Here is a 144,179-nt window from a genome sequence, read left to right as displayed (position 1 = left end):
AATGCTATGTGGCTGACAGAAGAGTATGCAGTGAGTGATTTTAGGTCTGTCTGGCATAAGCAAATGGAGCTGGTTATAATTATGCCTCATAAGGACAATAGAACAAGTGGATACACGATGAAGTCTGTTAGTGGGTTTCAAATTATTGTAATTTGTAATTCGTAGTATACCATAGTATCCAAAGTTTAGTAGTGCTGGCAGCATAGTCAGAGCTATGAAGCCTGCAATAGGGGCCTATTCATGTGCTTTAGGTAGTCAAAGGTGGAGGCCATAAAATGGTATTTTTACTATTAAGGCAACTATGCATACTAGCCATATGAAACCATTGGATAAAGAGTTGGATACTGATTGGGCTCAGCATTAGAATATTTAAAGATCCTACTGCATTTTGAATGTAGACAAGTATTCCTAAGAGGGGGAGAGAACTGACTGGGGTATAAAATAAATAGAGACCTGCGTTAACGTGTTCTGTTTGATTTCCTCTTTGGGTAATGACGATGAGTGTTGAAACTAGTGTTGCTCCAAATAGAATATATAAAATAATTAATTTTATGGTAGTAAATGTTATAATTAAAGTAATTATAATATGACTAGCAGTGATAATATTTTTTTTTTTTTTCTGGTAGAGATTCTTTTAATACGTGGTGTTGACTATTAGTATAAGGGGTCATAACCATGTAATTAAAATCAGTGGTGGTGTCCATAGGCAGTGGGAGAAAACTATTGAGAAAATGAGGCTGTTATCATTGATTAAGGAGGAGTAGGCTTGTAAGTCTAATTAGTAGGCTTTGTGTGGTAGTGTTAATTCAGATTAACCTGGTGATCAGGTCAGTGGTATTGTTGCTGACCAAAATCTTGGCCTTCTGTGCCTGCTGAAGCTGAATAAAAGAACATGGAGACTGAGTCTGGAGGAAATAGAAAGCTGGCTCCAATTCTCAGCCAGCAGGGAGGGGAACCCAGCAGGCTCATGCCTCAAGACCTGTGCCTGCCCCCTTGAGGAGTCTAGGGGCTCATAGAAGGAGGGGTTCACAGTCAGGAAGCAGTATGATAAACAAAGGGGATATGACTTTGATTTCTTCCTCTTGCATTTATTCACAGTCGTATCAGTTCAGTCCAGTTGCTCATTCATGTCTGACTGATGATAGGAAAGACTGAAGGCGGGAGGAGAAGGGGATGACAGAGGATGAGATGGTTGGACGGCCTCACCGACTCAATGGACACGGATTTGAGTAACCTCCGGGAGTTGGTGATGCACAGGGAGTCCTGGTGTGCTGCAGTCCTTGGGGTCGTGAAGAGTTGGACTCGACTGAGCGACTGGACTGAACTGAAACCACTCCACTAGATTCTTCCAAGTGTGTAGCCCAGAGCGTTCTGCCTGAAGGAGTTGAGATCACACAGGTAAAACGTGTAACAGCTCACAGGGTGCTCAGGACTGTGGAACTGACAGCCCTTCCTTGGCAGCCACGACCCTGAGCAGTGATGAGAGCCTCGCCCCTTTGTGGTCCCAGGGAGAAGGAAGCTGATTGGCCTGCTGGCCAGTCCGAGCCACTGCTGGGAGGTCCCTGTCTACCCTGACCCCTGGAGTGGCCCAGAGGGCCCACTCTCTCAGGCCCCACTGAGCCCCTGCCCCACACCCATTTGGAGAGTCCTTCCAGGCTACTGTGACAGGAATCTGTAGTGGGAACTCAGCAGAAAGCCGGGAGGCCAGCCAGGACCTTCCTTCACCGAGGACATGACATCACCAGGTACACTGAGGTCACACATGGTGGGGATGCCGTTTCCGATGGTGGTCTGTGCTGAGAAGGACACAGGACTCGGGGAGGCAGGGGCTGACGGGCGGCGAGTCCAGAGAGGCGCCTTCTTGGAGGAGGGGGCATGCTCAGACAGAACTGCATCAGGCCCCGGAGCTCCAGCAGGGCTGGCCGGCGGGTGAGGAGGGCAAGGCCGGGGCTCAGCCCCAGGAGCGGTGCATCTGGCCTCTGGTAGAGTTTCTGACCCCCAAGGACTGGGGTTATTGTCTGTCTCCTCATGGCTGTCCCGTGCCTGGGACACGACCTGGCCAGAGGCAGGTGCTAAGCAAATATCTGTGAATGAGTGGCCGGTCCGAGTGTGGAAATGCACAGGACAGGCGGCGTCAGGCTGCAGAGTGGGGGTTAAGTAGATTAGGAGGCTGAGCTGGGAGAGAGGCTTTCAGGGTTTCTAAACCCGGACTCCCAGCCCCCATGGGCTCAGCTCCACCCAAGCCCGTCTGTTCCCCAGACACATTGTTTTCTATGGTACATTCCCTCTGGCCTTCACTCACCTGCGTGTCCTGCCCTGCATGACTTAAAAGCAGCTCCAAGTCTGATCCTCCCACCTGTGCCTGAAGCCTCTTTATGCTTAAGCTGGGAGATCCCAAGGGCTCCCCCTGAGATGGGGCCCCTTCCCTGCCTGGGGACGGGTGCACCTTGTCTGTGCCTTAGACTCTGCTCTCTGCAGTTGTCTGCCTGTTCGGGTGTCTGCCTGATCCAGGGCTGGGAGTGTTCATGGATCAGTGTGTCCCCGCTGATTCTAGCAATCTGCCAGGCTGAGTGCTGCTGGCCTGCATCGTGACACTGTCATTTCCTGGTGAGACGGGGCCCACCCTGGAGCACCTCTGACAATGTGTCCACTGGTCTCAGCTGGACCTTGCTGTTGGGCCGGGAGCCAGATGGTCAGTGCTGCTGGTGCCTGTGGACATGGCTGCCATCACAAGCCTTCTCCTTGGGGCTCAGCGGCTGAGCCGTCAGGGCGTGTGCAGAACGCGCTGCAGACCGGCACAGGGGGTCAGTGCTGGGCCTCAGCCAGAGAGCGGAGGCACCGACGTGGGGCCTGCCCTCCATTAGGGCACTTTCCGGCCTCCTGGGCTCTGTTTTGTCCGACCTTCGAGGAATGGGCAGAGCTGCTGTGCTCATCCTGGCCCGCCCGCTCCAGAGCTGCCCTCACAGACCTCCCCTGCAGTGGGATCTGACCAGTACATTCCTGGTCCCAGCACCCAGCCAGGGCGTGCCGGGGCCCCTTCAGTTAAGGGGTCAGGGGAAGCAGAGCTGCTTTGTTTTGAGGTGGAGGGGGAGTCATGTGGGTCGAGTTTGCATTCCCTCCAGCGACACTTGTGGCTTACGGCGCCCAGGGCTCCCAGCCAGCCTGTGGGCCACTGTGGGACCCCGTCTCCTGTCGGCACCTCTTCTGAATGGTTGGTCCACGTTCTGACTGCTCGGCATTTGGTGCTCCTGGGTTGAGTGTCTATTGTAATTGTCTAGGGTCTGTTTTTTTTTTTTTTAAATCAGTATTTTTTTTTTTTTTGAAGTATAGCTGGTTTACATGTGTTAATTTCTGCTGCATAGCTCAGTGATACACTTATACACATATATACATTCTTTTTAAAAATATTTTTTATAGTTTATCATTGGATACTGAGTATGGTTCTCTGCTATGCATCAGGGCCTTCTTTAACCATTCTACTTACAAAAGCTACATCTGCTGACCCCAGCCTCCCACTCCATCCCTGCACTGCCCCCTCCTCCTTGGAGAGAACCAGTCTGTTCCCTCTGTCCCTGAGTCTATTTCTGTTTCATGTGTGTGCGCTCAGTTGTTCAGTTTTGTCTGACTCTTTGTGACCCCATGGAGTGTAGCCCACTAGGCTCTTCTGTCCATGGGATTCTCCAGGCAAGAATTCACCACTGGGAGAGTGCATGCTTCTGGTCACTATGGCCTGTCACAGACCTCTCAGAACCATCCACTGGGTAAGTGCAGGCTCGTGATCACTCTGGTCTCTCACAGACCTCTCAGAGGCCATCCGCTGGGTGAATGCATGCTTGTCGTCACTCTCGTTTGTCACAGACCTCTCAGAGGCCATCCACTGTGTGAATGCATGCTTGTGGTCACTCTGGTCTGTCACTGACCTCTCAGAGGCTGTCTGCTGTGAGTACAGGCTCATGGTTGCTTTAGTCTGTCACAGACCTCTCAGAAGACATCTGCTGGGTGAATGTGGGCTCCTGGTCACTCTGGTCGGTCACTGACCTCTCAGAGGCTGTCTGCTGTGAGTACAGGCTCATGGTTGCTTTAGTCTGTCACAGACCTCTCAGAAGACATCTGCTGGGTGAATGTGGGCTCCTGGTCACTCTGGTCAGTCACAGACCTATCAGAGGCCATCTGCTGGGTAAGTGCAGGCTCGTGGGCACTCTACTGTGTCACAGACCTCCCAGAGGCCATCTGCTGGGTGAGTTCAGGCTAGTAATCACTATGGCCCGTCACAGACCTCTCAGAGGCCATCCGCTGGGTGAGTGCAGGCTTGTGGTCACTCTGGTCTAACACAGACCTGTCAGAGGCCATCCACTGGGTGAGTGCAAGCTTGTGATCACTCTGGTCTGTGACAGACCTGTCAGAGTCTGTCCGCTGGCTGAATGAATGCTTGTGGTCACTCTTGTCTGTCACAGGCCTCTCAGAGGCTGTCTGCTGTGAGTACAGGCTCATGGTTGCTTTAGTCTGTCACGGATCTCTCAGAAGTCATTTGCTGGGTGAATGTGGGCTCCTGGTCACTCTGGTCTGTCACAGACCTATCAGAGACCATCTGCTGGATGAATGTACAATAGTGGTCACTCTGGTCTGTCACAGACCTGTTAGAGTCTGTCTGCTGTGAGTACAGGCCCATGGTTGCTTTAGTATGTCACAGACCACTCAGAAGCCACCTGCTGGGTGAATGTGGGCTCCTGGCCACTCTTGTGCACAGTTTCCACAGGGCTGTCGAGAGGCACTGTGTGGCTGCCCCAGCTGCGGGCCACTTATTGCACTCTTGCTGCCCCCAAGCTACGTCTGGAGAAGGCTAATCCCAAAGAAGCTACTTTCGGACTTCAGCTCACATCCCAGGAACTAGCCTTCCAGCCTAAGCAGGTCACTCGGGGTTTCCTGTGTTAATGCTCACAGCTCACACCCCATAGAGAGTGGGCCAGATCTGGGGACACATGTCCTCTGCTGCTAAAAGTGACATTAGACTGTGTTCCCAGGGATGGACCAGTAGGGGCGATGGGAGAATGTCTGCCATACCTGCTTGGAGGCACTGTGCCCCCAGCCCCTGCCTTCTCCCCACTCAGGTACAGAATGTGGGAGAGCAGGAGGGGGAAACTGGGTCCCAGTGAGACCCTCTCAGCAAAGCTGGACCTGGGGCAGGCTTGGAGGGTGTGACTGAGAGTTTGCTAGACAGGACTCCACATTTAGAGGGCCTCCTGCAGTGTAGGTTTCAGGGCTAAATAGCAACTAAGTGCAGAGCGTGGTGGCTGAGCTGACGAATGTGGATCCTGCAGGCTGAACGCTGAGCCCTGAACGTTGCAAGGTTGTCTGGAGTCACAGGATGTGCTTGCTCTCTCTGCTGAGATGATCTCAATGGGGACCCAGGTTCCCCCTCCTACTGTCTAGAAGCCATCAAACTGAAGCCACTTCTCACGGTGAGCTCTGAGGAACCTCAGGAAAGGAAAGAATACCTGCTTTCCAGCAGCCATCAGACTCAGCCACTCCCCACTATGATCCGCGAGGAAATTCAGGAAGGAGAAGTCAGGATGCTGGTCCCAGGCGGTAAGGTGTGTATCAAAGGGGATGATTTCAGTGAGATGGCTGCTGCATCTTCCCACACATAGAAAAGTGCTAAGTTCCATAACTTTAGATGCTGCCACCTGGTTTTGAAGTCCTAAAAGATTTGTACTGTATAAAACAACTCTCAACACATGTATTATAATATTACTATGTCTATCCATATGAAGTAGAGACTTTCCAAAGGACATCAAAGACAAATCTCAACATTCAGCACACTGGCACCAGTGGTGGGCACTCCCCAAAAGATGCAACTAGTGGGGCAATTAGAAACCTCATCACCCCTTTTCCCATAAGATTGTAGAATGGACGCTGACACTGGTGAATTGTTATGGGGAAGAACAACATCTGACTCCATGTTGAATGTTTTCCTTTAACCTTAGCTTCCTGTTGGCCTGTTTGCTACAGGGATACTGTCCATACATAAAGGCCTGCCTCAGGAAACCCCGCCCCTCTGCCTCTGTCCAGGACCTGTCCATCTGTGGATGGCTACAGCAGGGAGAAAGTAACACATCTCCCTCATAGGCTGGCCATTCCAGATATTTGCCAGATTAGTGGACTTTTTACTTTATTTCCTCACCTCCCAGCTCTGTGTTCTATGAAAGACACTGGCATCCAGACGCTGACAAGATGGTTTCTTGGAGATATTAGTTGGTTATCTTCTCAGTCTGCCAGCTTTCCAAGTAAAGGCACATTCCTTTCCTCATCACCTCACCTCTGATTTATCGCCCTGTTGTGAGTTGTGCAGAGCGAGCTTGGACTTGGTAACAATCCCACATGCATTGCAGTCAAAAAATCAAAACATAAAATGGAAGCAATATTGTAACAAATTCAATAAAGACACTGAAAATGGACCATATAAAAAGATCTGAAACCAAAAACCAGAAGGAACTCAGTGGTTGTCTGAAATATTTAGAAAGCAGTTAGAACCCCTCTTGCCCATACCACATGAAGCCACACTGGACAGTTAGGCCCTGTCCATTCAGTGCACCCTCTCCAGACCCCATCTGGAGGTGCTCTGCCCCCAATGCCCTCCTGGGTCTCAGGAGTAGAAGAAGCACAACCTATCGGGTCTCCTCTGTGGTCCAGGGGAGCATCACATCAGCCACCTTGTCTCCATGCCCATAATAAATAAGGAGGGTTGTCAGCACCTGGGCAAGTGATGCTGTGGGCACCTGGACTGCCTCATCCTTGTGAGAACTGGCATGAAGACAACACAAAAGGAGAACCAGCCAAGAGGGATCCAGGGAGCAGTGAACCCCTCTTCACCGGGACCCTGTGAGACCCAAGATTCACTCTGCACACCCTGCTCTGACTTTTGGGAACTGGCCTTTGCCATTCTCTGGGCAGGAGGTGGGAAGTTCAACAGGGTCTCTCTTCCACCTCCTGAGACCCAGGTGGGCACTGGGGGCATCAGCCCTCCACCTGGGTTCCAGAGAGGGTGTCCTGAGTGCACAGGGCCTAACCGTTCAGTGAGGCCGGCCCTCGTCCACAGTGCACTGACCTGCTGCAGGGTCTCGGGTTCCCTGGCATCCAGCTCGCCCATCGCCAACCCCAGCTTGGTGTCTTGGGGGCCCCTCACTGGCGGGCACCCAGCAGGTGAAAGCTGCATGCCCAGCAAGAAGGAGGAGAACCTGGTGGGGCAGAGGTCCAGCATGGAGTGTCCAAGACCCCTCTGCTCCCCCAGGAACACCAACCCCGCCTGCCGTGGGATATCTCCTCTTCAGTGTGTGTCTTTGTGGCTGATGTTGCCAAACACCTTCCTCTGGAAGAGAAGGCTCCATGACCGTGGAAGGGGTGGAGGTGAGGAGGTGCTGTATCCCTAAACCCAGAGAGCTTCAGAACTAACTCCCCTGAGCCCTGAACGTACTGTCTGTTACGTCTGTACCAACCGAGGCCAAGATCCAGGCAGATTCTCTGTGGAAACACTTTTCTGTCCAACAAGAGAGGTCTTGTTAACCCACTGCTGAACCCTGAGATGTGGGATGTGCTGTAACTGTGGAGACTGCAGGGAAGGTGTTTGAGAGGCTTCTTCCCAGGCGGCTCGCCTGAGGCCCCTGGAGTTACTGGGCCCAGAGGCAGAGCACTCGTGCTTCTCTCCTCGCTGCAGGCCAGACGGTGCCCCCAACCACACAGCCCTGCTCCTCTGCCTCCCTGAGTTCAACAGAAACCCCCCGGTCACGAGGCCAAAGCACAGTCTTCTTGGTGAGCAGAGCAGAGGCCGGTGGGAAGGCGGGTGGAGGATGAAAACTTCTTTGTAGAGGAAAAACATGGACGTGTCTTCCCGTGTGTGGTGGCCGTATGCTGCAGCAATTGATGTTCCCCAAACATTTATGGGTGGGTTTTAGTTTCAAAATTTCTTTTTTTTTTTTTTTTAACAGCTGCATATTATGAGAAAATTTTTGCAATCAACCATGAGCACTTGCAAAATAAGATCTTATTTTATTTTCCTTTTCCTAAAATGCCGCAGTTTTTTATGGTGACAGATGAACCACCTCTTACTTTAAGTATTCATTTAATTGGCTGCGCTGGGTCTTAGCTGTGGCATGCAGGGCCTTCAGTTGGAGCATGTGGGAAATAGTGCCCTGACCAGGGATTGAAAGTGGCCCCTTTTGTTGGGAGCTCATAGTCCTAGGCTCTGGATGAGCAGAGAATGCTTCGGTCTCCTACTTAAAGCAAGATTATTTATTTATTTTCAACTTGCGGGGTCTTCGCTTCTGTGCGGGCTTGTCTCCTGCTGTCGGGCGTGGGGGCTGCTCTCTCGTTTCTGCGCTGAACTTCTCCCTGTGGCGGCTGCTCTGTTTTGGAAGCAGAGACTCTAGGCTCTTGGGCTGCAGTAGTTGTGAACGGACTTAGTTGCTCCACGGCACGTGGGGTCTTCCCAGATCAGGGATTGAACCCGTGTCTCCTGCATTGGCAGGTGGATTCTAAACCACAGCAACACCAAGGGAGTCATTCCCCTCCCTGCTTCCTGCCAACATCCCATTTTAAAAAAAGGCTATAAATAATCTGTTTAGTAAGTTTTCAGGAGTCTGAGCTCTGAGGTCAGCGTCTGGGTGTCATTCTCCCAAAGCCATCTTGGCTTCAGATACTGGCTGGGCTCATGAGTCCAGTAAGCAGGGCAGGTCTGGTGGCTGAAGACAGGCTTGGCCTCTGGAGCTCTGCCCTCACCGACTCACCCAGGGTTCCTGAGCCCTGGCAGCCAAGCAGAGCCGCGCACAAGCGGGGCTGGTACAGCCACGGGGCCGCCGTGGTCAGGGTGGAGCGTGCAGCGGAGGCAGCTGGCTGTCCGTTCTGTGACTGCTGGCGTCCTGTGTGCCCGTGCAGGGCAGTCATGGTGTCAGGTGGGGCCTGGCCACTGTCCTGGGGATAGGATGGGACCTCAGATAGCTCGCAACCCCACTCCCCATTTCCCAGCTCCGCTTCAGATCATGGCTTGTGGCTGCTGGCAGCTCCCTGGGCTGGGAGGCTGTGTAAAGCACCAGCTTGCTTGCTCAAGGTCAGCTGAGATCCCCAGCTCTGGGGTCACACATCATCTGTGCCACCATCCAGGTCATCCCACTTCTGTGAGGGAGGGCCTGTGTGGGGCTGTGGGTGATGGGGGATTTGGGAGTGTTTTGGGCTGGCCCCCGGAGTCAGCTTTTTGGGGGGAGGGGAGTGGAGAGGAGAGGAGGGAAAAGGTTTGACCTGCTCAGGGTTCCAGGGGATTCCAGGCCCAGCTCTGTTGGGAGGTGCAGGTGAGACGCCCCTGCAGGTTTCTGGATCCCCACCGTTTTTCAGTTGAAGCCCCTCTGCCTACACCACCCCTAACTCTCCCTCCCATGGCCCTGGCCTGAAGGCAAAGAAGATGGGGAGTTTACATGGCTTCCCTTCCTGTAGGGAAACCAAGCAACAGACAAACACGTTCCTTTAAGAAAGCATAGAAACCGGAAAATAGTAGTGGGTGGTTATCACTGACGCGGTTCATGTAGAGACGCTTCACAAGCCTGGCACATGGAGGGGACTGAGCGCCGTTGCCCCGAGTCCTGGACTTCGCAACTTTCACCGCCCGCCCTGTGGCCCACTCTCCCCTTGGTGTCTTCTGGTGGCCGGGCAGACTTCAGCCTTCTGAACCCCTTCTGGAAGGATCAGGCCGGGACAGAGGTCATTCACAGAGGGGAGGCTGTGGTCGACCTTAAGAACCCCATTGCCCCCACTCTGTGTCGGAGCTCACTTCCGGGTCTGAGCAAACGTGGCTTTCTGGTGCTGTCCCCACCCTCACTCACCCAGGGTGGGGGCCTTTGTGTCCAACTTGTCCCCTCGTGCCGCTCAGTCACCCCAGGACCCGTGCTGTGCGTGCATCTGCTCTGCTCATAGCTCAACTCGGGGCCCATCAGACTTCACTCATGAAAGGGAAGTGTAAGGACGAACTATTCCATGGTTAACAAAATCAAGGCGCGACAGCGTTGCCCAGAGCGTACGGGCACAGGTACGAGGCCCACGCATAGAGAAGCCGCGGTGTGGGATTCAAGGACCCTCTGTGTGGCGGGGGAATAGGGGCGGACAGGGATTTCCTGCAAACGTGGCTCCAGGCTCTGTTCTCGGCAGGGGGGACGACTGTGGGCACTGCCTGTCTGTGGAGGGGCTCTGGAGCTGCCAAGCTCAGCAGGAACGGCAGGGCTGGGAAGGGAGGTCGCCCTCCCTTAGCACCCCTGACCTCACAGCCCCTATCAGGGCACCCCACTGCCTAAACAGCCCCTTCCTCGTTTAGCTCTGTAGACCTGGAAGGTGTGGGGGCTGGAGGACGTGCAGGAAAGAAATTCTGTAAAGCAATTATCCGTCTATTAAAAAATTAAAAAATTAAGAAAAAAACACAAAGGACAGCAAAGGTGTTGGCTTGCATTCTCAGCCAGCCTCTGCCAGATTCCGCCTGTGATTCCGCATCAGACCAAAAGGCTGGTGCTCCCACCTCGTATCACAGATGAATAGAGAGAGAATAGAGACACAGAGAGGTTGAGTATCTTGCCCCAGCTCACATAGCTGCTGAGGGCAGCGCTGAGAACTGGACCCCTGTGGTCGACTCTGGAGTCCAGATGCTGTGATGACCCTGAGGGAGCGGCAGAGACCAGATGGCCCATGCTGAGCCAGACACACACGCACACACACACACGTGCACGTGGCCTTCACCTTTGCGGCTACAGAAGTCAGAGGGAACCAGAGGGCCACCAGGAGAGGCCAAAGGAGAGTCAGGGACTATAAGGAGGAGAAGCCACACTTCCCAGGAGGCCGGGGAATCCCTTCCCTGGTGAGTCTGTCTCAAACCTGGACCCAGAGATTCCTCTCCCTGGACCCAGGATTGACTGTCCAGTGACCTAACTGAGTTGGCTCCAGAATGATGCCTTCCCAGGGGTTCAGCTATGACTGGACTCCACTCCTGTCAGTGATAAGGGGGGAATGAGTACATAGTCTGGACTTCAGATTTGTTTGGAGACGAAATTTATTAGGAATACAAACAATCACCAAGGCAATTGGCATGAACATCTCCAGAACACTTCAGAAACCCTCTGCTGTTTATCCACCTCCTCTCCTGTCATGAAAGTGGAAGGTCTATTTAACAAGTAATTCTGTGCTTATCACACTCTTTCTTTAAAATGTTCATTATATATTTATTTATTCGGCTGTGCTGTGTCTTAGTTGCAGCCTGTGGGAGCTAGTTCCCCAATCAGGTATTGAACGTGGGTCTCTGCATTGGGGTCTTGACCCCTGGACTAACTGGGAAGTCTCTCCTCATACTCTTGGTGACAGTAATGGGTTACAGCCCTCCTCTGAGGCCCCCTTAGAGCTGAGGCATGGGATGGCTGCAGTAATCCTCCTGTGGCTAAGGTGTGGTTTGTTGGTCATGACTCACTCACACTCCCTACAAACATAGGGCTACTCCCCTGTGTGTGTCTTCTGGTGTCTGATGAGGGCTGACTTCTGACTGAAGTTTCGCCCACACTCCCGCAAATGTAGGTCTTCTCCCCTGTGTGTGGCCTCTTGTGTGAAATGAGATGGGTCTTCTGACTGAAACTTCGCCCACACTCCCCACAAACATAGGGCTTCTACCCTGTATGTATCCTCTCATGTGTGATAAGGACTGACTTATCGCTGAAGCTTCACCCACACTCCCCACAAACATAGGGCTTCTCCCCTGTGTGTGTCCTCTGGTGTCTGATGAGGGTGGACTTCTGACTGAAGCTTCGCCCACACTCCCCGCAAACATAGGGCTTCTCCCCTGTGTGTGTCCTCTCGTGTGTGCTGAGACTTGACCTGTCCTTGGAGACTTGCCCACACTCTCTGTACGTGAACCTCATAATCCTCGAGACCCCTGCCCCCGTGAGCAATGTGCCTGTGTCCTCTGGATTCAGTTTCTGGCTTGTGCTGGGCTTGTCTTTCATTCTCTCATGCACCCAAGAACCCCCCATTTGTCCTCCGGGTGAGTAGGCAGAGGCCCTTGAAATCCTCTTCAGCCTTATGCTTTTCAGCAATTGTTGGGCCCTGTTCTTGGCCTCCTGACCCTCAGGTTTGTCGCTAGGGCTGTGTGGGTCTGCGTATTGATGATTTTGATTGCCTGGGCAGGGATCCTCGGGTTAGAGGAGGTCTCTTTCAGATGGTCTACGGAGAGTCTGAGAGGAGTGCCTGTGTTGGGTGTGTTGGCTGAGGAATTTCTGACAGGAGAAGGACAGAGAGCAGGAGGCATATGGGTGGATCTTGGGCTTCGGTTCTGCTGAAAGAGGAAGCTTTTGGTCAGGTAGCTGGTTTGCCATGGTCAGGCCTGCCTCACTAATTATCTAAGTGTTGACAGTGCACAATTTGTCTCCCATTGGATGTCTCTTTACTGTCCATGTTTCTACTCCACTCTTATTCTCTACATCTACAGAAATCCAGGAAGTTGGTGTCAGGGGCCTTTTCTACATATCACCCAGATAGGGACATCCCAGCAGCATCAGAGGCAGCATCTCTCCTGATAGAGTTGGATCTGCAGGGACGTTCCCTGCGTCTAAGTGTCTGAAATGTCATGTCACAGTGGCCACAGGTATTTACCCTACTGAGGGATAAGACTTGATGACGTAGGTGGAATCTCCTGAGTGGCTCCCTGTGAGGGGAAAGGGTCTATTACGTTAGGGGCGCCTGTCCTGGAGCTCTCTGCATATGGGAGGCAGCACAGGGGGTGGTTACAGCGGGTGTGGGTAAATCTGACTTTGTGGCTCCTTGTTCAAATAGCAGCCTTTGTGCCGATCTCTGCAGGAAGTGGGTTTGAGACTGGATGAGACCAACAGGCCCAGGTCCCACTGACTACAGGTCTCTGGCCCCTGTGGCCCAAACAGTTTCACAAATTGCTCCTCACTCCGTTTCCAATAAATCATAAAATAAAGGCATATCCTTTCTCCAGCCTCACCAGTACTCATTCCTCATTTATTTCATTCAGTCTTAGTCCATTTAACATGCACTAGGAAGCCCTACTTAAAAATACATCTCCAGTCAGACTCTTCACATCCACATTCCCAGGCATCTTTAGCCAGCCCACTCTCCCCTCATGTCTGGCAATGAACTGACTTCTGAGGGGACTCCCCTCTGATGTCTCGTCCCCAAAATGACCCAAAGCTTCATCTTAGAACAGAGAACATGATGCTTGCAGCTGAAAGCCTCGCGGTTGTTCTGTGTCACCCAGGAGGACCCCTGGGGTCTGCACGTGGACACAGGCCCTGAGGCTTCCGTGTCCCGTCCAGCCTCCTTCTCTCTCTGTGTGCTTCCTCCTACGACCCCTGGCATGGCCTCTCTTCCCAGCCATGGGGCTGTTGCACTGGCAGCTTCCCTGACCAGAATCCTTCCCCACGGGTGTTATCTCTGCACAGACCCCGCCGCACCGTCCTGCTCCACACCCCACCCTCTGCTCACGCTGACCCGAGGCATGTTTCCTGCGCTGGTTTTGCTCAGAGCACCAGCCCCTGTCTGCTGTGAAGCCCCTGCTGCCCCAGGGCAGTGGTTCTGTCTGTTTCAGTGCATGGAGCCCCGTCTGGCACAGAACATGAACTCACATGACAACAAACTGGAACAGTAACTGAATGCACATCACTGTGCATGTGTCGCTTAGAAATGGGAGGAAATGAGGAAGAAAAAGATAAGGGCAAAGAGCTGGTAGGTGCTAGAAATGTTGCTTTTTGCTTCTAAGCCTTTCAGCAGAAGGTGATGTTACACTTTTTTTTTTGCATGAAATATTAAAAATTATAACTAACATTTTTAATATAAACATTTCTCCTAACAATCATATGAAAAGAATCAAATTCTGAGGCATTTTAATGGCAACTCAACTGACTTTACACTGGATCGGACTCTGCTTCAAAATCGGACCACGGAGGCTCCCAGGATGGGGTCGGTGCTGGAAGAGGGCTGACACTCACCTCTCCCGGTCGCGAGCTCACTCTTCCCCCTGCTGTTCCTCTTGATGCCAAGGTCCTGACCATACTCGTCCCCATACCAGACCAGCAGCTCACAGCCCAGCCTGACCACCTGGCAGGTTCGGTAGAAGATATGCCCGTGATCCTGGAAGGCCACCAGGTTCTGCTCCTCATCGTCCCGGGCACAGTTCACATACCTGCGTAGAGGCCGGGAAAGGGAAAGAAACCTCAGGTGATGAGTGCCCTCCACTCTCTGACCATGCCCAGCTCCTTGCCTTCTGCCTCTGAGGCCACCCCTCATGTGGACCTTCTGTCCACACCTTCGGGCAGGCCATGTGAATTCTCATGCTTTTCTCTCCTTACCTAATTCGCAATTTTTCCAGAGCCCAGTTCCAGACTCATCTCCACGTGGACTGTCCTTGACACTGGTGATATCCAGCTCCTCTAAACTCTGAATTAAGCTCTCTTTCATCCATAGGACTTGGTGCTCCTTGGCTAACACACAACCCTCAGCACTCACCCCAGCCTGCCTTCTCTCCTGAGGATTTCTCCCATCTCCCCACGTGTATCCAGGGTCCTATTCGCTTGCCCACCCCCTCCCACAAAAACTTGGAGAGAGCTCTGATATAGCTTGAAACACGGAACAGTAATTGTTTGTTCACTGTCTGCCTACCCTGATGAAAGGAGAGGCCCTCAGACAATGGCTCCACTCAGGGCCATCCTGCCTCCCATTCCTTCCAAGGCCTCAGGGCCCACTTCTCACTGGAACCACGCCTGAGGAGGTTGTTGCCAACATAGAGTCAAGGTCTCCTGTGTTAGTTTATCCTGGCATTGTTCAGTTACTCAAAGATAGAAAAACTAAGGTTACTTTTCCTAAAATCAATCGGCTAATGTCTGTCTGCAGTATGTTCTCCAAAAGGACATGGGTTGTGTGATCTGCTTCAGTAACGAAGTTCATTGTCTAAACTGAAACATAAAGTGCATGGTAAGTGTCCATTAAATGAGTTAAAGTGTCCCTGGTGAATCTAGACTCCTGAAGTTGCTTTCAAGTCCACCAGTTTTGTTCAGCATATAGACTTGTATCTTGACGGCACATGCCATACTTTTATTTCCTTCTTTCTAGTGTCTTTTGAAATGAAATAGCATGATATGGAGGGAAAAGAGGAAAGAAGATGTGAAAGCTGTTGAGGGAGCCGGGTTGAGAAGGAAAGGGGCGTGGGATAGAGGGAGTCTCAATGTCTACACACTGCAGACTCACTGCACTCACCTCATCCAGTTGGCCCAAGACGTGTCGCTTCCATCCACATACTCGTAGTGGTTTCTCCCTTTGGTGATCTGAGTGTCAGAGAAAGAGTTACAAGCTTTCCTCTTTCTTTTATTTTTTCTTGGTAGGAAGATATAGAAGAGCTATTTCCCTCTGTAGTCATTGGTGCTTTTCAGCCTGCATGGATTCACCTGCCAGTCGGACCACACGGTAAGCCCCTTACTCATCATTCCAAGTCTGAGTCTCTTGGTTCATTGAAGGCAAGGGCTCCACAAGGGAGGAGTAACTTCTGTGTTTCTGTACTACTGTGTTCCCACCTCTCCTCTGACCTTTAGATAGAGGTCCTGTGTGTGTATGCATTGTGGTCCCACATCTCCTCTGACCTTCAGATAGAGGTCCTGAGTGTCTTTACACCGTGTTCCCACCTTTCCCCTGATCTTTAGATAGAGGTCCTGAGTGTCTCTATACTGTGGTCCCACCTCTCCTCTGGTCTTCAGATAGAGGTCCTGAGTGTCTGTACACTGTGTTCCCACCTCTCCTCTGACTTTAGGTAGAGGTCCTGAGTATCTCTACGCTGTGGTCCCGCCTCTCCCCTGATCTTTAGATAGAGGTCCTGAGTGTCTCTACACTGTGGTCCCACCTCTCCTCTGATCTTCAGATAGAGGTCCTGAATGTCTGTGCACTGTGTTCCCACCTCTCCTCTGACCTTTAGATAGAGGTCCTGAGTGTCTCTACACTGTGGTCCCGCCTCTCTCCTGTTCTTTAGATAGAGGTCCTGAGTGTCTCTACACTGTGGTCCCACCTCTCCTCTGATCTTTAGATAGAAGTCCTGAGTTTCTATAGACTCTGGTCCTACCTCTCCTCTGACCCTTAGATGGAAGTCCTGTGTTCACGCCCAGGGCACACAGTACACAGGGCTGACTGTATCATTTCCGAACGTGTTATCAACATCTGCATCCTTGCATGTAGACATGAAGTAGCCCCCACCACATACAAGTGATTAGAAGCCAGAGGATAGGGAAACAGGTGCTTCTCACCAGCCAGGCGTATCCACTGTTGGCGACCTCTTCATCGTCTGTGATCTGGCCCTCATAGGGGCCAAAGTGCAGGCCCAGCGGCAGATCTGATGCCTCCTTCCACACTCCAAGCCCAGCATCAGGGATGCCCGACAGTCTGATGCTTAACCCAGGGGGCAGAGTGAGGGCTGAGCGATTGGCATGCCCCCTTTCCACTGCACAGTCCTTTACAAAGGTTGGGGGCCCATGGGGAGCACAGCTGTCGGTGAAGAAGTTCTGACACTCCTCACAATCTGGAGGTGAGAACAGGGATGAGAGGAGGTATAGTGATGTTGCTGGTCGTAACGCCCTTCAGAAAGAACTGGGGCATTCATGGCATTTGGCCTTGATCCTGCACCCCAAGTCATAGAGGAAGGGGATGGCTGGGGGCAAATGGTGGGGTGAGGTTAGTGGGCCAAGGACTCCTAGCCGCTTCTCCATGAGTGGGCCAGCAGGGTCACTCACAGAGGTAGTCGTCATCCTGGGGCTCACTGACCTCTTGGTACACGTGGCCCTTTCTTTCCCGTAGACTGTACCTCCTCACTCCAGTCTCCTTTCTTCTGAGTTCTAAGATGGAGAACAGAAGCTCAGCAAGGCTGGTGGGGTCTGGGGAGTTAGTCACTGTTTTATCACAAAGTGTGAGATCTCCTACCTGTCCATCTATACACTTTGTGAAAACTTTCTTACATGTATTTTTCAAACTTTTACTTTTGTAATATTATGTTTTAATGTTACATTATTTATTTCTTGGCCACGCTGCATGGCTTGTGGGATCTTAGTTCCCTGACCAGGAATGGAACCCACAGCTCCTGCAGTGGAAGCGTGGAGTCTTAACCACTTAACCCTCAGGAAGTCCCTCCTCTATACTTTGTTTCTTCTCCCTTTAACTACTGGTTCAGGAGACTGAGGCTCCAGTGACCACAGGTGTCCAGTTCAGTGATAGTGTACTGCACTTCCCGTTAGTAGGTTTAATTTTCCAACCTTCCTACTTAGGAAATAGTTCACCGACACATCTACTCAGAAAATATATGATAAGGGCACATGACATGTAAGGCACTGAGCAGAGGTCTGGGCATAAACACTAACAAAGCATGGTCCCCATCATCACAGCTGGGTTTATCAATCTACTTGTAGGTGTCAGACTTTTGCATTTAATGTAAGGCTTTCAAGCACTGTATGAGTATGTATCCTTATCTTCACTTTACCAATAGCAATCAGGACCTCAGAAAATGTATAAGATTTTCCCAAGGCCCAAGTGCTAACTTCAGGTCTCAGATCAGTCCACCTTAAACCCGCACCTACCCAAAGTCCATGCCACACACCTAGGTCATACTTATTAGTTTTTCTACAGGGATTAGAGGAACTAATTAGAGGAACTCTCCAAATTTTGTCTTACTGACTTTTTGTCTGGGGTGCTGTCCAGGGGTCCTTGCTTTTCTGTGATGGGGCACTGGTTTCTGAGCCTGCTTGGAGCCACTTGTCTTCAGTGATTTTGCTGCTCCCGGCAATTCCTTCAAACTAGATTCCTTACTTAATGGTGCCCTGAACATTCTCTTCCATGTGAGTAAAAGACAACGTTCATTTCTTTAGTTCTTTAGGATTTTATGAAGTGTTTTGACATGCATGACTTTAGTTAATACTTTGACAATTCTTGGAAATACCTGATTTTTTTTGGGGGGGTTGTCTGAACACTGGAGTGTAACAAAAGGACCTAGGTGGATAGTGAATCAAAATTAGAATTCATATCTTAAGGTACTTCCCCTTCAACTTTCTGCATAAAATTGAGAGCAAGGCAGGGAGAATAGCTGGAGGTCAGGGAAAGAAGAGGGTAAGGGCTCGTAGAGAGATCCGGGGGGTTTCTGTTAATTTGTGGCCCTTTGGTGGACGAGGAAGTATGGAAAATTACAGAGGGGAAAAACCACATGTGGAAAATAAAGTGACAAAGCAGTGAGATTAAGAGGAGAAAAGATGATCGGCAGAAACACATTTAGACAATAAAGAAAAAGAGATGAAAGTTGCAGGTTGCCATGTCCTAGAGACAATGGTTGGAATTAAAGTAGCTGGTCTCATCAGTTCTCCTTGAACAAGGCTGTATGACTAGCTGGTTTTGCTCAGTTTCCTGATCCATTCATTGGTATACAGGCTAATTAGTAATATTATAGGGACATGAAGTGTAATAACCTTCAACAAATTGTTTTGTGAGCTTTTTAATACAGTTACAACGTGAGCGTACATCCCTGGTATCAATTTATTCCCTAAACTGCCAGTATATTTCAAGTGTAGCTCACAGATGTTATCTTCAGCATCCTTTGACCTTTCTACTCCTAGATGAATGCTTAAATGTGGAGTCACTCATTCACAAAACATTCAGGGGGCCCTCAGGGGCTTTGAGCTGGGCCTGGACTTCTGAGAATGAATGGGTGTGGGCTAGGATCTCAAAGCTCACAACACAGGGGCAGGCTAAACAAATGATTCCAAACAGGAGAGTTGCCTATTAGAGCTCAGAGGAGGAGCTGTTACTCCCTCCTACAGGAATGAGCATTTGAAATGATGCCCAGATGATGAGTTTCTACTCAAAAGTGGGTAATCTATGTGACGTCCTTCTGTTATTTTCTTATTTGTTGCTTTTCAGTCATAAACCTTAGGCTTCTCAGGGTTGCGAGTTGCTTCATCTTATTGGAGTGGGAGGCTCTGAGGTAGGGATCCTGTCTCCTTCTTCATCTTGGACTGTCCACTCTATAAACTGCCCAGCATGTCTTTAAGCTTCTTCATCTTGGACTGTCCACTCTACAAACTGCCCAACATGTCCTTAAGCTTCCCTTAGTCAGATGTCTTAGCATATCCCTCCCTAGCACAGCATAAAAGAGCTGAGGTTGAAAACATCACTCAGATGAATGATATAAAGATGTATGAATAAGCTTCATAGAACTATGGAAGTTTTAATCAGTGTGTAAGGGGTTTGGAGAATGTGCACTGGTTTAGAATGCACTACCTGTGATACTGTGATCTCAGACATATAATCAAATGTTTTTTACCTAATTTTTGGATCTATAATGGTGATAGCTATACACCTACTTATAGTACTGTAGGACTGATTGAAGGTTTAAGTAAGTTCATTCACATAAAATGCTTGAAGTCTGAAATATTATGAAAATAATGTAACAATAGAGCAGGATACTATGGTTGTTGTTCTTACTAACTGTAAAGATGGTGATGACATCAGGCAGTGTGCTAAAGATTCAGGGCAGGAAGGCAGCCGTCTCCAGGATCTCTGTGTTTTCTCCTATTCTCACCTGTGACTGGATCCATGAGGAGGATATTTTGGCAACAGGATTTGGGAAATACTCACCTTCTGGTGTTTACTGTGCTCCACTCTGAAGGCCATCGAGAAGGTTTACCTAAAAAATGATGAGGATCAGTGTTTTGGTTGAGAAATGTTTCCAAACTCTGAGTATTCTAATTAAGGACACATAATCCTGAGCCAGAGAGTGACAAGGACAATGATTACCAAAGGAGGAATGGAAAATGATTTCTGTATCATCAACTTCTGTGCTTCCACTGGGAGCTTTACATAATTTTCTTAAAATGTGGAGACCTGGGTGCACCCTGGGCCTGGCCTCCGTCCTGGAAAACTCCGTGCCTGTGTCTGAATGTCAGTGCTCAGAGGTCTGGGGTCTGGAACTGAGGTGGGCCTCTTTGGGTAATGTGCCCTGCTCTGAGAGGGGTTCCATGGCCCTCCCAGGGTCAGTGCTGCAGTAGGGCTCTTGGTCTTTCCTCCTGGCAGGGTCACCTGCCCTGAGGCTCATGGAGACTCCTCGGGTGAGCTACTTGGTAATTATTCCAGTTTTCTAGCATATTCAGTTTGAGTAGGGAGGCAGGTTCACCTGGCTCATTGATTCCAGGGTACAAGGATCAGGCAAAAAACCAATGGGCAGCAGGTGAGGTTGCTATGTGATCGCCTTCCCGTCAGCCATCCCTGCTCAGCAGACACCAGACCAGACCCTGGTCTTCTAGCCCCATGCCTGGTGTGTTTTCTCAACACCTCAGTGGGAAAATAAAGAACGGAGCCTGCTGGAACCAAGGCAGTGTGTTCAGCATTATCGTGACAGCTGTGAAAACAGTTAGTATCAGGCAGAACCAAAGGGCAGGAGAGGGCGACTTCTCTGGGATGTGAGAAGCTTCCAGGAACCCAGGGGGTTCCAGGAACCCACTCGTTTCTGCCTTTGGGGCCCAGCCATCAGGGACCTGCTGTCCTAACCCAGAGGCAGGAGGGCAGGAGAGGCAGGGTTTGGGGACTGTGTGGGTCTCACCCCATCCACACAGGTCTGGATCCTGTGCCCAGAGACCCCGTGTCTGCTCTTCACCTCTGTGTGTCTTTCCCCTTGGAGATCCCCAACATCTGAATTGAGGGTGTTGCCCTGATTAACCTGTGGTCTTTCTTCGCTTAATCTTGGGACATTCACATGAGGCCCGGCACCTTTGAATGGGTTGCTGCTCTTTGTTCTGCTGGGTGAAATCCTTTGGCGGTGTCATATTAATATCATAGTGTATCACAGACCTAATCTGTAGGGTCGCCACTCTCTGGGGTCCCCTAGATGGATCTTCTGTAATTTAATTTTTATTTTCTATTGGAGTCAGGCTGATTTCCATTGTTTTATTAGTTTTACCTGTACAGTAACTTAATTTGATTTTACATAGAAGGGAATCTATTATTTTTCCATTTTTTTCCTCATATAGCTTATTACAGTCTCTCTAGTAGAGTTCCTTCTTCTGTCCACTAGGTCCTATTTGCTTATCTATTTGTTAGATCTTAGTGTGTATATTGATCCTAAACCCTTTATCCCTTCTTTCTTTCTTTTGATACTCATAATTTGATTTTCACAGGCTGTGAAGTCTGTTTTGTACATTAGTCATTGTTATGAATTTATAGACTGCGCCCGTAAGTGATATCTCATGATGTTTGTCCTTCTGTGTCTGAGTTCCCTCACCTGGTGTGATGACTTCTTAGCACACCCAGGCTGCTGACAGCATCCCTGTTTCACTCTGTTTTATGGTTGAGAGGTGTTCCAGTTGTAGATGTACGCCTTGTCGTCACTTTTCTTCCACTGGACCTTTTGGTGGATTCCATGTCTTGCCTATTGAAATAGTGCTGTCCTGAAAATCAAGGTGCACGTGTCATTTTGAATGGTGATTTTCAGTGGACCATGCTTCCCTGATAGCTCAGTTGGTAAAGAATCCGCCTGCAATGCAGGAGACCCCAGTTCAATTCCTGGGACAGGAAGATCCGCTGGAGAAGGGATGGGCTACGCACTCCAGTATTCTCGGGCTTCCTTTGTGGCTCAGCAGGTAAAGAATCTGCGTGCAATGCGGGAGACCAGGACTTGATCCCTGGGTTGGGAAGATCCTCTGGAGAAGGGAAAGTTTACCCACTCCAGTGTTCTGCCCTAGAGAATTCCATGGACTGTATAGTCCATAGTGTTGCAAAGTGTTGAACACGACTGAGTGACTTTCACTTCACATTCTCTGGACCTAGGCCCATGAGTGGGATTGCAGGGTCGTAGGATACCTCTATGTCTTGTATTTCTTGGAAGCTCCATGCTGTTTTCCATAGTGCCTTCACCATTTACATTCCCAAAAAGGTTGTAGGAGGATTTCATTTTCCTTATATTCTTTGCAGATGTTTTATTTTATTTATTTATTTATCTTTATTCTTTGTAGATCATTTTTATGATGGCCTCTGTGACCAGCGTGAGGTGATACCTTATTGCAGTTTTGATTGGCAGTGATTTAATAATTGTTGGGGTGGACTATCTATCCATGTGCTTTATTATTTTATACTTTGTGAGTACAATTTATCTCTTGAAACTTGCCTCTTGAAACTTGGCCCTGTTTGGAATTCTTTTCTGATGAAATACCCCAGGACATTTCTTGAGGGCAGATGTCATTTAAAGCCCTGTCAAACTTGTGCCTATTTAGAGCCCTTCAGCACCTGTTTTATGGCTTCCCTGCTCACTTGGTTTTAAAAGAATCCACCTGCAATGCAGGAGACTTTCAGGAGACCTGGGCTCGATCCCTGGGTTGGGAAGATTCCCTGAAGATGGAAATGGCAAACCATTCCAGTATTCTTGCCTGGAGAATCCCATGGATATCCTTTGTCCTGGCAGGCTACAGTCCATGGGGTTGCAAAGAGTCGGACATGACTGAGCAACTAAACAACAAAAACCGCACCAGTTTTGACATGTAAATATTGATCTGACTAGCTAATTATTCCCCCCACCACCTGCCACCTTTCCATTTTGTTAAGGGTAAGTTTCTGAGTCTGTGAATCTGTTTGCATTTTGTAATGACGCTCATTTGTATCCATTTTTAGATTCCACAGAAGTGATACTCTGTATTATCTGTCTTTCCCTTTCTCAGTTATTTCACTTAGTTTGATCACGTCTAGTTTCTTCCCTGTAACTGGAAATGGCATTATTTCATCCTTTTTCATGTCTGAGCAATATTTCATTGTATATATGTACCTCATTTTCTGTGTCAGTTCTTCTGTCCTTGTACAATTAAGTTGCTTCCTTGTCGTGGCTGTCGTACCTAGTGCTGCCATGATCTTTGGAGTGCAGGTGTCTTTAAAATTGTGCTTTTTTCTGGATCTACTCCTAGGCATTAGATTTCTGGGTCACTGGGTACTTCTGTGCTTAGTTTTAAAAGAACCTCCATAATGTTCTATCTAATAGATGTACCAATTTACATTCCCACCAACAGAGTAGGAGGCTTTCTCTCTTTCCACACCCTCTGCAGTATTTATTGTTGTAGGTTTTTGATGTTGCCATTCTGACTAATGTGGGGTGATACCTCATGGTAGATTTGATTTGCCTTTCTCAAAGAACTAGTGATGCTGAGCATCTTTTCATGTGCTTTTATCACCGGCTCTTTGACCTCTTTAGAGAAACATGCATTTAGACCTTTGGGTGATTTTTTTGTTGAGTTTTTTTTTTTTTTTTTTTTAATGAGCTGTACTAAAAATTTGTATGTTTTAAAGAGAAAGTTCTTGTGAAATCAATCCTGAATATTCACTGGACGGACCGAAACTCCAATCTTTTGGCCACCTGATGCAAAGAGTTGACTTATTGGAAAAGACCCTGATGCTGGGAAAGATTGAGGCCAGGAAGAGACGGCTTTACCCACTCAACAGACATGAGATTGAGCAAACTCCCAGAGATAGTCAGGGCCAGGGAGGCCTGGCATGCTGCAGTCCATGGGGTCACAAAGAGTCAGACAAGACTTAGCAACTGAGCAACTACAAAAACCTGAATCCTCCTGAATATTAATTGCCTAGCAATTCAGCTGGCATTTAATATTCAGTTGTCCAGTATGAAAAGACAAACAGTTATGACACTGAAAAATGAATTCCCCTGGTTGGTAGTTGCCCAATATGCTACCGGAGAAGAGTGAAGAAATAAATCCAGAAGGAATGGAAAGGCTAAGTCAAAATGGAAACAGTTGTTGGGTGTGTATGGTGGTGTAAGTAAAGTCTGATGCTGTAAAGAGCAATAATGCATAGGAACATGGAATGTTAGGTGTATGAATCCAGGTGAATTAGAAGTTGTCAAGAAGAAGATAGCAAGAGTGAACATTGACATTTGTGGAATAAGTGAACTACGATGTGTGGGTTAGGGTTAGGGTTAGAATGTGGTCCACTGGAGAAAGGAATGGCAAACCCCTTCAGTATTCTTGCCTTGAGAACCCCATAAGCAGTGTGAAAAGGAAAAAAAAAAATGTTAAGACACTGAAAGATGAAATCCCCAGGTGAGTAGGTGCCCAATGTGTTACTGGAGATCAGTGGAGAAATACCTCCAGAAAGAACGAAGGGATGGAGCCAAAGCCAAAACAACATCCAGTTGTGGATGGGTCTGGTGATCAAAGCAAGGTTTGATGCTCTCAAGAGCAATATTGCATAGGAACCTGGAATGTTAAGTCCATGATTCAAGGCAAATTGGAAGTGGTCAAACAGGAGATGACAAGAGTGAACATCGAAATTTTAGGAATCAGCAAACTCAGGTGGACTGGAATGGGTGAATTAAACACAGATGACCATTATATATATTACTGTGGGCAGGAATCCCTTAGAAGAAGTGGAGTAGCCATCATAGACAACAAACGAGTCTGAGATGCAGTAATTGGATGCAATCTCAAAAACAACAGAATGATCCCTGTTAGTTTCCAAGGGAAACCATTCAATGTCACAGTAATCCAAGTCTATGGCCCAACCAGTAATGCTGATGAAGCTGAAGTTGAATGGTGCTATGAAGACATACAAGACCTTCTAGAACTAACACACCCAAAAAGATGTCCTTTTCATTAAAGGGGACTGGAATGCAAAAGTATGAATTCAAGAAATGCCTGGAGCAACAGGCAAATTTGGCCTTGGAGTACAGAATGAAGCAGGGCAAAGGTTAATAGAGTTCTGCCAATAAAATGAACTGGTCATAGCAAATACCCTCTTCCAACAACACAAGAGGAGACTCTACACATGGACATCAACAGATGGACAGCACCGAAATCAGGTTGATTATATTCTTTGTATCCAAAGATGGAGAAGCTCTATACAGTCAGCAAAAACAAGACCAGGAGCCATTTATGGCTCTGATCATGAACTCCTTATTGCCAAATTCAGAGTGAAATGGAAGAAAATAGGGAAACCACTAGATCATTCAGGTATGACCTAAATCAAATCCCTTATGACTATACATTGGAAGAGAGAAATATATTTAAGGAAGTAGATCTGATAGACAGAGTGCCTGATGAACTATGGATGAAGGTTCATGGCATTGTAGAGGAGACAGAAATCAAGACGATCCCCCAAAATACAGAAAAATAAAAGAAATACAAAAAATCAAAATGGCTGTCTGAGGAGGCCTTACAAATAGCTGTGAAAAGAGGGAAGTGAAAAGCAAAGGAGAAAAGGAAACATATACCCATTTGAATGCAGAGTTCCAAAGAAGAGCAAGGAGAGAGAAGAAAGCCTTCCTCAGTGATCAGTGCAAAGAAATGGAGGAAAACAATAGAATGGGAAAGACTAGAGATCTCTTCAAGAAAATCAGAGATACCAAGGGAACACTTTATGCAAAGATGGGCTCAATAAAGGACAGAAATGGTAGGGACCTAACAGAAGCAGAAGACATTAAGAAGAGGTGGCAAGAGTACACAGAAGAACTGTATAGAAAAGATCTTCATGACCCAAATAATCATGAGAGTGTGATCACTCACCTAGAGCCAGACATCCAGGAATGTGAAATCAAGTGGGCCTTAGGAAGCATCACTATGAACAAAGCTAGTGGAGTTATGGAATTCCATTTGAGCTATTTCAAATCCTAGGAGATGATGCTGTGAAAGTGTTGCACTCAGTATGCCAGCAAATTTGGAAAACTCAGCAGTAGCCACAGGACTGGAAAGGTCAGTTTTCATTCCAATCCCAAAGAAAGGCAATGCCAAAGAATGCTCAAAGTACCCCACGATTGCACTCATCTCACACACTAGTAAAGTGATGCTTAAAATTCTCCAAGCCAGGCTTCAGCAAGACATGAACCATCAATTTCCAGATGTTCAAGCTGGATTTAGAAAAGGCAGAGGAACCAGAGTTCCAATTGCCAACGTCCGCTGGATCATCAAAAAAGCAAGAGAGTTCCAGAGAAGATCTATTTCTGTTTTATTGAGTATGCCAAAGCCTTTGCCTGTGTGGGTCACAATAAACTGTGGAAAATTCTGAAAGAGACGGGAATACCAGGCCACCTGACCTGTCTCTTGAGAAACCTGCATGCAGGTCAGGAAGCAACAGTTAGAAGTGGACATAGAACAGACATGTTCCAAATAGAAAAAGTAGTACGTCAAGGCTGTATATTATCACCCTGCTTATTTAACTTATATGCAGAGTACATCATAAGAAACGCTGGGCTGGAGGAAACACAAGCTGGAATCAAGATTGCCGGGAGCAATATCAATAACCTCAGATATGCAGATGACACCACCCTTATGGGAGAATGAGAAGAAGAAGGAAAGAGCCTCTTATTGAAAGTGAAAGAAGAGAGTGAAAAAGTTGGCTTAAAGCTTAACATTCAGAAAACTAAGATCATGGCATCCAGGCCCATCACTTCATGTTAAATAGATGGGGAAAGAGTGAAAACAGTGGTTGACTTTATTTTTCTGGGCTCCAAAATCACTGCAGATGCTGATTGCAGCCATGAAATTAAAACACACTTGCTCCTGGGAAGGAACGTTATGAACAATCTAGACAGCATATTACAAAGCATAGATGTTACTTTGCCAACAAAGGTCTGTCTAGTCAAGTGTATTCTTTTTCCAGTGGTCATGTATCGATGTGAGTATTGGATTATAAAGGAAACCAAGCACATAAGCATTGATGCTTTTGAACTGCGGTTTTGGAGAAGATGCCTGAGAGTCCCTTGGACCACAAGGAGATCCAACAGTCCATCCTAATGGAGATGAGTCCTGGATGTTCGTTGAAAGGACTGATGTTGAAGCTGAAACTCCTATACTTTGGCCACCTGATGCAAAGAGCTGACTTACTTGAAAAGACCCTGATGCTGGGAGGGATTGAGGGCAGGAGAATAAGGGGACGACAGAGAATGAGATGGTTGGATGGCATCACCAACTTGATGGACATGGGTTTGGGTGAACTCTGGCAGTTGGTGATGGACAGGGAGGCGTGGTGTGCTGCGGTCCATGGGGTTGCAAAGAGTCAGGCATGACTGAGTGACTGAACTGAACTGAAATAGTGTTGTCGAAAAATTGTTTGATATAGGTGCCCTGGGAGCGCATCTGATTTTCACCCTAGAGAAGGCACGGCTCACGAGTGTAGCACATCTTCTGTGGAAATTAACATTTAACTATCGCTATAGGTAAAACAACTCAATCATCTACTTCCGAATACCCTGGCTTTAACTCTGATGTTGGAATTATATAGGAGTCAAAATTCAAGTCTTCATAATCTGTATATTCATAGCTTCAATATCTTTGGTGACTGATAGTTTATGCCATAAGGCATGGAGTGTTAATTTTGTCTATTATGTATAAAAGGCAATTAAGATGAAAATAATAGCTGCTAAGATTTTTCAGATAGTCTACTTCTTGTGTGTCTATAGTGCCAGTGTGTGTGAGTTTTGTTGTCAGAATAAGTGAGATAATATAAACTACTAGTGAGCTGATTAAGAAAACAATTACTAATGTGTTATCAACAAGTGTAAGAATTCTTCGGTGATGGCTGGTGTTGCATCTTGAAAGTCTAGTTGTAGAGGATATGCCATTGATATATACAGATTTTTCACCTATAACTTAACTTCAACAAAGTGAAATAATATTTTACTAATATCTCATAAATAGAGAAAGAAATCATGGTTATGGTTTTGGCTTGAAATCAGTAGTCGGGGGTTCGATTCCTTCCTTAATTATTTTCAAATGATGTGCATAGGTTCTTTGGGTGTGTGATATGGTTGGTCTACTGTTAAGACCTCGTCTTGATGTAAATGCTTCTCAGGTAATGAGAATTATTGGTATTACTGTGGTTAAAGAAATGAATGGGCCTATAGATGAAATAGTATTTCATACTGTGTATGCATCTGGGTGGTCAGAATATTGTTGTGGTATTCCAAACAGGCCTAGCAAGTGTTTTTGGAAAAGGTTATGTTAACATCTACAAATACATTTATGAAGTGAGTTTTTACTCAAGTCAAGTTGGGTATAGCCTGAGAATAATGAGATTCAGTGCAGAAAGCCCCCTATAATAGCAAATCTCCCACTGAAAGTACATAATGCAACTATGTAACTACATAGTGTATCTCATGAAGAAAATATCTGAAGATGAATTAGCCAGGAAAATTCCTGTTAACCCTCTGACTGTGAAAAGAAATATAAAACCTAGGACTCACATTATAGCTGGGTATCGTTTAATGCTACTGTCATGAGGCATTGCTAATCAACTGAACATTTTTACTCTTGTTGGCCTGGTGATAATTATAGTGGCTGATGTGAAATAGGCTTGTGTGTCAACATATATCCCTACTGTGAATATATGATGTTCTCATACAATAAATGCTAAGAATCCAGTTGACAGTATAGCTCAGGCCATTGCCATGCACCTGAAAGTTTCTTTTCCCCTTAGTAATAGGTTACAATATGTGAAATCATCCTAAATCCTGGCAGAATCAAAAGATATACTTCAGAGTGTCGGAAAAATCAGATCAATGTTGATACAGTATTGGGTCCTCTCCTCCTTCAGGATTTAGATTTCAGTCTGTTAATAGCATAGTAAAAATACCAGCTGCCAATACAGGTAGTGATAGTAATATGGCTGTGACTAGGACTAATCAAATGAATAACAGCGTTTGACGTTGGGATATGGCAGGGGTTTATATTAATAGTTGTAGTAATAAAATTGATAACAACTAAGATAGAAGAAACACCTGTTAGGTGTAGAGAAAAAGTAGTAAAGTCTACTTAAGCTCCAGCAAGAGCTAGATTTCTGGCTAAAGGGGTAGATAGCTCAGCTTGTGCCAGTGCCTGCTTCAGCTATTGGTGATGCAAGCAGTAAGAGGAAAGAGGGAGGGAGAAGTCAGAAGCTTATTTATTCAAGGAAAACTATGTCATTAGCTCCAGCTATTAGGGAAACTAATCAATTACCAAAGCCTCCAATCATCATAGGGAGTACTATAATGAAAATTATTACAAATGCATGAGCTGTTACAATTGCATTATAAATTTGGTCATCTCCAAGTCGAGTTCCAGGTTGGCCCAACCCAGCACAGATTAAGGCGCTGTGCCTACTGTTGCCAGCCAAAATCTTGGCCTTCTTTGCCCACTGACGCTGATCGAAAAATATGGCGACCGGGTTTGGAGGAAATAGAAAGGTGGCTTTTATTCTTAGCTGGAAGAGAGGAGAAACTCAGTAGGCTTATGCCTCGAGAGCTGTGCCCTGCCCCCCATGAGGAATCTAGGGGCTTATAGAAGGCAAGAGCTCACAGTCAGGAATCAGTAATGAGGAGCAAAGGGGATAGGATCTTGATTTCTTCCTTTTGCATTGTTTCAAAGACAGTAGGAGACTGATGTCAATAACCCAGTAATTGAGTCTGGCATTCGGTGATCCTGTGGCCTTCTTTCTGATATGTAGCTACAAGGGGAAGAGTGTTCTGAGGGTAAACAGCAGAGAGGGGATATATTTAGCACAGAGTCAAAGGAACATAGGTGCCAAGTGTAGCTTCTGCAGAGTTTAGGGACAGAAAAGCAAACTTAGTCCCAGACATTCAGCGTGAGGAGCAGTTACAGGAAAAAGAAAAGTTAGGAATGTTCAGGCCTGCTCACTCTTCTCTTTATCTTCTTTGTTGTCAGAAAAGAAATGAGAAAAACTCACTCCTCCTTTTTCTCTTTCACTGCAAACCTGCCTCCCGGCTCAAGCACCAAATAGTAAGTATATAGTACTGATATCTTTATGGTTAGTTGAAAATGATAAGCAGTTAATGAACATAGGCAGAATGGCTGAGTAAATCTAAAGACAAGGGTTTAATCCACTTTTTCTTTTTACTAAGTCCTGTATGAATATTTCACTTTGAATTGCAAATTCAAAGAAGCCAGTTCAATTTGCTGGGACTTATACCACTTTTTTTTTTCCCCCCTATTTTCCTTTTGTAATAGAAGTAGGTTGAAATCAGTTGACCAGGATAATTAGCTGTTAACTAAAAGTTCATGGGGTTATAGCCCACCAATCTAGAGAGGGTTCAGCTTGAGGTGGCTTGTTTGCATTCAACTGATGTAAGATATAATCTTGCAAACCTTATGAACAGGAATTAAGTAAATTATACTTGCTCAGGGCTTTGAAGTATAAGGAACATCCTTGTAGTACAGGAATTTTCCTGTATTTCATATAATAAAGAACCTGCTTGCAATGCAGGAGACCTGGGTTCCATCCATGGATCGGGAAGATCCCCTGGAGAAGGGAATGGCAATCCACTCCAGGATTCTTACCTGGAGAATCCCATGGACAGAGGATTCTGGTGTGCTACAGTCTATGCGATCGCTAAGAGTTGGACATGACTGAGCGACTAAGCATACAGCACACAGGGCATTGAAGGCTCTTGGTCTAGTTAACCTAAATTCCTATTCCAGCGCTGAGAGAATTGGTGTTATGGGTGGAAATATTGTGGCTATTGCAGTTATTGTGGATAGGAGTGTTATTTGTTTCATAGAGTAGAATCGTCATGTTTTCTCTGTTATTTGTGGAGAGGAATAAATTTAATGCCGTGGAGTGTGTGAGTCATATGTTGAAGTACAGTAGTGCCATGATTGCTATTACTGTTGGTAAAATGATGCTTTTTTTGGTCATTGTTATCTTTTCAATAATTATTCACTTGAGTTTCTATCCTAATAGTGGTGGAAAGTCTCCTATTGATAATAGAATGATGAGGATAAGGGTTGTTATGATTGATATCTTGTTGCATGTATGTGATAGTGATAATGTGGTGGTGGTGGAGTTGGTTATGGACATTCTGAATATGGTGGAAGTTGAGATAATATAACCAGGTTTAGTGGAGAAGGCAATGGCAACCTACTCCAGTACTGTTGCCTGGAAAATCCCATGGATCGCGAAGAATCAGACACGATGGAGTGACTTCACTTTTACTTTTCACTTTCATGCATTGGAGAAGGAAATGGCAACCCACTCCAGCGTTCTTGCCTGGAGAATCCCAGAGACGGCAGAGCCTGGTGGGTTGCCGTCTATGGGATTGCAGAGTCGGACACGACTGAAGCAGCTTAGCAGCAGCAGCAGCAACCAGGTTTAGTGCTGTCAGAGTGGGATTACATAGTACGATGGTGTTTATACATCCTATGTGGGCCATTGATGAATAGGCTGTGATTTTGCATACTGCATCTGATTTCACCATCCTCAGCCTCCAATTATAGTGGGTAATGTGGATATAGCTTGTATCAACTTGGGCTTCCCTGGTGTTTCAGATGATAGAGAATCTGCCTGCAATGTGGAAGACCTGGGTTTGATCCCTGGCTTGGGAAGATCCCCTGGAGGAGAGCATGGCAACCAACTCCAGTATTCCTGCCTGGAGAATGCCCACAGCAGAAGAGCCTGGTGGGATACAGTCCCGGGGGACAAAAAGAGTCAGACACGGCTGAGCGACTAAGCCCAGCACACAGTACACTATTAAATTAATTGATGGTTAAGTTTGGTATAGCACAGACATGGGTACAAGTTTTTGTCATGGTCATAGAATGAAGCCAGATGTTAGTAAAATGTCTAGTATACCTTCTGGTACTCCAATGTGAGTTGCAGGTATTTTCAGTTTTCATAAGGCTATTGTTAGTAATATGGATGCTGTTGGATTAAATAGTTTTGTGACAGTCCATTGGCCTGAGAATAATAAACAATGACAGTTATCATGAGTAATATTGATGTGGTGGATTGTGTCAAGTATTTAGTTGATGCTTCTGTTGCTCTTGGGTAAGATTTATTTATTTTGATGGGGATGATGCCTAATATATTTATTTCAAAGCCAAACAGATAAGTAATCAATGGAGATAATTATAATGACAATAAATCCTGAGAAAATAGTTGATAGGATAATGATAAAGGTGATGGGAGTTATTAGTACAGAAAGGGTATAAATGAACATTTTTGGGGTACAGGCCCAATAGTTTAATTAGCTGACCTTACTTATAGAATGTGGTGTAATTTGGTAGCACAAAGAACTTTGGATTCTTAGGGGTCTGTTCAATTTCTATTACTCTAGATACAAGAGAATTTAAATCCCTATTATTACTCTCTCAAAGTAACTCTAGTCAGACGCATTTCTTATGCTTGTGGAAGAGCACTTGATAATAGGGTGGATAGGATATGTGTCATATGCATAGGGCTTATTGTTAGGGATTGAAAATATTTGAGAATAAATGTATTCATTGGTCATATTGGAATCAGGGTTCTAATGCTCAAATTGATAGGAAGGAGACTGTTAATAACAGTGACTTGGTTCAGTTCAGTTGCTCAGTCCCATCCGACTCTTTGTGACCCGATACACTGCAGCACACCAGGCCTCCCTGTCCATCACCAACTCCTGGAGTCAATCCAAACCCATGGTCCATTCAGTTAGTGATGCCATCTCACCATCTCATCCTCTGTCTTCCCCCTCTCCTCCCACCTTCATCTGACCCAGCATCAGGGTCTTTTCAAGTAAGTCAGCTCTACACATCAGGAGGCCAAAGTATTGGAGTTTCAGCTTTAGCATCAGTCCTTCCAATGAACATGCAGGGCTGATCTCCTTTAGGATGGACTGGTTGGATCTCCTTGCAGTCCACGGGACTCTTCAAGAGTCTTCTCCAACACCACAGTTCAAAAGCATCTGTTCTTCAGCCCTCAGCATTCTTTATAGTCCAACTCTCGCATCCATATATGACCACTGGAAAAACCACAGTCTTGACTAGACGGACCTTTGTTGGCAAAGTAATGTCACTGCTTTTTAATATGCTGTCTAGATGTGTCATAGTTTTTTTTTTTTTTCCCAAATAGTAAGCATCTTTTAATTTCATGGCTGCAATCACCATCTGTAGTGATTTTGGAGTCCCCCAAAATAGTCTGTCACTGTTTCCAATCTTTCCCCATCTATTTGACAAGAAGTGATGGGACCAGATGCCATGATCTTGGTTTTCTGAATGTTAAGATTTAAGCCAACTTTTTCACTCTCCTCTTTCAGTTTCATCAAGAGGCTCTTTTGTTCTACTTCACTTTCTGCCATAAGGGTGATGTCATCTGCATATCTGAGGTTATAGTTATTACTCCTGGCAATCTCAATTCCAACTTGTGCTTCCTCCAGCCCAGGGTTTCTCATGATGTACTCTGCATATAAATTAAATAAGCATGGTGATAATATACAGCCTTGACGTACTCCATTTCATGTTTGGAACCAGGCTGTTGTTCTATGTCCAGTTCTAACTGTTGCTTCCTGACCTGCATACAGGTTTCTCAGGAGGCAGGTCAAGTGGTCTGGTATTCCCGTCTCTTTCAAAATTTTCAATAGTTTATTGTGATCCACACAGTCAAAGGCTTTGACATAGTCAATAAAACAGAAATAGATGTTTTTCTGGAACTCTCTTGCTTTTTTGATGATCCAGCAGATGTTGGCAATTGGATCTCTGGTTCCTCTGTCTTTTCTAAAACCAGCTTGACCATCTGGAAGTTCACAGTTTATGTATTGCTGAAGCCTGGCAGAGCCACCCTCCACCCCCCGGCCCCAAATAAATTCTGTCACTGTTTCCGTTGTTTTCCCATCTATTTGCCATGAAGTGATGGGACTATTTGCCATGACCTTAGTTTTCTGATTGTTGAGTTTTTAGTACACATTTTTTCCAAAGAGGGTGTTTGCTTTTACCAGTGCATTCACTTGCCAGAACTCTATTATCCTTTGCCTTGCTTCATTCTGTACTCCAAAGCCAAATTTGCCTGTTACTCCAGGAGTTTCTTGGCTTGCTTCTTTTGCATTCTAGTCTTGCAGGTCTTCATAGAACTGTTCAACTTCAGCTTCTTCAGCAATACTGGTCAGGGCATAGCCTTGGATTACTGTAATATTGACTGGTTTGCCTTAGAAATGAACAGAAATCCTTCTGTCGTTGTTGAGACTGCATCCAAGTACTGCATTTCAGACTCTCTTGTTGACTATGATGGCTACTCCATTTCTTCTAAGGGATTCTTGCCCACAGTAGTAGATATAATAGTTTTAATAATACGTGAACTGTGAACATCAAGATGTTCAAGCTGGTTTTAGAAAAGGCAGAGGAACCAGAGACCAGATTTCCAACATCCACTGGACCATTGAAAACAAGAAAGTTCCAGAAAAATGTCTATTTCTGCTGTATTGACTATGCCAAAGCCTTTGACTGTGGATCACAATAAATTGTGGAAATTTCTGAAAGAGATGGGAATGCCAGACCACCTGACCTGCCACTTGAGAAACCTATATGCAGGTCAGGATACAACTGTTAGAACTGGACATGGAACAGCAGACTGGTTCCAAATTTGAAAGAAGCATGTCAAGGCTGTATATGGTCAGCCTGCTTATATAACTTATATGCAGAATACATCATGAGAAACGCTGGGCTGGAGGAAGCACAAGCTGGAATCGAGATTGCTGGGAGCAATATCAATAACGTCAGAAATGCGGATGACACCACCCTTATGGCAGAAAGTGAAGAAGAACTAAAGAGCCTCTTGATGAAACTGAAAGAGGAGAAAGAAAAAGTTTGCTCAATGCTCAATATTTAGAGGCGAAGGCAATGGCACCCCACTCCAGTACTCTTGCCTGGAAAATCCCATGGTTGGAGGAGCCTGGTAGGCTGCAGTCCGTGGGGGCGCGAAGATTCGGACACGACTGAGCAACTTCAGTTTCACTTTTCACATTCTTTGATTGGAGAAGGAAATGGCAAGCCACTCCAGTGTTCTTGCCTGGAGAATCCCAGGGATGGGGGAGCCTGGTGGATATCCATCTACGGGTTTGACAGAGTCGGGTACGACTGAGCAACGGAACTGACTGACTGATGTTTCTCTCATATGCTGGAGCAGCAATTGTGTCACACTCGAGTGACTCTGAGGAGATACCGCACGTCCAGGGGCAAAGGCGAAGCCCCAGAAAGATGGTATGAGTGGCACAGTCACATTCAGAATCAAACCCCACACCTGCCAGAGACACTCAGAGGGCTCAAACGCACCCTGTGCACACCAGGACCTCAGCCACACAGAGACTGAGACAGAACTGTGTCTGGGTGTGTCCTGAGGAGATACGGGTCAGCAGTGGACTGCCGCAGGGCCAGGGACTCTGGGTGCAATAGACCTGGGTATGGCAGAAGCCCTCTTGGAGAAGTTCACCATTAACCCACCACAGAGCTGCCAGGACCTCCACAGGACTGGGGAAACAGACTCTTGGAGGGCACAACAGAACCTAGTGCACACCAGGACCCAGGAGAAAGGAGCAGTGACCCACAGGAGACTGATCAAGACGTGGCCATGAGTGTCCAGGAGTCTCTGCTGGAGGCGTGGGTTGGCAGCGGCCTGCTGCAGGGTTGGGGACACTGACTGTAGCAGGGCCCGCATGGCATCTTTTGAAGGAGGTCGCCATTATCTTCAACACCTCCACAATAGTTTGGCCTCAGGTCAAAAAACAGAGAGGGAACACAACCTCGGCCTTCAACAGAAAATTGTATTTCCATCAGAGGGCAGACAGACTGAAAACCACAATCACAGAAAACTAACCAATCTGATCACATGGGCCACAGCCTTGTCTAATTCAACGAAACTATGAACCATGCTGTGTAGAGCCAGCCAAGACAAACGGGTCCTGGTGGAGATTTCTGACAAACATGGGCCACTGGAGAAGGGAATGACAAACTACTTCAGTATTCTTGCTTTGAGAACCCCATGAGCAGTATGAAAAGCAAAAAGATAGGACACTGAAACATCATCTCCCCAGGTCGGTACGTACCCAATATGCTCCTGGAGATCAGTGGAGAACTAACTCCAGAAAGAATGGAGAGACAGAGCCAAAGCAAAAGCAACACCCAGTTGTGGATGTGACTGGTGATGGAAGTAAAGTCTGATGCTGTAAAGAGCAATATTGCATAGGAACCTGGAATGTTAAGTCCGTGAATCAAGGCAAATTAGAAGTGGTCAAACAGGAGATGGCAAGAGTGAACATTGACATTTCAGGAATTAGTGAAATAAAATGGACTAGAATGGGTGAATTTAACTCAGATGACCATTTTGTCATTTGGGCAAGAATCCCTTAGAAGAAATGGAGTAGCCCTGATTGTCAACAAAAAAGTCTGATGCAGTACTTGGATGTAATCTCAAAAATGACAGAATGATCTCTGTTCATTTTCAAGGCACACCATTCAATATCACAGTAATCCAAGTCAATGCACAGACCAATAATGCTGAAGAAGCTGATATTGCACGGTTCTATGAAGACCTACAAGACCTTCTAGACTTAAATTGAAGAAAATAGGGAAAACCACTAGACTGTTCAGGTATGACCTAAATCAAAACCCTTATGACTCTATTGTGGAAGTGACAAATAGATTCAAGGGGTTATATCTGCTAGACAGAGTGCCTGAATAACTATGGATGGAGCTTCATGACATTGTACAGGAGGCAGTGATCAAGACCATTTCCAAGGAAAAGAAATGCAAAAAGGCAAAATGGTTGTCTGAGGAAGTCTTACAAATAGCACTGAAAAGAAGAGAAGCAAAAGGCAAAGGTGAAAAAGAAAGATATACCCATTTGAATACAGAGTTCCAAAGAAGAGCAAGAAGAGATAAGAAAGCCTTTCTCAGTGATTAGTGCAAACAAATAGAGGAAAACAATAGAATGGGAAAGACTAGAGTTCTCTTTAAGAAAATTAGAGATACCAAGGGAACAGTTCATGCAAAGATGGGCACAATAAAGAACAGAAATGGTAGGAACCTAAGAGAAGCAGAAGATATTAAGAAGAGGTGGCAAGAATACACAGAAGAACTGGACAGAAAAGATCTTCCAGACCCAGATAATCATGATGGTGTGATCACTCACCTAGAGCTAGACATCCTGGAATGTGAAATCAAGTGGGCCTTAGGAAACATCACTATGAACAAAGCTAGTGAAGGTGATGAAATTCCAGTTGAGCTATTCCAAATCCTAAAAGATGATTTTTTGAAAGTACTGCAGTCAATATACCAGCCAATTTGGAAAACTTAGCTGTGGCCACAGGACTAGAAAAGGTCAGTTTTCATTCCAATCCCAAAGAAAGAGAATTCCAAAGAATGCTCAAACTACTGCACAATTGCACTCATCTCACATGCTTGCAAAGCAATGCTCAAAATTCCCCAAGCCAGGCTTCAACAGAGCGTGAACCATGAACTTCCAGATGTTCAAGCTAGATTTAGAAAAGGCAGAGGAACGAGAGATGAAATTGCCAAGAACCACTGGATCATTGAAAAAGCAAGAGAATTCCAGAAAAACATTTACTTCTGCTTTATTGACTATGCCAAAACTTTTGACTGTGTGGATTACAACAAAGTATGGAAAATTCTTCAAGAGATAGGAATACCAGACCACCTGACCTGCCTCCTGAGAAATATGTATGCAGGTTAGGAAGCAACAGTTAGAACTGGACATGGAACAATAGACTGGTTCCAAATAGGATAAGGAGTACGTCAAGGCTGTATATTGTCACCCTGCTTATTTAACTTATATGCAGGGTACATCATGAGAAACCCTGGGCTGGATGAAGCACAAACTGGAATCAAGATTGCCAGGAGAAATATCAATAACCTCAGATATGCAGATGACATCACCCTTATGGTAGAAAGTGAAGAAGAACTGAAGAGCCTCTTGAAGAAAGTGAAAGAGGAGAGTGAAAAAGTTGGCTTAAAACTCAACATTCAGAAAACTAAGATCATGGTATCTGGTCCCATCACTTCATGGCAAATAGATGGAAAAACAGTGGACACAGTGGCTGACTTTATTTTTTTGGGTTGCAAAATCACCGCAGACAGTGATTCCAGCCAAGGAGTTAAAAGACACTTGATCCTTGGAAGGAAAGTTATGAGCTACCTAGACAGCATATTAAAAGGCAGAGACATTACTTTGCCAATAAAGGTTTATCTAGTCAAGGCTGTGGTTTTTTCAGTAGCCATATATGGATGTGAGAGTTGGACTATAAAAAAAGCTGAGCACAACAGAATTGCTGCGTTTGAACTGTGGTGTTGGAGAAGACTCTTGAAGAGTCCCTTGGACTGCAAGGAGATCCAACCAGTCCATCTTAAAAGAGATCAGTCCTGGGTGTTCATTGGAAGGATTGCTGTTAATGCTGAAACTCCAATACTTTGGCCACCTGTTGGGAAAAACTGGCTCATTTGAAAAGACCCTGATGCTGGGAAAGATTGAAGGCAGGAGAAGAAGGGGAAGGCAAAGGATAAGATGGTTGGATAGCATCACCAGCTCAATGGAAATGAGTTTGGGTAAACTCCAGGAATTGGTGATGGACAGGGAGGCCTGACGTGCTGCGGTTCATGGGGTTGCAAAAAGTCAGCCATGACTGAGCGACTGAACTGAACTGAGGATAAAAATTTGTTGTAAGTGTCATGCGTTGAAGTCAAGTAAGAATCATGCTATTGTTTTAATAAAACCGGTATCAGTATAGGGTTCGGAGAAGGCAATGGCACCCCACTCCAGTACTCTTGCCTGGAAAATCCCATGGATGGAGGAGCCTGCTAGGCTGCAGTCCATGGGGTCGCAAAGAGTCAGACACGACGGAGTGACTTCCCTTTAACTTTTCACTTTCATGCATTGGAGAAGGAAAAGGCAACCCACTCCAGTGTAGCTGCCCGAAGAATCCCGGGGACGGAGGAGCCTGGTGGGCTGCCGTCTATGGGGTTGCACAGAGTCGGACCTGACTGAGCAACTGAACTGAACTGAGGATAAAAATTTATTGTAAGTGGCATGCGTTGAAGTTAAGTAAGAATCACGCTATTGTTTTATAACCGGTATCAGCGTTGGGTTCGAAGAAGGCAATGGCATCCCACTCTAGTACTCTTGCCTGGAAAATCCCATGAATGGAGGAGCCTGGTAGGCTGTGGTCCATGGGGTCACAAAGAATCAGACACGACGGAGTGACTTCACTTTCACTTTTCACTTTTCATACATTGGAGAAGGAAATGGCAACCCACTCCAGTGTTGTTGCCTGAAGAATCCCAGGGACGGAGGAGCCTGGTGGGCTGCCGTCTATGGGGTTGCACAGAGTCGGACACGACTGAAGTGACTTAGCAGCAGCAGCAGCAGCAGTACGGGGTTACACAAAACAGGTCCACACGCCCCTGGCCCCGCTTTCTCACATCCACGCCCCCGTGCCCTGCATCCCCACATCCACGCAGCACAAGCCAGCACTCTGCCTCCTCTTTCCAGTCAGTCTTTGGGCTTCACTGAGGTGTTTTGGCCCTGGGGAAGGAAATGGCAACCCACTCCAGGATTCTTGCCTGGAACACCCCATGGACTGAGGGGCCTGGTGGGCTACAGTCCATGGGGTCGCAAAGAGTCGGACACAGCTGAGCGACGGATGTGTTATTCAAAATTGCCTGTAGTGCTGCCGTGTTTGCATCTGCCGTCCACACCATCATCCAATGAGCAGGAAGGACATAATCCCTGCTCCTTCTCAGCCAGTAAGTCATTGGAAGACATTATTAGTGGTAACAAGAATTAGTATTGTAACAACGAAAAGGAGTGTTTGAAGAATCAGTTAATGTGGGGGTCTGAGGGAATGGATCATATAGAGAAGTCTATAATTGATCATATGACAAATAGGGCCACCAGCACACGTTATTGAGAAATAATCTATTTTAGAACTGAATGATAGCTTAAGGGTTTGTAGTGTGATTCAGTGCCAGTCTGAGATAATTATCTCTTGACCTGTATACATGAATATTATTGTTGGAACTAAGCTAATGGTGAAGGCATATGAGATAATCTTACATATAGAGGGTACGTGGTGGTTTTACAAATGTTAGTGCTTGTTATTATGATCGATGATATACATAGTGAGGCTAGAGTGAAAGAGGAAATTTAATTTATCACTTTTATTTGCAGTTGCACCAATTATTTGGTTCCTAACACCAGTGGATAAAAGTTTGAAAAAGCCATGCTGTTAGTCATGGGAGCATAGAGTCAGCAATTCTTATCTACTTCTGTGTTAAATAAGAAGGTATTGTCTTCTCTTACTAGATTCACAATCGAGTGTTTTTCTCTAAACTATATATACAGTATAGGGGGCCTAGAATGATTTTTGGGTTTAAGCATAGGAGTAGAAGAGGTAGGATGGGTAATGATATGAGAGCATTTTCTCCTGTAAAAGATGGAGATACAGTTTATGTGGTGTGTGTATTTTCCTCACTGTGTTGCAATGACTATATATAAAGAGTATAGGGCAGCAATTACTATATGAATTCCTATTAAAATAATTGCAATGTTTGATCACGAGAAGGATATTACTACAAATAACTCTCCCACCAAGTTAATAGTTGGGGGTAGAGCTAGGTTAGTTTAACTTGCTGGCAATCACCAGGTTGCCATTAGTAGGAGGAACATTTGTAGGCTTTAGGCTAGGATTATTGTTTGGCAATGGACCTGGTAATTTGAATTTGCCAGGCAGAACAATACAGAGGACGTAAGACTATGGGCAGTTATTAGGGCTGTGGCTCCTATACAACTTCAAGGTGTTTGGGTAAGGATAGCAAAGGGCTATGTGGCTGACAGAAGAGTATGCAGTGAGTGATTTTAGGTCTGTCTGGCATAAGCAAATGGAGCTGGTTATAATTATGCCTCATAAGGACAATAGAATGAGTGGATACCCTATGAAGTCTGTTGGTGTGTTTCAAACTATTGTAATTCGTATTTTGTAGTATACCATAGCATCCAAATTTTAGTAGTGCTGGCAGCATAGCCAGAGCTATGAAGCCTGCAATAGGGGCCTCTTCATGTGCTTTAGGTAGTCAAAGGTGGAGGCCATAAAATGGTATTTTTACTATAAAGGCAACTATGCATACTAACCATATGAAACCGTTGGATCAAGAGTTGGATACTGATTGGGCTCAGCAATAGAATATTTAAAGGTCCTACTGTATTTTGAATGTAGACAAGTATTCCTAAGAAGGGGAGAGACCTTACTAGGGTATAAAATGATTAGAGACCTGCCTTAACGTGTTCTGCTTGATTTCCTCTTTGGGTAATGATAATGAGTGTTGAAACTAGTGTTGCTCCAAATAGAATATATAAAAGAATGAATTTTATGGCAGTAAATGATATAATTAAAGTAATTATAGTATGACTAGCAGTGATAATATTTTTTTTCTGGTAGAGATTCTTTTAATACGTGGTGTTGACTATTAGTATAAGGTGTCATAATCATGTAGTTAAAATCAGTGGTGGCGTCCATAGGGAGCGGGAGAAACCTAGTGAGAAATTGAGGCTGTTATCATTTATTAAGGAGGAGTAGGCTTGTGAGTCTAATTAGGAGGCTGTGCATGGTGGTGTTAATTCAGATTAACCTGGTGATCACTTTAGTGGTATTGTTGCTGACCATAATCTTGGCCTTCTCTGCCTGCTGAAGCTAAATAAAAGGACATGGAGACAGACTCTGGAGGAAATAGAAAGCTGGCTCCAATTCTCAGCTGAAGAGAGGAGAACCCAGCAGGCTCATGCCTCAAGACCTGTGCCTGCCCCCTTGGAGGAGTCTAGGGTCTCATAGAAAGAAGGGTTCACAGTCAGGAGGCAGTGTGATAAACAAAGGGGATAGGACTTTGAATTCTTCCTCTTGCATTTATTCACAGTCGCATCAGTTCAGTCCAGTTGCTCAGTCATGCCTGACTGATAATGGGAAAGACTGAAGGCGGGAGGAGAAGGCGACGACAGAGGATGAGATGGTTGGATGGCCTCACTGACTCAATGGACATGGGTTTGAGTAAACTCCGCGAGTTGGTGATGGACAGGGAGGCCTGGTGTGCTGCAGTCCATGGGGTCGCAAAGAGTTGGACAGGACTGAGTGACTGAACTGAACTGAAACCACTCCACTAGATTCTTCCAAGTGTGTAGCCCAGAGCGTTCTGCCTGAGGGAGCTGAGATCACACAGGTAAAACGTGTAACAGCTCACAGGTTGCTCAGGACAGTGGAACTGACAGCCCTTCCTTGGCAGCCACGACCCTGAGCAGTGATGAGAGCCTCGCCCCCTCGTGGTCCCAGGGAGAAGGAACCTGATCGGCCTGCTGGCCGGTCCGAGCCACTACTGGGAGGTCCCTGCGTACCCTGAACACTGGAGCGGCCCAGGGGCCACTCTCTCAGGCCCCACCGAGCCCCTGCCCCACACCCGTCTGGAGTGTCCTTCCAGGCCGTCGTGACGGGAATCTGTGCTGGGAACTCAGCAGAAAGGGCGTGAGGGCAGCTGGGACCTTCCTTCACCGAGGACGTGACATCACCAGGTACACTGAGGTCACGCATGGTGGGGAGGCCGTTTCCGATGGTGGTCTGTGCTGAGAAGGACACAGGACTCGGGGAGGCAGGGGCTGACGGGCGGCGAGTCCAGAGAGGCGCCTTCTTGGAGGAGGGGGCATGCTCAGACAGAACTGCATCAGGCCCCGGAGCTCCAGCAGGGCTGGCCGGCGGGTGAGGAGGGCAAGGCCGGGGCTCAGCCCCAGAAGTGGTGCATCTGGCCTCTGGTAGAGTTTCTGTCCCCAAGCACTGGGGTTATTGTCTGTCTCCTCACGGCTGTCCCGTGCCTGGAACACGACCTGGCCAGAGGCAGGTGCTAAGCAAATATCTGTGAATGAGTGGACGGTCCGAGTGTGGAGATGCGCAGGACAGTTGGCGTCAAGCTGCAGAGTCGGGGTTAAGTAGAGTAGGAGGCTGAGCCAGGAGAGAGGCTTTCAGGGTTTCTAAACCTGGACTCCCAACCCCCATGGGCTCAGCTCCACCCAAGCCCGTCTGCTCCCCAGACACACTGTTTTCTATGGTACATTCCCTCTGGCCTTCACTCATCTGCGTATGCTGCCTTGCATGACTTAAAAGCGGCTCCAAGTCTGCTCTTCCCACCTGTGCCTGAAGCCTCTTTATGCTTAAGCTGGGGGATCCCAAGGGCGCCCCCTGAGTTGGGGCCCCTTCCCTGACCGGGGACGGGTGCTCCTTGTCTGTGCCGTGGGCTCTGCTCTCTGCAGTTGTCTGCCTGTTCGGGTCTCTGCCTGACCCAGGGCCAGGAGTGTTCATGGGTCGGTGTGTCCCCGCTGATTCTAGCCATCCCCCAGGCTGAGTCCTGCTGGCCTGCATCACGACACTGCCATTTGCTGGTGACTCGGGGCCCACCCTGGAGCACCACTGACAAGGTGCCCACTGGTCTCAGCTGGACCTCGCTGTTGGGCCGGGAGCCAGATGGTCAGTGCTGCTGGTGCCTGTGGGCATGGCTGCCATCACAAGCCTTCTCCTTGGGGCTCAACAGCTGAGCCGGCAGTGCGTGTACAGAACATCTGCAGACCGGCACAGGCGGTCAGTACTGGGCCTCAGCCAGAGAGCGGAGGCACCGACGTGGGGCCTGCCCTCCATTAGGGCACTTTCCGGCCTCCTGGGCTCTGTTTTGTCCGACCTTTGATGAATGGGCAGAGCTGCTGTGCTCATCCTGGCCCGCCCGCTCCAGAGCTGCCCTCACAGACCTCCCCTGCATTGGGATCTGACCAGTACATTCCTGGTCCCAGCACCAAGCCAGGGCGTCCCGGGGCCCCTTCAGTTAAGGGGTCAGGGGAAGCAGAGCCGCTTTATTTTGAGCTGGAGGGGGAGTCATTTGGGTAGAGTTCTCATTTCCTCTAGCGACACTTGAGGCTTACGGTGCCGAGGGCTCCCAGCCAGCCTGTGGGCCGCCGTGGGACTCCGTCTCCTGTCGGCCCCTCTTCTGACTGGTTGGTCCATGTTCTGACTGCTTGGCACTTGGTGCTCCTGGGTTGAGTGTCTATTGTAATTGGCTAGGGTCTGTTTTTTTTTTTTTTTTTTTAATCAGTATTTTTTTTTTTTTTTGAAGTATATCTGGTTTACAATGTGTTAATTTCTGCTCATAGCTCAGAGATACACTTATACACACATATACATTCTTTTTAAAAATATTCTTTTATAGTTTATCATTGGATACTGAATATTGTTCTCTGCTATGCAGCAGGGCCTTCTTTAACCATTCTGCTTACAAAGGCTACATCTGCTGACCCAGCCTCCCACTCTGGCCCTGCACCGCCCCCTCCTACTTGGAGAGCGCCAGTCTGTTCCCTCTGTCCTTGAGTCCATTTCTGTTTCATGTGTGTGTGTGCTCAGGTGTTCAGTTGTGTCTGACTCTTTGTGAGCCCATGGACTGTAGCCCACCAGGCTCTTCTGTCCATGGGATTCTCCAGGCAAGAATTCACTGCTGGGTGAGTGCAGGCTTGGTCACTCTGACCTGTCTCTGACCTCTCAGAGGCTGTTCTTTCTGTGAATGCAGGCTTGTGGTCACTCTCGTCTGTCACAGACCTCTCAGAGTTCATCCGCTGGGTGAATGCATGCTTGTGGTCACTCTGGCCTGTCACAGACCTGTCAGGGTTTGTCTGCTGGGTGAATGCATGCTTGTGGTCACTCTGCTCTGTCACAGACCTCTCAGAGGCCATCCACTGGGTGAGTGCAGGCTCGTGGTCACTCTGGTCTGTCACAGACTTATCAGAATCTGTCCGCTGGGTGAATGCATGCTTGTGGTCACTCTGGTCTGTCACAGACCTGTTAGAGTCTGTCTGCTGTGAGTACAGGCCCATGGTTGCTTTAGTATGTCACGGACCTCTCAGAAGCCATCTGCTGGGTGAATGTGGGCTCCTGGTCACTCTTGTGCACAGTTTCCACAGGGCTGTCGTGAGGCACTGTGCAGCCACTTATTGCACTCTTACTGCCCCCAAGCTACGTCTGGAGAAGGCTAATCCCAAAGAAGCTACTTTCAGACTTCAGCTCACATCCCAGGAACTAGCCTTCCAGCCTAAGCAGGTCACTCGGGGTTTCCTGTGTTAATGCTCACAGCTCACACCCCATAGAGAGTGGGCCAGATCTGGGGACACATGTCCTCTGCTGCTAAAAGTGACATTAGACTGTGTTCCCAGGGATGGACCAGTAGGGGCGATGGGAGAATGTCTGCCATACCTGCATGGAGGCACTGTGCCCCCAGCCCCTGCCTTCTCCCCACTCAGGTACAGAATGTGGGAGAGCAGGAGGGGGAACCTGGGTCCCAGTGAGACCCTCTCAGCAAAGCTGGACCTGGGGCAGGCTTGGAGGGTGTGACTGAGAGTTTGCTAGACAGGACTCCACATTTAGAGGGCCTCCTGCAGTGTAGGTTTCAGGGCTAAATAGCAACTAAGTGCAGAGCATGTTGGCTGAGCTGACGAATGTGGATCCTGCAGACTGAACGCTGAGCCCTGAACGTTGCAAGGTTGTCTGGAGTCACAGGATGTGCTTGCTCTCTCTGCTGAGATGATCTCAATGGGGACCCAGGTTCCCCCTCCTACTGTCTAGAAGCCATCAAACTGAAGCCACTTCTCACGGTGAGCTCTGAGGAACCTCAGGAAAGGAAAGAATACCTGCTTTCCAGCAGCCATCAGACTCAGCCACTCCCCACTATGATCCCCGAGGAAATTCAGGAAGGAGAAGTCAGGATGCTGGTCCCAGGCGGTAAGGTGTGTATCAAAGGGGATGATTTCAGTGAGATGGCTGCTGCATCTTCCCACACATAGAAAAGTGCTAAGTTCCATAACTTTAGATGCTGCCACCTGGTTTTGAAGTCCTAAAAGATTTGTACTGTATAAAACAACTCTCAACACCTGTATTATAATATTACTATGTCTATCCATATGAAGTAGAGACTTTCCAAAGGACATCAAAGACAAATCTCAACATTCAGCACACTGGCACCAGTGGTGGGCACTCCCCAAAAGATGCAACTAGTGGGGCAATTAGAAACCTCATCACCCCTTTTCCCATAAGATTGTAGAATGGACGCTGACACTGGTGAATTGTTATGGGGAAGAACAACATCTGACTCCATGTTGAATGTTTTCCTTTAACCTTAGCTTCCTGTTGGCCTGTTTGCTACAGGGATACTGTCCATACATAAAGGCCTGCCTCAGGAAACCCCGCCCCTCTGCCTCTGTCCAGGACCTGTCCACCTGTGGATGGCTACAGCAGGGAGAAAGTAACACATCTCCCTCATAGGCTGGCCATTCCAGATATTTTCCAGATTAGTGGACTTTTTACTTTATTTCCTCACCTCCCAGCTCTGTGTTCTATGAAAGACACTGGCATCCAGACGCTGACAAGATGGTTTCTTGGAGATATTAGTTGGTTATCTTCTCAGTCTGCCAGCTTTCCAAGTAAAGGCACATTCCTTTCCTCATCACCTCACCTCTGATTTATCGCCCGGTTGTGAGTTGTGCAGAGCGAGCTTGGACTTGGTAACAATCCCACATGCATTGCAGTCAAAAAATTAAAACATAAAATGGAAGCAATATTGTAACAAATTCAATAAAGACACTGAAAATGGACCATATAAAAAGATCTGAAACCAAAAACCAGAAGGAACTCAGTGGTTGTCTGGAATATTTAGAAAGCAGTTAGAACCCCTCTTGCCCATACCGCATGAAGCCACACTGGACAGTTAGGCCCTGTCCATTCAGTGCACCCTCTCCAGACCCCATCTGGAGGTGCTCTGCCCCCAATGCCCTCCTGGGTCTCAGGAGTAGAAGAAACACAACCTATGGGGTCTCCTCTGTGGTCCAGGGGAGCATCACATCAGCCACCTTGTCTCCATGCCCATAATAAATAAGGAGGGTTGTCAGCACCTGGGCAAGTGATGCTGTGGGCACCTGGACTGCCTCATCCTTGTGAGAACTGGCATGAAGACAACACAAAAGGAGAACCAGCCAAGAGGGATCCAGGGAGCAGTGAACCCCTCTTCACCGGGACCCTGTGAGACCCAAGATTCACTCTGCACACCCTGCTCTGACTTTTGGGAACTGGCCTTTGCCATTCTCTGGGCAGGAGGTGGGAAGTTCAACAGGGTCTCTCTTCCACCTCCTGAGACCCAGGTGGGCACTGGGGGCATCAGCCCTCCACCTGGGTTCCAGAGAGGGTGTCCTGAGTGCACAGGGCCTAACCGTTCAGTGAGGCCGGCCCTCGTCCACAGTGCACTGACCTGCTGCAGGGTCTCGGGTTCCCTGGCATCCAGCTCGCCCATCGCCAACCCCAGCTTGGTGTCTTGGGGGCCCCTCACTGGCGGGCACCCAGCAGGTGAAAGCTGCATGCCCAGCAAGAAGGAGGAGAACCTGGTGGGGCAGAGGTCCAGCATGGAGTGTCCAAGACCCCTCTGCTCCCCCAGGAACACCAACCCCGCCTGCCGTGGGATATCTCCTCTTCAGTGTGTGTCTTTGTGGCTGATGTTGCCAAACACCTTCCTCTGGAAGAGAAGGCTCCATGACCGTGGAAGGGGTGGAGGTGAGGAGGTGCTGTATCCCTAAACCCAGAGAGCTTCAGAACTAACTCCCCTGAGCCCTGAACGTACTGTCTGTTACGTCTGTACCAACCGAGGCCAAGATCCAGGCAGATTCTCTGTGGAAACACTTTTCTGTCCAACAAGAGAGGTCTTGTTAACCCACTGCTGAACCCTGAGATGTGGGATGTGCTGTAACTGTGGAGACTGCAGGGAAGGCGTTTGAGAGGCTTCTTCCCAGGCGGCTCGCCTGAGGCCCCTGGAGTTACTGGGCCCAGAGGCGGAGCACTCGTGCTTCTCTCCTCGCTGCAGGCCAGACGGTGCCCCCAACCACACAGCCCGACTCCTCCACCTCCCTGAGTTCAACAGAAACCCCCCGGTCACGAGGCCAAAGCACAGTCTTCTTGGTGAGCAGAGCAGAGGCCGGTGGGAAGGCGGGTGGAGGATGAAAACTTCTTTGTAGAGGAAAAAGATGGACGTGTCTTCCCGTGTGTGGTGGCCGTATGCTGCAGCAATTGATGTTCCCCAAACATTTATGGGTGGGTTTTAGTTTCAAAATTTCTTTTTTTTTTTTTTTTAACAGCTGCATATTATGAGAAAATTTTTGCAATCAACCATGAGCACTTGCAAAATAAGATCTTATTTTATTTTCCTTTTCCTAAAATGCCGCAGTTTTTTATGGTGACAGATGAACCACCTCTTACTTTAAGTATTCATTTAATTGGCTGCGCTGGGTCTTAGCTGTGGCATGCAGGGCCTTCAGTTGGAGCATGTGGGAAATAGTGCCCTGACCAGGGATTGAAAGTGGCCCCTTTTGTTGGGAGCTCATAGTCCTAGGCTCTGGATGAGCAGAGAATGCTTCGGTCTCCTACTTAAAGCAAGATTATTTATTTATTTTCAACTTGCGGGGTCTTCGCTTCTGTGCGGGCTTGTCTCCTGCTGTCGGGCGTGGGGGCTGCTCTCTCGTTTCTGCGCTGAACTTCTCCCTGTGGCGGCTGCTCTGTTTTGGAAGCAGAGACTCTAGGCTCTTGGGCTGCAGTAGTTGTGAACGGACTTAGTTGCTCCACGGCACGTGGGGTCTTCCCAGATCAGGGATTGAACCCGTGTCTCCTGCATTGGCAGGTGGATTCTAAACCACAGCAACACCAAGGGAGTCATTCCCCTCCCTGCTTCCTGCCAACATCCCATTTTAAAAAAAGGCTATAAATAATCTGTTTAGTAAGTTTTCAGGAGTCTGAGCTCTGAGGTCAGCGTCTGGGTGTCATTCTCCCAAAGCCATCTTGGCTTCAGATACTGGCTGGGCTCATGAGTCCAGTAAGCAGGGCAGGTCTGGTGGCTGAAGACAGGCTTGGCCTCTGGAGCTCTGCCCTCACCGACTCACCCAGGGTTCCTGAGCCCTGGCAGCCAAGCAGAGCCGCGCACAAGCGGGGCTGGTACAGCCACGGGGCCGCCGTGGTCAGGGTGGAGCGTGCAGCGGAGGCAGCTGGCTGTCCGTTCTGTGACTGCTGGCGTCCTGTGTGCCCGTGCAGGGCAGTCATGGTGTCAGGTGGGGCCTGGCCACTGTCCTGGGGATAGGATGGGACCTCAGATAGCTCGCAACCCCACTCCCCATTTCCCAGCTCCGCTTCAGATCATGGCTTGTGGCTGCTGGCAGCTCCCTGGGCTGGGAGGCTGTGTAAAGCACCAGCTTGCTTGCTCAAGGTCAGCTGAGATCCCCAGCTCTGGGGTCACACATCATCTGTGCCACCATCCAGGTCATCCCACTTCTGTGAGGGAGGGCCTGTGTGGGGCTGTGGGTGATGGGGGATTTGGGGGTGTTTTGGGCTGGCCCCCGGAGTCAGCTTTTTGGGGGGAGGGGAGTGGAGAGGAGAGGAGGGAAAAGGTTTGACCTGCTCAGGGTTCCAGGGGATTCCAGGCCCAGCTCTGTTGGGAGGTGCAGGTGAGACGCCCCTGCAGGTTTCTGGATCCCCACCGTTTTTCAGTTGAAGCCCCTCTGCCTACACCACCCCTAACTCTCCCTCCCATGGCCCTGGCCTGAAGGCAAAGAAGATGGGGAGTTTACATGGCTTCCCTTCCTGTAGGGAAACCAAGCAACAGACAAACACGTTCCTTTAAGAAAGCATAGAAACCGGAAAATAGTAGTGGGTGGTTATCACTGACGCGGTTCATGTAGAGACGCTTCACAAGCCTGGCACATGGAGGGGACTGAGCGCCGTTGCCCCGAGTCCTGGACTTCGCAACTTTCACCGCCCGCCCTGTGGCCCACTCTCCCCTTGGTGTCTTCTGGTGGCCGGGCAGACTTCAGCCTTCTGAACCCCTTCTGGAAGGATCAGGCCGGGACAGAGGTCATTCACAGAGGGGAGGCTGTGGTCGACCTTAAGAACCCCATTGCCCCCACTCTGTGTCGGAGCTCACTTCCGGGTCTGAGCAAACGTGGCTTTCTGGTGCTGTCCCCACCCTCACTCACCCAGGGTGGGGGCCTTTGTGTCCAACTTGTCCCCTCGTGCCGCTCAGTCACCCCAGGACCCGTGCTGTGCGTGCATCTGCTCTGCTCATAGCTCAACTCGGGGCCCATCAGACTTCACTCATGAAAGGGAAGTGTAAGGACGAACTATTCCATGGTTAACAAAATCAAGGCGCGACAGCGTTGCCCAGAGCGTACGGGCACAGGTACGAGGCCCACGCATAGAGAAGCCGCGGTGTGGGATTCAAGGACCCTCTGTGTGGCGGGGGAATAGGGGCGGACAGGGATTTCCTGCAAACGTGGCTCCAGGCTCTGTTCTCGGCAGGGGGGACGACTGTGGGCACTGCCTGTCTGTGGAGGGGCTCTGGAGCTGCCAAGCTCAGCAGGAACGGCAGGGCTGGGAAGGGAGGTCGCCCTCCCTTAGCACCCCTGACCTCACAGCCCCTATCAGGGCACCCCACTGCCTAAACAGCCCCTTCCTCGTTTAGCTCTGTAGACCTGGAAGGTGTGGGGGCTGGAGGACGTGCAGGAAAGAAATTCTGTAAAGCAATTATCCGTCTATTAAAAAATTAAAAAATTAAGAAAAAAACACAAAGGACAGCAAAGGTGTTGGCTTGCATTCTCAGCCAGCCTCTGCCAGATTCCGCCTGTGATTCCGCATCAGACCAAAAGGCTGGTGCTCCCACCTCGTATCACAGATGAATAGAGAGAGAATAGAGACACAGAGAGGTTGAGTATCTTGCCCCAGCTCACATAGCTGCTGAGGGCAGCGCTGAGAACTGGACCCCTGTGGTCGACTCTGGAGTCCAGATGCTGTGATGACCCTGAGGGAGCGGCAGAGACCAGATGGCCCATGCTGAGCCAGACACACACGCACACACACACACGTGCACGTGGCCTTCACCTTTGCGGCTACAGAAGTCAGAGGGAACCAGAGGGCCACCAGGAGAGGCCAAAGGAGAGTCAGGGACTATAAGGAGGAGAAGCCACACTTCCCAGGAGGCCGGGGAATCCCTTCCCTGGTGAGTCTGTCTCAAACCTGGACCCAGAGATTCCTCTCCCTGGACCCAGGATTGACTGTCCAGTGACCTAACTGAGTTGGCTCCAGAATGATGCCTTCCCAGGGGTTCAGCTATGACTGGACTCCACTCCTGTCAGTGATAAGGGGGGAATGAGTACATAGTCTGGACTTCAGATTTGTTTGGAGACGAAATTTATTAGGAATACAAACAATCACCAAGGCAATTGGCATGAACATCTCCAGAACACTTCAGAAACCCTCTGCTGTTTATCCACCTCCTCTCCTGTCATGAAAGTGGAAGGTCTATTTAACAAGTAATTCTGTGCTTATCACACTCTTTCTTTAAAATGTTCATTATATATTTATTTATTCGGCTGTGCTGTGTCTTAGTTGCAGCCTGTGGGAGCTAGTTCCCCAATCAGGTATTGAACGTGGGTCTCTGCATTGGGGTCTTGACCCCTGGACTAACTGGGAAGTCTCTCCTCATACTCTTGGTGACAGTAATGGGTTACAGCCCTCCTCTGAGGCCCCCTTAGAGCTGAGGCATGGGATGGCTGCAGTAATCCTCCTGTGGCTAAGGTGTGGTTTGTTGGTCATGACTCACTCACACTCCCTACAAACATAGGGCTACTCCCCTGTGTGTGTCTTCTGGTGTCTGATGAGGGCTGACTTCTGACTGAAGTTTCGCCCACACTCCCGCAAATGTAGGTCTTCTCCCCTGTGTGTGGCCTCTTGTGTGAAATGAGATGGGTCTTCTGACTGAAACTTCGCCCACACTCCCCACAAACATAGGGCTTCTACCCTGTATGTATCCTCTCATGTGTGATAAGGACTGACTTATCGCTGAAGCTTCACCCACACTCCCCACAAACATAGGGCTTCTCCCCTGTGTGTGTCCTCTGGTGTCTGATGAGGGTGGACTTCTGACTGAAGCTTCGCCCACACTCCCCGCAAACATAGGGCTTCTCCCCTGTGTGTGTCCTCTCGTGTGTGCTGAGACTTGACCTGTCCTTGGAGACTTGCCCACACTCTCTGTACGTGAACCTCATAATCCTCGAGACCCCTGCCCCCGTGAGCAATGTGCCTGTGTCCTCTGGATTCAGTTTCTGGCTTGTGCTGGGCTTGTCTTTCATTCTCTCATGCACCCAAGAACCCCCCATTTGTCCTCCGGGTGAGTAGGCAGAGGCCCTTGAAATCCTCTTCAGCCTTATGCTTTTCAGCAATTGTTGGGCCCTGTTCTTGGCCTCCTGACCCTCAGGTTTGTCGCTAGGGCTGTGTGGGTCTGCGTATTGATGATTTTGATTGCCTGGGCAGGGATCCTCGGGTTGGAGGAGGTCTCTTTCAGATGGTCTACGGAGAGTCTGAGAGGAGTGCCTGTGTTGGGTGTGTTGGCTGAGGAATTTCTGACAGGAGAAGGACAGAGAGCAGGAGGCATATGGGTGGATCTTGGGCTTCGGTTCTGCTGAAAGAGGAAGCTTTTGGTCAGGTAGCTGGTTTGCCATGGTCAGGCCTGCCTCACTAATTATCTAAGTGTTGACAGTGCACAATTTGTCTCCCATTGGATGTCTCTTTACTGTCCATGTTTCCACTCCACTCTTATTCTCTACATCTACAGAAATCCAGGAAGTTGGTGTCAGGGGCCTTTTCTACATATCACCCAGATAGGGACATCCCAGCAGCATCAGAGGCAGCATCTCTCCTGATAGAGTTGGATCTGCAGGGACGTTCCCTGCGTCTAAGTGTCTGAAATGTCATGTCACAGTGGCCACAGGTATTTACCCTACTGAGGGATAAGACTTGATGACGTAGGTGGAATCTCCTGAGTGGCTCCCTGTGAGGGGAAAGGGTCTATTACGTTAGGGGCGCCTGTCCTGGAGCTCTCTGCATATGGGAGGCAGCACAGGGGGTGGTTACAGCGGGTGTGGGTAAATCTGACTTTGTGGCTCCTTGTTCAAATAGCAGCCTTTGTGCCGATCTCTGCAGGAAGTGGGTTTGAGACTGGATGAGACCAACAGGCCCAGGTCCCACTGACTACAGGTCTCTGGCCCCTGTGGCCCAAACAGTTTCACAAATTGCTCCTCACTCCGTTTCCAATAAATCATAAAATAAAGGCATATCCTTTCTCCAGCCTCACCAGTACTCATTCCTCATTTATTTCATTCAGTCTTAGTCCATTTAACATGCACTAGGAAGCCCTACTTAAAAATACATCTCCAGTCAGACTCTTCACATCCACATTCCCAGGCATCTTTAGCCAGCCCACTCTCCCCTCATGTCTGGCAATGAACTGACTTCTGAGGGGACTCCCCTCTGATGTCTCGTCCCCAAAATGACCCAAAGCTTCATCTTAGAACAGAGAACATGATGCTTGCAGCTGAAAGCCTCGCGGTTGTTCTGTGTCACCCAGGAGGACCCCTGGGGTCTGCACGTGGACACAGGCCCTGAGGCTTCCGTGTCCCGTCCAGCCTCCTTCTCTCTCTGTGTGCTTCCTCCTACGACCCCTGGCATGGCCTCTCTTCCCAGCCATGGGGCTGTTGCACTGGCAGCTTCCCTGACCAGAATCCTTCCCCACGGGTGTTATCTCTGCACAGACCCCGCCGCACCGTCCTGCTCCACACCCCACCCTCTGCTCACGCTGACCCGAGGCATGTTTCCTGCGCTGGTTTTGCTCAGAGCACCAGCCCCTGTCTGCTGTGAAGCCCCTGCTGCCCCAGGGCAGTGGTTCTGTCTGTTTCAGTGCATGGAGCCCCGTCTGGCACAGAACATGAACTCACATGACAACAAACTGGAACAGTAACTGAATGCACATCACTGTGCATGTGTCGCTTAGAAATGGGAGGAAATGAGGAAGAAAAAGATAAGGGCAAAGAGCTGGTAGGTGCTAGAAATGTTGCTTTTTGCTTCTAAGCCTTTCAGCAGAAGGTGATGTTACACTTTTTTTTTTGCATGAAATATTAAAAATTATAACTAACATTTTTAATATAAACATTTCTCCTAACAATCATATGAAAAGAATCAAATTCTGAGGCATTTTAATGGCAACTCAACTGACTTTACACTGGATCGGACTCTGCTTCAAAATCGGACCACGGAGGCTCCCAGGATGGGGTCGGTGCTGGAAGAGGGCTGACACTCACCTCTCCCGGTCGCGAGCTCACTCTTCCCCCTGCTGTTCCTCTTGATGCCAAGGTCCTGACCATACTCGTCCCCATACCAGACCAGCAGCTCACAGCCCGGCCTGACCACCTGGCAGGTTCGGTGGAAGATCTGCCCGTGATCCTGGAAGGCCACCAGGTTCTGCTCCTCATCGTCCCGGGCACAGTTCACATACCTGGGGTAGAGGCCGGGAAAGGGAAAGAAACCTCAGGTGATGAGTGCCCTCCACTCTCTGACCATGCCCAGCTCCTTGCCTTCTGCCTCTGAGGCCGCCCCTCATGTGGACCTTCTGTCCACACCTTCGGGCAGGCCATGTGAATTCTCATGCTTTTCTCTCCTTACCTAATTCGCCATTTTTCCAGAGCCCAGTTCCAGACTCATCTCCACGTGGACTGTCCTTGACGCTGGTGATATCCAGCTCCTCTAAACTCTGAATTAAGCTCTCTTTCATCCATAGGACTTGGTGCTCCTTGGCTAACACACAACCCTCAGCACTCACCCCAGCCTGCCTTCTCTCCTGAGGATTTCTCCCATCTCCCCACGTGTATCCAGGGTCCTATTCGCTTGCCCACCCCCTCCCACAAAAACTTGGAGAGAGCTCTGATATAGCTTGAAACACGGAACAGTAATTGTTTGTTCACTGTCTGCCTACCCTGATGAAAGGAGAGGCCCTCAGACAATGGCCCCACTCAGGGCCATCCTGCCTCCCATTCCTTCCAAGGCCTCAGGGCCCACTTCTCACTGGAACCACGCCTGAGGAGGTTGTTGCCAACATAGAGTCAAGGTCTCCTGTGTTAGTTTATCCTGGCATTGTTCAGTTACTCAAAGATAGAAAAACTAAGGTTACTTTTCCTAAAATCAATCGGCTAATGTCTGTCTGCAGTATGTTCTCCAAAAGGACATGGGTTGTGTGATCTGCTTCAGTAACGAAGTTCATTGTCTAAACTGAAACATAAAGTGCATGGTAAGTGTCCATTAAATGAGTTAAAGTGTCCCTGGTGAATCTAGACTCCTGAAGTTGCTTTCAAGTCCACCAGTTTTGTTCAGCATATAGACTTGTATCTTGACGGCACATGCCATACTTTTATTTCCTTCTTTCTAGTGTCTTTTGAAATGAAATAGCATGATATGGAGGGAAAAGAGGAAAGAAGATGTGAAAGCTGTTGAGGGAGCCGGGTTGAGAAGGAAAGGGGTGTGGGATAGAGGGAGTCTCAGTGTCTACACACTGCAGACTCACTGCACTCACCTCATCCAGTTGGCCCAAGACGTGTCGCTTCCATCCACATACTCGTAGTGGTTTCTCCCTTTGGTGATCTGAGTGTCAGAGAAAGAGTTACAAGCTTTCCTCTTTCTTTTATTTTTTCTTGGTAGGAAGATATAGAAGAGCTATTTCCCTCTGTAGTCATTGGTGCTTTTCAGCCTGCATGGATTCACCTGCCAGTCGGACCACACGGTAAGCCCCTTACTCATCATTCCAAGTCTGAGTCTCTTGGTTCATTGAAGGCAAGGGCTCCACAAGGGAGGAGTAACTTCTGTGTTTCTGTACTACTGTGTTCCCACCTCTCCTCTGACCTTTAGATAGAGGTCCTGTGTGTGTGTACATTGTGGTCCCACATCTCCTCTGACCTTCAGATAGAGGTCCTGAGTGTCTTTACACCATGTTCCCACCTTTCCCCTGATCTTTAGATAGAGGTCCTGAGTGTCTCTATACTGTGGTCCCACCTCTCCTCTGGTCTTCAGATAGAGGTCCTGAGTGTCTGTACACTGTGTTCCCACCTCTCCTCTGACCTTTAGGTAGAGGTCCTGAGTGTCTCTACACTGTGGTCCCGCCTCTCTCCTGATCTTTAGATAGAGGTCCTGAGTGTCTCTACATTGTGGTCCCACCTCTCCTCTGATCTTTAGATAGAAGTCCTGAGTTTCTGTAGACTCTGGTCCTACCTCTCCTCTGACCCTTAGATGGAAGTCCTGTGTTCACGCCCAGGGCACACAGTACACAGGGCTGACTGTATCATTTCCGAACGTGTTATCAACATCTGCATCCTTGCATGTAGACATGAAGTAGCCCCCACCACATACAAGTGATTAGAAGCCAGAGGATAGGGAAACAGGTGCTTCTCACCAGCCAGGCGTATCCACTGTTGGCGACCTCTTCATCGTCTGTGATCTTGCCCTCATAGGGGCCAAAGTGCAGGCCCAGCGGTAGATCTGATGCCTCCTTCCACACTCCAAGCCCAGCATCAGGGATGCCCGACAGTCTGATGCTTAACCCAGGGGGCAGAGTGAGGGCTGAGCGATTGGCATGCCCCCTTTCCACTGCACAGTCCTTTACAAAGGTTGGGGGCCCATGGGGAGCACAGCTGTCGGTGAAGAAGTTCTGACACTCCTCACAATCTGGAGGTGAGAACAGGGATGAGAGGAGGTATAGTGATGTTGCTGGTCGTAACGCCCTTCAGAAAGAACTGGGGCATTCATGGCATTTGGCCTTGATCCTGCACCCCAAGTCATAGAGGAAGGGGATGGCCGGGGGCCAAATGGTGGGGTGAGGTTAGTGGGCCAAGGACTCCTAGCCGCTTCTCCATGAGTGGGCCAGCAGGGTCACTCACAGAGGTAGTCGTCATCCTGGGGCTCACTGACCTCTTGGTATACGTGGCCCTTTCTTTCCCGTAGACTGTACCTCCTCACTCCAGTCTCCTTTCTTCTGAGTTCTAAGATGGATAACAGAAGCTCAGCAAGGCTGGCGGGATCTGGGGAGTTAGTCACTGTTTTATCACAAAGTGTGAGATCTCCTACCTGTCCATCTATACACTTTGTGAAAACTTTCTTACATGTATTTTTCAAACTTTTACTTTTGTAATATTATGTTTTAATGTTACATTATTTATTTCTTGGCCACGCTGCATGGCTTGTGGGATCTTAGTTCCCTGACCAGGAATGGAACCCACACCTCCTGCAGTGGAAGCGTGGAGTCTTAACCACTTAACCCCCAGGAAGTCCCTCCTCTATACTTTGTTTCTTCTCCCTTTAACTACTGGTTCAGGAGACTGAGGCTCCAATGACCACAGGTGTCCAGTTCAGTGATAGTGTACTGCACTTCCCGTTAGTAGGTTTAATTTTCCAACCTTCCTACTTAGGAAATAGTTCACCGACACATCTACTCAGAAAATATATGATAAGGGCACATGACATGTAAGGCACTGAGCAGAGGTCTGGGCATAAACACTAACAAAGCATGGTCCCCATCATCACAGCTGGGTTTATCAATCTACTTGTAGGTGTCAGACTTTTGCATTTAATGTAAGGCTTTCAAGCACTGTATGAGTATGTATCCTTATCTTCACTTTACCAGTAGCAATCAGGACCTCAGAAAATGTATAAGATTTTCCCAAGGCCCCAGTGCTAACTTCAGGTCTCAGATCAGTCCACCTTAAACCCCCACCTACCCAAAGTCCATGCCACACACCTAGGTCATACTTATTAGTTTTTCTACAGGGATTAGAGGAACTAATTAGAGGAACTCTCCAAATTTTGTCTTACTGACTTTTTGTCTGGGGTGCTGTCCAGGGGTCCTTGCTTTTCTGTGATGGGGCACTGGTTTCTGAGCTTGCTTGGAGCCACTTGTCTTCAGTGATTTTGCTGCTCCCGGCAATTCCTTCAAACTAGATTCCTTACTTAATGGTGCCCTGAACATTCTCTTCCATGTGAGTAAAAGACAACATGCATTTCTTTAGTTCCTTAGGATTTTATGAAGTGTTTTGACATGCATGACTTTAGTTAATACTTTGACAATTCTTGGAAATACCTGATTTTTTTTTTTTTTTTGGGGGGGGTTGTCTGAACACTGGAGTGTAACAAAAGGACCTAGGTGGATAGTGAATCAAAATTAGAATTCATATCTTAAGGTACTTCCCCTTCAACTTTCTGCATAAAATTGAGAGCAAGGCAGGGAGAATAGCTGGAGGTCAGGGAAAGAAGAGGGTAAGGGCTCGTAGAGAGATCCGGGGGGTTTCTGTTAATTTGTGGCCCTTTGATGGACGAGGAAGTATGGAAAATTACAGAGGGGAAAAACCACATGTGGAAAATAAAGTGACAAAGCAGTGAGATTAAGAGGAGAAAAGATGATCGGCAGAAACACATTTAGACAATAAAGAAAAAGAGATGAAAGTTGCAGGTTGCCATGTCCTAGAGACAATGGTTGGAATTAAAGTAGCTGGTCTCATCAGTTCTCCTTGAACAAGGCTGTATGACTAGCTGGTTTTGCTCAGTTTCCTGATCCATTCATTGGTATACAGGCTAATTCATAATATTATAGGGACATGAAATGTAATAACCTTCAACAAATTGTTGTGTGAGCTATTTAATACAGTTACAACGTGAGCGTACATCCCTGGTATCAATTTATACTCTAAACTGCATCTATATTTGAAGTCTACCTCACAGATACTATCTTCAGCATCCTTTGACTTTTCTACTCCTAGATGAATGCTTAAGTGTGGAGTCACTCATTCACAAAACATTCAGGGGGCCCTCAGGGGCTTTGAGCTGGGCCTGGACTTCTGAGAATGAATGGGTGTGGGCTAGGATCTCAAAGCTCACAACACAGGGGCAGGCTAAACAAATGATTCCAAACAGGAGAGTTGCCTATTAGAGCTCAGAGGAGGAGCTGTTACTCCCTCCTACAGGAATGAGCATTTGAAATGATGCCCAGATGATGAGTTTCTACTCAAAAGTGGGTAATCTATGTGACGTCCTTCTGTTATTTTCTTATTTGTTGCTTTTCAGTCATAAACCTTAGGCTTCTCAGGGTTGCGAGTTGCTTCATCTTATTGGAGTGGGAGGCTCTGAGGTAGGGATCCTGTCTCCTTCTTCATCTTGGACTGTCCACTCTATAAACTGCCCAGCATGTCTTTAAGCTTCTTCATCTTGGACTGTCCACTCTACAAACTGCCCAACATGTCCTTAAGCTTCCCTTAGTCAGATGTCTTAGCATATCCCTCCCTAGCACAGCATAAAAGAGCTGAGGTTGAAAACATCACTCAGATGAATGATATAAAGATGTATGAATAAGCTTCATAGAACTATGGAAGTTTTAATCAGTGTGTAAGGGGTTTAGAGAATGTGCACTGGTTTAGAATGCACTACCTGTGATACTGTGATCTCAGACATATAATCAAATGTTTTTTACCTAATTTTTGGATCTATAATGGTGATAGCTATATACCTACTTATAGGTACTGTAGGACTGATTGAAGGTTTAAGTAAGTTCATTCACATAAAATGCTTGAAGTCTGAAATATTATGAAAATAATGTAACAATAGAGCAGGATACTATGGTTGTTGTTCTTACTAACTGTAAAGATGGTGATGACATCAGGCAGTGTGCTAAAGATTCAGGGCAGGAAGGCAGCCGTCTCCAGGATCTCTGTGTTTTCTCCTATTCTCACCTGTGACTGGATCCATGAGGAGGATATTTTGGCAACAGGATTTGGGACATACTCACCTTCTGGTGTTTACTGTGCTCCACTCTGAAGGCCATCGAGAAGGTTTACCTAAAAAATGATGAGGATCAGTGTTTTGGTTGGGAAATGTTTCCAAACTCTGAGTATTCTAATTAAGGACGCATAATCCTGAGCCAGAGAGTGACAAGGACAATGATTACCAAAGGAGGAATGGAAAATGATTTCTGTATCATCAACTTCTGTGCTTCCACTGGGAGCTTTACATAATTTTCTTAAAATTAAAAAAAATTATGAAACTTCATCTGTGCCTCATCTGATGTTCATAAAGTATCTAATCAAACTAGTAGCTTTCATGACAAAAGTACTCATCAATGTAGAGATACGAGGAAGTTACTGCAATATAATAAAGGTCATATATTGAAAGTCTACCTCTAACATCCTAGTCATCAGTGAAAAGCTGAAAACTTCAACAATTAAGAATAAAAGGCAAGGATGCCCATTATCAACATTTCTGTTCACCAAAGTATTAGAACTCCTAGCCAGGGCTTTAGGTTAGAAATGGAAACAAAAGGCTTCCATTTGGAAAGAAAGAAGTAAAATTATGTCTGTTCACAGGGCCATGGTTTAATGTGCAGAAAAATCTTTAAATCCACACACACAAAAATCCTGCACAGAAAGTTGCATGGTACAAAATCAATATTCAGATATATTTCCATGCATGAAGAATGACCATTCCACAAACGAAAATAAGAAAACAATCCTATTTATTTTTTTAAAGCTATACTGAACAGCTAAATTAAAAAAAATATATATATATATATATATATATATATATATATATATATATATTTATTTGTTTGTACCAGGTCTTTGTTGTGGCATGTGTGATCTAGTTCCCTGACTAGGGACTGAACCCAACTTCTCTACACTGGGAGTGTGAAGTCTTAGCCACTGGACAAATAATCTTATTTATAATAGCATTAAAAAGAATGAAGTAATTAGGAATAAACTTAAGGAGATGAGAGACTTATATGTTGAAAACTATGAAATATTGCTGAAAGGAATCTGACATAAATAAACAGATAGGCATCCCATGTTTATGGATTTGGAGGCTTAATATTATTAAGCTGTTCATACTACCCAAAGCAATTTAAAGATTCAATGCAATTCCTATTAAAATCCCAATGGAATTTTTTCAGATATAGAAAATCCATCCAACAGTTAACACGGAATCTCAGAGCACCCCAAATAGGCAAAGTAATCTTAGAAAGAACAGCAAAGCTGGAGGCCTCTGATTTCAGAACATACTACAAAGGTACAGGAACCAAAAGAGTGTAGATTTGGCAAAAAATGTGTGCTTAATCGCTCAGTCTTCTTGACTTTTTGTGACCTTTTGGACTGTAGCCCACCAGGCTCCTCTGTCCAGGGGATTTCTCAGGCAAGAACACTGGACAGGGTTGCCATTTCCTTCTTCAGGGGATCTTCTTAACCCATGGATTGAACCCGCATCTCCTGTGTCTCCTGCACTGAAGGCAGATTCTTCACCTGCTGAGCCACTGAGGAAGCTGGCTGGCATAAAGACAGATATGTCAATCAATGGCACAGAATAGACAGCCAGAAATAAACTCTTGGATACATGGTCTAATGATCTTCATCTAGGGTGTCAAGATAATGGGGAAAGTTTAATCCCTGTAATGAATGGTGCTGGGGAAACAAAATAACCATATGCAAAATAATGAACATCATACATCTTGAAGAAAAATCAATTCAGAATGGGTTAAAGACCTAAATGCAAGACTTGATAAGACTCTTAGAAGAAAACAAGGGTGAAGCTTCACGACATTGAAACAGCAATGATTTCTTAGATATGGTACCAAGTGCACAAGTATTAGTAACAAAGTACAAATAGACAAATGAGATTAATCTTAAAACCTCTGTGCAGCAAAGGACACTAAACAGAGTTGAGAAGGCCACCTACAGGATGGTAGAAAATATTTGTAAAATATGCCTCTGATAAGGAGTTAATAAGCATACACCAGTATGAAGGCTACCTATATGCCCGGAAGAGAACCTGATTCACCATGATGGCACCTTGATATCAAATTTCCATGCTCCAACATTGTAAGAAAACAAATTTCTGTGGTTTAAGGAATGCAGTCTGTTTTGTTATGCCAGTTTGAGCTGACTAACAGTGAGAGAAGGAACTGAATAGACATTTCTCCAGAGAAAATACACAAATGGCCAACAAACATATGAAAAGATGCTCAATATTACTAATCAATAGGGAAATACAAATTGAAACCTTCTGTGATGGGCAATATGTATAAGAAGACAATAGCAAGCTTGGTAAGGATGTGGAGAAATTGGAACACTTATACACTATTGTTGGCAATGTAAAATGTTGCAAGCTTTCTAGAAAACAGTATGGAGTTTCCACAGAAAATTAGAACTGCTGTATGATCTAGCAATCCCACTCAAAAGTGTATTTCCATAAAAAACTGAAAGCAAGCTATTGAATAAATAGTGGGCACATGTATGGTCATTGCTGCATTATTCCCAATGAGCAAGATGTGTAAGCAATCTAAATGTTCATTGGTGGATAAAAGATAAAGATTATATATAAGATATATCTTATAGCTCTTATATCCACATGCACACAATGGAATGTTTTGAAGCCTTAAAAATGAATTCTGTCATATGCTACATCATGTATGGGCCTTGATGGTATACTAAGTGAAATGAACCAATCAAAAAAGACAAATATTGCCTGATTTCACTTCGATGAGGTATCTAAATTAATCAAATCCATAGAAACAGAAAATATAATCGTGGTTGCCAAGGGCTGTGAGGAGGAGCGGTGGGAGAATTGTTACTCAGTGGGTTAGGACTTCAGTTACACAAGAGGTAACATTTCTACAGATTTATTGTACAACAATGTGTATATATATCCCCGGTGGCTCAGTGGTAAAAAATCCACCTGCAATGCAGGAGATGCAACAGATGCAGGCTCAGTCCCTGGGTTGGGAAGATCACCTGGAGCAGGAGATGGCAACCCACTCCAGGATTCTTACCTAGAGAATCCCACGGACAAAGGAGCCTGGTGGGCTCCAGTCTATGGGTACGCAGAGTCAGACATGACTGAGTGATCAGCACTATGGCCACTAAAACTAACGTGCACATAGTTAGCAACAGTATGCCATACATTCAGAAATTGTTATAAAGGTAAATAAAGACGTGCAGGCGTATGGTGAACCGAGGCGTATGTATTCCCTATGATGAATCTCTCCTTATGTCAAAACCTTTGCAGACAACCAAATGTTTGCTTTTCATGTCCATTTCACTACTTTTAATAACCTCAGGGAAGAGAGGGACTTCCCTGGTGCACAGTGGATGAGAATCTGCCTGCCAATGCAGAGGACACAGGTTTGATGGCTGGTCCAGGAAGATTCCACTTTCTGTGGGGCAGCTAAGCTTGTGTATCACAAACTATAGAGCCTGCGCGTGCTCTGCAACAAGAAAACACTCACAGCAATCAGAGAAAGCCCATGGACAGCAATGAAGACCCAGTGCAGTCAAAATTAATAAATAATTTTTAAAAATCTGGGAGAACAGAAATCCACAGATGGAGAATCATAGAACTATCTAAATTGTTTTCTCCAGTCTAGGCAGATTAACTCTTCTAAACTCTTTGAGCAGCTGAAGAGGAAGTGAGTGCTCACTTCTATTTTATAATAAGTGTACTTCATTTTATTTACCTGATGCCATCTCTGGTCAGTGAAATGTGGGAAAGATCATGGAGAATAAATAGTTCTCTCCAACCCTTTCCCAGAATCAAAATAAAGAATTAGTTTAACCTTAGGGTAAGAAGATCATGGGTTTTGTTTTATATACATACAGAAATAATATATCTTGACATAATATGTTAATCATTTCCTCTTCTAAGAGATTTAATCTAATAACCAATGAGATTAGTATTAAACCTGTTTGGTGAATTTATTTCTAAGGTTTCTTTAACTGCCTTTCACTAAGAATGTTTAGTAAAAATAATTCTTTTTAAAAAGAATGATAAATTTTAACCATAAAACTTTTGAGAATTACACTGGAAAACCTATACATTCATCTTCATTCAGGCTTATGTAAATATTTGGCCACAACCGCTTCAGAACGCTGAAAATTATGTTTTCCTTGCTAATGGCTGAGATGTAGTTGAGACCTAAGCCCAGGCTGGTTTCAGGAAGACACCTCCAAATCCTCCTGGCCTCTCACCTTGCTGCCTTGGTGTCCATTCTTCATCAGAATCCTCAGTGTCATCTACCTGGGGCTTGATGACCTGCCTGCGGTGAGGCATGAAATCCGGCCGAGTGGCTCCGAAACCTGGAAAGAAGCAAAACATTTGTCCTAAGAAGGAGAAACAAAGCACAGAAGCCATGGGAAGTGTCACAACGTCAGGGAATCAGTGGGATGGGCTGGGGGAATCTAGAACAAGGCAAGAGGTGAGCTCTGCACTGCAGGGTCAACCTCCCTTTGGTGCAAAACTGTAAACATTTCCTCCAGGTTAGTCTCCACACCAAAGGGAACTGTGAGCAGATGGAGCCACCTAAGAGCGGGCCAAGTGAACACTGAGGGTGAAGACCTGCTTCATGTTTCCCAGGCTCAGGCACCCACACTTCCTGTTACCTATAGCAATCAGCACTTCGTAGTTTCTTTTCACATTCCTATATCGGATTATTTCCCATTTTCCCATCTCTTCCCATTCTTCCTTGGAGAAGTATACGGAGATGTCTTTGAAAGCATCTTTGGCCTAAGGAACATAATAGATTTCATCAGTGATTTACTAATCTAAGTCAGACCTTAGAGCTGAGGCTTCTTCTCCACCTTTTGTGCAGGGAGTAGCCTGAAGCTACTGGATGGTCTGTGTGAGACAGGGATGAAGACTTTCCTTCCCGACTGTGTCCAGCTTAACTGAACAAACGCTGAACATTTTCGTAACTCTCCCCGGACACAGAGCAGTTGACGAAGCTAGTGTCCTGTTTTGTCCCACTCCACCCCCACCATCTCAGACAGGACCAGGCATTCCCATCCTGTGTATAGCCACAGGAAAGTTCACTCAGCTGCCCAGGCAAGCAGTCTGTGGTGCTTCAGGGACCAGCACCATGTCTTTGCTATAGAGCTGGCTTAGAGCCCAGCTTTGCCACCTCCACCTCTCACCGTGGGCTTCCACTCTGTTCTCCTGGCATCTCCCTCAGTGCTTTCCTCTGGAGACCTGTTCGTCCTCAAGGCCATTGGCGTGCTCAAGGCCAAGGTGCCTGTGGAAGAAGAAGGTGCTGAGAGACCCCAGACCAGTGTCCAGAGCCTGGTCTGTCTGCCTTGGGTGGAGTGTCCAGGGCAGGAAGGTGAGGGGAATGTCGGGGTGAGGGTACTGGTGGGATGGACGGATCCTGACTAGATATGACAGATCAGCCTAATGTGAACTAGATTTGATTTCTTTGGTTCCCCTACAATTCAGCCCCTCTGAGGGAAGGCACTGGGAGGGAAGTGTCTGTAGGAGACGGAGGGATTTTTGATGAGACCCGGAAACCCCTAATTGCTGGACTTGGGTCAGGCTGAAATCAGGGCTCTGTTCCAGTGCAACAGAGGGAATGTTTCTCCAAGAAGGGTTTTGAGGATCTCCTCCTGGACACTCAGAAAAATCTGGGCATAACGTAGGTTCTACGCCTAAGGGAGAAGTCACTCGGCTGGAGGAGATCTGGGTCCCAAGGGCTGAAGTAACTCGGGTCCTCAGACAGAGGGGACTGGGGATCTTTTGGCTAATGTAGAATGCGCAGGGTGAGAAAACTTGGCATCTGTGAGGCTGAGGAAATCGGGGGTTTCTTATTAAGGGACTTTAGGTCTCCGACAGGCAGAACAGTTAGGGTCTTGAGGAGGAAGTTTTAAGAGCTCCCAGGCAGAGGGATTCAGGGTCTGCAAGTTGAGGAAATTTGGTCTCTCTGCGGGTTCTATTTTAGGGTGCCTCAGGCTGAGGGGATCTGGGGTTAATCTAGGTATTTGAGGGTCGAAGCACTAGGGGATTCGGTGTTTCTGCGGGTGAAGGGATTTTTAATCCCTGAAGCTGACGTGACACAAGCCCCCTTCAGATGAGGACTCAGGTTACTCAAAGTTGACAGGATTTTGGGCCTCTGAAGCCATCAGGCTAAGGGTTTAAGAGGACTGCACAGGACGCCTTCCTGTCAGCCTCCCTGCTGTCCTGCCGCGCTGCCCACCCTGTCCCCAGGAGCGCTAGAGGTTCAGCGACGTCCAGTCCTTCGGCTCTGAGGTGAAGTGAAGGGCCAGCAGCCTGCCTGCACCCTGTCAGGCACAAGCGACCAATTGGCGTTGTGACTGAGGCAGTCTGGCCAATAGGCGCCCGGAGGGTGGGAGCACGATGGAGGCCCCACCCCTCCGCTCGGGGATTGGCTGCTCTGTGGGCGTGTCTGTCAAGCCTCCAGTGCGCAGGCTCCTCTTGGCTAGTTTCTTTGTTTTCAGGCCTGGCCTCTTAGGCCTAGATCCTCAAGTGGGCGGGTTGTCCTCAGGCTGAATAGTTCTTTCCAGTGCCCTCAATTGGTATATCGGCTTCACCAGACTGTAACCGTGCTCCCGGAGTTTATCCGAGGCCGACCTGTGCCCTACCTTATCAAATCCAGTTTTGGCAAGAACTCTTATGTGGTTAGTACTGCATTATTCAAGGGAAACGGTGTAATTAACTACATTCGGCTGAGACACAAGATAAACACCATATGGTCAAAGATTTAAACACAACGCATGGAATAAGGATGTTAGAAAAAACTTGGAGGGTTTTTAGCCTGAAAGTGGAAGTGGCACTGATGAGCCATCTGTATACTTAATGTAGGTATGAAAAGCCTTCAGAAATGAGGTATAAGTAGAACCTCAAAGCCTTGCAAGTGTTTTCTGTAAGCCGAGGCATCAATCTGGAGGACTGTGGATCCACTGAGCTGAGTTTACTTGACACCTACTGGCTTCACAAGATAAAATGGGGACACTATTTCTGGCCCTTAGGTAGCTTTGCTCACAGAAAATTAATGTGATTTCCATGTATTGGAAGCAAAGCGACTGACTGTAAAATTAGTATGAAGTGGTAGTTGTGAGACTGGATGGAGAAATGTTACCAGAAAAGTGAGTTTACCTCTTGGTGGGTGTAGAGCCAGAAGGTGCAACCCAGCCAAAGCTCATGGGAAGGAAAAGTGTATTACTTGCAGAACTATGGAGAACACCATGGCGCTTTCCAGAGCAGTGTCTCTGTAAACCACAAAGTTGGGTAAGCTTTAATCTATGAGTACAGGCATGTTCTGGCTTCTGTGGTGACTCAGATGGTCAACAGTCTCTGCATAGCAGAAGACCCAGGTTCAACCCCTAAGTGAGGAAGATCCCAAGAGGAGGGCGGGGCAGTCCACTCCAGGATTCTTGCCTGGAGAATCCCATGGACAGAGGAGGCTGGTGGTCCATGGGGTTGCAAAGAGTCAGACATGAGTGAGTGACTAACACTTTAACTTTGCAGGCATGTTCATTAAGGGTCTTGGGCTGTGGGAGACTCCAAGCTTCAGTTGGTTGAAGACTTGAGAGTCAGAACCAGTCACCATCAGCATCCCTTACATTCCAGCTGGTCTGGTATACATATAGATAGCTATTCCTGATATAGATATATATATCTATTCTTCTTCATATTCTTTCCCCTTATCAGTTCAATTCAGTACTCAGTCGTCTCTCACTCTTTGCATCCCCATGGACTGTAGCATGCCAGGCCTCCCTGTCTATCAGTAACTCCCGGAATTTACCCAAACTCGTGTCCACTGAGTCGGTGATGCCATCCAACCTTCTCATCCTCTGTCATCCCCTTCTCCTCCTGCCCTTAATCTTTCTCAGCATCAGGGACTTTCCAAATGAGTCAGCTCTTCACATCATGTGGCCAAAGCATTGGAGTTTCAGCTTCAACATCAGTCTTTCCAATGAACCCTCAGGTCTGATCTCATTTAGAATGGACTGGTTGGATCCTCTTGCAGTCCAAGGGACTCTCGAGTCTCCTCCAGCACCGCAGTTGAAAAGCTTCTATTCTTCAGCACTCAGCTATCTTCACAGTCCAACTCTCCCATCCATACCTGACCACTGGAAAACCATAGCCTTGACTAGACAGACCATTGTTAGCAAAGTAAGTCGCTGCTTTTTAATATACTGTGTAGGTTGGTAATAACTTATCTTCCAAGGAGTAAGTGTCTTTTAACTTCATGGCTGCAGTCACCATCTTCAGTGATTTTGGAGCCCCCAAAATAAAGTCAACCACTGTTTCCCCGTTTATTTGCCATGAAGTGATCTGACCAGATGCCATGATCTTAGTTTTCTGAATGCTGAGCTTTAAGCCAACATTTTCACTCTCCTCTTTCACTTTCATCAGGAGGCTCTTTAGTTCTTCTTCACTTTCTGCAATAAGGGTTGTGCCATCTGCATTGCTGATATTTCTCCCGGCAATCTTGAATCTAGCTTGTGCTTCATCCAGCGCGGTATTTCTCATAATGTACTCTGCATAGAAGTTAAATAAGCAGGGTGACAATATATAGCCTTGATATGCTCCTTTCCCGATTTGGAACCAGTCTGTTGTTCCATGTCTGGTTCTGACAATTGCTTCTTGACCTGCATACAGATTTCTCAAGAGGCAGGTCAGGTGGTCTGGTATTCCCATGTTTTGGGAATTTTCCACAGTTTATTGTGACCCACACAGTCAAAGGCTTTGGCATAGTCTATAAAGCAGAAATAGATATTTTTTTCTGGAACTCTCTTGCTTTTTCGATGATCCAGTTGTTGTTGGCAATTTGATCTCTGGTTTCTCTGCCTTTTCTAAAACCAGCTTGAAGATCAGGAAGTTCACAGTTCATGTATTGGTCAAGCCTGGCTTAGAGAATTTTGAGCATTATTTTGCTAGTGTATGAGATGAGTGCAATTGTGCAGTAGTTTGAGCATTCTTTGGCCTTGCCTTTCTTTGGGATTGGAATGAAACCTGACCTTTTCCAGTCCTGTGGCCACTGCTGAGTTTTCCAAATTTGCTGACAGATTGAGTGCAGCACTTTCACAGCATCATCATTTAGGATCTGAAATAGCTCAACTGGAATTCCATCACCTCTACTAGCTTTGTTTGTAGTGATGTCTCCTAAGGCCCACTTGACTTCACATTCCAGGATGTCTGGCTCTAGATGAGTGATCACACCATCGTGATTATCTGGTTCATGAAGATCTTTTTTGCACAGTTCTTCTGTGTTTTCTTGCCACCCCTTCTTAATATCTTCTGCTTCTGTTAGGTCCATACCATTGATGTCCTTTACTGAGCCCATCTTTGCATGAAATGTTCTCATAAGCATAAGTTTTAAGGTTGCTATTGCAGGCAATGGCCACAAGGTGTCAGGACTTTTCATGCCCAGTTGTGATTACCTTGAAAGTGAAAACTTCCAAGTTTTAACTCAAGACTGTAATTTAATACGGAATGTACCTGAAGACTCACCGAAAAGCTTGTGTGTTCTTTCTGAACATTCTTATTTATTTATTTTAATAATTTTAAAAATTTACTGGCAGGTCCATGTGCATGTTGGATTTTTAGTTCCCCAACCAAGTGTCGAACCCTCGCCCCCTGCATTTGAAGCACAGAATCTTAATCGCTGGACTGCAGGGAAGTCCCCCGAAGCATTATTTTTTTAAAGTAACCTTTATTTCATATTGTAGTAACATTGATATACCATGTGATGTTGGTGGCCGGTGAACCGAGAGTATTTTCTATTTTGTTGTTGTTCAGCTGCCAAGTCAGGTCGTTTTGTAGGAGCGTTCCCTTTTCTACAGGCCCTTTTATACTGGTAAGACATCTATTTGTATATACATAAGTGTACATAAATGTAAATATCTAGGTACATAGATATGTAAATATACAGAGACAGATATAAATGCCTAGGTTCGTAGATATGCAAATGTCTATATGCATAGAAATGTACATTCTAGGTACATAGATGTACAAATACCTATGTTCATAGAGACACGCATTTCTATATACATAGGCGTATAAATAACTATGTACATATAGACATAACTATTTATATAGAGATATAAATATCTATTATAGGTACATATAGACATAGGTATTTGTATACATAGACATGCAAATATCTGTATACACGGAGGATGGTTACACAGTGGACAATGAAGGAGACCACGTTATAGACAAAATAAGTGATACAGATAGTGGCATTTATAAGAGCATACTAGGAGAGAGAAACATAAACAATTTCAAACAAAGAGAACAGAGCTAAGCAAGATGCATGTGACTAGTTTTAATCTGATGGCACTAAACCAACAAGTCCACAGGGGGTCAGTAGATGATGACAAAGTCTGGAAGGGTGAGGTAGTGAAAACTAGTTAAATGTTTTACCTTTGTTTACAAAGTATACCTTATACATTTTTGGATTCATACTTGTTACCTCCTTAAGTATGTATCACCTATATATCCTCCTATGCCCACATCCATAGTGTTTCAACTCAAATCAAGCATAACTCCAACTTGTGGCAACTCTAGTTAGTCAATTGTTGGAGTTTCATGAAAAAGACACATTGGGATTCTTTTGTATAGACTAGTAATGGTTAGGATTTCTGTCTAAAGTTTTTTTGTTGTTTTTTTTAGGGTCCTTAGAGATCATTTAAAATTTCAACACTTCTCCCTGCTTCACCTTGTTCTGATTCAATGGACATTGGAAAAGTTATGGAAAGAGTGTTTAATATAATCTGAACTCACCAGGTATCTATTGTTTGGTGCACATAAAGATCTGAGAAGTAGGCTTCGATGGATGTAAAAATAAACATTGTGGATATAGAACATAATTAGAAATTGCGAGAGTCACTTGACCAGAGAGCAATCACAATGGATCCACTTCATCTCCCACACCCATGAGGACAAGTTCATTTTGGTAATAATATCAGCAACTGAAGAGTTAAAGTGTTATCACTGTGAAAAATGATTATGAAAAGAAATCTATAGAATGTTTTCATAGATAGGATGCAACTTTCCAAGAGGCTTTAAATTTCAGGTGAATGTTTTATTATTTGAAATCTTGAGTGGATTACAGACTCTGTAAGTTTCACAGACTGTTCAAAGTTACATTCTCTTCCATCCTGGACTGAATCCATTACCTTTTGGTTCATGCACTTGTGACACACTTCATCAGCTTAGAGACAATCTGTTTTGGGGAGTGTTCTGAACCAATGTGTGTGTACCAGCTGCAGGTCTGACAAGAAACATTCACTCTCATGTTGTTGTAGTTGCTGTTCAGTTGCTAAGTTGTGTCTGACTCTTTGTGACCCCATGGACTGCAGCACACCAGGAATCCCTGCCCATCACCAACTCCTGGAGATTGTTCAAACTGCTGTCCGTTGAATCAGTGATGCCATCCAACCATCTCTTCCTCTGCCATCCCCTTCTCCATTGGCCTTCAGTCTTTCCCAGCATCAGGGTGTTTTCCAGTGGGTCAGCTCTTCACATCAGGGGGCCAAAGGATTGGAGCTTTGATTTCAGCGTCAGTCTTTCTTATGAATGTTCAGGACTGATTTCCTTTAGGATTGACTGGTTTGATCTCCTCGCAGACCCAGGGACTCTCAAGAGTCTTCTCTAGCACCACAGTTCAAAAGCATTAGTTCTTCAGTGCTCTGACTTCTTTGTGGTCCTACTCTAACATCCATACATGACTACTGCAAAAACCAGTAGCTTTTACTCTCACATATGGGATACCAAATTTGTTTTTACATATTGCCTGCTATATTTAGGCTCTTGGTTCATACTTCATGTACCCATGTAGTGCTGTGTTTCAATCCAGTTTGAAACAGAGCTATATTTGAAGAACGTTTTGCCCACCAGCAGCGTTCTATTCTCACCAGCACCTGTTACCTTGGTGTGACATCTCAAAACTCAGAAACTCTTATATGCTATATGAATATCAATTTCATTTTAGCAGAGTTTAAACAGAGAAGTGACAAAATCAGGGTGCCTGTTTTATCAGGTTTCTCCAGGCAGAAAATTGAAGCTTGATGTGGTTCAGTTGATCAGTCGTGTCCAACTCTCTGCAAGCCCATAGACTGCAGCATGCTGGGCTTCCCTGTCCTTCACCATCTGCCAGAGTTTGTTCAGACTCATGTATATTGTGTTGGTGGTGCTATCCAAGCATTTCGTCCTCTGTCATCCCCTTCTCCTCCTGCCCTCAGTCTTTGAAATTTAAATTGTTAGAAGGCAGAATTCATACAGCTTATGGGCTCCTTGACTCAATTTTTTTTGCAAGAATTTTCTTATGTATTTTTCCAAGTGTGACCTTTCATTCATGTAATAGCAAATAACAGAATTAAAAGAAACCAATTTGAAACAATGGATTGTTTCTACCCTGACAATCTGAACACAAAGGAACCAGTGGGAACTGCAAAGATCTGGAGGCAAAGCTTTTAAGAATAGTTTAGGTTGGCAAATACTAACTAGTATGCTTTCCATTTCAACAATTCTTATTCTGATCAAGAATATCCTTTTCTAGAAGGCCTCTAGTGTGGCTGCCTCCTGCTAGAAGCATGGAAGAAGGAATCAGGGAACTTTCTATCTGTCTTTACAAGACAATGGACTCAACTCTAAGAAATCCCTGGATCTTCCCTGGATCCTGACCACCACATGGCCAAAGATACTGGTAACAGTTTTGTTTTGCCTGTTAAAGTGTTTAATGTCAAAGATTCTTTCAGTTTCCTGATGTGGGTGACATGTGGGGCCCAGTGGTGATTTTTTCTTTAAAAAAGTTACTTGCTAGTTCCCACATGAGGGTGAGGCCCCTGTCCAGGGATGAGAGACCCTGCTTGTGTATGACCTGTGCTTCCAGGGAGAGCAACTTTAAGCTAGTTTAAACCTGACCAACTTCTGTCTGCATGGTAGATTTAGACCTCTCTGTCTTGTCTGGGATTTTCCCTGGTGGCTTAGATGGTAAAGAATCTGCATGCAGTGCAGGAGAACTGGGTTCATCTCTGGATCGGGAAGATCCCCTGGAGAAGGGAATGGTAACCTAGTCCAGTATTCTTGCCTGCAGAATCCCATGGATAGAGGAGGCTAGATGGCTACAGTCCATGTGGTCACAGTCAGACATGTCTGAATGATGAATACTTTGACTTTTCAATCCTGTCTGCACTGATTATGTTTAGACAAGACTGCTTGCTTTCTGCAATGAGAATATTGACACCTGACCATGTTCTGTGTGCACGAGGATGTGGAGACCTGGGTGTGGACTGGGCCTGGCCTCCGTCCTGGAAAACTCCATGCCTGTGTCTGAATGTCAGTGCTCAGAGGTCTGGGGTCTTGAGCTGAGGTGGGCTTCTCTGGGTAATGTGCCCTCCTCTGAGTGGGGTTCCATGGCCCTCCCAGGGGTCAGTGCTGACTTAGGGCTCTTAGTCTTTCCTCCTTCCAGGCTCACCTGCCCTGAAGCTCATGGAGACTCCTCAGGTGGGCTACTTGGTAATTATTCCAGTTTTTCAGCAGATTCAGTTTGAGTAGGGAGGCAGGTTCACCTGGCTAATTGATTCCAGGGTACAAGGATCAGGCAAAAAAAAAAAAAATTGGGCAGCAGGTGAAGTTGCTATGTGATCGCCTTCCAGTTGGCCGTCCCTGCTCAGCAGACACCAGACCTGCCCCCCATCTTCTAGACCCACGCTTGGTGTGTTTTCTCAATACCTCAGTGGGAAAACAAAGAATGGAGCCCACTGGAACCAAGGCAGTGTGTTCAGCATTATCGTGACAGCTGTCAAAACAGTATCAGACAGAACCGAAGGGCAGGAGAGGGGGGACTTCTCTGGGACGAGAGATCGTTCCAGGAACCCACTCATTTCTGCCTTTGGGGCCCAGCCATCAGGGACTTGGTGTCCTAACCAAGAGTCATGCGGCCCCAGAGGCAGGGTTTGGGTACCGTGTGGGTCTCACCCCGTCCACACGGGTCTGGATCCTATGCCCAGAGACCCCGTGTCTGCTCTTCACCTCTGTGTGTCTTGCCCTTTGGAGATTCCCAACTTCTGAATTGAGGCTGTTGCCCTGATTAACCTGTGGTCTTTCTTCTCTTAATCTTGTGACTTTCACATGACGTCAGGCAACTTTGAATGGGATGCTGCTCTGTGTTCTGCTGGGTGAAAACCTTTGGCGGTGTCATATTAACATCATAGTGTATCACAGACCTAATCTGTAGGCTCGCCACTGTTTGGGGACCCCTAGATGGATTTTCTGTAATTTAATTTTGATTTTCTATTGGAGTCAGGTTCAGTTCCATTGTTTTATTAGTTTTAGCTGTACAGTAACTTAATTTGATTTTATATAGAAGGGAATCTATTCTTTTTCCATTTTTTCCCCTCATATAGATGATTACAGTCTCTTTAGTAGAGTTCCCTGTTCTTTTCACTAGGTCCTATTTGCTTATCAGTTTGTTAGATCTTAGTGTGTATATAAATCCTAAACTCTTTATCCCTTCTTTCTTTCTTTTGATACTCATAATTTGATTTTTGCAGGCTGTGAAGTCCGTTTTGTACATTAGGTCACTGGTATGAATTTATAGATTGTGCCCATAAGTGATCTCTCATGAGATTTGTCTTTCTGTCTCTGAGTTCCCTCACCTGGTGTGATGATTTCTTAGCACACCCATGCTGCTGACAGCATCCCTGTTTCACTCTGTTTTATGGTTGAGTGGTGTTCCAGTTGTGGATGTACTGCCTATTCCTCAAAGGCTAATAGAGTTCTGCCAAGAAAATGCACTGGTCATAGCAAACACTGTCTTCCAACAACACAAGAGAAGTCTCTACACATGGACATCAACAGATGGACGACACCAAAATCAGGTTGATTATATTCTTTGCAGCCAAAGATGGAGAAGCTCTATACAGTCAGCAAAATCAAGACCAGGAGCCAACTATGGCTCAGATCATGAACTCCTTATTGCCAAACTCAGAGTGAAATGGAAGAAAATAGGGAACACCACTAGATCATTCAGGTATGACCTGAATCAAATCCCTTGTGACTATACAGTGGAAGAGAGAAATAGATTTAAGAGACTAGATCTGTTGGACAGAGTGCCTGATAAACTATGGATGGAGGTTCATGGCATTGTAAAGGAGACAGAAATCAAGACCATCCCCCAAAATACAGAAAAATAAAAGAAATACAAAAAATCAAAATGGCTGTCTGAGGAGGCCTTACAAATAGCTGTGAAAAGAGGGAAGTGAAAAGCAAAGGAGAAAAGGAAACATATACCCATTTGAATGCAGAGTTCCAAAGAAGAGCAAGGAGAGAGAAGAAAGCCTTTCTCGGTGATCAGTGCAAAGAAGTGGAGGAAAACAATAGAATGGGAAAGACTAGAGATATCTTCAAGAAAATCAGAGATACCAAGGGAACACTTTATGCAAAGATGGGCTCAATAAAGGACAGAAATGGCAGGGACCTAACAGAAGCAGAAGACATTAAGAAGAGGTGGCAAGAGTACACAGAAGAATTGTACAAAAAAGATCTTCATGACCCAGATAATCATGATATTGCGATCACTCACCTAGAGCCAGACATCCAGGAATATGAAATCAAGTGGGCTTTAGGAAGCATCACTATGAACAAAGCTAGTGGAGATATGGAATTCCATTTGAGCTATTTCAAATCCTGAATGATGATGCTGTGAAAGTGCTGCACTCAGTATGCCAGCAAATTTGGAAAACTCAGCAGTGGCCACAGGACTGGAAATGTCAGTTTTCATTCCAATCTCAAAGAAAGGCAATGCCAAAGAGTGCTCAAACTACCCCATGATTGCACTCATCTCACATGCTTGTAAAGTGATGCTTAAAATTCTCCAAGCCAGGCTTCAGCAATACGCGAACCGTGAACTTCCAAATGTTTAAGCTGATTTAGAAAAGGCAGAGGAATCAGAGATCAAATTGCCAACATCCACTGGATCATCAAAAAAACAAGAACTTCCAGAAAAAAAAATCTATTTCTGTTTTATTGACTACGCCAAAGCCTTTGCCTGTGTGGGTCACAATAAGCTGTCGAAAACTCTGAAAGAGATGGGAGTACCAGGCCACCTGACCTGTCCCTTGAGAAACCTGTATGCAGGTCAGGAAGCAAGAGTTAGAACTGGACATAGAACAACAGACTGGTTCCAAATAGAAAGAGGAGTACGTCAAGGCTGTATATTATCACCCTGCTTATGTAACTTATATGCAGAGTACATCATAAGAAACGCTGGTTGGAGGAAGCACAAGCTGGAATCAAGATTGCTGGGAGCAATATCAATAGCCTGAGATATGCAGATGACACCACCCTTATGGCAGAATGAGAAGAAGAACTGAAGATCCTCTTGATGAAAGTGATAGAGGAGAGTAAAAATATTGGCTTAAAGGTTAACATTCAGAAAACTAAGATCATGGCATCTGGTCCTATCACTTCATGGCAAATAGTTGGGGAAACAGTGGAAACAGGGCTCCAAAATCACTGCAGATGGTGATTGCAGCCAGGAAATTAAAAGACGCTTGCCCCTTGGAAGGAAAGTTATGCACAACCAAGGCAGCATATTACAAAGCAGAGACATCACTTTGCCAAAAAAGGTCCATCTATTCAAGGCAATTTTTTTTCAGTAGCCATGTATGGATGTGAGAGTTGGATTATAAAGAAAGCTGAGCGCTGAAGAATTGATGCTTTTGAACTGTGATTTGCAGAAGACTCTTGAAGAGTCCCTTGGACTGCAAGGAGATCCAACGAGTCAGTCTTAAAGGAGATCAGCCCTGAGTGTTCATTGGAAGGACTGATGTTGAAGCTGAAACTCCACAACTTTGGCCACCTGCTGCAAAGAGCTGACTCATTGGTAAAGACCCTGATGCTGGGAGGGGTTGGGGGCAGGAGGAGAAGGGGACGGCAAAGGATGAGATGGTTGGATGGCATCACCGGCTCAATGGACATGAGTTTGGGTAAATTCCAGGAGCTGGTGATGGGTGAGGAGGCCTGGCGTGCTGAGGTTCATGGGGTCGCAAAAAATTGGACACAACTGAGCAACTGAACTGAGCTGAGGATAAAAATTTGTTGTAAGTGTCATGCATTGAAGTTAAGTAAGAATCGTGCTGTTATTTTAATAAAACCTGTGTCAGCATAGGGTTTGGAGAAGGCAATGGCATCCCACTCTAGTATTCTTGCCTGGAAAGTCCCATGAATGGAGGAGCCTGGTAGGCTGTGGTCCATGGGGTCGCGAAGAATCAGGCACGACGGAGTGACTTCACTTTGACTGTTCACTTTCATGCATTGGAGAAGGAAATGACAACCCACTCCAGAGTTGTTGCCCGAAGCATCCCAGGGACGGAGGAGCCTGGTGGGCTGCCGTCTATGGGGTTGCACAGAGTCGGACACGACCGAAGCAACTTAGCAGCAGCAGCAGCAGCAGCACGGAGTTATACAAAACAGGTCCACACGCCCCTGGCCCCGCTTTCTCACATCCACGCCCCCGTGCCCTGCATCCCCACATCCACGCAGCACAAGCCAGCACTCTGCCTCCTCTTTCCAGTCAGTCGTTGGGCTTCGCTGAGGTGTTTTGACCCTGGGGAAGGAAATGGCAACCCACTCCAGGAATCTTGCCTGGAACATCCCATGGACTGAGGGGCCTAGTGGGCTACAGTCCATGGGGTCACAAAGAGTCGGACACAGCTGAGCGACTGAGGTGTTATACAAAATTGCCTGTGGTGCCGCTGTGTTTGCATCTGCCGTCCACACCGTCATCCAATGAGCAGGAAGGACATAATCCCTGCTCCTTCTCAGCCAGTAAGTCATTGGAAGACATTATTAGAGGTAACAAGAATTAGTATTGTAACAAGGAAAAGAAGTATTTGAAGAATCAGTTAATGTTGGGGTCTGAGTGAACGGATCATGTTGAGAAGTCTATAATTGATCATATGACAAATAGGGCCACCAGCACACGTTATTGAGAAATAATCTATTTTAGAACTGAATGATAGCTTAAGGGTTTGTAGTGTGATTCAGTGTCAGTCTGAGATAATTATCTCTTGGCCCGTATACATGAATATTATTGTTGGAACTAAGCTAATGGTGAAGGCATATGAGATAATCTTACATATAGAGTGTATGTGGTGCTTTTATAAATGTTAGTGCTTGTTATTATGATCGATGATATAAATAGTGAGTCTAGAGTGAAAGAGGAAATTTAATTTATCACTTTTATTTGCAGTTGCACCAATTATTTGGTTCCTAACACCAATGGATAAAAGTTTGAAAAAGCCATGCTGTTAGTCAAGGGAGTATAGAATCAGCCATTCTTATCTACTTCTGTGTTAAATAAGAAGGTATTGTCTTTTCTTCCTAGATTCACAATCAAGTGTTTTTCTCTAAACTATATACACAGTATAGGGGGCCTAGGATGATTTTTGGGTTTAAGGATAGGAGTGGAAGATGTAGGATGGGGAAAGATATGAGAGCATTTTCTCATGTAAAAGATGGAGAGATACTGTTTATGTGCTGTGTGTATTTGCCTCACTGTGTTGTAATGAGTATATATAAAGCATATAGGGCAGCAATTACTGTATGAATTCCTATTGAAATAATTGCAATGTTTGATCACGAGAAGGATATTACTACAAATAGCTCTCCAATCAAGTTAATAGTTGGGGGTAGAGCTAGGTTTGTTTAACTTGCTGTAATCATCAGGTTGCTGATGATTAGTAGGAGGAACATTTGTAGGCTTTAGGCTAGGATTATTGTTTGGCAATGGACCTGGTAATTTGAATTTGCCAGGCAGAACAAAACAGAGGATGGGCAATTATTAGGGCTGTGGCTCCTATACCACTTCAAGGTGTTCGGGTAAGGATAGCAAAGTGCTATGTGGCTGACAGAAGAGTATGCAGTGAGTGATTTTAGGTCTGTCTGGCATAAGCAAATGGAGCTGGTTATAATTATGCCTCATAAGGACAATAGAATGAGTGGATACCCTATGAAGTCTGTTAGTGTGTTTCAAATTATTGTAATTTGTATTTCGTAGTATACCGTAGCATCCAAGGTTTAGTAGTGCTGGCAGCATAGCCAGAACTATGAAGCCTGCAATAGGGGCCTCTTCATGTGCTTTAGGTAGTCAAAGGTGGAGGCCATAAAATGGTATTTTTACTACAAAGGCAATTATGCATACTAACCATATGAAACCATTGGATCAAGAGTTGGATACTGATTGGGCTCAGCCTTAGAATATTTAAAGGTCCTACTGTATTTTGAATATAGACAAGTATTCCTAAGAGGGCGAGAGAACTTACTATGGTACAATATATATAGAGACCTGCATTATGGTGTTCTGCTTGATTTCCTCTTTGGGTAATGATAATGAGTGTTGAAACTAGTGTTGCTCCAAATAGAATATATAAAAGAATTAATATTATGACAGTAAATGTTATAATTAAAGTAATTATAGTATGACTAGCAGTGATAATATTTTTTTTCTGGTAGAGATTCTTTTAATACGTGGTGTTGACAATTATATAAGGGGTCATAATGATGTAGTTAAAATCAGTGGTGGTGTCCATAGGGAGTGGGAGAAAACTAACGAGGAATTGAGGCTGTTATCATTGAATAAGGAGGAGTAGGCTTGTGAGTCTAATTAGTAGGCCATGTGTGGTGGTGTTAATTCAGATTAACCTGGTGATCAGGTCAGTGGTATTGTTGCTGACCAAAATCTTGGCCTTCTCTGCCTGCTGAAGCTGAATAAAAGAACATGGAGACTGAGTCTGGAGGAAATAGAAAGCTGGCTTCAATTCTCAGCTGGCAGAGAGGGGAACCCAGCAGGCTCATGCCTCAAGACCTTTGCCTGCCCCCCTTGAGGAGTCTAGGGGCTCATAGAAGGAAGGGTTCACAGTCAGGAGGCAGTGTGATAAACAAAGGGGATAGGACTTTGATTTCTTCCTCTTGCATTTATTCACAGTCGCATCAGTTCAGTTCATTTGCTCAGTCATGTCTAACTGATGATGGGAAAGACTGAAGGTGGGAGGAGAAGGGGATGACAGAGGACGAGATTGTTGGATGACATCGCCGACTCAATGGGCCTGGGTTTGAGTCAACTCCGGGAGTTGGTGATGGACAGGGAGGCCTGGTGTGCTGCAGTCTATGGGGTCGCAAAGTGTTGGACACGACTGAGTGACTGAACTGAACTGAAACCACTCCACTAGATTCTTCCAAGTGTGTAGCCCAGAGCGTTCTGCCTGAGGGAGTTGAGATCACACAGGTAAAACATGTAACATCTCACAGGGTGCTCAGGACTGTGGAAATGACAGCCCTTCCTGGGCAGCCACGACCCTGAGCAGTGATGAGACGCTGCCCCTTCGTAGTCCCAGGGAGAAGGAAGCTGATCGGCCTGCCGGCCAGTCCGAGTCACTGCTGGGAGGTCCCTGTCTATCCTGACCACTGGAGCGGCCCAGGGGGCCACTCTCTCAGGCCCCACCAAGGCCCTGCCCTAGACCAATGGGGAGAGTCCTTCCAGGCCGTCGTGATGGGAATCTGTGGTGGGAACTCAGCAGAAAGTGCGTGAGGGCAGCCGGGACCTTCCTTCACCGAGGACGTGACATCGTCAGGTACACTGAGGTCATGCAGGTGGCGGGGAGTCCGTTTCCGATGGTGGTCTGTGCTGAGAAGGACACAGGACTCGGGGAGGCAGGGGCTGATGGGTGGCGAGTCCAGAGAGGTGCTTTCTTAGAGGAGGGGGCATGCTCAGACAGAACTGCATCTGGGTCCGGAGCTCCATCGGGCCGGCCGGTGGCTGAGGAGGGCAAGGCCGGGGCTCAGCCCCAGAAGCGGTGCATCTGGCCTCTGGTAGAGTTTCTGCTCCCCAAGGACTGGGGTTCTTGTCTGTCTCCTCACGGCTGTCCCGTGCCTGGAACACGACCTGGCCAGAGGCAGGTGCTAAGCAAATATCTGTGAATGAGTGGACGGTCCGAGTGTGGAGATGCACAGGACAGGCGGCGTCAGGCTGCAGAGTGGGGGTTAAGTAGATTAGGAGGCCGAGCCGGGAGAGAGGCATACAGGGTTTCTGAGTCTGGACTCCCAGCCCCATTTGGCTCAGCTCCACCCAAGCCCGTCTGTTCCCCAGACCCTCTGTTTTCTCCGGCACATTCCCTCTGGCCTTCACTCACCTGCGTGTCCTGCCCTGCATGACTTAAAAGCGGCTCCAAGTCTGCTCCTACCACCTTTGCCTGAAGCCTCTTTATGCTTAAGCTGGGGGATCCCAAGGGCGCCCCCTTAGATGGGGCCACTTCCCTGCCCGGGGAAGGGTGCACCTTGTCTGTGCCGTAGACTCTGCTCTCTGCAGTTGTCTGCCTGTTCGGGTCTCTGCCTGACCCAGGGCCGGGAGTGTTCATGGGTCGGTGTGTCCCTGCTGATTCTAGCCATCCGCCAGGCTGAGTCCTGCTGGCCTACATCACAACACCGCCATTTACTGGTGACACATGGCCCACCCTGGAGCACCGCTGACAACGTGCCCACTGGTCTCAGCTGGACCTCGCTGTTGGGCCGGGAGCCAGAAGGTCAGTGCTGCTGGTGCCTGTGGGCCTGGCTGCCATCACAAGCCTTCACCTTGGGGCTCAGCAGCTGAGCCATCAGGGCGTGTGCAGAACGCGCTGCAGACCAGCACAGGAGGTCAGCACTGGGCCTCAGCCAGAGAGCGGAGGCACCGACATGGGCCTGCCCTCCTTTAGGACACTTTCCGGCCTCCTGGGCTCTGTTTTGTCAGACTTTCGAAGAATGGGCGGAGCTGCTGCGCTTATCCTGGCCCACCTACTCCAGAGCTGCCCTCACAGACCTCCCCTGCAGTGGGGTCTGACCAGTATATTCCTGGTCCCAGCACCAAGCCAGGGCGTCCTGGGGCCCCTTCAGTTAAGGGGTCAGGGGAAGCAGAGCTATTTTGTTTTGAGGTGGAGTGGGAGTCGTTTGGGTAGAGTTCTCATTTCCTCCAGCGACACTTGTGACTTACGGTGCCCAGGACTCCCAGCCAGCCTGTGGGCCGCCGTGGGACCCCGTCTCCTGTCGGCCCCTCTTCTGAATGGTTGGTCCATGTTCTGACTGCTTGGCACTTGGTGCTCCTGGGTTGAGTGTCTATTGTAATTGGCTAGGGTCTATTTTTTTTTTTTTTTTTAAATCAGTATTTGTTCTTTTTTCTTTGAATTATGGCTGGCTTACAATGTGTTAATTTCTGCTGTGCAGCTCAGGGATACACTTATACAGATATATACATTCTTTTTAAGAATATTCTTTTACAGTTTATCATTGGATACTGAATATTGTTCTCTACTATGCAGCAGGGCCTTCTTTAACCCTTCTACTTACAAAAGCTACATCTGCTGACCCAGCCTCCCACTCTGGCCCTCCACCGTCCCCTCCTGCTCGGAGAGCGCCAGTCTGTTCCCTCTGTCCCTGAGTCCATTTCTGTTTCATATGTGTGTGTGCTCAGGTGTTCAGTTGTGTCTGATTCTTTGCAACCCCATGGACTGTAGCCCACTAGGCTCTTCTGTCCATGGGATTTTCCAGGCAAAAATTCACCGCTGGGTGAATGCAGGCTCGTGGTCACTCTGACCTGTCTCAGACCTCTCAGAGGCTGTCCGCCCTGTGAGTGCAGGCTTGTGGTCACTATGGCCTGTCACAGACCTCTCAGAGGCCATCCACTGGGTGAATTCATGCTTCAGGAAACTCTGGCCTGGCACATACCTCTCAGAGGCCATCTTCTGGGTGAAAACATGCTTGTGGTAACTCTGGCCTGTCACAGACCTATCAGAGGCCATCCACTGGGTGAGTCCAGGCTCGTGGTCACTCTGACCTGTGTCAGACCTCTCAGAGACCATCTGCTAGGTGAATGCATTCTTGTGGTCACTCTGGTGTGTCACCGACCTGTCAGAGGCCATCCGCTGGGTGAGTGCAGGCTTGTGGTCACTCTGGTCTGTCACAACCCTCTCAGAGGCCATCCACTGGGTGAATTCATGCTTCAGGAAACTCTGGCCTGGCACATACCTCTCAGAGGCCATCTTCTGGGTGAAAACATGCTTGTGGTAACTCTGGTCTGTCACAGACCTATCAGAGGCCATCCACTGGGTGAGTGCAGGCTAGTGGTCACTCTGACCTGTGTCAGACCTCTCAGAGACCATCTGCTGGGTGAATGCATTCTTGTGGTCACTCTGGTGTGTCACTGACCTATCAGAGGCCATCCGCTGGGTGAGTGCAGGCTTGTGGTCACTCTGGTCTGTCACAACCCTCTCAGAGGCCATCCACTGGGTGAGTGTAGTCTTGTTGTCACTCTGGTCAGTCACAGACCTGTCAGAGGCCATCCGCTGGGTAAGTGCATGCTTGTGGTCACTCTGGTCAGTCACAGACCTGTCAGAGGCCATCCACTGGGTAAGTGCAGGCTTGTGGTCACTCTGGTCTGTCACAGACCTATCAGAGGCTGTCTGCCATGTGAGTGCAGGCTTTAGTCATTCTGACCTGTCACAGACCTATCAAAGGCCATCCACTGGAGGAGTGTAGTCTTGTGGTCACTCTGGTCAGTCACAGACCTCTCAGAGGCCATTGGCTGGTGAAGGCATGCTTGTGGTCACTTTGGTCTGTCACAGACCTCTCAGAGGCCATCTGCGGGGTGAATGCATGCTTATGGTCACTCTGGTCTGTCCCAGACCTCTCAAAAGCCATCCCCTGTGTGAGTGCAGGCTCGTGGTCACTCTGGCCTGTCACAGACCTCTCAGAGACTGTCTGCTGGGTGAATACACGCTTGTGGTCACCCTGCTCTGTCACAGACCTCTCAAAATCCATCTGCTGTGTGAGAGCAGACTCATGGTTACTCTGGTCTGTCACAGACCTCTCAGAGGCTGTCCGCCGTGTGAGTGCAAGCTTGTAGTCACTATGACCTGTCACAGACCTCTCAGAGGCCATCCACTGGGTGAGTGCAATCTCGTGGTCACTCTGGTCTGTCACAGACCTTTCAGAGGCCATCTGCTGGGTGAATGCATGCTTGTGATCACTCTGGTCTGTCACAGAACTCTCAGAGGCCATCTGCTGGGTGAATGCATGCTTGTGGTCACTCTGGTCTGTCACAGACATCTCAGAGGCCGTCCACCGATGAGTCCAGGCTTGTGGTCACTCTGGCCTCTCACAGACCTTTCAGAGGCCATCCGCTCGGTGAGTGCAGGCTTGCGGTTGCTTTATTCTGTCACTGAGCTCTCAGAAGCCATCTGCTGGGTGAATGTGGGCTCCTGGTCACTCTGGTGCACAGTTTCCACAGGGCTGTCGAGAGGCACCATGTGGCTGCCCCAGCTGGGCCCACTTGTTGTGCTCTTGCTGCCCCCAAGCTACGTCTGGAGAAGGCTAATCCCAATGAGAAGCTACTTTCAGACTTTAGCTCACATCCCAGGAACTAGGCTTCCAGCCTAAGCAGGTCACTTGCAGTTTCCTGTGTTAGTGCTCACATCCCCTAGAGAGTGGGCCATGTCTGGGGACACATGTCCTCTGCTGCTAAAACTGATATTAGACTGTGTTCCCAGGGATGGACCACAAGGGGTGATTGGAGAACGTCTGCCCTACCTGCTTGGAGGGACTGTGCCCCAGCCCCTGCCTTCTCCCCACTCAGGTACAGAATGTGGGAGAGCAGGAGGGGGAACCTGGGTCCCAGTGAGACCCTCTCAGCAGAGCTGGGCCTGGGGCAGGCTTGGAGGGTGTGATCGAGAGGTTGCTGAACAGGATGCCACATTTACTGGGCCTCCTGCAGTGTAGGTTTCAGGGCTAAATAGCAACTAAGTGCAGAGCATGGTGGCTGAGCTGACGGCTGTGGATCCTGCAGGCTGAATGCTGAACCCTGAACGTTGCAAGGTTGTCTGGAGTCACAGGACGTGCTTGCTCTCTCTGCTGAGATGATCTCAATGGGGACCCAGGTTCCCCCTCCTACTCTCTAGAAGCTATCAAACTGAAGCCACTCCTCATGGTGAGCTCTGAGGAACCTCAGGAAAGATAAGAATACCTGCTTTCCAACAGCCATCAGACTGCAGCCACTCCCCACTGTGATCCCCGAGAAAATTCAGGAAGGAGAAATCAGGATGCTCGTCCCAGGTGGTAATGTATGTATCAAAGGGGATGATTTCAGTGAGATGGCTGCTGCATCTTCCCACACACAGACAAGTGCTAAGTTCCTTAACTTTAGATGCTGCCACCTAGTTTTGAAGTCCTAAAAGTTTTGTACTGAATCAAACAACTCTCAACACCTGTATTATAATATTATTATGTCTATACATATGAAGTAGAGACCTTCCAAAGAACAACAAAAGTCAAGTCTCAACATTTAGAACAGTGGCACCAGTGGTGGGCACTCCCCAAAAGATGCAACTAGTGGGGCAATTAGAACAGTCATCACCCCTTTCCCATAAGATTGTGGAGTGGACCCTGACACTGGGGAATTGTTACGGGGAAGAACAAAATCTGGCTCCATGTTGAATGCTTTACTCTAACCTTTGCTTCCTGTTGGTCTGTTTGTTACAGGGATGCTGTCCATACATCATGGCGTGCCTCAGAAAACCCCGCCCCTCTGCCTCTGTCCGGGACCTGTCTACCTGTGGATGGCTATAGGAGGGAGAAAGTAACACATATCCCCCCAAGGCTGGCCATTCCAGGAGATATTTGCCAGATTAATGGCCTTTTTACTTTATTTCCTTACCTCCCAGCACTGTGTTCTATAAAAGACACTGGCATCCAGACCCTGACAAGATGGTTTCTTCGAGATATTAGTCTGCTATCTTCTCAATCTGCTGGCTTTCCAAGTAAAGTCATATTCTTTGCCTCAGCATCTCGGCTCTGATTAATCGGCCTGTTGTGAGGCGTGCAGAACAAGCTTGGACTTGGTAACAATCCCACATGCATTGCAGTAAAAAAATTGAAACATAAAATGGAAGCTATGTTGTAACAGATTCAATAAAGACTCTGAAAATGGACCATATAAAAAGATCTGAAACCAAAAACCAAAAGGAACTCAGTGGTTGTCTGAAATATTTAGAAAGGTGTTAGTGCCCTTCTTGCCTGTATTCCCTGAAGCCAAACTGGACAGTCAGGCCCTGTCCATTCAGGACACCCTCTCCAGACCCCGGTGGAGGTGCTCTGCCCTCAGTGCCACCTGGGTCTCAGGAGTAGAAGAGACACAGCCTGGGGTGTCTCCTCTCTGGTGCAGGGGAGCGTCACACCAGCCACCCTGTCTACCTGCCCATAATAAATAAGGAAGTTTGTCAACACCTGGGCAAGTGAAACTGTGGGCACCTGGACTGCCTCGTCCTTGTGAGATTTGGTGTTTAGACAACACAGAAGGAGGACCAGCCAAGAGGGATCCAGGGAGCAGTGAACCCTTCTTCACAGGGACCCTGTGAGACCCAAGATTCACTCTGCACACACTGCTCTGACTTTTGGGAACTGGCCTTTGTCATTCTCTGGGCAGGAGGTGGGAAGGTCAACAGGGTCTCTCTTCCACCTCCTGAGACCCAGGTGGGCACTGGGGGCATCAGCCCTCCACCTGGGTTCCAGAGAGGGTGTCCTGAATGCACAGGACCTAACCGGTCAGTGAGGGCGGCCCTCGTCCACAGTGCACTGACCTGCTGCAGGGTCTCGGGTTCCCTGGCATCCAGCTCTCCCATCGCCAACCCCAGCTTGGTGTCTTGGGGGCCCCTCACTGGCGGGCACGCAGCAGGTGAAAGCTGCATGCCCAGTGAGAAGGAGGAGAAGCCGGTGGGGCAGGGGTCCAGCATGCAGTTTCCAAGGCCCCTCTGCTCCACCAGGACCATCCAGCCCCGCCTGCCGTGGCCTTTCTCCTCTTCAGTATGTGTCTTTGTGGTTGATGTTGCCAAACCCCTTCCTCTGGAAGAGAAGGCTCCATGACCGTGGAAGGGGTGGAGGTGAGGAGGTGCTGTATCCCTAAACCCAGAGAGCTTCAGAACTAACTCCCCTGAGCCCTGAACGTACTGCCTGTTACGTCTGTACCAACCGAGGCCAAGATCCAGGCAGATTCTCTGTGGAAACACTTTTCTGTCCAACAAGAGAGGTCTTGTTAACCCACAGCTGAGCCCCGAGACGTGGGACGTGCTGTAACTGTGGATGTAGCAGGGAAGGTGTTTGAGAGGCTTCTTCCCGGGCAGCTCCCCGAGGCCCCTGGAGTTACTGAACCCAGAGGTGGAGCACTCGCGCTTCTCTCCTCACTGCAGGCCAAACGGTGCCCCCAACCACACAGCCCTACTCCTCCACCTCCCTGAGTTCAACAGAAACCCCCCAGTCACGAGTCCAAAGCACAGTCTTCTTGGTGAGCAGAGCAGAGCCCGGTGGGAAGAGGGGTGGAGGCTGAAAGCTTCTTTGTAGAAGAAAAACACGGACGTGTGTTCCCATGTGTGGTGGCCGCATGCTGCAGTAATTGGTGTTCCCCACACACTTATGGGTGGGTTTTAGTTTCTGTATTTTCTAAGTTTCTTCTTTTTTAAACAGCTGCATATTATGAGAAGATTTTGCAATCAACCATGAGTACTTGCAAAATAAGCTCTTATTTTTTTTCCTTTTTCAAAAATGTTGCAGTTTTCTATGGTGACAGATGAACAGCCTCCTACTTTTAAGTATTCATTTAATTGGCTGCGCTGGGTCTTAGCTGTGACATGCAGGGCCTTCAGTTGCAGCATGTGGGAAATAATGCCCTGACCAGGGATTGAACGTGGCCCCCTGTGCTGGGAGTTCAGAGTCCTAGGTTCTGGATGAGCAGAGAATGCTGCGATCTCCTACTTAAAGCAAGGTTATATATTTATTTTCGGCTTGCTGGGTCTTCGCTGCTGTGCGGGCTTGTCTCTGGCTGTCAGGCGTGGGGGTTGCTCTCTCGTTTCTGTGCTGAACTTCTCCCTGCGGGGGCTGCTCTGGGTGGGAAGCAGAGACTCTAGGCTCTTGGGCTGCAGTAGTTGTGAACGGACTTAGTTGCTCCACGGCACGTGGGGTCTTCCCAGATCAGGGATTGAACCCGTGTCTCCTGCATTGGCAGGTGGATTTTTAACCACAGCACCACCAAGGGAGTCATTCCCCTTCCCGCTTCCTGGCAACATCCCCCTGTAAAAAAAGCCTAAAAATAATCAGCTTAGTAAGTTTTCAGAAGTCTGAGCTCTGAGGTCAGTGTCTGGGTGTCAGTTTCCCAAAGGCATCTTGGCTTCAGATATTGGCTGGGCTCATGAGTCCAGTAAGCAGGGCAGGTCTGGTGGCTGAAGACAGGCTTGGCCTCTGGAACTCTGCCCTCACTGACTCACCTAGGGTCCGTGAGCCCTGGCAGCCAAGCAGAGCCGCGCGTCGGCGAGGCTGGTACAGCCACGGGGCCACCGTGGTCAGGGTGGAGTGTGCAGCGGAGGCAGCTGGCTGTCCGTCCCATGATTGCTGGTGTCCTGTGTGCCCGTGCAGGGCAGTCACGGTGTCAGGTGGGGCCTGGCCGCTGTCCTGGGGACAGGATGGGACATCAGAGAGCTCGCATCCCCACTCCCCATCTCCCAGCTCTGATTCAGATCCTGGCTTGTGCCTACTGGCAGCTCCTTGGGCTGGGAGGCTGTGTAAAATACCAACCCCCTTGCTCAAGGTCAGCTGAGACCCCAGCTCTGCGGTCACACACCATCTGTGCCACCACCCAGGCCATCCCACTTCTGTGAGGGAGGGCCTATGTGGGGCTGTGGGTGATGGGGGATTTGGGGGTGTTGTGGGCTGGCCCCAGGAGTCAGCTTTTTGGGGGCAGGGGAGCAGAGGGGAGGGGAGGAAGAAGGTTTGACCTGCTCAGGGTTCCAGGGGATTCCAGGCCCAGCTCTGTTGGGAGGTGCAGGTGAGACGCCCCTGCAGGTTTCTGGATCCCCACCGTTTTTCAGTTGAAGCCCCTCTGCCTACACCACCCCGAACTCTCTGTCCTGTGGCCCCGGCCTGAAGCCACAGAAGATGGGGAGTTTATGTGGCTTCCCTTCCTGTAGGGAAACCAAGCCACAGACAAACACGTTCCTTTAAGAAAGCATAGAAACCGGAAAATAGTAGTGGGTGGTTGTCACTGACGCGGTTCATGTAGAGACGCTTCACAAGCCTGGTACATGGAGGGGACTGAGGGCCGTTGCCCCGAGTCCTGGACTTCGCACCCTCCACTCCCCGCCCTGTGGCCCACTCTCCCCTTGGTGTCTTCTGGTGGCCGGGCGGACTTCAGGCTCCTGAACCCCTTCTGGAAGGATCAGGCCGGGGCAGAGGTCATTCACAGAGGGGAGGCTGTGGTCGACCTTAAGAACGCCATTGCCCCCACTCTGTGTTGGAACTCAGTTCCGGGTCTCAGCAAGCGTGGCTTCCTGGTGCTGTCCCCACCCTCACTCACCCAGGGTGGGAGGGCTTTGTGTCCACCTTCTCCCCTCGTGCAGCCTGGTCACCCCAGGACCCGTTCTGTGTGTGCATCTGCTCTGCTCACAGCTCAACCCGGGGCCCATCAGACTTCACTCCTGAAAGGGAAATGTAAGGACGAAGTATTCCAAGGTTAAGAATTTCAAGGTCACGATAGCATTGCCCAGAGCGCACGGGCACAGGTAGGAGGCCCATGCAGAGAGAAGCCGCGGTGTGGGATTCAAGGACCCTCCATGTGGGGGTGGGATGGGGGCAGACAGGGATTTCCTGCAAACCTGGCTCCAGTCTCTGTTCTCTGCAGGGGGATGACTGTGGGCACTGCCTGTCTGTGGAGGAGACGTGGGGCTGCCCAGCTCAGCAGGAACGGCAGGGGTGGGAAGGGAGTTTGGCTTCCCTTAGCACCCGTGACCTCACACTCCCTCATCAGGGCATCCCACTGCCTAAACAGCCCCTTCCTCGTCTAGCTCTGAAGACCTGGAAAGTTTGGGGGCTGGAGGACATGCAGGAAACAAATTCTGTAAAGCAATTATCCTTCTATTAAAAAATAAAAATAAAAACAAACAAACAAACAAACAAAAAAAAACGATTGAATAAAAAAACAAAAAGGAAAGCAAAGGTGTGGCTTGCATTCTCAGCCAGCCTCTGCCAGATTACGCCTGTGCTTACCAATCAGACCAAAATGCTGGTGCTCCCACCTCATATCACAGATGAGAATAGAGACACAGAGAGGTTGAGCATCTTTCCCTAGCTCACACAGCTGCTGGGGGCAGGGCTGAGAACTGGACTCCTGTGGTCGCATCTGGAGTTCAGATGCTGTGATGACCCTGAGGGAGCAGCAGAGACAAGATTGCCCATGCTGAGCCAGGCGCGTGCACACACACACACACGGGCTCATGGCCTTCACCTTTGCGGCTACAGAAGTCAGAGGGAAACAGAGGGCCACCAGGAGAGGCCAAAGGAGAGTCGGAGTCTATAAGGAGGAGAGGTCCCAATTCCCAGAAGGCCAAGCAATTCCCTTCCCTAGTGAGTCTGACTCCACTCTGCATTCCTCTCCCTGGACCAGGATTGACTGTCCAGTGACCTAACTGACTTGGCTCGAGAGTTATGCCTTCCCGGGGGTACAGCTACAACTGGACTCCACTACTGTCAGTCATACGGGGGCAATGAGTACATAGTCTGGGCTTCAGGTTTGTTTGGAGACAAAATTTATTAGAAGAGGAGTACTAAAAAACCACGAAGGCAATTGGCATCAACATCTCCAGAACACTTAAGAAACTCTCTGCTGTTTATCTACCTCCTCTCCTGTCACGAAAGTGGAAGGTCTATTTAACAAGTAATTCTTGCTTATCACACTCTTTCTTTAAAATATTTATCATATATTTATTTATTCGGCTGTGCTGTGTCTTAGTTGCAGCCTGTGGGAGCTAGTTCCCCAATCAAGTATTGAACTTAGGTCTCTGCATTGGAGTCTTGACCCCTGGACGACCTGGGAAGTCTCTCCTCATACACTTGGGGACAGTAATGGTTCACAGGCCTCCTCTGAGGCCCCCTTAGAGCTGAGGCATGGGGTGTCTGCAGTATTCCTCCTGTGGCTAAGGTGTGGTTTGTTGGTCATGACTCACTCACACTCCCTACAAACATAGGGCTACTCCCCTGTGTGTGTCCTCTGGTGTCTGATGAGGAATGACTTCCGACTGAAGCTTCGCCCACATCCCCGCAAACATAGGGCTTCTCCCCTGTGTGTGTCCTCTGGTGTGAGATGAGATTTGACTTATGAATGAAGCTTCTCCCACACTCCCTGCAAACATGGCGCTTCTCCCCTGTGTGTGTCTTCTGGTGTCTGATAAGGTTGAATTTCTTAATGAAGCTTTGCCCACCCTCCCCACAAACATAGGGCTTCTCCCCTGTGTGTGTCCTCTGGTGTGAGATAAGATGGAACTTCTGACTGAAGCTTCGCCCACACTCCCCACAAACATAGGGCTTCTCCCCTGTGTGTGTTATCTGGTGTCTGATGAGGGTGTACTTCCGATGGAAGCTTCGCCCACACTCCCTGCAAACATAGGGCTTCTCCCCTGTGTGTGTCCTCTGGTGTCTGACGAAATCTGACTTCTGACTGAAGCTTTGCCCACACTCCCCACAAACATAGGGCTTCTCCCCTGTGTGTGTCTTCTGGTGCCTGATGAGGGCTGACTTCTGACAGTAGCATCGCCCACACTCTCCGCAAACATAGGGCTTCTCCCCTGTGTGTGTTCTCTGGTGTCTGATGAGGGTGGACTTCTGATGGAAGCTTCGTCCACACTCCCCGCAAACATAGGGCTTCTCCCCTGTGTGTGTCCTCTCGTGTGTGCTGAGACTTGACGTGTCCTTGGAGACTTGTCCACACTCTCCGTACGTGAACCTCATAATCCTCGAGACCCCTGCCCCCGTGAGCAATGTGCCTGTGTCCTCTGGATTCAGTTTCTGGCTTGTGCTGGGCTCGTCTTTCATTCTCTCATGCACCCCAGAACCCCCCATTTGTCCTCCGGGTGAGTAGGCAGAGGCCCTTGAAATCCTCTTCAGCCTTATGCTTTTCAGCAATTGTTGGGGCCCCTCCTTGACCTCCTTACCCTCAGGTTTGTCGCTAGGGCTGTGTGGGTCTGCGTATCGCTGATTTTGATTGCCTGGGCAGGGATCCTCTAGTTGGAGGAGGTCTCTTTCAGATGGTCTCAGGAGATTCTTAGAGGGGTGACTGTGTTGGGTGTGTTGGCTGAGAAATTTCTGACTGGAGAAGGCCAGAGAGCAGGAGGCACATGGGTGGATCTTGGGCTTCGGTTCTGCTGAAAGAAGAAGCTTTTGGTCAGGTAGCTGGTTTGCCATGGTCAGGCCTGCCTCACTAATTATCTAAGTGTTGACAGTGCACGATTTGTCTCCCATTGGGTGTCTCTTTATTGTCCACGTTTCCACTCCACTCTTATTCTCTATATCTACAGAAATCCAGGAAGTTGGTGTCAGGGGCCTTTTCTACATATTACCCAGATAGAGACCTTCGAGCACCATCAGAGGCAGCATCTCTCCTGATAGAGGTGGATCTGTAGGGAATTTCCCTGCGTCTAAGTGTCTGAAATGTCATGTCACAGTGGCCACAGGTATTTACCCTACTGAGGGATAAGACTTGATGACTTAGGTGAAGTGTCCTGAGAGGCTCCCTGTGAGGGGAAAGGGTCTATTAAGTTAGGGGCGCCTGGCCTGGAGCTCTCTGCATATGGGAGGCAGCACAGGGGGTGGTTACAGCAGGTGTGGGTAAATCTGACTTTGTGGCTCCTTGTTCAAAGAGCAGCCTTTGTGCCGATCGCTGCAGGAAGTGGGTTTGAGACTGGACGTGACCGAGCGGCCCAGGTCCCACTGACTAAAGGTCTCTGGCCCCTGTGGCCCAAACTGGTTCACAAATTGCTCCTCTCTCTGTTTCCCATAAGTCATAAAATAAAGGCATATCCTTTCTCCAGCCTCAGCAGTACTCATACCTCATTTATTTCTTTCAGTCTTAGTCCATTTAACGTGCACTAGGAAGCCCTATTTAGAAATACATCTCCAGCCAGACTCTTTACACCCTCACTCCCAAACATATTAAACTAGCCCAATCTCCCCTCATGTCTGGCAATGAACTGACCTCTGAGTGCACTCCCCCCTGCTGTCTCTTCCCAAAAATGAACCAAAGCATCGTCCTAGCACAGAGAACATGATGCTTGCAGGTGAAAGACACGTGGTTGTTCTGTGTCACCCAGGAGGACCCCTGGTGCCTGCACGTGGACACAGGCCCTGAGGCTTCCGTGTCCCATCCAGCCTCCTTACTCTCCCTCTGTGCTTCCTCCCACGACCCCTGGCATGGCCTCTCTTCCCGGTCCTGGGGCTGTAGCACTGGCTGCTTCCCTGCCCGGAATCCTTCCCCACGGGTGTTATCTCTGCACAGACCCCGCCGCACCGTCCTGCACCACACCCCACCCTCTGCTCACGCTGACCCGAGGCATGTTCCCTGCACTGGTTTTCCTCAGAGCACCAGCCCCTGTCTGGTGTGAAGGCCCTGCTGCCCCTGGGCAGTGGTTCTGTCTGTTTCAGTGCGTGGAGCACCCTCTGGCACAGAGTATGAACACACATGACAGTAAACTGGACCAGTAACTGAATGCACGTCACTGTACATGTGTTGCTTAGAAATGGGAGGAAATGAGGAAGAAATAGGTAAAGGGCAGAAAGCTCGTAGGTGCTAGAAATGTTGCCTTTCAGCAGAAGGTGATGTTGCCCATTTTTTTGCATGAAATATTAAAAATTAGAACTAGCATTTTTAATATAATAATTTTTCCTAACAATCATATGACAAGAATCAAATTCTGAGGCATTTTAATGGCAACTCAACTGACTTTACACTGGATCGGACTCTGCTTCGAAATCGGACCACGGAGGCTCTCAGGATGGGGTCGGTGCTGGAAGAGGGCTGACACTCACCTCTCCCGGTCGCGAGCTCACTCTTCCCCCTGCTGTTCCTCTTGATGCCAAGGTCCTGACCATACTCATCGCCATACCAGACCAGCAGCTCACAGCCCGGCCTGACCACCTGGCAGGTTCGGTAGAAGATCTGCCCGTGATACTGGAAGGCCACCAGGTTCTGCTCCTCATCGTCCCGGGCACAGTTCACATACCTGGGGTAGAGGCCGGGAAAGGGAAAGAAACCTCAGGTGATGAGTGCCCTCCACTCTCTGACCATGCCCAGCTCCTTGCCTTCCGCCTCTGAGGCTGCCCCTCATGTGGACCTTCTGTTCACACCTTCGGGTAGGCCATGTGAATTCCCATGCTTTTCTCTCCGTACCTAATTAGCCATTTTTCCTGAGCCCAGTTCCAGACTCATCTCCACGTGGACTGTCCTTGAGGCTGGTGACCTCCAACTCCTCTAAACTTTGAATTAAGCTCTCTTTCATCCATAGGACTTGGTGCTCCTTGTCTAACACACAGCCCTCAGCACTCACCCCAGCCTGCCTTCTCTCCCAAGGCTATCTTCCATCTCCCCACGTGTATCCAGGGTTCTATTTGCTTGCCCACCCCCTCCCACGGAAACTTGGAGAGAGCTCTGATATAGCTTGAGACACGGAACAGTAATTGTTTGTTCACTGTCTCCCTGCCCTGATGAAAGGAGAGGCTCTCAGAGAATGGCCCTGCTCAGGGCCATGCTGCCCGCCATTCCTTCCGAGGCCTCAGGGCCCACTTCTCACTGGAACCAAGACTGAGGAGGTTGTTGCCAACATAGAGTCAAGGTCTCCTGTATTGGCTTATCCTGGCACTGTGTAGTTACTCAAAGATAGAAAACCTAAGGTTACTGTTCCTAAAATCAATTGGCAAATATCTGTTTGCAGTATGTTCTCCAAAAGGACATGGGTTGTGTGATCTGTTTCAGTAACGAAGTTCATTGTCTAAATGAAACATAAAGTGCATGGTAAATGTCCATTAAGTGAGTTAAAGGGTCCCTGGTGAATCTAGACTCCTCAAGTTGTTTTCAGGTCCACCAGTTTTGTTCAGCATATAGACTTGTATCTTGACGGCACATGCCATACTTTTATTTCCTTCTTTCTAGTGTCTTTTGAAATGAAAGAGCATGATATGGAGGGAAAAGAGGAAAGAAGATGTGAATGCTGTTGAGGGAGCCGGGTTGAGAAGGATAGGGGCGTGGGATGGAGGGAGTCTCAATGTCTACACAATGCAGACTCACTGCACTCACCTCATCCAGTTGGCCCAAGACGTGTCCTTTCCATCCACATATTCGTAGCAGTTCCTTGCTTTGGTGATCTGAGTGTCAGAGAAATAGTTACAAGCTTTCCTCTTTCTTTTATTTTTTCTTGGTAGGAAGATATAGAAGAGCTATTTCCCTCTGTAGTCATTGGTGCTTTTCAGCCTGCATGGATTCAACTGCCAGTCGGACCACACAGTAAGCCCCTTACTCATCATTCCAAGTCTGAGTCTCTTGGTTCATTGAAGGCAAGGGCTCCACAAGGGAGGAGTCACTTCTGTGTGTCTGTACTACTGTGGTCCCACCTCTCCTCTGACCTTTAGATAGAGGTCCTGAGTGTCTCTACACTGTGGTCCCACCTCTCCTCTGACCGTTAGATGGAAGTCTTCTGTTGACGCCCAGGGCACACAGTACCCAGGGCTGACTGTGTCATTGCTGACCATGTTATCAACATGTGCGTCCTCGCAGGTAGACATGAAGTACCCCCCACCACACACAAGCGGTTAGAGGCCAGAGGACAGGGAAACGGGTGCTTCTCACCTGCCAGGCGTATCCAGTCTTGGCGGCCTCTTCATCGTCTGTGATCTGGCCCTCATAGGGGCCAAAGTGCAGGCCCAGCGGCAGATCGGACGCCTCGTTCCACACTCCAAGCCCAGCATCAGGTATGCCTGACAGTCTGATGCTTAATCCAGGGGGCAGAGTGAGGGCTGAGCGGTTGGCATGCCCCTTTTCCACTGCACAGTCCTTTACAAAGGTTGGGGGCCCATGGGCAGCACAGCTGTCGATGAAGAAGTTCTGACACTCCTCACAATCTGGAGGTGAGAACAGGGATGAGAGGAAGTACAGTGAAGTTGCTGGTCGTAACGACCTCCTCGAAAGAACTGGGACACTCATGATGTTAGGGGAAGCACACTGTTTGAGATCGCCCACCCTGTTCAGGCACCATAGTAACCATTTACATGAGTTGTTTTATGGCAGGAGATCCTGATAAGGAATACGGAACTAATAAGCCACCACCAACCGGAAGAGTTCGGGAAAGATCAAAAGGAGACACCGCATGTCTGTCCACATCCCAGAATCCCTCTCGCTAGCATCCACCTTGGCTGAGGGATGCGTCAGCCACCAGGAAAGACTCTGAATTAAAATGATTCGCCAAAGACCACCCGGAAACTAATCCATCACCATAAAACTTTAGACTGTGAGCCACGAGGCAGAGCAGTTCTCCTGGGTTCCCTTACCTCCTGCTTCCTGCCCAGGTGCCCTTTCCCAACAAAATCTCTTGCTTTGTCAGCATGTGTCTCCTCGGACAATTCATTTCCGAGTGTTAGACAAGAGCCCAGTTTTGGGTCCTGGAAGGGGTCCCCCTTCTTGCAACAAATGGCGGCTCTGGTGGGACTCTTCTTTGCTGAGACTGATATCCTGACCACTCGGGGTACTCAGGGCCCAGCTTGCCTGCCAATGGGCCAGACCCAGTGGCTGCAACTGGGACTTTTTTGTCCCTGGTCTTCTCCTGATGTGGACAACTGGCCAGAGTGCCCCGACCAGTAAGGAACAAGAGACTTTGTTGACCTCTCCCCTTCCCTCTCTCTTTCCTCTCCCTAGCCCTTCCTATCCTTCCCATTTTTCTAGTCCCCTGGTCCTGGATGCAGGAATCTGGTGAAAGGGCCTCAGCTTGAGCTGAGGATTGGAGACCTATCACCTCCTCTTGGCAGAGAACTCGAATTTTCTGGTCTGGTTTCTGGTAGGGCCGGGTTCCAGTCCTCCCTTTTCTGGAAGCCCAGGGAAAAGTCCCGTAACGCCTGGGTGTCTGTAAGTGGCAGGAGACATCTGTAAGGCCACCCCTTTTGTCCCCCTTTGCCGCCTCCTCCTCCTTCTTCTTTCAACCTGGCTTCCTTTCCTCCTTGTGAAATCTTTGAAGACATCTGAAGTTTTGTGTCTCTATGGAAGGCTTTCTGAGAGACTGTATTCTTGTATTTAAGGGAGTGTCTGATGAGGACTGCCAGGTTTATATGTGTGTGTTTTAACTCTGTTCTGTGTTGTGATTTGTGATGGCCATTTTGCTTTTTCTGGCCACCATTTAGACCTGCTGCCATTTTGTTAGAACTTGATTTTCTTTCCCTGTGCCTTGAGACCAGGGCTCTCAGGAACACTTATATAGACCATCTCTAACTCCTGAGATTGAGAGAAAAAGGAAAAAAGCCTTTAAAAATGTTATTTATTTCAACTTTTTTATAAACTAGTAAATTTTATACTGTACTATCTAATTCATGACCTAACTTAGAAAATGAAGCTAGATTTTGCACTGTGTCTGTCTAAATATGTTTTGGTATGTCTTTGTCTCTGGGTAATATTTTTTAGGTTAATTTGTAAATTAGCTCTATTTAATTGGCTTAAAAAAAGATAAGTGCTTACAAATCAAATAATTCTAAATTAAACAATAAATTCCAGGTTTAGGTGAACTGGGAAATATTCAGTACTAAATACCTGATATTAATGTTTGTTTGTTGACCTAGCTAATATAGACATGTCTTAGAGTAATTGACATCAAGTAGAATATTTTCATTGTACCTAGGTTTAATATAAGTTAAATATTATACCTGTTACAAGTTTGTCAACAAGGAAATTACCTCGAGCGAAAAAACTTCTAAAAAATGTAAATGAGGTATGCATTTGTATATAAACTCTATTAAGAATAATTATTCTTTAAAAATATCTGTCTACAATAGTCTCCCCAGATTGGCATAACTTGAATTTCTAAGGGTTGTGCTAAACTAAGTATTGGAAGTCTATTAAATAATTAGGTCATTTCCAAATGAAATAAGATTTTGAAACATTTACTACTAAACACTGATTTCCTTTTACAGAAAAATTAAAGAGATTTTGGACTATAAATGAATAATGTTTGATGCCATCCTAAAATGTTTTAAGAAAGCAAGGGTTTTAGAAATTATCACTGGTATTTATGCTCACCAATCTATAAAATGCTAAAATAAAAGTTAGCTCTTGGTTGCTAAAGGAAAGCAGGAAGTGTGCTTTCAGTAAAAAAGTATGAAAAACTACTAAAAAGTGTTATGCATGATCAGGATTTTCTAAAATTGGATTGCAATTAGTTAGATAAATGGATTTTGTTAGGAATGACAGGGTCATAAGAAAACTGGTTAGAGCCTCTTAGGTCCAAGATGGCGGAGCTGACTTTTACTAGACCTTGAGCCTTGGTATTTACGCCCATTGTGACATATCAGCAAGCTAAATGATACACCCATCAACATTGACTAAATCTGACCAAATGTTCTAAACGCTTTTAATTGATCTTTTCAATAAAACTTCCTAAATCGAATTCTTTTGAAGTTCCTTTGACCTCTAGCTAACTTTGGGGTGCTTCAGAGGGCCCCTGAAACATCCCAAAGAGAGATATTAAACTGTGTTTATTTGGTTGGTTAAATTACATGAAAAAGATTATCAAATGAGTAATAAATCTGCTCATGTTATAATGTATGATAAAATTACTAATACAGATATCCTAGAAATTATATGGAGTTCTTAACATTTTGATATGTCTTTGTGTTCTAATTAGAAACCTGATGACTTCACAAAAGTTAACAAAGGACTGAATGAACCAGCGAATATGCTTATAGCTTATGGTTTCTATCTAAAAAAATTACAGGTTTGAATCTTGTGTTTTCCGGGAGTAAGGAAAACCTTCCTCTCAAACTGATTATGCAAATAATTTGGTAAAATTATACGTTATGAACAAAACAATTATATTTTCTCTCTATCTGACTCCTCCAGAAATTTGGAACTCTTAGGTTTCCAGTAAGTTTATCAAATGAGCTAGGAAGGTTATCTCACTAACAGGTAGAAAAATCTCAAGGAATTTTTGAGCCCTTAAAAAGAAAAGAGTTCACCTAGATTTGTTAGACAAAATCTGTGATAAGCCTTTGGTGTGAGTTTCCCAGCCCTGTTTTATATTAAAAGTTCAGTCTGAGATTCTATAAATGTTTCAGCAAAATAAAAAGTCTATGATCAATTATGGTTATATAAATCATTAGAGCAAAATTAGTGAGAACAGACCTGTTTTGCAAACAAACTAGCCTTAATTTGGTTATATTTGATAAAAATGAGGGTAACTTTAGGAAAAAAAAAAAAGATATTTCAAAAAATGTTAAATCTCAGTTAATGGAGGTCTGCATGTAGTAAGACTCATTTCTTAGATAGTTCTTTGCTGTTATGTGATATTAATGTAAAATTTAATTGAATTCTTAAAGAACACCCTAAGTTTGTTTCTGAAGCTTATCTCAGTAATCTGTCTTTGGATGAAGATCAGATGCCTTATGACATGCAACCAGGACTAGAAAAAGACATAATTTAGGAGACTGTCTCCAACGTGGATAGAAGGGCTTTTTATCAGGTACTCTTAACTAGCTCATGCACAATGAAACTGAAGGAAAATTAACTCTTAGATTAATTCCCACTTCCAAAGGCCCCTACACTGGATTGGTCTATAGAAAAGACAGCCGACCTGATCTCACCTTAAAGTGATGCTCAAACAGGAAAAACTACACTACACCAGGATGAAAAGACCACTACATCAGAGGTAGGCAGCTTGCCCAAGATGCAGGATCTGCTTTGTATGATCATTTATAATGTTTTCTTGACTTCTTAGACCTTTGCATATAAATCAAATGCTTTCCTATCATAGGCCTGATCCTATGCTAGTTTTATTAATCAATCCAATTGTTGGGCTTGTGGCCAATTACCTGTATCCAATTCTGGGTTACCTCGGTAAATTTCTCTAATATAAGATTCTAACTGGTTGGCCCTGAAAAAATTTACTTAAAAAAAAAAAAAAATTATAGTCATATTCAGGTCACTGTGATGCTACTAGATGGGATCCCCTCACTGGGCCAATTAATAATGCCTGCTCTGACTCTGGCCGTAAATTTGAGCTTTTTTCTATTACTCAGGCTTAATCAGAGCAACAAGAAATGTTTTATCAAAAAAAAAAAAATCTCCCACAATTATGAGAATGATTTATACAGATAACACCAGGCTATGGTAATTTAGGTTTAAAGTCTCCTCTGTGTTGGAAACAATTAAATCATACTAAGGATAATCAGTCTAGTAACACTAAAAAACTGGGCTATGTGCCTTATAGATGGTGGTGCCAATGTATAATTTCCATGCAAGATAAAGATTCATGCAGAGTAGACTAAGTCAGACGACCTGGGATATACTGGGCTACATCTAATGGAAGCTCTTAAGTCTTACTTGTGACTTTACTAATACTGCTGGCTATGCTCTTTGTATTTCACCTGTTTTACAAAACTGCTGTTTTTTACACCACCAAATGTGTGACTGAGGCCTCTGATAAAATAATATATAGTTCCCTATGAGATCGATGATGATAACAGTGTAACTCTAGATATGAAAAAAAGCAACAAGAGGGAATGTCTTCCTGGACCAAGAGGCTAGTAAGACAGGTGGTCCAGAGAATTTTGGATACTGTTTAATGGCCTAGTCCAGTAACAGCACATTGAGTGGCCTGTCAACAAAATCTTTGCCAACCTGAAAATGGACATTCTCAGCACCATGGGATAAAATGGTCATGAAATGCCCCCCTCAAAATCATGGTCAAGTTTATGAGCAAAAAGGGGCTCTGCCAATTAAAGATTGACACTTGCCATCTACATCTACAGAGATTAAATCACGGCCTGTGCAACTGCTGACTTTCAACAGCCCTGAAAGGAGTTCAGGGTGAAAATCAGGAATGAGGCCCTCGGTGCTCTGAAAAAAACTGGCAGAACAGGCCTTCAGATAGTTAGATCTTTTCAAGAGATTTTTATGAGTCCCAATTCTTGCATCTTCTCATACCTAGAGAAACACCGACGTCAGTAGTGGTGACATCTGCTTTGGCTATTAAGGAAACTTTTACGACTACAAATCAAAATAGAGTACTCAGCTATGGTTCAGACATCCTGGAAAATAACCAGGTATTGCTATGGGTGTAATTTCAGATTAGACGTTATATTGCTAAACACTTGAGTTTTCTGAGTCGTGTCAGGCTTAGATGCCACCATTCTCAAAACAATGTCTGCTGGATGCTAATAACTTCTACCTTACTTTGTATAAAACTGGACAACTGGCCACCTGGCTGAAAGTCTCCCTGAAGTGCCAGGACTAGACTGGGTTTCAGGCCTATTTTTATTTTTATGTATTTTTTTTTTATTTATTTTTTTTTTCAGGCCTATTTTTAAAAAGAAGAGATTTATTTTGTCTATTAAAATTCCAGTTATCCCTTCTGCAGCTACTACTAATTGGGTCTGTTACAACAAAATGGCAGACCAAAAGATTGAGATTTTAATCATACAAGGCTCAGATCTAGGACTTAGAACTCAGGAATACTTCCAATTCAGTGTCTCTTCTCCAAGCTGAGGCGGTCCTATGCCCCATTTTGACAAAAACTTATCACAGTCATAGTTGCCCTGTTCCCTAAATTAAAACTGAGCAGGACTCTGTGGGTGGTGACTCTGGAGTACAGATCTGCTGTATGTTCCCCATTTCTCATCTGTAAGATATAGGCTTCTTTCAGCTTCCTTGACCTTCCCTGAGTTCCAAAGGGTGGATTCAAACGATTGCAAATCAGGGAAGGGAGAGAATACTGAAACAGGAGAAACAATCATATGGTGGTGCAGCCTTGAGACAGGGTCCTGGTTCCTACTCAAAGAAATATGCATAACAATGTCTTTTGAATTCTTCTACAGACCTGGAGCCACCACCCAGGTGGAAGATGGTAACTTTAGACTAAACCCGATTCCTGGAGCACAGCTCTGTTCCTTCACCACCAGCCAAGCAAAAAAAAAAAAAAAGTCACAAACCCTGCAGCCCTCACTCCAAATGTTGCCTCCTATTTCTGGGGACCAGTGATGACCATCCTGGAAGGTCTCCTGTTTGGCCCCTGTCTATTTCATCTCTGAGAGGCACCAACAGTTTCAAACTAAATTGCTGTTATTACAAGAGTAAAAGCTGGTTTCAGATGTAGAACACCCCAACTTAGATCAGGTAGAGAGAGACTTCTGCTCTGCTAGGCAGGCCCATGCCCAGGCACAGCAGGAAAAATTTACAGAAGAAAGAGACCTCCGCCCCAATTCCCAAGAAGCATCTTGAGTATAAAGTCTCTCAGGGGGGAGTTGTTAGGGGAAGCACACTGATTGAAACCACCCACCCTGGTCAGGCACCATAGTAAACATTTGCATGAGTTGTTTTATGACAGGAGATCCTGATAAGGAATACGGAACTAATAAGCCACCACCAACAGGAAGAGTTCGGGAAAGATCAAAAGGAGACACCGCATGTATGTCCACTTCCCAGAATCCCTCTCGCTAGCATCCATCCTGGCTGAGAGATTTGTGCGCCACCAGGAAAGACTCTGAATTAAAATGATTCGCCAAAGACCACCCGGAAACTAATCCCATCACCATAAAACCTCAGCCTGTGGGCCACGAGGCAGAGCAGTTCTCCTGGGTTCTCTTACCTACTGCTCTCCACTTGGGTGCCCTTCCCAATAAAATTTCTTGCTTTGTCAGCATGTGTCTCCTTGGACAATTTAGTTCCGAGTGTTAGACAAGAGCCCAGTTTCAGGCCCTGGAAGGGGTCCCCCTTCTTGCAACAATGGCATTTGGCCTCGATCCTGCACCTCAAGTCATAGAGGAAGGGGATGACCGGGGGACCAGATGGTGAGGTGAGGTTAGTGGACCAAGGCCTCGTAGCCCCTTCTCCATGAGTGGGCCGGCAGGGTCACTCACAGAGGTAGTCGTCATCCTGGGGCTCGCTGACCTCTTGGTACACATGGCCCTTTCTTTCTCGTAGACTGTACCTCTTCACTCCAGTCTCCTTTCCTCTGAGTTCTAAGATGGAGAACAGAAGCTAAGCAAGGCTGGTGGGGTCTGGAGAATTAGTCTCTGTTTTATCAGAAAGTGTGAGATCTCCTACCTGTCCATCTATACACTTTGTTAAAACTTTCTTACATGTATTTTTCAAACTTTTACTTTTTTAATTTTATGCTTTATTGTTCCATTATTTATTTCTTGGCTTGTGGGATCTTAGTCCCCCGATCAGGAATGGAACCCACACCTCCTGCAGTGGAAGCGTGGAGCCTTAACCACTTCACCCCCAGGAAGTCCCTTCTCTATACTTTTTTTAATTTCCCTTTAACTACTGGTTCAGGAGACTGAGGCTCCAATGACCACAGATGCCCAGTTCAGTGATAGCGTTCTGCACTTCCCGTTAGTAGGTTTAATTTCCGAACCTTCTAACTTAGGAAATAGTTCACCAACACATCTACTCAGAAAATATATGTTAAGGGCACATGACACATAAGGCACTGAGCAGAGGTCTGGGCATAAACACTAACAAAGCATGGTTCCCATTATCACAGCTGGATTTATTGAACTACTTTTAGGTGTCAGACTTTTGCATTTAATGTAAGGCTTTCAAGCACTGTATGAGTTATGTATCCTTATCCTCACTTTAAAGACAGCAATCAGGACCTCAGAAAATGTATAAGATTTTCCCAAGGCCCCAGTGCTAACTTCATGTCTCAGACCAGTCCAGCTTAAACCCCACCTACCCAAAGTCCATGCCACACACCTAGGCCATACTTATTAGTTTTTCCTCAGGGAGTAGAGGAACTAATTAGAGGAACTCCCCAAAGTTTTTCTTACCGACTTTTTCTCTGGGGTGCTGTCCAGGGGTCCTTGCTTTTCTGTGATGGGGCACTGGTTTCTGAGCTTGCTTGGAGCCACTTGTTTTCAGCAATTTTCCTGCTCCCGGCAATTCCATCAAACTAGATTCCTTACTTAATGGTGCCCTGGACATTCTCTTCCATGTGAGTAAAAGACAACGTTCATTTCTTTAGTTCTTTAGGACTTTATGAAGTGTTTTCACATGCATGACTTTAGTTAATACTTTGACAATTCTTGGAAATACCTGATTTTTTTTTTTTTTTTTTTTGGGCGGGGGGTGGTCTGAACACTGGAGTGTAACAAAAGGACCTAGGTGGATAGTGAATCAAAACTAGAATTCATATCTTAAGGTTCTTCCCTTGCAACTTTCTGCATAAAAGTGAGAGCAAGGCAGAGAGAATAGCTGGAGGCCAGGGAAAGAAGAAGGTAAGGGCTCGTAGAGAGATCCGGGGGGTTTCTATTAATTACTGGTCCTTTGATGGACGAGGAAGTATGGAAAATTACAGAGGGGACAAAACACATCTGGAAAATAAGGTGACAACGCAGTGAGATTAAGAAGAGAAAAGACGATCGGCAGAAACACATTTAGACAATAAAGGAAAAGAGATGAAAGTTGCAGGTTGCCATGTCCTAGAGACAATGGTTGGAATTAAAGTAGCTGGTCTCATCAGTTCTCCTTGAACAAGGCTGTATGACTAGCTGGTTCTCCTCAGTTTCCTGATCCATTAATTGGTATACAGGCTAATTCTTCATATTATAGTGGACATGAAATTTAATAACCTTCACCAAATTGTTGTGTGAGCTATTTAATACAGTTAGAACATGAGCGAACATCCCTGGTATCAATTTATACCCTAAACTGCATCTATATTTGAAGTCTACCTCACAGATACTATCTTCAGCATCCTTTGACCTTTCTACTCCTAGATGAATGCTTAAATGTGGAGTCACTCATTCACAAAACATTCAGGGGGCCCTCAGGGGCTTTGAGCTGGGCCTGGACTTCTGAGAATGAATGGGTTTGGGCTAGCCTCCCAAAGCTCACAACACAGGGGCAGGCTAAACAAATGATTCCAAACAGGAGAGTTGCCTATTAGAGCTCAGAGGAGGAGCTGTTCCTCGCTCCTGCAAGAATGAGCATTTGAAATGATGCCCAGATGATGCGTTTCTACTCAAAAGTGCGTAATCTATGTGACGTCCTTCTGTTATTTTCTTATTTGTTGCTTTTCACTCATAAACCTGAGGCTTCTCAGGGTTGTGAGTTGCTTCCTCTTATTGGAGTGGGAGGCTCTGAGGTAGGGATCCTGTCTCCTTCTTCATCTTGGACTGTCCACTCTACTAACTGCCCAGCATGTCCTTAAGCTTCCCTTAGTCAGATGTCTTAGCATATCCCTCCCTAGCACAGCACAAAAAAACTGAGGTTGAAAACGTCTCTCAGATGAATGATATAAAGATATATGAATAAGCTTCATAGAACTATGGAAGTTTTAATCAGTTTGTAAGCGGTTTAGAGAACGTGCATTGGTTTAGATTGCACTACCAGTGATACTGTGATCTCAGGCATATAATCAAACGTTTTTTACCTCATTTTTTGAATCTATAATGGTGATAGCTATACCTACTTATAGGTACTGTAGGGTTGATTTAAGGTTTAAGTAAGTTAAACTTACTATAATGCTTAAAGTCTGAAATATTATGGAAATAATGTAACAACAGAACCGCCTACTACTGCTTTTGTTCTTACTAACTGTAAAGGTGGTGATGATATCAGACAGTGTGCTAAAGATCCAGGATAGGAAGGCAGCCGTCTCCAGTATCTCTGTGTTTCCTCCTATTCTCACCTGTGACTGGATCGATGAGGAGGATATTTTGGCAACAGGATTTGGGAAATACTCACCTTCTGGTATTTACTCTGCTCCACTCTGAAGGCCATCGAGCAAGGTTTACCTAAAAAATGATGAGAAGCAGTGTTTTGGTTGGGAAATGTTTCCAAACTCTGGGTATTCTAACTAAGGATACATAATTCTAAGCCAGAGAGTGACAAAGACAATGATTACCAAAGAAGGAATGGAAGATAATTTCTGTATCATCAACTTCTGTGCTTCCACTGGGAGCATTACATAATTTTCTTAAAATTAAAAAAAAAAAAAAAAGAAAAGAAACTTCATCTGTGCCTCATCTGATGTTCTGTAGAGTATCTAATAAATTTACTAGTCGTTCGTGACAATAGTACTCAACAATGTAGAAATAGGAGGAAGTGACTGCAATATAATAAATGTCATATATTGAAAATCTACCTCTAACATCATAGTCATCAGTGAAAAAGATCAAGAAAAAAAGGCAAGGATGCCCGTTATCAACATTTCTGTTCACCATAATATATAGAAGTCCTAGCCAGGGTTTTAGGTTAGAAATGGAAACAAAAGTCTTCCATTTGGAAAGAAAGAAGTAAAATTATGTCTACTCACAGGGGCATGGTTTATGTGCAGAAAAATCTTTAAATCCACACACACAAAAATCCTGCACAGAAAGTTGCGTGGTACAAAATCAACATTCAAATATCTTTCCATGCATGAAGAATGACCATTCCACAAAGGAAATAAGAAAACAATCCTATTTATTTTTTATTTTTTTAAAGCTACAGTCAAGAGCTAAATTTAAAAAAAAAAAAAAATTATTTATTTCTTTGTGCCAGGTCTTTATTGCGGCATGTGGGATCTAGTTCCCTGACTAGGGACTGAACCCAAGTTCTCTGCACTGGGAGTGTGGAATCTTAGACACTGGACAAAGAATCTTGTTTGTAATTGCATTGAAAAAAATGAAGTAATTAGGACTAAACTTAAGGAGATGAAAGACTTACATGTTGAAAACTACAAAGTATTGCAGAAAAGAATCTGACATAAATAAATAGATAGGTGTCTCATGTTTATGGATTTGGAGGCTTAATATTATTAAGCTGTTCATACTACCCAAAGCAATTTAAAGATTCAAAGCAATTCCTAATAAAATCCGAATGGAAATTTTTTCAGATATAGAAAATCCATCCAACAGTTAACACGGAATCTCAGAGCACCCCAAATAGGCAAAGAATCTTAGAAAGAACAGCAAAGCTGGAGGCCTCTGATTTCAGAACATAGTACAAAGGTACAGGAACCAAAAGAGTGTAGATATGGCAAAACATGTGTGCTTAGTCATTCAGTCTTCTTGACTTTTTGTGACCTTTTGGACTGTATCCCACCAGGCTCCTCTGTCCAGGGGATTTCTCAGGCAAGAATACTGGACAGGGTTGCAATTTCCTTCTCCAGGGGGTCGTCTTAACCCATGGATTGAACCCGCATCTCCTGTGTCTCCTGCACTGAAGGCAGATTCTTCACCTGCTGAGCCACTGAGGAAGCTGGCTGGCATAAAGACAGATATGACAATCAATGGCACAGAATAGACAGCCAGAAATAAACTCTTGGATACATGGTCTAATGATCTTCATCCATGGTGTCAAGATAATGGGGAAAGTTTAATCCCTGTAATGAACGGTGCTGGGGAAACAAAATAACCATATGCAAAATAATGAACATCTCACATCTTGAACAAAAATTAATTCAGAATGGATTGAAGACCTAAATGCAAGACTTGATAGCTTCATGACATTGAATCAGCAGTGATTTCTTAGATATGGTACCAGGTGCACAAGTATTAGTAACAAAGTACAAATAGACAAATGAGAGTAATCTTAAAATCTCTGTGCAGCAAAAAGACACTGAACAGTGTTGAAAATTCCACCTCCACATGGTAGAACATATTTGTAAAATATGCATCTGATAAGGGGTTAATAAGCATACACCAGTGTGAAGGTTACCGATAAGCCAGGAAGAGAAACTGACTGACCATGATGGCACCTTGATATCAAATTTCCATGTTCCAGCACTGTAAGAAAACAAATTTCTCTGGTTTAAGGAATGCAGTCTGTTTTGTTATGGCAGTCTGAGCTGACTAACTGTGAGAGAAGGAATTGAATAGACCTTCGTCCAGAGAAAATACACAAATGGCCAACAAACGTATGAAAAGACGCTCAATATTACTAATCAATAGGGAAATACAAACTGAAACCTTCTGTGATGGGTAATATGTATAAGAAGACAATAGCAAGTTTGGTAAGGATATGGATAAATTGGAAACCTTATACACTACAGTTGGCAATGTGAAATGTTGCAAGCTTTCTAGAAAATAGTATGGAGTTTTGACAGAAAATTAGAACTGCTGTATGATCTAGCAATCTCATTCAAGAGTGTGTTTCCATAAAGAATTGAAAACAAGATATTGACTAAATAGTGGGCACATGTATGGTCACTGCCGCATTATTCCCAATGGGCACGATGTGTAATCAATCTAAATGTTCATTGCTGGATAAAAGATAAAGATTATATATTAGATATATGTTATAGCTATTACATCCACATGCACACAACGGAATGTTTTGAGGCCTTAGAAAAGAATTCTGTCATATGCTCCGTCATGGATGGGCCTTGATGATATTATACTAAGTGAAATGAACCAATCAAAAAAGACAAATATTGCCCGATTCCACTTCTAGGAGGTATCTAAATTAATCAAATCCATGGAAACAGAAAATATAACGGTGGTTGCCAAGGGCTGTGAGGAGGAAGGATTGGAGAATTGTCACTCAGTGGGTTAGGGCTTCAGTCACGCAAGATGTAACATTTCTACAGATTTGTTATACAGCAATGTGGATATATCCCCGGTGGCTCAGCGGTAAAAAATCCACCTGCAATGCAGGAGATGCAACAGATGCAAGCCCAATCCCTGGGTTGGGAAGATCACCTGGAGGAGGAGATGGCAACCCACTCCAGGATTCTTGCCTAGAGAATCCCATGGAGAGAGAGGCCGGGTGGGCTACAGTCTATGGGTATGCAGAGTCAGACATGACTGAGCAATTAACACTATGGCCACTAACACTAACGTGCACATAGTTAGCAACAGTGTGTCATACACTCAGAAATTGTTAAAAAGGTAAATAAAGACGTGCAGGTGTATGGTGAACCGAGGCATATGTATTCCCTGTAAAGAATCTCTCCTTATGTCAACACCTTTGCAGACAACCAAATGTTTGGTTTTCATGTCCAATTCCCTAGTTTTAATAGCCTCAGGGAACAGAGGGACTTCCCTGGTGCACAGTGGATGAGAATCTGCCTGCCAATGAAGAGGACACAGGTTTGATGGCTGGTCCAGGAAGATTCCACTTTCTGCGGGGCAACTAAGCCTGTGTGTCACAAACTACAGAGCCTGTATATGCTCTGCAATGAGAAGACACTTACTGTAACCAGAGAAACCCATGGACAGCAGCAAAGACCCAGTGCAGCCAAAACTAAATAAATAATTTTTAAAAATCTGGGAGAACAGAAATCCACAGATGGAGAATCATAGAACTATCTAAATTGTTTTCTCCAGTCTAGGCAGATTAACTCTTCTAAACTCTTTGAGCAGCTGAAGAGGAAGTGAGTGCTCACTTCTATTTTACAATAAGTGTACTTCATTTTATCTACCTGATGCCATCTCTGGTCAGTGAAATGTGGGAAAGATCATGGAGAATAAACAGTTCTCTCCAATTCTTTCCCAGAATCAAAATATAGAATTAGTTTAACCTTAGGGTAAGAAGATCATGGGTTTTGTTTTATATACATACATAAATAATGTATCTTGACATAATATGTTAATTATTTCCTTTTTGAAGAGATTTGATCCAATAACCAATGAGATTAGTATTAAACCTGTTTGGTGAATTTATTTCTAAGGTTTCTTTAACTGCCTTTCACTAAGAATGCTTAGCAAAAATAATTCTTTTTTAAAAAGAATCATACATTTTAACCATAAAACTTTTGAGAATTACAAGGGAAAATTTATACATGCATCTTCATTCAGGCTTATGTAAATATTTGGCCACAACCACTTCAGAATGCTGAAAATTATGTTTTCCTTGCTAATGGCTGAGATGAAGTTGAGACCTAAGCCCAGGCTGGTTTCAGGAAGACACCTCCACATCCTCCTGGCCTCTCACCTTCCTGCCTTGGTGTCCATTCTTCATCAGAATCTTCAGTGTCATCTACCTGAGGTTTGATGACCTGCCTGCGGTGATGCATGAAATCCGGTCGAGTGGCTCTGAAACCTGGAAAGAAGCAAAATATTTGTTCTAAGAAGGAGAAACAAAGCACAGAATCAATGGAAAGTATCACAAAGTCAGGGAATCAGTGGGATGGGCTGGGGGAATCTAGAATAATGCAAGAGGGTCAACCTCCCGGTGGTACAGAACTGTAAACATTTCCTCCAGTTTAGTCTCCACACAAAAGGGACCTGTGAGCAGATGGAGCCACCTAAGAGCGGGCCAAGTGAACACTGAGGATGAAGACCTGTTTCATGTTTCCCAGGCTCAGGCACCCAGCACTTCCTGGTACCTATAGCAATCAGCGCTTCGTAGTTTCTTTTCACATTCCTATATCGGATTTTTTCCCATTCTCCCATCTCTTCCCATTCTTCCTTGGAGAAGTATACGGAGATGTCTTTGAAAGCATCTTTGTCCTAAGGAACATAATAGATTTCGTCAGTGATTTACTAATCTAAGTCAGACCTTAGAGCTGAGGCTTCTCCTCCACCTTTTGTGCAGGGAGTAGCCTGAAGCTACTGGATGGTCTGTGTGAGACAGGGATGAAGACTTTCCTTCCCGACTGTGTCCTGCTTACCTGAACAAACACTGAACATTTTCCTAACTCTCCCTGGACACAGAGCAGTTGACGAAGCTAGTGTCCTGTTTTGTCCCACTCCACCCCCACCATCTCAGACAGGACCAGGCATTCCCATCCTGTGTACAGTCACAGGGAAGTTCACTCAGCTGCCCAGGCAAGCAGTCTGTGGTGCTTCAGGGACCAGCACCATGTCTTTCCTATAGAGCTGGCTTAGAGCCCAGCTTTGCCGCCTCCACCTCTCACCGTGGGCTTCCACTCTGTTCTCCCGGCATCTCCCTCAGTGCTCTCCTCTGGAGACCTGTTCGTCCTCAAGGCCATTGGCGTGGTCAAGGCCAAGGTGCCTGTGGAAGAAGAAGGTGCTGAGAGAGCCCAGACCAGTGTCCAGTGCCTGGTCTGTCTGCCTTGGGTGGAGTGTCCAGGGCAGGAATGTGAGGGGAAAGTCAGGGTGAGGGTACTGGTGGGATGGACGGATCCTGACTAGATATGACAGATCAGCGTAATGTGAACTAGATTTGGTTTCTTTGGTTCCCCTACAATTCAGGCCTTCTGAGGGAAGGCACTGGGAGGGAAGTGTCTGTGGGTGATGGAGGGATTCTTGAGGAGACCCGGAAACCCCTAACCGCTGGACTGGGGTCAGGCTGAAATCAGGGCTCTGTTCCAGTGCAGCAGAGGGAATGTTTCTCCAGTAAGGATTTTGACGATCTCCTCCTGGACATTCAGAAAAATCTGGGCATAACGTAGGTTCTACGTCTAAGGGAGAAGTCACTCGGCTTGAGGAGATCTGGGTCCCAAGGGCTGAAGTAACTGGGGTCCTCAGACAGAGGGGACTGGGGATCTTCTGGCTAATGTAGAATGTGCAGGGTGACAAACCTTGGGATCTGTGAGGCTGAGGAAATCGGGGGTTTCTTATTAAGGGACTTTAAGTCTCTGACAGGCAGGACAGTTAGGGTCTTGAGGAGGAAGTTTCAAGAGCTCGCAGGTGGAGGGATTCAGGGTCTGTGAGGTTGAGGAAATTTGGTATCTCTGCGGGTGGTATTTTTAGGGTGCCTCAGGCTGAGGGGAACTGGGGTTAATCTAGGTATTTGAGGGTCGCAGCACTAAGGGGTTTGGTGTTTCTGTTGGTGAAGGGACTTGTAATCCCTAAGCTGACGAGACGCAAGCCCCCTTCAGAATAGGACTCAGGTTACTCAAATTTGACAGGATTTCGGACCTCCCACCCTGGAATTTGAAGCCATTAGGCTAACGGTTTATGAGGGCTGCACAGGGCGCTTTCCTGTCAGCCTCCCAGCTGTCCTGCCGCATTGCCCACCCTGTCCCCAGGAGAGCTAGAGGTTAAGCGAAGTCCAGTCCTGCCGCGCTGAGGTGAAGTGAAGGGCCAGCAGCCTGCCTGTACCCTGTCAGGCACAAGTGACCAATCGGCGATGTGACTGAGACAGTCTGGCCAATAGGCGCCTGGAGGTGTGCAGAGCGTGATGGAGGCCCCGCCCCACCGCTCGGGGATTGGCTGCTCTGTGGGCGTGTCTGTCAATCCTCCAGTGCGCAGGCGCCTCTTGGCTAGTTTCTTTGTTTTCAGGCCTGGCCTCTTAGGCCTGGATCCTCAAGTGGGCGGGTTGTCCTCAGGCTGAATATTTCTTTCCAGTGCCCTCAATTGGTATATCGGCTTCACCAGACTGTAACTGTGCTCCCGGAGTTTATCCTAGGCCCACCTGTGCCCTACCTTATCAAATCCAGTTTTGTCAAGAACTCTTTGTGGTGAGTACTGCATTATTCAAGGGAAACGGTGTAATTAACTGCATTCTGATGAGACACAAGATAAACACCGTGTGGTCGAAGATATAAACACAACGCGTGGAATAAGGATGTTAGAGAAAACTTGGAGGGTTTTTAACCTGAAAGTAGAAGTGACACTGATGAGCCATCTGTATATTTAATGTGGGTATGGAAAGCCTTCAGAAATGAGGTATAAATAAAACCTCAAAGCCTTGCAAGTGTTTTCTGTAAGCCGAGGCATCAATCTGGAGGACTGTGGATCCACTGAGCTGAGTTTGCCTGCCACCTACTGGCTTCACAAGGTAAAATGGGGACACTGTTTCTGGCCCTTAGGTAGCTTTGCTCACAGAAAATTAATGTGATTTCCATGTATTGGAAGCAAAGCGACTGACTGTAGAATTAGTGTCAAGTGGTGGTTGGGAGTCTGGATGGAGAAATGTTACCAGAAAAGTGAGTTTACCTCTTGGTGGGTGTAGAGCCAGAAGGTACAACCCAGCCAAAGCTCATGGGAAGGAAAAGTGTATTACTTGCAGAACTATGGAGAACACCATGGAGCTTTCCAGAGCAGTGTCTCTGTAAACCACAAAGTTGGGTAAGCTTTAATCTATGAGTACAGGCATGTTCTGGCTTCTGTGGTGACTCAGATGGTCAACAATCTCTGCATAGCAGAAGACCCGGGTTCAACCCATAAGTGTGGAAGATCCCAAGAGGAGGGTGGGGCAGTCCACTCCAGAATTCTTGCCTGGAGAATCCCATGGAGAGAGGAGGCTGATGGTCCATGGGGTTGCAAAGAGTCAGACATGAGTGAGTGACTAACACTTTAACTTACAGGCATCTTCATTAAGGGTCTTGGGCTGTGGGAGACTCCAAGCTTTAGTCGATTGAAGTCTTGAGAGTCAGAGCCAGTCACCATCAGCATCCCTTACATTCCAGCTGGTCTGGTATACATATAGATAGCTATTCCTGATATAGATATATATATCTATTCTTCATATTCTTTCCCCTTATCAGTTCAATTCAGTCACTCAGTCGTGTCTGACTCTTTGCAGCCCCATGGACTGTAGCACGCCAGGCCTACCTGTCTATTGGTAACTCCCGGAGTTTACCGAAACTCATGTCCATTGAGTCCGTGATGCCATCCAACCATCTCATCCTCTGTTGTCCCTTTCTCCTCCTGGCCTCAATCTTTGTCAGCATCAGGGTACTTTGAAATGAGTAAGCACTTCACATCATGTGGCCAAAGCATTGGAGTTTCAGCTTCAACATCAGTCTTTCCAATGAACACTCAGGTCTGATCTCGTTTAGAATGGACTGTTTGGATCCCCTTGCAGTCCAAGGGACTCTCGAGTCTTCTCCAACACCACAGTTCAAAAGCATCCATTCTTCAGCACTCAGTTTTCTTTATAGTCCAACTATGCCATCCATACATGACCACTGGGAAAACCATAGCCTAGACGAGACATACCTTTGTTAGCGAAGTAACATCTCTGCTTTTTAATATACTGTCTAGGTTGGTAATAACTTTTCTTCCAAGGAGTAAGTGTCTTTTAATTTCATGGCTGCAGTCATGATCTGCAGTGATTTTGGAGCCCCCCGAAATAAAGTCAGCCACTGTTTCCCCATCTATTTGCCATGAAGTGATGGGACCAGATGCCATGATCTTAGTTTTAAGAATCTTGAGCTTTAAGTCAACATTTTCATTCTCTTCTTTCACCTTCATCAAGAGGCTCTTTAGTTCTTCTTCACTTTCTGCAATAAGGGTTGTGCCATCTGCATTGCTGATATTTCTCCCGGCAATCTTGAATTTAGCTTGTGCTTCATGCAGCCCGGTATTTCTCGTGATGTACTCTGCATAGAAGTTAAATAAGCAGGGTGACAATATATAGACTTGATATGCTCCTTTCCCAATTTGGAACCAGTCTGTTATTCCATGTCTGGTTCTGACTGTTGCTTCTTGACCTGCATACAGATTTCTCAAGAGACAGGTCAGGTGGTCTGGTATTCCCATTTTTTGGGAATTTTCCACAGTTTATTGTGACCCACACAGTCAAAGCCTTTGGCATAGACTATGAAGCAGTAATATATTTTTTTCTGGAACTCTCTTGCTTTTTCAATGATCCAGTGGATGTTGGCAATTTGATCTCTGGTTTCTCTGCCTTTTCTAAAACCAGCTTGAAGATCTTCACGTTCACAGCTCACGTATTGTTCAAGCCTGGCTTGGAGAATTTTGAGCATCATTTTGCTAGTGTATGAGATGAGTGCAATCATGCAGTAGTTTGAGCATTCTTTGACATTGCCTTTCTTCGGGATTGGAATGAAACCTGACCTTTTCCAGTCCTGTGGCCACTGCTGAGTTTTCCAAATTTGCTGACAGATTGAGTGCAGCACTTTCACAGCATCATCTTTTAGGATATGAAATAGCTCAACTGGAATTCCATCTCCTCTACTACCTTTGTTTGTAGTGATGTCTCCTAAGGCTCACTTGACTTCACATTCCAGGATGTCTGGCTCTAGATGAGTGATCACACCATTGTGATTATCTGGTTGATGAAGATCTTTTTTGTACAGTTCTTCTGTGTTTTCTTGGCACCCCTTCTTAATATCTTCTGCTTCTGTTAGGTCCATACCATTTATGTCCTTTGCTGAGCCCATCTTTGCGTGAAATGTTCTCATAAGCATAAGTTTTAAGGTCGCTATTGCAGGGAATGGCCACAAGGCGTCAGGACTTTTTCATGCCCAGTTGTGACTACGTTGAAAGTCAAAACTTTCAAGTTTTAACTCAACACTGTAATTCAATATGGAATGTAGCTGAGAAACACCCAAAAGCTTGTGTGCTCTTTCTGAACATAATTATTTATTTATTTTAATATTTTTTTTTTCATTTACTGGCGGTGCCATGTGGCATGTGGGATTTTTAGTTCCCCGACCAAGTGTCGAACCATTGGCCCCTGCATTTGAAGCACAGAACCTTCACCACTGAACTGCAGGGAAGTCCCCCTAAGCATTATTTTTTTTAAAGTAACCTTTATTTCATATTGTAGTAACATTGATATACCATCTGTTGTTGGTGGCAGGTGAACCGAATGTATTTTCTTTTTGGTTGCTGTTCAGTTGCAGAGTCAGGTCTTTTTGTAGGAGCGTTCCCTTTTCTACAGGCCCTGTTATACTGGTAAGACATCTATTTGTATATACATAAGTGTACATAAATGTAAATATCTAGGTACATAGATATGTAAATGTCCAGTTAGAGATATAAATGTCTAGGTATGTAGACATACAAATGTTTATGTGCATAGAAATATACATTCTAGATACATAGATATATAAATACCTAGGTTCATAGAGACATAAATATCTATATACTTAAACATATAAATATATATATATATACCTATAGACATAACTAACTATGCAAAACAGAAAAAGAGACACAGATGTACAGAACAGACTTTTGGACTCTGTGGGAGAAGGCGAGGGTGGGATGTTTTGAGAGAACAGCATCGAAACATGTATATAATCTAGGGTGAAACAGATCACCAGACCAGGTTGGATGCATGAGACAAGTGCTCGGGCCTGCTGCACTGGGAAGACCCAGAGGGATCGGGTAGAGTGGGAGGCGGGAGAGGGGATCGGGATGGGGAATACATGTAAATCCATGGCTGATTCATGTCAATGTATGACAAAAACCATTACAATATTGTAAAGTTATAGCCTCCACTAATAAAAATAAATGAAAAAAAAAAAAAAAAAAGAATTCAATTTGTTGTAAACCATGGGCCCCACCCAAACCCAATTAATCAGAAAATTTTGAATTGGGGCCCTGCAATTCATGTTTTCTAAGCAAGATTTTCAGTTGATGGTGATGCACATGAAATTTGGGAACCTCAGTGGCTGTTTTTTAAAATCCCCTTGGAAATGGAACCCTCTTACACTGTTGGTGGGAAAGCAAACTAGTGTAGCCGCTATGGAGAACAGTGTGGAGATTTCTTAAGAAACTGGAATTAGAACTGCCATATGACCCAGGAATCCCACTTCTGGGCATATACACTGTGGAAACCAGATCTGAAAGAGACACATACACCCCAGTGTTCATCTCAGAACTGTTTATAATAGCCAGGACATGGAAGCAATGTAGATGCCCATCAGCAGACGAATGGATAAGGAAGCTGTGGTACATATACACCATGGAATATTACTCAGCCATTAAAAACAATTCATTTGAATCAGTTCTAATGAGATGGATGAAACTGGAGCCCATCATACAGAGTGAAGTAAGCCAGAAAGACAAAGACCAATATAGTATACTAACACATATATATGGAATTTAGAAAGATGGTAACGATAACCATATATGCAAAACAGAAAAAGAGACACAGATGTACAGAACAGACTTTTGGACTCTGTGGGAGAAGGCGAGGGTGGGATGTTTCAAGAGAATAGCATTGAAACATGTATATTATCTAGGGTGAAAGAGATCAGCAGCCCAGGCTGGATGCATGAGACAAGTGCTCGGGCCTGGTGCACTGGGAAGACCCAGAGCAATTGGGTCGGGAGGGAGGGAGGTGGGAGCGGGAATCAGGATAGGGAAAAGATGTAAATCCATGGCTGATTCATGTCAATATATGACAAAAACCATTACTATATTATAAAGTAATTAGCCTCCAAGTAATAAAAATAAATGGACAAAAAAAGAAATATACATTCTAGGTACATAGATATATAAATACCTAGGTTCATAGAGGCATAGATATTTATATACATAGACATATAAATACTTATGTACATATAGACATGACTATGTATATACAGATATAAATATCTATTATAGATACATATAGACACAGGCACCTATATACATAGACATGTAAATATCTGTATACACAGAGGATGGTTACACAGTGGACAATGAAGGAGACCACCTTATAGACAAAATAAGTGATACAGATAGTAGCATTTATAAGAGCATACTAGGAGAGAGAAACATGAACAATTTCAAACAAAGAGAACACAGCTAAGCAAGATGCATGTGACTAGTTTTAATGTGATGGCACTAAACCAACAAGTCTGCAGGGGGTCAGTAGATGAAGGCAAATTCTGGAAGGGTGAGATAGTGAAAACTAGTTAAATGTTTCATCTTTGTTTACAAAGTATACCTTATAAATTTTTGGATTCATACTTGTTACCTCCTTAAGTATGTATCACCTATATAACCTCATATGCCCACATCCAAACTGTTTCAACTCAAATCAAGCATAACTCCAACTTGTTGCAACTCTAGTTAGTCAACTGTTGCAATTTCATGAAAAAGACACATTGGGATTCTTTTGTATAGACCAGTAATGGTTAGAATTTCTGTCTAATGTTTTTTTTTTTTTTTTTTTTTTTTATTTAGTGTCCTTAGAGATCATTTAAAATTTCAACACTTCTCCCTGCTTCACCTTGTTCTGATTCAATGGACATTGGAAAAGTTATGGAAAGAGTGTTTAATATAATCTGAACTCACCAGGTATCTATTGTTTGGTGCACATAAAGATCTGAGAAGTAGGCTTCGATGGATGTAAAAATAAATATTGTGGATATAGAACATAATTAGAAATTGCGAGAGTCACTTGACCAGAGAGCAATCACAATGGATCCACTTCATCTCCCACACCCATGAGGACAAGTTTATCTTGGTAATAATATCAGCAACTGAAGAGTTAAAGTGTTATCACTGTGAAAATTGATTATGAAAAGAAATCTATAGAATGTTTTCATAGATAGGATGCAACTTTCCAAGAGGCTTTAAATTTCAGGTGAATGTTTTATTATTTGAAATCTTGAGTGGATTACAGACTCTGTAAGTTTCACAGACTGTTCAAAGTTACATTCTCTTCCATCCTGGACTGAATCCATTACCTTTTGGTTCATGCACTTGTGACACACTTCATCAGCTTAGAGACAATCTGTGTTGGGGAGTGTTCTGAACCAATGTGTGCGTACCAGCTGCAGGTCTGACAAGAAACATTCACTCTCATGTTGTTGTAGTTGCTGCTCAGTGGCTAAGTTGTGTCTGAATCTTTGTGACCACATGGACTGCAGCACACCAGGAATCCCTGCCCATCACCAACTCCTGGAGATTGTTCAAACTGCTGTCCGTTGAATCAGTGTTGCCATCCAACCATCTCTTCCTCTGCCATCCCCTTCTCCGTTTGCCTTCAACCTTTCCCAGCATCAGGGTGTTTTCCAGTGGGTCAGCTCTTCACATCGGGGGGCCAAAGGATTGGAGCTTTGGTTTCATCGTCAGTCCTTCCTATGAATGTTGAGGACTGAGTTCCTTTAGGATTGCTGGTTTGATCTCCTCGCAGACCCAGGGACTCTCAAGAGTCTTCTCTAGCACCACAGTTCAAAAGCATTAGTTCTTCAGTGCTCTGCCTTCTTTGTGGTCCTACTCTCACATCCATACATGACTACTGCAAAAACCAGTAGCTTTTACTCTCACATATGGGATACCAAATTTGTTTTTACATATTGCCTGCTATATTTAGGCTCTTGGTTCATACTTCATGTACCCATGTAGTGTTGTATTTCAATCCAGTTTGAAACAGAGCTTTGTTTGAAGAACGTTTTGCCCACCAGCAGTGTCCTATTCTCACCAGCACCTCTTACCTTGGTGTGACATCTCAAAACTCAGAAACTCTTACATGTTGATATGAATATCAATTTCATTTTAGCAGAGTTTAAACAGAGAAGTGACAAAATCAGGGTGCCTATTTTATCAGGTTTCTCCAGGCAGAAAATTGAAGCTTGATGTGGTTCAGTTGCTCAGTCGTGTCCAACTCTCTGCCACCCCATAGACTGCAGCATGCTGGCTTCCCATCCCTCCCCATCTACCAGAGTTTGCTCAAACTCATGTTCATTATGTCGGTGATGCTCTCCACACATTTCGTCCTCTGTCATCCCCTTCTCCTCCTGCCCTCAGTCTTTGATATTGAAAGTGTTAGGAGGCAGAGTTCTGCTTATGAGCCCCTTGACTCAATTTTTTCTTGCAAGAATGTTCTTAGGTATTTTTCAAGTGTGACCTTTCATTCATATAATAGCAAAAAACAGAATTAGAAGAAACCACTTTGAAACAACAGATCGTTTCTCTCCTGACAATCTGAACACAAAGGAACCAGTGGGAACCACAAAGATCTGGGCGCCAAGTTTTTAAGAATATTTTAGGTTGGCAAATACTAACTAGTATGCTTTCCATTTCAACAATTCTTATTCTGATACAGAATATCCTTTTCTAGAAGGCTTCCAGTGTGGCTGCCTCCTGCTGGAAGCATGGAAGAAGGAATCAGGGAACTTTCTGTCTGTCTTTACAAGACACTGGACTCAACTCTAAGAAATCCCTGGATCTTCCCTGGATCCTGACCACCACATGGCCAAAGATAGTGGTAACAGTTTTGTTTTGCCTGTTAAAGTGTTTAATGACAAAGATTCTCTCGGTTTCCTGATGTGGGTGACATGTGGGGCCCAGTGATGATTTTTTCTTTAAGAAAGTTACTTGCCAGTTCCCACCTGAGGGTGATGCCCCTGTCCAATGATGAGAGACTTGTGCCTCCAGGAGAGCAACTTTATGTTACTTTAAACCTGACCAACTTCTGTCTGCATGGTAGATTTAGACCTCTCTGTCTTGTCTAGGGGTTTCCTTGGTGGCTTAGATGTTAAAGAATATGCATGCAGTGCAGGAGAACTGGGTTCATCTCTGGATTGGGAAGATCCCCTGGAGAAGGGAAAGGTAACTGAATCCAGTATTCTTGCCTCCAGAATCCCATGGACAGAGGAGGCTGGAGGGCTACACTCCATGTGGTCACAAACAGTCAGACATGTCTGAAGGATGAATACTTTGACTTTTCAATCCTGTCTGCATGATTATGTTTAGACAGGACATCTTGATTTCTGCAATGAGAATATTGACACCTGACCATGTTCTGTGTGCACGAGGATGTGGAGACCTGGGTGCACACTGGGCCTGGCCTCCGTCCTGGAAAACTCCGTGCCTGTGTCTGAATGTCAGTGCTCAGAGGTCTGGGGTCTGGAACTGAGGTGGGCCTCTCTGGGTAATGTGCCCTGCTCTGAGAGGGGTTCCATGGCCCTCCCAGGGTCAGCGCTGCAGTAGGGCTCTTGGTCTTTCCTCCTGGCAGGGTCACCTGCCCTGAGGCTCATGGAGACTCCTCGGGTGAGCTACTTGGTAATTATTCCAGTTTTCTAGCATATTCAGTTTGAGTAGGGAGGCAGGTTCACCTGGCTCATTGATTCCAGGGTACAAGGATCAGGCACAAAACCAATGGGCAGCAGGTGAGGTTGCTATGTGATCGCCTTCCCGTCAGCCATCCCTGCTCAGCAGACACCAGACCAGACCCTGGTCTTCTAGCCCCATGCCTGGTGTGTTTTCTCAACACCTCAGTGGGAAAATAAAGAACGGAGCCTGCTGGAACCAAGGCAGTGTGTTCAGCATTATCGTGACAGCTGTGAAAACAGTTAGTATCAGGCAGAACCAAAGGGCAGGAGAGGGCGACTTCTCTGGGATGTGAGAAGCTTCCAGGAACCCAGGGGGTTCCAGGAACCCACTCGTTTCTGCCTTTGGGGCCCAGCCATCAGGGACCTGCTGTCCTAACCCAGAGGCAGGAGGGCAGGAGAGGCAGGGTTTGGGGACTGTGTGGGTCTCACCCCATCCACACAGGTCTGGATCCTGTGCCCAGAGACCCCGTGTCTGCTCTTCACCTCTGTGTGTCTTGCCCCTTGGAGATCCCCAACATCTGAATTGAGGGTGTTGCCCTGATTAACCTGTGGTCTTTCTTCTCTTAATCTTGGGACATTCACATGAGGCCCGGCACCTTTGAATGGGTTGCTGCTCTTTGTTCTGCTGGGTGAAATCCTTTGGCGGTGTCATATTAATATCATAGTGTATCACAGACCTAATCTGTAGGGTCGCCACTCTCTGGGGTCCCCTAGATGGATCTTCTGTAATTTAATTTTTATTTTCTATTGGAGTCAGGCTGATTTCCATTGTTTTATTAGTTTTACCTGTACAGTAACTTAATTTGATTTTACATAGAAGGGAATCTATTGTTTTTCCATTTTTTTCCTCATATAGCTTATTACAGTCTCTCTAGTAGAGTTCCTTCTTCTGTCCACTAGGTCCTATTTGCTTATCTATTTGTTAGATCTTAGTGTGTATATTGATCCTAAACCCTTTATCCCTTCTTTCTTTCTTTTGATACTCATAATTTGATTTTCACAGGCTGTGAAGTCTGTTTTGTACATTAGTCATTGTTATGAATTTATAGACTGCGCCCGTAAGTGATATCTCATGATGTTTGTCCTTCTGTGTCTGAGTTCCCTCACCTGGTGTGATGACTTCTTAGCACACCCAGGCTGCTGACAGCATCCCTGTTTCACTCTGTTTTATGGTTGAGAGGTGTTCCAGTTGTAGATGTATGCCTTGTCGTCACTTTTCTTCCACTGGACCTTTTGGTGGATTCCATGTCTTGCCTATTGAAATAGTGCTGTCCTGAAAATCAAGGTGCACGTGTCATTTTGAATGGTGATTTTCAGTGGACCATGCTTCCCTGATAGCTCAGTTGGTAAAGAATCCGCCTGCAATGCAGGAGACCCCAGTTCAATTCCTGGGACAGGAAGATCCGCTGGAGAAGGGATGGGCTACGCACTCCAGTATTCTCGGGCTTCCTTTGTGGCTCAGCAGGTAAAGAATCTGCGTGCAATGCGGGAGACCAGGACTTGATCCCTGGGTTGGGAAGATCCTCTGGAGAAGGGAAAGTTTACCCACTCCAGTGTTCTGCCCTAGAGAATTCCATGGACTGTATAGTCCATAGTGTTGCAAAGTGTTGAACACGACTGAGTGACTTTCACTTTACATTCTCTGGACCTAGGCCCATGAGTGGGATTGCAGGGTCGTAGGATACCTCTATGTCTTGTATTTCTTGGAAGCTCCATGCTGTTTTCCATAGTGCCTTCACCATTTACATTCCAAAAAAGATTGTAGGAGGATTTCATTTTCCTTATATTCTTTGCAGATGTTTTATTTTATTTATTTATTTATCTTTTTTCTTTGTAGATCATTTTCATAATGGCCTCCGTGACCAGCGTGAGGTGATACCTTATTGCAGTTTTGATTGGCAGTGATTTAATAATTATTGGGGTGGACAATCTATCCATGTGCTTTATTATTTTATACTTTGTGAGTACAATTTATCTCTTGAAACTTGCCTCTTGAAACTTGGTCCTGTTTGGAATTCTTTTCTGATGAAATACCCCAGGACATTTCTTGAGGGCAGATGTCATTTAAAGCCCTGTCAAACTTGTGCCTATTTAGAGCCCTTCAGCACCTGTTTTATGGCTTCCCTGCTCACTTGGTTTTAAAAGAATCCACCTGCAATGCAGGAGACTTTCAGGAGACCTGGGCTCGATCCCTGGGTTGGGAAGATTCCCTGAAGATGGAAATGGCAAACCATTCCAGTATTCTTGCCTGGAGAATCCCATGGATATCCTTTGTCCTGGCAGGCTACAGTCCATGGGGTTGCAAAGAGTCGGACATGACTGAGCAACTAAACAACAAAAACCGCACCAGTTTTGACATGTAAATATTGATCTGACTAGCTAATTATTCCCCCCACCACCTGCCACCTTTCCATTTTGTTAAGGGTAAGTTTCTGAGTCTGTGAATCTGTTTGCATTTTGTAATGACGCTCATTTGTATCCATTTTTAGATTCCACAGAAGTGATACTCTGTATTATCTGTCTTTCCCTTTCTCAGTTATTTCACTTAGTTTGATCACGTCTAGTTTCTTCCCTGTAACTGGAAATGGCATTATTTCATCCTTTTTCATGTCTGAGCAATATTTCATTGTATATATGTACCTCATTTTCTGTGTCAGTTCTTCTGTCCTTGTACAATTAAGTTGCTTCCTTGTCGTGGCTGTCGTACCTAGTGCTGCCATGATCTTTGGAGTGCAGGTGTCTTTAAAATTGTGCTTTTTTCTGGATCTACTCCTAGGCATTAGATTTCTGGGTCACTGGGTACTTCTGTGCTTAGTTTTAAAAGAACCTCCATAATGTTCTATCTAATAGATGTACCAATTTACATTCCCACCAACAGTGTAGGAGGCTTTCTCTCTTTCCACACCCTCTGCAGTATTTATTGTTGTAGGTTTTTGATGTTGCCATTCTGACTAATGTGGGGTGATACCTCATGGTAGATTTGATTTGCCTTTCTCAAAGAACTAGTGATGCTGAGCATCTTTTCATGTGCTTTTATCACCGGCTCTTTGACCTCTTTAGAGAAACATGCATTTAGACCTTTGGCTGATTTTTTTGTTGAGTTTTTTTTTTTTTTTTTTTTTTTTAAATGAGCTGTACTAAAAATTTGTATGTTTTAAAGAGAAAGTTCTTGTGAAATCAATCCTGAATATTCACTGGATGGACCGAAACTCCAATCTTTTGGCCACCTGATGCAAAGAGTTGACTTATTGGAAAAGACCCTGATGCTGGGAAAGATTGAGGCCAGGAAGAGACGGCTTTACCCACTCGACAGACATGAGATTGAGCAAACTCCCAGAGATAGTCAGGGCCAGGGAGGCCTGGCATGCTGCAGTCCATGGGGTCACAAAGAGTCAGACAAGACTTAGCAACTGAGCAACTACAAAAACCTGAATCCTCCTGAATATTAATTGCCTAGCAATTCAGCTGGCATTTAATATTCAGTTGTCCAGTATGAAAAGACAAACAGTTATGACACTGAAAAATGAATTCCCCTGGTTGGTAGTTGCCCAATATGCTACCGGAGAAGAGTGAAGAAATAAATCCAGAAGGAATGGAAAGGCTAAGTCAAAATGGAAACAGTTGTTGGGTGTGTATCGTGGTGTAAGTAAAGTCTGATGCTGTAAAGAGCAATAATGCATAGGAACATGGAATGTTAGGTGTATGAATCCAGGTGAATTAGAAGTTGTCAAGAAGAAGATAGCAAGAGTGAACATTGACATTTGTGGAATAAGTGAACTACGATGAGTGGGTTAGGGTTAGGGTTAGAATGTGGTCCACTGGAGAAAGGAATGGCAAACCCCTTCAGTATTCTTGCCTTGAGAACCCCATAAGCAGTGTGAAAAGGAAAAAAAAAATGTTAAGACACTGAAAGATGAAATCCCCAGGTGAGTAGGTGCCCAATGTGTTACTGGAGATCAGTGGAGAAATACCTCCAGAAAGAACGAAGGGATGGAGCCAAAGCCAAAACAACACCCAGTTGTGGATGGGTCTGGTGATCAAAGCAAGGTTCGATGCTCTCAAGAGCAATATTGCATAGGAACCTGGAATGTTAAGTCCATGATTCAAGGCAAATTGGAAGTGGCCAAACAGGAGATGACAAGAGTGAACATCGAAATTTTAGGAATCAGCAAACTCAGGTGGACTGGAATGGGTGAATTAAACACAGATGACCATTATATATATTACTGTGGGCAGGAATCCCTTAGAAGAAGTGGAGTAGCCATCATAGACAACAAACGAGTCTGAGATGCAGTAATTGGATGCAATCTCAAAAACAACAGAATGATCCCTGTTAGTTTCCAAGGGAAACCATTCAATGTCACAGTAATCCAAGTCTATGGCCCAACCAGTAATGCTGATGAAGCTGAAGTTGAATGGTTCTATGAAGACATACAAGGCCTTCTAGAACTAACACACCCAAAAAGATGTCCTTTTCATTAAAGGGGACTGGAATGCAAAAGTATGAATTCAAGAAATGCCTGGAGCAACAGGCAAATTTGGCCTTGGAGTACAGAATGAAGCAGGGCAAAGGTTAATAGAGTTCTGCCAATAAAATGAACTGGTCATAGCAAATACCCTCTTCCAACAACACAAGAGGAGACTCTACACATGGACATCAACAGATGGACAGCACCGAAATCAGGTTGATTATATTCTTTGTATCCAAAGATGGAGAAGCTCTATACAGTCAGCAAAAACAAGACCAGGAGCCATTTATGGCTCTGATCATGAGCTCCTTATTGCCAAATTCAGAGTGAAATGGAAGAAAATAGGGAAACCACTAGATCATTCAGGTATGACCTAAATCAAATCCCTTATGACTATACAGTGGAAGAGAGAAATATATTTAAGGAAGTAGATCTGATAGACAGAGTGCCTGATGAACTATGGATGAAGGTTCATGGCATTGTAGAGGAGACAGAAATCAAGACGATCCCCCAAAATACAGAAAAATAAAAGAAATACAAAAAATCAAAATGGCTGTCTGAGGAGGCCTTACAAATAGCTGTGAAAAGAGGGAAGTGAAAAGCAAAGGAGAAAAGGAAACATATACCCATTTGAATGCAGAGTTCCAAAGAAGAGCAAGGAGAGAGAAGAAAGCCTTCCTCAGGGATCAGTGCAAAGAAATGGAGGAAAACAATAGAATGGGAAAGACTAGAGATCTCTTCAAGAAAATCAGAGATACCAAGGGAACACTTTATGCAAAGATGGGCTCAATAAAGGACAGAAATGGTAGGGACCTAACAGAAGCAGAAGACATTAAGAAGAGGTGGCAAGAGTACACAGAAGAACTGTATAGAAAAGATCTTCATGACCCAAATAATCATGAGAGTGTGATCACTCACCTAGAGCCAGACATCCAGGAATGTGAAATCAAGTGGGCCTTAGGAAGCATCACTATGAACAAAGCTAGTGGAGTTATGGAATTCCATTTGAGCTATTTCAAATCCTAGAAAATGATGCTGTGAAAGTGTTGCACTCAGTATGCCAGCAAATTTGGAAAACTCAGCAGTAGCCACAGGACTGGAAAGGTCAGTTTTCATTCCAATCCCAAAGAAAGGCAATGCCAAAGAATGCTCAAAGTACCCCACGATTGCACTCATCTCACACACTAGTAAAGTGATGCTTAAAATTCTCCAAGCCAGGCTTCAGCAAGACATGAACCATCAATTTCCAGATGTTCAAGCTGGATTTAGAAAAGGCAGAGGAACCAGAGTTCCAATTGCCAACGTCCGCTGGATCATCAAAAAAGCAAGAGAGTTCCAGAGAAGATCTATTTCTGTTTTATTGAGTATGCCAAAGCCTTTGCCTGTGTGGGTCACAATAAACTGTGGAAAATTCTGAAAGAGACGGGAATACCAGGCCACCTGACCTGTCTCTTGAGAAACCTGCATGCAGGTCAGGAAGCAACAGTTAGAAGTGGACATAGAACAGACATGTTCCAAATAGAAAAAGTAGTACGTCAAGGCTGTATATTATCACCCTGCTTATTTAACTTATATGCAGAGTACATCATAAGAAACGCTGGGCTGGAGGAAACACAAGCTGGAATCAAGATTGCCGGGAGCAATATCAATAACCTCAGATATGCAGATGACACCACCCTTATGGGAGAATGAGAAGAAGAAGGAAAGAGCCTCTTATTGAAAGTGAAAGAAGAGAGTGAAAAAGTTGGCTTAAAGCTTAACATTCAGAAAACTAAGATCATGGCATCCAGGCCCATCACTTCATGTTAAATAGATGGGGAAAGAGTGAAAACAGTGGTTGACTTTATTTTTCTGGGCTCCAAAATCACTGCAGATGCTGATTGCAGCCATGAAATTAAAACACACTTGCTCCTGGGAAGGAACGTTATGAACAATCTAGACAGCATATTACAAAGCATAGATGCTACTTTGCCAACAAAGGTCTGTCTAGTCAAGTGTATTCTTTTTCCAGTGGTCATGTATGGATGTGAGTATTGGATTATAAAGGAAACCAAGCACATAAGCATTGATGCTTTTGAACTGCGGTTTTGGAGAAGATGCCTGAGAGTCCCTTGGACCACAAGGAGATCCAACAGTCCATCCTAATGGAGATGAGTCCTGGATGTTCGTTGAAAGGACTGATGTTGAAGCTGAAACTCCTATACTTTGGCCACCTGATGCAAAGAGCTGACTTACTTGAAAAGACCCTGATGCTGGGAGGGATTGAGGGCAGGAGAATAAGGGGACGACAGAGAATGAGATGGTTGGATGGCATCACCAACTTGATGGACATGGGTTTGGGTGAACTCTGGCAGTTGGTGATGGACAGGGAGGCGTGGTGTGCTGCGGTCCACGGGGTTGCAAAGAGTCAGGCATGACTGAGTGACTGAACTGAACTGAAATAGTGTTGTCGAAAAATTGTTTGATATAGGTGCCCTGGGAGTGCATCTGATTTTCGTCCTAGAGAAGGCACGGCTCACGAGTGTAGCACATCTTCTGTGGAAATTAACATTTAACTATCGCTATAGGTAAAACAACTCAATCATCTACTTCCGAATACCCTGGCTTTAACTCTGATGTTGGAATTATATAGGAGTCAAAATTCAAGTCTTCATAATCTGTATATTCGTAGCTTCAATATCTTTGGTGACTGATAGTTTATGCCATAAGGCATGGAGTGTTAATTTTGTCTATTATGTATAAAAGGCAATTAAGATGAAAATAATAGCTGCTAAGATTTTTCAGATAGTCTACTTCTTGTGTGTCTATAGTGCCAGTGTGTGTGAGTTTTGTTGTCAGAATAAGTGAGATAATATAAACTACTAGTGAGCTGATTAAGAAAACAATTACTAATGTGTTATCAACAAGTGTAAGAATTCTTCGGTGATGGCTGGTGTTGCATCTTGAAAGTCTAGTTGTAGAGGATATGCCATTGATATATACAGATTTTTCACCTATAACTTAACTTCAACAAAGTGATATAATATTTTACTAATATCTCATAAATAGAGAAAGAAATCATGGTTATGATTTTGGCTTGAAATCAGTAGTCGGGGGTTCGATTCCTTCCTTATTTATTTTCAAATGATGTGCATAGGTTCTTTGGGTGTGTGATATGGTTGGTCTACTGTTAAGACCTCATCTTGATGTAAATGCTTCTCAGGTAATGAGAATTATTGGTATTACTGTGGTTAAAGAAATGAATGGGCCTATAGATGAAATATTATTTCATACTGTGTATGCATCTGGGTGGTCAGAATATTGTTGTGGTATTCCAAACAGGCCTAGCAAGTGTTTTTGGAAAAGGTTATGTTAACATCTACAAATACATTTATGAAGTGAGTTTTTACTCAAGTCAAGTTGGGTATAGCCTGAGAATAATGAGATTCAGTGCAGAAAGCCCCCTATAATAGCAAATCTCCCACTGAAAGTACATAATGCAACTATGTAACTACATAGTGTATCTCATGAAGAAAATATCTGAAGATGAATTAGCCAGGAAAATTCCTGTTAACCCTCTGACTGTGAAAAGAAATATAAAACCTAGGACTCACATTATAGCTGGGTATCGTTTAATGCTACTGTCATGAGGCATTGCTAATCAACTGAACATTTTTACTCTTGTTGGCCTGGTGATAATTATAGTGGCTGATGTGAAATAGGCTTGTGTGTCAACATATATCCCTACTGTGAATATATGATGTTCTCATACAATAAATGCTAAGAATCCAGTTGACACTATAGCTCAGGCCATTGCCATGCACCTGAAAGTTTCTTTTCCCCTTAGTAATAGGTTACAATATGTGAAATCATCCTAAATCCTGGCAGAATCAAAAGATATACTTCAGAGTGTCGGAAAAATCAGATCAATGTTGATACAGTATTGGGTCCTCTCCTCCTTCAGGATTTAGATTTCAGTCTGTTAATAGCATAGTAAACATACCAGCTGCCAATACAGGTAGTGATAGTAATATGGCTGTGACTAGGACTAATCAAATGAATAACAGCGTTTGACGTTGGGATATGGCAGGGGTTTATATTAATAGTTGTAGTAATAAAATTGATAACAACTAAGATAGAAGAAACACCTGTTAGGTGTAGAGAAAAAGTAGTAAAGTCTACTTAAGCTCCAGCAAGAGCTAGATTTCTGGCTAAAGGGGTAGATAGCTCAGCCTGTGCCAGTGCCTGCTTCAGCTATTGGTGATGCAAGCAGTAAGAGGAAAGAGGGAGGGAGAAGTCAGAAGCTTATTTATTCAAGGAAAACTATGTCATTAGCTCCAGCTATTAGGGAAACTAATCAATTACCAAAGCCTCCAATCATCATAGGGAGTACTATAATGAAAATTATTACAAATGCATGAGCTGTTACAATTGCATTATAAATTTGGTCATCTCCAAGTCGAGTTCCAGGTTGGCCCAACCCAGCACAGATTAAGGCGCTGTGCCTACTGTTGCCAGCCAAAATCTTGGCCTTCTTTGCCCACTGACGCTGATCGAAAAATATGGCGACCGGGTTTGGAGGAAATAGAAAGGTGGCTTTTATTCTTAGCTGGAAGAGAGGAGAAACTCAGTAGGCTTATGCCTCGAGAGCTGTGCCCTGCCCCCCATGAGGAATCTAGGGGCTTATAGAAGGCAAGAGCTCACAGTCAGGAATCAGTAATGAGGAGCAAAGGGGATAGGATCTTGATTTCTTCCTTTTGCATTGTTTCAAAGACAGTAGGAGACTGATGTCAATAACCCAGTAATTGAGTCTGGCATTTGGTGATCCTGTGGCCTTCTTTCTGATATGTAGCTACAAGGGGAAGAGTGTTCTGAGGGTAAACAGCAGAGAGGGGATATATTTAGCACAGAGTCAAAGGAACATAGGTGCCAAGTGTAGCTTCAGCAGAGTTTAGGGACAGAAAAGCAAACTTAGTCCCAGACATTCAGCGTGAGGAGCAGTTACAGGAAAAAGAAAAGTTAGGAATGTTCAGGCCTGCTCACTCTTCTCTTTATCTTCTTTGTTGTCAGAAAAGAAATGAGAAAAACTCACTCCTCCTTTTTCTCTTTCACTGCAAACCTGCCTCCCGGCTCAAGCACCAAATAGTAAGTATATAGTACTGATATCTTTATGGTTAGTTGAAAATGATAAGCAGTTAATGAACATAGGCAGAATGGCTGAGTAAATCTAAAGACAAGGGTTTAATCCACTTTTTCTTTTTACTAAGTCCTGTATGAATATTTCACTTTGAATTGCAAATTCAAAGAAGCCAGTTCAATTTGCTGGGACTTATACCACTTTTTTTTTTTTTTCCCCTATTTTCCTTTTGTAATAGAAGTAGGTTGAAATCAGTTGACCAGGATAATTAGCTGTTAACTAAAAGTTCATGGGGTTATAGCCCACCAATCTAGAGAGGGTTCAGCTTGAGGTGGCTTGTTTGCATTCAACTGATGTAAGATATAATCTTGCAAACCTTATGAACAGGAATTAAGTAAATTATACTTGCTCAGGGCTTTGAAGTATAAGGAACATCCTTGTAGTACAGGAATTTTCCTGTATTTCATATAATAAAGAACCTGCTTGCAATGCAGGAGACCTGGGTTCCATCCATGGATCGGGAAGATCCCCTGGAGAAGGGAATGGCAATCCACTCCAGGATTCTTACCTGGAGAATCCCATGGACAGAGGATTCTGGTGTGCTACAGTCTATGCGATCGCTAAGAGTTGGACATGACTGAGCGACTAAGCATACAGCACACAGGGCATTGAAGGCTCTTGGTCTAGTTAACCTAAATTCCTATTCCAGCGCTGAGAGAATTGGTGTTATGGGTGGAAATATTGTGGCTATTGCAGTTATTGTGGATAGGAGTGTTATTTGTTTCATAGAGTAGAATCGTCATGTTTTCTCTGTTATTTGTGGAGAGGAATAAATTTAATGCCGTGGAGTGTGTGAGTCATATGTTGAAGTACAGTAGTGCATGATTGCTATTACTGTTGGTAAAATGATGCTTTTTTTGGTCATTGTTATCTTTTCAATAATTATTCACTTGAGTTTCTATCCTAATAGTGGTGGAAGGTCTCCTATTGATAATAGAATAATGAGGATAAGGGTTGTTATGATTGATATCTTGTTGCATGTATGTGATAGTGATAATGTGGTGGTGGTGGAGTTGGTTATGGACATTCTGAATATGGTGGAAGTTGAGATAATATAACCAGGTTTAGTGGAGAAGGCAATGGCAACCTACTCCAGTACTGTTGCCTGGAAAATCCCATGGATCGCGAAGAATCAGACACGATGGAGTGACTTCACTTTTACTTTTCACTTTCATGCATTGGAGAAGGAAATGGCAACCCACTCCAGCGTTCTTGCCTGGAGAATCCCAGAGACGGCAGAGCCTGGTGGGTTGCCATCTATGGGATTGCAGAGTCGGACACGACTGAAGCAACTTAGCAGCAGCAGCAGCAACCAGGTTTAGTGCTGTCAGAGTGGGATTACATAGTACGATGGTGTTTATACATCCTATGTGGGCCATTGATGAATAGGCTGTGATTTTGCATACTGCATCTGATTTCACCATCCTCAGCCTCCAATTATAGTGGGTAATGTGGATATAGCTTGTATCAACTTGGGCTTCCCTGGTGTTTCAGATGATAGAGAATCTGCCTGCAATGTGGAAGACCTGGGTTTGATCCCTGGCTTGGGAAGATCCCCTGGAGGAGAGCATGGCAACCAACTCCAGTATTCCTGCCTGGAGAATGCCCACAGCAGAAGAGCCTGGTGGGATACAGTCCCGGGGGACAAAAAGAGTCAGACACGGCTGAGCGACTAAGCCCAGCACACAGTACACTATTAAATTAATTGATGGTTAAGTTTGGTATAGCACAGACATGGGTACAAGTTTTTGTCATGGTCATAGAATGAAGCCAGATGTTAGTAAAATGTCTAGTATACCTTCTGGTACTCCAATGTGAGTTGCAGGTATTTCCAGTTTTCATAAGGCTATTGTTAGTAATATGGATGCTGTTGGATTAAATAGTTTTGTGACAGTCCATTGGCCTGAGAATAATAAACAATGACAGTTATCATGAGTAATATTGATGTGGTGGATTGTGTCAAGTATTTAGTTGATGCTTCTGTTGCTCCTGGGTAAGATTTATTTATTTTGATGGGGATGATGCCTAATATATTTATTTCAAAGCCAAACAGATAAGTAATCAATGGAGATAATTATAATGACAATAAATCCTGAGATAATAGTTGATAGGATAATGATAAAGATGATGGGAGTTATTAGTACAGAAAGGGTATAAATGAACATTTTTGGGGTACAGGCCCAATAGTTTAATTAGCTGACCTTACTTATAGAATGTGGTGTAATTTGGTAGCACAAAGAACTTTGGATTCTTAGGGGTCTGTTCAATTTCTATTACTCTAGATACAAGAGAATTTAAATCCCTATTATTTACTCTCTCAAAGTAACTCTAGTCAGACGCATTTCTTATGCTTGTGGACGAGCACTTGATAATAGGGTGGATAGGATATGTGTCATATGCATAGGGCTTATTGTTAGGGATTGAAAATATTTGAGAATAAATGTATTCATTGGTCATATTGGAATCAGGGTTCTAATGCTCAAATTGATAGGAAGGAGACTGTTAATAACAGTGATTTGGTTCAGTTCAGTTGCTCAGTCCCATCCGACTCTTTGTGACCCGATACACTGCAGCACACCAGGCCTCCCTGTCCATCACCAACTCCTGGAGTCAATCCAAACCCATGGTCCATTGAGTTAGTGATGCCATCTCACCATCTCATCCTCTGTCTTCCCCCTCTCCTCCCACCTTCATCTGACCCAGCATCAGGGTCTTTTCAAGTAAGTCAGCTCTACACATCAGGAGGCCAAAGTATTGGAGTTTCAGCTTTAGCATCAGTCCTTCCAATGAACATGCAGGGCTGATCTCCTTTAGGATGGACTGGTTGGATCTCCTTGCAGTCCACGGGACTCTTCAAGAGTCTTCTCCAACACCACAGTTCAAAAGCATCTGTTCTTCAGCCCTCAGCATTCTTTATAGTCCAACTCTCGCATCCATATATGACCACTGGAAAAACCACAGTCTTGACTAGACGGACCTTTGTTGGCAAAGTAATGTCACTGCTTTTTAATATGCTATCTAGATGTGTCATAGTTTTTTTTTTTTTTTTTTTCCCAAATAGTAAGCATCTTTTAATTTCATGGCTGCAATCACCATCTGTAGTGATTTTGGAGTCCCCCAAAATAGTCTGTCACTGTTTCCAATCTTTCCCCATCTATTTGACAAGAAGTGATGGGACCAGATGCCATGATCTTAGTTTTCTGAATGTTAAGATTTAAGCCAACTTTTTCACTCTCCTCTTTCAGTTTCATCAAGAGGCTCTTTTGTTCTACTTCACTTTCTGCCATAAGGGTGATGTCATCTGCATATCTGAGGTTATAGTTATTACTCCTGGCAATCTCAATTCCAACTTGTGCTTCCTCCAGCCCAGGGTTTCTCATGATGTACTCTGCATATAAATTAAATAAGCAGGGTGATAATATACAGCCTTGACGTACTCCATTTCATGTTTGGAACCAGGCTGTTGTTCTATGTCCAGTTCTAACTGTTGCTTCCTGACCTGCATACAGGTTTCTCAGGAGGCAGGTCAAGTGGTCTGGTATTCCCGTCTCTTTCAAAATTTTCAATAGTTTATTGTGATCCACACAGTCAAAGGCTTTGACATAGTCAATAAAACAGAAATAGATGTTTTTCTGGAACTCTCTTGCTTTTTTGATGATCCAGCAGATGTTGGCAATTGGATCTCTGGTTCCTCTGTCTTTTCTAAAACCAGCTTGACCATCTGGAAGTTCACAGTTTATGTATTGCTGAAGCCTGGCAGAGCCACCCTCCACCCCCGGCCCCAAATAAATTCTGTCACTGTTTCCGTTGTTTTCCCATCTATTTGCCATGAAGTGATGGGACTATTTGCCATGACCTTAGTTTTCTGATTGTTGAGTTTTTAGTACACTTTTTTTCCAAAGAGGGTGTTTGCTTTTACCAGTGCATTCACTTGCCAGAACTCTATTAGCCTTTGCCTTGCTTCATTCTGTACTCCAAAGCCAAATTTGCCTGTTACTCCAGGAGTTTCTTGGCTTGCTTCTTTTGCATTCTAGTCTTGCAGGTCTTCATAGAACTGTTCAACTTCAGCTTCTTCAGCAATACTGGTCAGGGCATAGCCTTGGATTACTGTAATATTGACTGGTTTGCCTTAGAAATGAACAGAAATCCTTCTGTCGTTGTTGAGACTGCATCCAAGTACTGCATTTCAGACTCTCTTGTTGACTATGATGGCTACTCCATTTCTTCTAAGGGATTCTTGCCCACAGTAGTAGATATAATAGTTTTAATAATACGTGAACTGTGAACATCAAGATGTTCAAGCTGGTTTTAGAAAAGGCAGAGGAACCAGAGACCAGATTTCCAACATCCACTGGACCATTGAAAACAAGAAAGTTCCAGAAAAATGTCTATTTCTGCTGTATTGACTATGCCAAAGCCTTTGACTGTGGATCACAATAAATTGTGGAAATTTCTGAAAGAGATGGGAATGCCAGACCACCTGACCTGCCACTTGAGAAACCTATATGCAGGTCAGGATACAACTGTTAGAACTGGACATGGAACAGCAGACTGGTTCCAAATTTGAAAGAAGCATGTCAAGGCTGTATATTGTCAGCCTGCTTATTTAACTTATATGCAGAATACATCATGAGAAACGCTGGGCTGGAGGAAGCACAAGCTGGAATCGAGATTGCTGGGAGCAATATCAATAACCTCAGAAATGCGGATGACACCACCCTTATGGCAGAAAGTGAAGAAGAACTAAAGAGCCTCTTGATGAAACTGAAAGAGGAGAAAGAAAAAGTTTGCTCAATGCTCAATATTTAGAGGCGAAGGCAATGGCACCCCACTCCAGTACTCTTGCCTGGAAAATCCCATGGTTGGAGGAGCCTGGTAGGCTGCAGTCCGTGGGGGCGCGAAGATTCGGACACGACTGAGCAACTTCAGTTTCACTTTTCACATTCTTTGATTGGAGAAGGAAATGGCAAGCCACTCCAGTGTTCTTGCCTGGAGAATCCCAGGGATGGGGGAGCCTGGTGGGTATCCATTTACGGGTTTGACAGAGTCGGACACGACTGAGCAACGGAACTGACTGACTGATGTTTCTCTCATATGCTGGAGCAGCAATTGTGTCACACTCGAGTGACTCTGAGGAGATACCCCACGTCCAGAGGCAAAGGCGAAGCCCCAGAAAGATGGTACGAGTGGCACAGTCACATTCAGAATCAAACCCCACACCTGCCAGAGACACTCAGAGGGCTCAAACGCACCCTGTGCACACCAGGACCTCAGCCACACAGAGACTGAGACAGAACTGTGTCTGGGTGTGTCCTGAGGAGATACGGGTCAGCAGTGGACTGCCGCAGGGCCAGGGACTCTGGGTGCAATAGACCTGGGTATGGCAGAAGCCCTCTTGGAGAAGTTCACCATTAACCCACCACAGAGCTGCCAGGACCTCCACAGGACTGGGGAAACAGACTCTTGGAGGGCACAACAGAACCTAGTGCACACCAGGACCCAGGAGAAAGGAGCAGTGACCCACAGGAGACTGATCAAGACGTGGCCATGAGTGTCCAGGAGTCTCTGCTGGAGGCGTGGGTTGGCAGCGGCCTGCTGCAGGGTTGGGGACACTGACTGTAGCAGGGCCCGCATGGCATCTTTTGAAGGAGGTCGCCATTATCTTCAACACCTCCACAATAGTTTGGCCTCAGGTCAAAAAACAGAGAGGGAACACAACCTCGGCCTTCAACAGAAAATTGTATTTCCATCAGAGGGCAGACAGACTGAAAACCACAATCACAGAAAACTAACCAATCTGATCACATGGGCCACAGCCTTGTCTAATTCAACGAAACTATGAACCATGCTGTGTAGAGCCAGCCAAGACAAACGGGTCCTGGTGGAGATTTCTGACAAACATGGGCCACTGGAGAAGGGAATGACAAACTACTTCAGTATTCTTGCTTTGAGAACCCCATGAGCAGTATGAAAAGCAAAAAGATAGGACACTGAAACATAATCTCCCCAGGTCGGTACGTACCCAATATGCTCCTGGAGATCAGTGGAGAACTAACTCCAGAAAGAATGGAGAGACAGAGCCAAAGCAAAAGCAACACCCAGTTGTGGATGTGACTGGTGATGGAAGTAAAGTCTGATGCTGTAAAGAGCAATATTGCATAGGAACCTGGAATGTTAAGTCCGTGAATCAAGGCAAATTAGAAGTGGTCAAACAGGAGATGGCAAGAGTGAACATTGACATTTCAGGAATTAGTGAAATAAAATGGACTAGAATGGGTGAATTTAACTCAGATGACCATTTTGTCATTTGGGCAAGAATCCCTTAGAAGAAATGCAGTAGCCCTGATTGTCAACAAAAAAGTCTGATGCAGTACTTGGATGTAATCTCAAAAATGACAGAATGATCTCTGTTCATTTTCAAGGCACACCATTCAATATCACAGTAATCCAAGTCAATGCACAGACCAATAATGCTGAAGAAGCTGATATTGCACGGTTCTATGAAGACCTACAAGACCTTCTAGACTTAAATTGAAGAAAATAGGGAAAACCACTAGACTGTTCAGGTATGACCTAAATCAAAACCCTTATGACTCTATTGTGGAAGTGACAAATAGATTCAAGGGGTTATATCTGCTAGACAGAGTGCCTGAATAACTATGGATGGAGCTTCATGACATTGTACAGGAGGCAGTGATCAAGACCATTTCCAAGGAAAAGAAATGCAAAAAGGCAAAATGGTTGTCTGAGGAAGTCTTACAAATAGCTCTGAAAAGAAGAGAAGCAAAAGGCAAAGGTGAAAAAGAAAGATATACCCATTTGAATACAGAGTTCCAAAGAAGAGCAAGAAGAGATAAGAAAGCCTTTCTCAGTGATTAGTGCAAACAAATAGAGGAAAACAATAGAATGGGAAAGACTAGAGTTCTCTTTAAGAAAATTAGAGATACCAAGGGAACAGTTCATGCAAAGATGGGCACAATAAAGAACAGAAATGGTAGGAACCTAAGAGAAGCAGAAGATATTAAGAAGAGGTGGCAAGAATACACAGAAGAACTGGACAGAAAAGATCTTCCAGACCCAGATAATCATGATGGTGTGATCACTCACCTAGAGCCAGACATCCTGGAATGTGAAATCAAGTGGGCCTTAGGAAACATCACTATGAACAAAGCTAGTGAAGGTGATGAAATTCCAGTTGAGCTATTCCAAATCCTAAAAGATGATTTTTTGAAAGTACTGCAGTCAATATACCAGCCAATTTGGAAAACTTAGCTGTGGCCACAGGACTAGAAAAGGTCAGTTTTCATTCCAATCCCAAAGAAAGAGAATTCCAAAGAATGCTCAAACTACTGCACAATTGCACTCATCTCACATGCTTGCAAAGCAATGCTCAAAATTCCCCAAGCCAGGCTTCAACAGAGCGTGAACCATGAACTTCCAGATGTTCAAGCTAGATTTAGAAAAGGCAGAGGAACGAGAGATGAAATTGCCAAGAACCACTGGATCATTGAAAAAGCAAGAGAATTCCAGAAAAACATTTACTTCTGCTTTATTGACTATGCCAAAACTTTTGACTGTGTGGATTACAACAAAGTATGGAAAATTCTTCAAGAGATAGGAATACCAGACCACCTGACCTGCCTCCTGAGAAATATGTATGCAGGTTAGGAAGCAACAGTTAGAACTGGACATGGAACAATAGACTGGTTCCAAATAGGATAAGGAGTACGTCAAGGCTGTATATTGTACCCTGCTTATTTAACTTATATGCAGGGTACATCATGAGAAACCCTGGGCTGGGTGAAGCACAAACTGGAATCAAGATTGCCAGGAGAAATATCAATAACCTCAGATATGCAGATGACATCACCCTTATGGTAGAAAGTGAAGAAGAACTGAAGAGCCTCTTGAAGAAAGTGAAAGAGGAGAGTGAAAAAGTTGGCTTAAAACTCAACATTCAGAAAACTAAGATCATGGCATCTGGTCCCATCACTTCATGGCAAATAGATGGAAAAACAGTGGACACAGTGGCTGACTTTATTTTTTTGGGTTGCAAAATCACCGCAGACAGTGATTCCAGCCAAGGAGTTAAAAGACACTTGATCCTTGGAAGGAAAGTTATGAGCTACCTAGACAGCATATTAAAAGGCAGAGACATTACTTTGCCAATAAAGGTTTATCTAGTCAAGGCTGTGGTTTTTTCAGTAGCCATATATGGATGTGAGAGTTGGACTATAAAAAGAGCTGAGCACAACAGAATTGCTGCGTTTGAACTGTGGTGTTGGAGAAGACTCTTGAAGAGTCCCTTGGACTGCAAGGAGATCCAACCAGTCCATCTTAAAAGAGATCAGTCCTGGGTGTTCATTGGAAGGATTGCTGTTAATGCTGAAACTCCAATACTTTGGCCACCTGTTGGGAAAAACTGGCTCATTTGAAAAGACCCTGATGCTGGGAAAGATTGAAGGCAGGAGAAGAAGGGGAAGGCAAAGGATAAGATGGTTGGATAGCATCACCAGCTCAATGGAAATGAGTTTGGGTAAACTCCAGGAATTGGTGATGGACAGGGAGGCCTGACGTGCTGCGGTTCATGGGGTTGCAAAAAGTCGGCCATGACTGAGCGACTGAACTGAACTGAGGATAAAAATTTGTTGTAAGTGTCATGCGTTGAAGTCAAGTAAGAATCATGCTATTGTTTTAATAAAACCGGTATCAATATAGGGTTCGGAGAAGGCAATGGCACCCCACTCCAGTACTCTTGCCTGGAAAATCCCATGGATGGAGGAGCCTGCTAGGCTGCAGTCCATGGGGTCGCAAAGAGTCAGACACGACGGAGTGACTTCCCTTTAACTTTTCACTTTCATGCATTGGAGAAGGAAAAGGCAACCCACTCCAGTGTAGCTGCCCGAAGAATCCCGGGGACGGAGGAGCCTGGTGGGCTGCCGTCTATGGGGTTGCACAGAGTCGGACCTGACTGAGCAACTGAACTGAACTGAGGATAAAAATTTATTGTAAGTGGCATGCGTTGAAGTTAAGTAAGAATCACGCTATTGTTTTATAACCGGTATCAGCGTTGGGTTCGAAGAAGGCAATGGCATCCCACTCTAGTACTCTTGCCTGGAAAATCCCATGAATGGAGGAGCCTGGTAGGCTGTGGTCCATGGGGTCACAAAGAATCAGACACGACGGAGTGACTTCACTTTCACTTTTCACTTTTCATACATTGGAGAAGGAAATGGCAACCCACTCCAGTGTTGTTGCCTGAAGAATCCCAGGGACGGAGGAGCCTGGTGGGCTGCCATCTATGGGGTTGCACAGAGTCGGACACGACTGAAGTGACTTAGCAGCAGCAGCAGCAGCAGCACGGGGTTACACAAAACAGGTCCACACGCCCCTGGCCCCGCTTTCTCACATCCACGCCCCCGTGCCCTGCATCCCCACATCCACGCAGCACAAGCCAGCACTCTGCCTCCTCTTTCCAGTCAGTCTTTGGGCTTCACTGAGGTGTTTTGGCCCTGGGGAAGGAAATGGCAACCCACTCCAGGATTCTTGCCTGGAACACCCCATGGACTGAGGGGCCTGGTGGGCTACAGTCCATGGGGTCGCAAAGAGTCGGACACAGCTGAGCGACGGATGTGTTATTCAAAATTGCCTGTAGTGCTGCCGTGTTTGCATCTGCCGTCCACACCATCATCCAATGAGCAGGAAGGACATAATCCCTGCTCCTTCTCAGCCAGTAAGTCATTGGAAGACATTATTAGTGGTAACAAGAATTAGTATTGTAACAACGAAAAGGAGTGTTTGAAGAATCAGTTAATGTGGGGGTCTGAGGGAATGGATCATATAGAGAAGTCTATAATTGATCATATGACAAATAGGGCCACCAGCACACGTTATTGAGAAATAATCTATTTTAGAACTGAATGATAGCTTAAGGGTTTGTAGTGTGATTCAGTGCCAGTCTGAGATAATTATCTCTTGACCTGTATACATGAATATTATTGTTGGAACTAAGCTAATGGTGAAGGCATATGAGATAATCTTACATATAGAGGGTACGTGGTGGTTTTACAAATGTTAGTGCTTGTTATTATGATCGATGATATACATAGTGAGGCTAGAGTGAAAGAGGAAATTTAATTTATCACTTTTATTTGCAGTTGCACCAATTATTTGGTTCCTAACACCAGTGGATAAAAGTTTGAAAAAGCCATGCTGTTAGTCATGGGAGCATAGAGTCAGCAATTCTTATCTACTTCTGTGTTAAATAAGAAGGTATTGTCTTCTCTTACTAGATTCACAATCGAGTGTTTTTCTCTAAACTATATATACAGTATAGGGGGCCTAGAATGATTTTTGGGTTTAAGCATAGGAGTAGAAGAGGTAGGATGGGTAATGATATGAGAGCATTTTCTCCTGTAAAAGATGGAGATACAGTTTATGTGGTGTGTGTATTTTCCTCACTGTGTTGCAATGACTATATATAAAGAGTATAGGGCAGCAATTACTATATGAATTCCTATTAAAATAATTGCAATGTTTGATCACGAGAAGGATATTACTACAAATAACTCTCCCACCAAGTTAATAGTTGGGGGTAGAGCTAGGTTAGTTTAACTTGCTGGCAATCACCAGGTTGCCATTAGTAGGAGGAACATTTGTAGGCTTTAGGCTAGGATTATTGTTTGGCAATGGACCTGGTAATTTGAATTTGCCAGGCAGAACAATACAGAGGACGTAAGACTATGGGCAGTTATTAAGGCTGTGGCTCCTATACAACTTCAAGGTGTTTGGGTAAGGATAGCAAAGGGCTATGTGGCTGACAGAAGAGTATGCAGTGAGTGATTTTAGGTCTGTCTGGCATAAGCAAATGGAGCTGGTTATAATTATGCCTCATAAGGACAATAGAATGAGTGGATACCCTATGAAGTCTGTTGGTGTGTTTCAAACTATTGTAATTCGTATTTTGTAGTATACCATAGCATCCAAATTTTAGTAGTGCTGGCAGCATAGCCAGAGCTATGAAGCCTGCAATAGGGGCCTCTTCATGTGCTTTAGGTAGTCAAAGGTGGAGGCCATAAAATGGTATTTTTACTATAAAGGCAACTATGCATACTAACCATATGAAACCGTTGGATCAAGAGTTGGATACTGATTGGGCTCAGCAATAGAATATTTAAAGGTCCTACTGTATTTTGAATGTAGACAAGTATTCCTAAGAAGGGGAGAGACCTTACTAGGGTATAAAATGATTAGAGACCTGCCTTAACGTGTTCTGCTTGATTTCCTCTTTGGGTAATGATAATGAGTGTTGAAACTAGTGTTGCTCCAAATAGAATATATAAAAGAATGAATTTTATGGCAGTAAATGATATAATTAAAGTAATTATAGTATGACTAGCAGTGATAATATTTTTTTTCTGGTAGAGATTCTTTTAATACGTGGTGTTGACTATTAGTATAAGGTGTCATAATCATGTAGTTAAAATCAGTGGTGGCGTCCATAGGGAGCGGGAGAAACCTAGTGAGAAATTGAGGCTGTTATCATTTATTAAGGAGGAGTAGGCTTGTGAGTCTAATTAGGAGGCTGTGCATGGTGGTGTTAATTCAGATTAACCTGGTGATCACTTTAGTGGTATTGTTGCTGACCATAATCTTGGCCTTCTCTGCCTGCTGAAGCTAAATAAAAGGACATGGAGACAGACTCTGGAGGAAATAGAAAGCTGGCTCCAATTCTCAGCTGAAGAGAGGAGAACCCAGCAGGCTCATGCCTCAAGACCTGTGCCTGCCCCCTTGGAGGAGTCTAGGGTCTCATAGAAAGAAGGGTTCACAGTCAGGAGGCAGTGTGATAAACAAAGGGGATAGGACTTTGAATTCTTCTTCTTGCATTTATTCACAGTCGCATCAGTTCAGTTCAGTTGCTCAGTCATGCCTGACTGATAATGGGAAAGACTGAAGGCGGGAGGAGAAGGCGACGACAGAGGATGAGATGGTTGGATGGCCTCACTGACTCAATGGACATGGGTTTGAGTAAACTCCGCGAGTTGGTGATGGACAGGGAGGCCTGGTGTGCTGCAGTCCATGGGGTCGCAAAGAGTTGGACACGACTGAGCGACTGATCTGAACTGAAACCACTCCACTAGATTCTTCCAAGTGTGTAGCCCAGAGCGTTCTGCCTGAGGGAGCTGAGATCACACAGGTAAAACGTGTAACAGCTCACAGGTTGCTCAGGACAGTGGAACTGACAGCCCTTCCTTGGCAGCCAGGAATCTGAGCAGTGATGAGAGCCTCGCCCCCTCGTGGTCCCAGGGAGAAGGAACCTGATCGGCCTGCTGGCCGGTCCGAGCCACTACTGGGAGGTCCCTGCCTACCCTGACCACTGGAGCGGCCCAGGGGCCACTCTCTCAGGCCCCACCGAGCCCCTGCCCCACACCCGTCTGGAGTGTCCTTCCAGGCCGTCGTAACGGGAATCTGTGCTGGGAACTCAGCAGAAAGCCGGGAGGCCAGCCAGGACCTTCCTTCACCGAGGACGTGACATCACCAGGTACACTGAGGTCACACATGGTGGGGAGGCCGTTTCCGATGGTGGTCTGTGCTGAGAAGGACACAGGACTCGGGGAGGCAGGGGCTGACGGGTGGCGAGTCCAGAGAGGCGCCTTCTTGGAGGAGGGGGCATGCTCAGACAGAACTGCATCTGGGCCCGGAGCTCCAGCAGGGCTGGCCGGCGGGTGAGGAGGGCAAGGCCGGGTCTCAGCCCCAGAAGTGGTGCATCTGGCCTCTGGTAGAGTTTCTGTCCCCAAGGACTGGGGTTATTGTCTGTCTCCTCACGGCTGTCCCGTGCCTGGAACACGACCTGGCCAGAGGCAGGTGCTAAGCAAATATCTGTGAATGAGTGGACGGTCCGAGTGTGGAGATGCGCAGGACAGTTGGCGTCAAGCTGCAGAGTCGGGGTTAAGTAGAGTAGGAGGCTGAGCCAGGAGAGAGGCTTTCAGGGTTTCTAAACCTGGACTCCCAGCCCCCATGGGCTCAGCTCCACCCAAGCCCGTCTGCTCCCCAGACACACTGTTTTCTATGGTACATTCCCTCTGGCCTTCACTCATCTGCGTATGCTGCCTTGCATGACTTAAAAGCGGCTCCAAGTCTGCTCTTCCCACCTGTGCCTGAAGCCTCTTTATGCTTAAGCTGGGGGATCCCAAGGGCGCCCCCTGAGTTGGGGCCCCTTCCCTGACCGGGGACGGGTGCTCCTTGTCTGTGCCGTGGGCTCTGCTCTCTGCAGTTGTCTGCCTGTTCGGGTCTCTGCCTGACCCAGGGCCAGGAGTGTTCATGGGTCGGTGTGTCCCCGCTGATTCTAGCCATCCCCCAGGCTGAGTCCTGCTGGCCTGCATCACGACACTGCCATTTGCTGGTGACTCGGGGCCCACCCTGGAGCACCACTGACAAGGTGCCCACTGGTCTCAGCTGGACCTCGCTGTTGGGCCGGGAGCCAGATGGTCAGTGCTACTAGTGCCTGTGGGCATGGCTGCCATCACAAGCCTTCTCCTTGGGGCTCAACAGCTGAGCCGGCAGTGCGTGTACAGAACATCTGCAGACCGGCACAGGCGGTCAGTACTGGGCCTCAGCCAGAGAGCGGAGGCACCGACGTGGGGCCTGCCCTCCATTAGGGCACTTTCCGGCCTCCTGGGCTCTGTTTTGTCTGACCTTTGAGGAATGGGCAGAGCTGCTGTGCTCATCCTGGCCCGCTCGCTCCAGAGCTGCCCTCACAGACCTCCCCTGCATTGGGATCTCACCAGTACATTCCTGGTCCCAGCACCAAGCCAGGGCGTCCCGGGGCCCCTTCAGTTAAGGGGTCAGGGGAAGCAGAGCCGCTTTATTTTGAGCTGGAGGGGGAGTCATTTGGGTAGAGTTCTCATTTCCTCTAGCGACACTTGAGGCTTACGGTGCCGAGGGCTCCCAGCCAGCCTGTGGGCCGCCGTGGGACTCCGTCTCCTGTCGGCCCCTCTTCTGACTGGTTGGTCCATGTTCTGACTGCTCGACACTTGGTGCTCCTGGGTTGAGTGTCTATTGTAATTGGCTAGGGTCTGTTTTTTTTTTTTTTTTTTTTTAATCAGTATTTTTTTTTTTTTTTGAAGTATATCTGGTTTACAATGTGTTAATTTCTGCTCATAGCTCAGAGATACACTTATACACACATATACATTCTTTTTAAAAATATTCTTTTATAGTTTATCATT

General features: G+C 45.8%; 2 pseudogenes; both read right to left on the bottom strand.

The window, feature by feature from the left end:
* Positions 1 to 43,343: 43,343 nt before the first annotated feature.
* LOC133053593 (histone-lysine N-methyltransferase PRDM9-like) lies at positions 43,344 to 64,285 on the bottom strand (annotated as a pseudogene).
* A 1,532-nt stretch (positions 64,286 to 65,817) lies between these two features.
* LOC133053592 (histone-lysine N-methyltransferase PRDM9-like) lies at positions 65,818 to 143,966 on the bottom strand (annotated as a pseudogene).
* Positions 143,967 to 144,179: the final 213 nt, after the last annotated feature.

This window comes from Dama dama, chromosome Y, assembly GCF_033118175.1.
Source record: "Dama dama isolate Ldn47 chromosome Y, ASM3311817v1, whole genome shotgun sequence".
Taxonomy (NCBI): domain Eukaryota; kingdom Metazoa; phylum Chordata; class Mammalia; order Artiodactyla; family Cervidae; genus Dama; species Dama dama.
Note: the sequence above shows the minus strand (reverse complement) of the source record. Positions and strands in the feature narration are given on the sequence as shown.